The sequence below is a fragment of the Anser cygnoides genome, chromosome 1 (genome assembly GCF_040182565.1).
Source record: "Anser cygnoides isolate HZ-2024a breed goose chromosome 1, Taihu_goose_T2T_genome, whole genome shotgun sequence".
Taxonomy (NCBI): domain Eukaryota; kingdom Metazoa; phylum Chordata; class Aves; order Anseriformes; family Anatidae; genus Anser; species Anser cygnoides.
The window spans coordinates 56,867,823-57,009,177 of record NC_089873.1 but is presented as its reverse complement, the minus strand read 5'-3'; the positions used below and the strand labels follow the sequence as shown (position 1 = coordinate 57,009,177).

The following is a 141,355-nucleotide window of genomic DNA, read 5'->3' as shown; positions in this document are numbered from 1 at the left end:
AGTCTTTCTTCATCATCCAGCACGTCAGCTAAGAGAGATGCAGCACTATGTCTTTTATCTCAGGCTCACTGAACACCTGCCCCTGAAACACATGTTAAGAAAGAGGACGAAAAAAAATACTATGAGGAGGACTTAATTAAAAGATAAACACAAATGAAATTAAAAAAAAACAATGGTAGTTCAACTGTAATTGAATTTTATTGTCAGCAGAGTTGCTGTTGTTTTCGCTTCCTCCCCAAATGAGAAGCTGTGGAGAGGAAATTTCCCTCATCAGATTTCACATTCTGTTGAAATAGTTTGTGAATCAGGAAGGAAAGGAGGAAGGATGGATGGAAGGAAGGGAGAAAGGGAGAGGGAAAGAGAGAGAGAAAGGGGGGGAGAGAGAGAAAGAGAAAGAGGAGAGAAAGAGAGAAAGAGAGAGAAAGAGAGAAAGAGAGAAAGAGAGAAAGAGAGAAAGAGAGAAAGAGAGAAAGAGAGAAAGAGAAAGTTGAAAGGAATCTCTTTAACTCCAGGCAAGGCCTTTAAACCAACCAACCCTCTGCCAGCCTGTTCATTCAGGGAACTGAGGGTGTCAGCACTAATCATCTGCCCCTGTTTTCTGAGGGTAAATTCAGCATGTGTCTCAGAGCTCTGGAGATGAGTCTCTGGAATCCTCCAAGGAATTGGATTGTAATTCTGAGGTGATGGCATCAGCTAATTAGCAGCTCCAAGAAATCTCACCTCCAGCCCCTCTCTGGATTTTTCCCCAATTATGGCTAAGGGTGAAGCCCTCAGAAGGGAGGCAAGGGGGGGGGGGAGAAGTTGTCCACAGTTACCGAAGGTTACACAGCTGCAAAGAATAAAAATGACTGCAGTATTTAATGGCACTCCTGTTTAATTCTGACAAACAGGAGCATTAACATTGTGCAAATAGGGACAAATTAACGTGGAGGATACTAAGCAGAGACAAGCCTCAAAGCCTGTTCTCTGGCTCTGCACAGAGGTAAATTTTACCATTATCAGCGTAAGGGACCTGGCAGCCTTTGAATATGATTGCTCTTTTACATATGTGTGTGAATACAAACATACAATTTTCTTGAGGTTCTGCTTTATTAAAATCCTTCACTACAGAGGTTTCCTTGCTGCACTCTTCTCTCATACACATCACGCAGAGCAGCAAATACTCTTTACCACAAAAAGAATAATCACTTACATGCCAACGGCAGGAAATGCTTTAATTGCTACTATTCTCAGAAGCGTTTTTCTGTTATGCCCAGAAAGTTTCGGTGTTTTTCATCCCTCTGTGGCACTGGAAAATCCTCCCACTGAAACCAGTGTAAGTCCATTTTTCACTGAAAGCACAGTACTTCCCAACTGCCATAAAATGACGCTATTTTACAAACACCATAAAATTGCACGGAGTTTTACAAATGCCATAAACGTGGCCATGCAAAGAGTGAAAAATGTTTGAAGTGCGGTTGCATCTCTCCCCAGTAACTGTGACATCCCTGTCACAGTACAAAGCTTTGGAACAGCTATATCGCAGCACATAGCAATGTAAAGCGCGGATGATGACATCAACAAATGCTCGATGCTGACACTTAAAAGAGCAGCTGTAAAAAATAGCAGGCCATGATAAAAAGCACAGCATCAGCCATTGACTTTATGCAAAATATGTTATCTACTGTACAAACATACTGGGCTGCAAAATATAGCTAATAAAATAAGTGATTTGCCTGCCTGCTGCTTCCAGAATCACTCACAGTCTCCAGTCGGTACAGTTCCCTAGGGGTGAGTATTTTATAGCAGCAGAGAAGAAACTCTTCAAGATTTTTTTCTTTTCTGCTGGTATTGAAGAGCCACCCTTGTAAGTTTGATTTTAACTCACTAGATTCATTACAAGCTCCCACTGAAAATAAAATAAAATAAAATAAAATAAAATAAAATAAAATAAAATAAAATAAAATAAAATAAAATAAAATAAAATAAAATAAAATAAAATAAAATAAAATAATAAAAGCAGGAGCACAGGTGTTAAATAGATCAAATAGCTTACATCTCCCAGGGATAGGACCTGTTCTTCTAGCTCAGAAATATCCAAATGGCTTGCCTGCATTTGTACACAGCATGGAGCACAGGGCACCGATCCTGCTAAATGTCACCTCGCAGTAAGCTGGTGTGACAGTCAGGGTACGCTGAGTTTGGGCCAACACAGAGCAACAACCTGGCGAGATATCAGCCATCGTCAGCAAGGAAGCCACTCTGAGGCATATGCTCATGAGCTGCACCTGAGCAAAGGCACTGTCTTTTTTCATCAGATGGCTCACAAATATCTCTGCGGACACTGCCTGCACGTGCCTATGTCACACATACGTGCTTTCTTACTCTCCTCTTGCCTGTACCTGAAGTGAATAAAATCTCTCCCCTGCACAGGCTATCAGTTTTGAGATCTGTGTGCCAATAGAGATAGCCTTGAAAAAAATCAGGAAAATCTCAGAATTTCCCTGTTGGTAATGGTGAGTTTTGCTACCTAAATCAAGAAGAAATCTTTCTGGGGATGCCAGACCACAGCAATTTCTGAACAGAAAACAAAAGCTATTTTCCTTGGCTGATCCCCAAATGACCTTGTTTCTCAGCCCCAAGGCTGATCACCTGGATCCTGCTCATGGGTGAAGATTCAGAAGAAATCATCTAGATTAGCTTAGAAATGGTGAAGTTTCTCCAGAAATGTCAGCAACCACCATGCCCAAGAGATGCATAGATGGTATATAGATATTACAGTGTTGCAAGTTAGTCTGCATGTACTCCAAAAAGAAGAAACAGGCTGTAATCTCACCTATTAAATTCTTATTATTATCAGGTTTGTATTCATTTTCATGGGGGGGTCATCCCCATCTCAAGGAAGCCTTTTGCTAAAGAGCCAAACTTCAGGCCAAGAGAGGGGCTTGTAGGCTGGGAAGAGTTTCCCCCCACCAGCTCTTTACTACAAACAGGCAGTTCACTTTCCACCGATGCAGTCAACTAGATATCCAAAAATCGGATGTATTTTACACTATTTGGATGCTGGATCCCCTTCCTGGTAATCTCACTCCAGCACCACTACATGGGCAAGGATCCCTGAAAATGGGGGATGGTGATCCCCACATGCCTGCGCTCCCCAGAGATAGACTAACACCCACCCCTCTGTGCCTTCTTACACACAGCACTGCTTCAGCTCATCTTTTCTCCACAGAGAGCTGCCTCACCCAATAAAATAATCAAAGTACCTGAAATCCACTGGGGTGTTTTCAGGGTTTTCTACAAAGCCTCCTGCAAGCCTGCAATTTCCCTGCTGTAAATAGACCTCTGACATTTTAGGCAGAGTCTCCTGGGAGCACTGTGGAGTTAACACAGAACAAAAGGACAACAAAGTGAATTTATGGCTTGGGAAATCTAAGCAAAAGCAAAGCAATGTCCTTTCTGGCCGGTCTTTCTCAGCCAGACTCCATTTTGTCCACTTGGAGGTTTCTTTGTTGGTTGTTTTTTATTTTATTTTTTTTCCTCTCTTTGTTTTAAAATGCCAACACATTGACAGATGCTTCCCATATATTTCCATCCTATGGTGTTTTAAATCTTGCTGCTGAACCAGCTACAAGTCCTTCCAAGGGATTATTGCTTTCATTCTTACACCTGGGTCATCTGGAAATCTGAGGGGAGAAAGCAACTTTCTCTGCTGGCTCTGTGATTAAAATGATTTATCTTGCCACTTCTTGCAGTATAACAATGAGCAGAATGCCACCGCCCTGCATGGATGCAGGCTCCCACGCAAGATTGTGCTAATGGCTTCTTTTCCCCAAGCAGGAATGGTTTCAAAACCCCAGAGTTTTGTTCTGAGGATAAAAAAAAATAACTGATGCTCAAAGCCAAACTCAGATGGAAGCAGCACATAAGGAAGGAACCATGTTAAAAACTCAAAGCAAACTTATGCTCCCTTATTAGTCAGGTAGTGTAAAGCCAGTGCCCAGGATGATGACAGCAGGAACGTGTTCATTAACTGAAGGCACCACAGTTGCCTTCCCGTTGCTGAGCTCTGCAGTCGCATGAAGTTCTCACACCCAAAAACACCGCTCAGAGTCAATGCCGCTTCAGTAATATGGTTTAATCTAATCATTGTCTCATTTATCCTATTATAGCGTGGAGTTTTATCTTGCTTTTTACACTACTTTTTTTCTTTTTTTTTTCCCTTTTACAACAGAATTCAACCAAAAAAAAAAAAAAAAACTTAACTCTTGCTCTAAGCAATGATTGCATTGCTCACTGCAGTGGCAATGCTCACATGCCAGGTAAAAAATGACATGGAGAAATAAAATAAACCCGTGTTTTTTTTTCTGAATGTTGTCTTTATCCTTTTCAAAACAAATATCTTACCTTGTGTTGCCCTGCATCTTAAATTACCACATTCAGAAAGTCCATTCAGTCTAGTGTTTGCCCCTGAGTGGAAGAAGAAAATGTACGCAATGCATCTGTGTCATCTTACATACCAAACACAGACTGGTCCAGGTTGATCCTACCTCTTGAAACATATCTCAACTGGTGAGGCAAAGTACTTATAAGGGATTAATAGTCTTTGGGGATGTTTGGGGCAGTCACACACCCTGAGCACTGCTGGGAACACCATGATGCATGATGCACACCCTACAAGTCCTTGCTTTTTGACTCTATGAGCAAACATGGAGCACCACTTACAACCTGTGACCCCACCTTAAATCCCTGCTTCACTCCCGCAATTTTTTCCCATTTCCCAAGAGTGAAAACTGTAGATACATAGGCCGGGGCATGGAGCTGGACAGCTAGCTGCCCCACTGTTGCCCTGTCTGCTCCTGCAGCTGACAGCACCAACCTCCTCAGCCAATTAAGAGAGAAAGTAATGGAAACAGAGCTTTTCATCAGCAAAATGTTCGTTGCACAGGTTTTGCTACCTGAGACCAGCTCAGGAAGACCACAGCTCCCCCTCACCCCAGTCAAGAAGGACAGATAACTTCTCAAACTGGAAAAAGGTATCCAACCAACCAGGCAGGCCAGCTGCCTTTGCAATTTTTTTATCAGCCACCTGCTACATGACCCCAGTCCTGTACTGTGCACATGCGATGGGAGCAAAGAGATCTCCTTGCTATCTGTGTGAGACAATCGAGTCATTTAGCAGCAATTAGGCTCCCGACCAGCTTAAGTCATTTACAGTTATACAATGGTTCCTAACAGCTCCAGAGTCCCAAGACATTATTTGAGGGAGGTCATAAACCGGTCAGGGGTGTTGGCAGGACTGAAATGGAGCATGGAGCTCAATAAGGAAAATGAGGTGGCCCATAAGAAGGGTTAACCCTGAAGTGCCCCAGTGAGAACCTGTGCTCTACCATTTCGGGGACAGGTAAGAAGCAATACCACACTCATCACCCCTTTTCCAGAGTGAAGAATACAGTGTGAGCAGCCGACTAACTTTTCCAACTCCTCTTTCTGTGTCTATTCAAAAAGAAAGTTTGTCATCTTCCTTAATGAAGAAAGGGACAAATTTTTCAGTTCCCTAAGAAACAGCACTGCATAGTGTGTTCTTAGCATTTCTTATAAGCATGATGGTATTTGTATGCATTTACCTGCTTGTTTTAAAACTATCAGGACACCAGGACTCCTACAGGTGCCGTGGCTGGCACTTAATCTCATGCATTAGGTAAAACTTCGGGCTCTCTAAACAGACCTTGCAAAGCCATGAGCTCCATTTTAGGTTCTCTAAACCGCCCCATAGATTCTCTCCTGAGTGCAGGGTGAGCTCATTTTCATAGGCTAAACTGACCTATGCAAATTGTTTCCTTGGGAATCCACCACAGAATGCCTTGCAAATGAGGGGTTTAGATATCTGCACTCACATCCATAACGCTCTTCTTGTTTTCTCTTTGTCAGTGTCGTGTCTCTCTGTTTCTGACATCTGCCATACTAGGAATTAAAGCCCCCCACAAACCATTACAACAGCATTGCTAGCCTGGCCCGTGTGGCTGATCTCCATCTGCAGGTTCTAATGTCCACAGCGATAAGAGCTATTGCTGAGCTGGTGAGGTTTGATCTCATGTACTATCAATCGTTCACTGGTTCATGGTGTCCTGAGGGGCAGAAAGGATGTGGATAAAATGCTACAACCTGTTATATCGCTTGAGTCACTGCTAAATTTGTTCTATAAACATTTGGCCCCAGTGCACGAGCCATCATGTTTGTGGTGGTTCCTCTTCTCTGCCAGTAAAGCTGCAGGAGCTGTTTTGTTCCAGCAGCTTCATGCAGCATTGCTTAGAGAGTGGATCCATTCCCTAGGGAAATGTGACTACGTGGAGATGCTGGGGGAAATACAAAGTGACCTTGCTCATCTTTTTCTCCCAGGGTGCAGCCTCAGGCCATCCAGCTGCACTGGGAAATCTTATAGCCAGCTGGGAAGTTTTACTCAAGGAGTGTAAAGGCAGGTGTGAGGAAAAGAGGGCAAAAACACAGGCAGACAATGACTGTCAGGAGACAAATAGCTATGGGGATAAGCTGATCCCTGATGAATGCCAGCCAGACTCTCCACGCCCCTGCAAGAGCCCAGTTCTGTCAGCACTGGCCTGGTTTGGCCTGCTTGCACCTCTGCAGACAGGGCCGGGGACCTATGCCCAGGACACATTCCTCGCTAGGCTTCCTGTGCCGCACCAGAAGCCCAGCTCATTGACCCCATTTCCCAGAAGGCAGAAGCCCTTGTCTTGTATGTTCTTTAGATGGCAGCCCCCCCAGAACAAGGCACGGAGGGTCTGCAGCAGGGAGTGGGGCATGTAATGGCGGGCAGCACGCTGAGGGAGAGCACAAGGGCCTCCCAGCAGCAGAAGGCTGGCTCGCCCTGCTCTCCGGGGAGCTGGCCTGGCAAGAGGAGGGGAAATGCTTTCAGTGGAAGGTGGAGGGAGCAAAGCAGGCAAAAGAAAGCGAAACTACCAATAAGTTAACTTCCTCCAGAACTAAAGCTTTCCCCAGTGCCTTAAAAATCACTTCCAAGCCAAATGAAAAAGGACAGCCTGGTCACAGGGAACGTTGGCAGGAAACCCCCGCCTGCTGCCAGCCTCCCCAGAGGAGAACGGAGATGCTGTCCCAGCTCCTCTCTGACAGTTCTTGAAGAAGTGGCAATGTCTTTTCAGATATGTCATTAATGGGGGCATGTTTGGGAGCACAGCCTTCATTTGCTGTAAGTAGTTTAGATTGCCAAGGTTAATGATGTTAAAAAAAAAAAAAGTTTCAAGAACCAAGAAATTCTGAAGTTTTCATGCTGCACATATCACAGATATCTCCATTCTGCTAGCCAGCTGAGAATTGCTCCCTGAAGAAATGGAGTCCTTTTTTATTGAGAGAAAGTACACTCTCTTTATTAGTAGCTCTCACACCTTCTAATCATTTGTTCTTTAAAAAAATAATTACGAAATGAAACATAGGGCAAAGTTATCTTCTTATCCAGTGAGCAACCTTATAACTTATTACCTGCTCCCATCATTAGGGCAAGGTTCAGATGGGATGTTAAGTAATGCAGCAGCAGAAGCAGAGCTGACAATGGCTGTGGGTTCCTACATGGTTCCTGTCTCAGGGCTTTGGGCTGGCACCACACAGCAAAAGGGACCTGTCATTTTGGGTCAGACCCGTGACAAGTGCTTCATGTGATTTCTGAGACCTTGATTTTATTTGCTTTCATTCTTCTGCTCCTTAAGCCCATAAGCAACAGAGGCACAAGGAGACAGGCTCAAGCTGTTAAGGGCTGAGCAAGCGTTTTCTGCTTTGTTGTGGTAAAGACATTTAGCAAAGTCATTGCCCAATTGAAAATGGCTCGTAAGCTGTAGTTGCTAGAAATTACTAATTGCTAGAAATAGCAGAAACAGTAGTATAAGCAATATACACATATATGCACATAAGCATTTTAATGATAACTTCTAAGTCTCCTTGGAGTGGCATTAAGTGCCAATAAAAATAGTGCCCAGTCCTGCTAGCAGCACCCATTTCCCTTCAGGTGACACCAGTACAATCTGCATTGAGCCATGGGTGCCATGTTTCACATAGAAAGTTGATTCCCTCCTCACAGGGCTGGACAGGCAGCACACAGAAATCTGGATTCTTGTTTCCTATTCAGTGACCTTTTTAGGCAGCCCTCACAACTACTCCACCGAATAACTTGACCTCTAGAAAGTGCACATGAAATGTAATAAAACTGAACAAGCCATGATCTCAAAAATACAAGCAGAGCAGATTGAGAACAGTTCTGGGCTTTCATTACCGGCACCATGTCAATAGGGGATTTGCTGTTTGTCATCGGAAACTGCCAGGAAACGTATTTAAATGCTGAACTTCTGAACTTCTCCTTTCACCTGTATTTGAACCCTGCTAAATGATTTTACAACTATTATTGCTTTATAACCCATGACTGTAAATTCTTCCATTAGATTTTATTACTTAAGGATAAAAATGTGTGCCTGGGGTTTGTATTTATATTTAATAATATGTGTATGCGCTCACACACAAAGTGACTGAGAGATAAGATAGAAGGGACGAACGGCTGTTTGCATCTGAGGATGGCGGCATCCCTCGCTGGGAGTCCATGTTGGGCTGCGGTGGGGAGATCTGACACACCAAACATGTAGTCACTTTGCCCAATGTCCCCCAGAGACCAGGAATTCTTCATGCTGGAAAAAAAAATATATATATATAAATCAGTTTTGCTAGACTCAGGTAATAAGTTATGAATCTGCCCCCATAAAGCCTTTGGAATGTTTAAAACAATCACTTAAAACATGTGTCTCCTTTGGTTTTGTTCTCTGTTCTGAGGCTGTAGAACCAACGATTTCAAGCTTTCTTCCATCATCTGTTGGGTTAGACTCTCTTCATTTTTTAACAAACCCTGAGATTATGCTATCTGTGCTAATAGCAGAACTTTAAAAACTCTCTCTCTGACAAGAAAAAAATAAAGAAAAGAAACAATCATTGTAAAACAACTGTGATAAAAATAATGGGAATTGATATCACTGTCCTCAGTGCCTGTTTCTTCCATATGCACTCACTGTCTCTCATGAAATGAACTTTGCAGGGGGAAAGCTGTGTTTCATTCCGTTGGTTTCTTTATTTCAGTTCATTTTTGTGGATTGCTTCTAATTAGAAACATCAAGAAAAGGTGAAGTTCTCTGGCAAGCTCTAGCTAGGGAGTCCTCAGGGTGCTGAAGTCCACGCAGGAATTTTCTTTCCCCTCTCCATCAGTTGGCAGTGAGTCAAAGCCTTGCCAGCTACAGACTGGAGCCCCAGGCAGGAGAAGTGAAGGCGCATGCCTGGAGCAAACTGCAGTGTTGCAGCCACACACGAAGGAGTATATGCACGGAAAGCACAAGAGATGGACAGCCTGAGAGGCAGGCAGCCAGATGCACAGGAGGTTTAGCCTTTGTTCATCTGACAATGATTTTGCCACTGCTGGGACAAGACTGGCTTTGCCTCAGGACAGCTTGACATCTTTCAAAGGCCTCTGACTTGCCTCCTTAAAGAAAAGCCTGTAGGGGCTCTAGCCAAAAATACCCACTTCCACTGACAGCACTGACTCTCCTCCAAAGGTCTTAAAAGAGCTCAGTTGGGAGGGAGGTCTAAAGAATAGAGAAGTTCAACTTTAGCCAGAAAAATAAGTAGTTGAGAAAGGGGAGGGAACAGGGTTTCTTTTTTTTTCCCCAGAATAGTTCTATCATTTCTGCCAACACTTCATTAAGATAAAATCAGGTTGAACGAAAGCAGAAGGGTTTCCGTATGAGGCTTCAAAGAGAAGAGCAACTCAGAGATTCAGAGAGACTAGGGAAACTCCACTCCCCACTAGACAAAAAGCGCTTAAGAAAGGACATGGGTTTGGATGGACACCGAAAGTTTGGAGAGTGCTTCGGGGTATTTCAAATTCACAAGCATGCCTCTTGTTTCAGATAGAACTTGTATTTCACAGTTTGCTCCCTGTTTCTCCACCTCATCTGTCTCCATTACTCAATTGTTCCAAGTAAAACTCCAAAGGTTTTGCTCTGCAAAATGAAGAATTGGTTTGCTATATCCCAAAAGACAAGAAATGTGCACTGATGGCATTTTTAAAATGGTATTATCGTTCTGCTTTAACAAAGTTTAAGGCAATTAACTCCCTAAGAGCCTCAGGTGGCTGATTTCCTGATTACTCAGCCAGAGGGAATGTCATTGCAACTGCAGCAATTAATTAATTAACTCACACCAACTGATCGGAAGAGTCACTCCATTATAAAGCCCTTGCTTTGGTCTCCTGCCATTTTTTCTGACGCTGCTGGGAGGTTGTTTTGAAGGATTTCCTGAGGTTCTGTTTCAGCCCAAAGGTAGGTTCCTTTTAATAGTCATAGCTAAAGCAATACATCAACTTTTGACTTGGTCTAGGGTGAAAAAGACCTGGGCATATATATCTAGTGAGCACTAGCTATGTTCAGATAATGTGACTAAATACTTAGAAATCAGGAAAAGCCAAATGATCTTCTCCCCATCAGATAGCAGTGCAGGGAACAAAGCATGGCTATCAGGCTCAGGTCTGCTCCCAGAGGTGTTGCTTCCTGCAGCAAATGGTTTCGTCTAGGACAGCAGGGTAGAAAGAGAGCTCAGAGCTCTCCATGCACCACTGGTGAGGTCTGGGGAGCATGAGGAGGCATGCTGAGCAGGTGTGCAAGTCTGGGCTCTGAAGACATCAGTTTTGCCCTGAGAATCAGCAGAAAGATCGGGGCCTTTGTCTCCAAGCCTCTTGCTTCTCCCCACTGAGCTCTGATAACTCTTACATTCTCTAGAAGTTATCTGAAATGCACAGGCACTTGTCTCCTGCCAAGAAATGGTTGTGTCAGGACTGTGTGCCATCATTCCTCTCTTTGTTCCTTTCCCACACTGATGGTGGATTTCAACTTTTGTGGGCTCTTCTCCAGCTGCTGTCAGGATTCTTTGTCTTTTAAGCAGATTTCTTTGTCTTTTCCCATGTGGAAAAGGACAGTGCTGAGAGCACAGGTGGTAGGGGTCTCCAGTCCTGATTCAAGTACTGTCCCAGAGATGTCACCACATATCCTTTGGTTCCTTTGAGGCTTTCAGGTTTATCAGGCTCTGTTAGTTTCTGATTGTGAAAAGCAAAAGCTGTGCAGCATATCCTACCACCTCTGTGCCCAAAGCCTAGTATGGGGTGCTCCTGGCACTTCTGTGGTATGCACAAACCATTGACCATTTGGTGCCAAACCAAGAAGTGCAGGCTGCCAAGCTGAGATGTCTCCAGGCTGGGCAAGGACTCTCAGTGACAAAAATACAGCAGACTTCTACTGGGATTTTGGTTTGGGATTTTGTTTGTTTTTGCAAGGAAGCAACCAAAAAAAAGTTCCCTTCTAAATTTTCTGTAGGCAGTTGTTCTTTGCTCAAGGGTGGCATGACTGGAGGGCGCATGGAGGCCCCCAACAATTCTCCTCTCCTGGTATGAGTCTGGTAGCTGAAGCTGGCCTCAGTGTCAGGCAGCAGAGCAGGCAGCCTCTGCAATCACTGCTTGCTACCTCCCCTTCTTCCTTTTGCAGTCTCATGCTTCTCTGCCATCCCCACACCCTTCTGATGATGGTGAAATACATGGACAGGGTTTATCATGCTCCCGTTCTTTTCAAGGCTATATCCTCCTGTGGTAGTGGATCGCCTGGCAGGGAGCACGGTCCTGGGCAATGACCCTAGCAAAGAGAAAATCCTGCCTGTTATATGCTTTTGTTTCTCTAGACAAAAAACACCAGTGGTACCTAGTGTATTACTGTGAGGCTGTCTGATGGGGCTTTGACTGTCTATCAAGCAAACACCAAGGATCGTACTAAGGGCTTCACTATGTTTCATAGTCCAGAGGCAACCACATTCAGATCAGACAAAGTTTGCCTGGCACTCCTGTCCTGTCTGGTTAGTGTTTCTCCTAATAACCCTAGCTGTCCATCTCTAACGCTTCCTTACCGTCTCTTGTGGCTTTGGCAGGGAATGCAGGAGGCCCATCCATCAGGGTGTGAATATTCCTTAAACACTCTGGAAAGCCAAACTGAGTAGGGTCCCTAAAGTTCTTGGAAACTGTGACCCTGCTGCTTCAGGGAAAATGACAAAAAGTCCCACAGGCAAGCGAAGGTGACAAGTTGGCTTAGATAAGAGAGGTGATTTAAGTTCTCCCACTGGCACAGCTGGGCATGCTTTTATGTTTTTGGGGAACAAAGGTTGCATCAAGTTTACAATTAGATTTGGAGGTGGGCACCCTTCCTCATAGCCCTGGCACTGCAGGTGTCCTGTCAGGAGGTATAGCAGAGCACAGAAGGGCTCCTTTCCAGCTTAGGGCTACCCACCTTTGGGAACAAACTATGTTGGGGGGGTGGTATGTATACTTTCAGGGTCTTAGACTATCTTAGACTAAAGTCAGGAGCTGGGAACCACCACTGAGTCTTAAAGTGTAGACAAAGCCTCAGTCCACCCCTGCTGCAGTTCTCTGTCCATAAATTAGGGACCTTGCTTTCTCCTTCTGTGCTGTACTGAAAAGATGTGTGAGTATGAAGGACTGAGCTGTTCATAAGGAAGATGCTTGAAGTAGACACCTAATGATGTCAGCCCCAGACTTCATACAGAATATTTGTGATCAGTCCTGTGTGATGCTACAGCTGTGGCCTTAATGATTCACAGCAAGGTTCAACCCAGGATGATTCTTTGCAATCCTGTAGAACAGCATTAAGCTACTTGCGGCTGAAGTCTTCCTTCTAGGCAGCAACAGGGACTAGTCTTTTTAAATGTAATATGTCAGTGAGTGCTGAGCTTCTTACTCTTGACATGGATGTATTAGAATGAGTCTAGAGGGGGTCCACAAGAACTATTAGAGGGCTGGAGCACCTCTTCTGTGGTCAGGGAGTATACTGTTAGGACAGGGGGAATGACTTTAAACTAAAAAGGTAGACTTAGATTAGATATTTGGAAGAAATTCTTTTCTCTGAAGGTGGTGAAGCACAGGAACAGGCTGCCTAGAGAAGCTGTGGATGCCCCATCCCTGGAGGTGTTCAAGGCCAGGTTGGATGGGGCTTTGAGCAACCTGGGCTGGTGGGAGGTGTCCCTGCCTGTGGCAAGGGGGGGTGGAATTAGGTGGTCTTTAAGATTCCTTCTAACACAAGACATCCTGTGATTCTATGAGTCTATATTTCTATGACTGATCTGGTCCTGTGACATGTGAGGCAGTCTCAGTGTCAAGCACCACCCAAGGCTGTGCTATTACCAGTGATGGTCCCCCTTCTACAAGCCAGCTCAGGCTTCCCTCATTCCCTCCATCCTCAGTGGCCTGCATGGTCGCTAAGTCTACAAATTGGACCCTGTATATTTTCATGCCCATTCCTCAGAAAAACACCTAGCCTCTGTGAATGAAGGTGACCTGCAGTACAAGAACAGCATATGAGCAATGCTTCTGTGGAGGCAGTGACGTGAGTGATCTGAAATAACGTCAGTTTGGGAATCCCCATCTCTGGCAGTGACCTGTTGTGTATGCATGGATGTGCATCTCTGCCTCTTTTGACACGGACTGTTGCTCTTAACCTCAAGTTCATGCTTTGTCGCTTTTAACCTCAAGCTCTTTAAGGTGAGGGCTGTTTCCAGCTTCAGGCTTGCAAAGCTCCCAATGCAACTTCATCTTGTCCAAAGCCTCCGAGCACTCTAATCTAAGCAATAATAATAATCTATTCATGGAACTGTATAAACATTAATCATTTTTCTCTGTCCTTTGCAGAAGAATGGTTGTTGGAGGAGGGTTACACCACCCACTTTGAGATAGGGTTATACTTCAGGATGCTATCACTATACTTAATTGATCATTTGTTTAGCAGTGAAAAAAAAAAGTTCCTGCTCTTTTAATCTGTATTTGCTATACTTGCAAGCTGTTTGCTACATTGTCAAAAGCTATATTTAATTTTTATCTTTCTATATCATAATAGCACTTAAGGACTTCCATTACAGAGCAAGATTTGCTGTTCCATGAGTACAGAAGAAAAAGCAGTCTTTGCCCCAGAGAGAGATATAAATGGTTATAAAAACGATGATAATTCATTCTTCTAACACTTTTGTGAAGTAAGCAAATATGATTATCATCCTTATTTTACAGATGGGGAAATATGTCACAGAAAGGTTAAGTGATTTATCTAGTACCTTGCAGCATGTCAGTATCAAGAAAAGACTAAAACACATGATCCAGAACCAGACACGGCTCTCTAGTCTGTATTGTGGGAAATTAGCAGCAAAAACAGAAACGGGGACCACAGTTTCTGACACTACTGGTTAAAAAATGTCCATCTATTTTTTGAGAGAGAAAACTGTAAAACAAGAATTTCCCAGGATTATTTTCATCTCTTGCCAATATTTCAAATCCCTGAACTAAGTAATTTTGAACTTCTAGAAACTTGTTTTCAAACAAATAAACCATGCCCCCGCAGTGTGCTGTTTATCTTCCATTCCTGTTTCACCCATATCAAATATTTAAAAATATTTACCTAAAATGGCAAAGGTTAACCCCCCAGGTATTTGTTTCCCATTGTTCCTGATGAGACCCCAACAGCCACACCTGCTCTGAGCTGCATTCTGGGATGTGTCTCCAGATGGGGCTGGCCAGAGTTGGTTCCTAAGGGACTTCCTCATGACGGGTGGGTTGTCCTGCATGGAGGGAAGAGAGACCCATTCCCACCACTTCTGCAGCAGTGCAGGTAGCCTGGGAGAGGGGCAAGCTGGTGCTTTGCTCCTCCACTACCAACCCTGTGGTGGGACATCTTGGGGGTCCTGTTTGAGGTTTAGGATCGGTGTGTGGTCAGATCGAGACCTCAGCCTGTGGTGTGGTACCACCACGCGGCGGACACTTTGTGCTTCCTTACTATTTGCAGTTTGGCTGTCATAGTTCATCTGGCATCACGACAGCAGATGCTTTCCTACGGCTTCAGGCTACAAAGAGATGTTTGTCTGTTTTCTGAAAAAACGATTAATATTTAACTTGCCCAAAGTAACATCCCATTCCAGATGGCAGATGTGAAACCTCGGGTGTAGCCACAGCAAGGCACTCCTCCCAGCCTGCTGGGAGAACCAGGGCAGGCGCTAGCCCTGAAGTGCTGGCATGCCCTTTCTCATGCTCACAGCTCCTATTCCAGCTGGAAAAGTTTCTTTGGGAAATGGTATCCAGAAAAGTCTCCTCTGTCACAACCCCCAAAGGGCATCATCGTTTATTCCCTCTTTACCTTTTCACCTCTGCTTGCCCTGTTTGTAATGTGGAGTTTATGATGTAATTATATCTCACACAGCTGAAATTGTCCCCTTATCACCAGACTGATTACACTTAACAAGGCATAAACTCCCTCTGTCGTTCTCTGCCAGGAGTCCAATTTTAAGCTCTAATTGTTTTATAGGCCTTTTGCACTCAGGAGAGTGGGGGGGGGGGCAGGAAAGGAAAGAAAAATTGGTTGCCATTTACATATGTTGTGTAAGGCACATTTCTCACCCTCCCATCCACACGAATGCCTCTCGGGGACTGCCCAAATGACCAACAACCCTACAGTTTATATGCCTCAGTGCTTTCCTAATGACTGCGAGAAGCCTCGGCTCTTCTCCATCTCAAGTACAAACAATTTCTTAGAGGTGAACAGCAAAGGCCCCTTTCCAGGGCAAGAGATGTAGAGTTTCTGCTCAGGGTCAAGAGCAGCTGCCCAACAGCAGATGGGCTGGCAGCAAGAGGGAGAGCACCTAGCTCTGCTCAGACCTCTGGCTGTGAGACCTCAGCGAGGGCACTTTGTCCTGAGCCAAGGGAAGGCATGTACAGCCTTGTATAGGCCAGCCAGGACAATCTTAATGACTTATGGATCTCTACAAGAGTAGTCGTGGGATTCCACAAACAGCACCTGGGTTATTCACAGACAGCCCTGACATCTTTTCTGAGTGTTTTCCCTTTAACGTCTTTAATTGCTTCCCATTTTCCTCCCTGAAGAAAAAAAAAAAAAGAAAAAAAAGGACAAAGTGATACAGACACAAGGCATGCTTATTATTCTACTCCTTTGAAGGAACTTAACTTATAAGTATAAATGAAGTCTGGGCAGCCCTTTGGAAACACCTTGATTAAATGCGTTAACAAGTCATGGAAAAGTGCCATTGCTGTGCAGCCTTGCCTTGCAGAGGTGTTAAAATATGCTGACTCTCTGTCACTTGCTTATTCAGTTTGGGCCATGTTTAATTATGGCTTACATGTATTCCAGCAGCACCTATGAGCCAGTCAAGAAGCGGGTTGTTCTATTGCTAGGTGCTGTACAAATCCAAAGCAGCAGATAATTCATGCTGCACGTGCTTCACCCAGGGTCTTAGCAGGTACCACTTCTGCCTACAAATCCCAGTGGACCAGGCAGAAAAAGTGCCAGGCTAATAAGGAGAAATGCACACGCAGGCAGGGGGCAAGCTGGTTGTAGCAAATGTCAGATCAGCCTCACGGTATTGTTTTTATTGTTTCGTTCTGAGCAATAAATCCACGTGGATTTGTTGTTTCCAGGTGGAGAACTAAAAGGAAAGGGGCAACATAAGAAGATGGGACCTGAGGAAGGGAGGGAAGAAGATAGAAGTCGTCTATGGAGGCAATTTTCCCAGTGTTTAGGGCTTAGGATCACAGCCTGTGAAGCTGATCCTGATATTTTTTGATAGTAATATTCTGCTCCCTACCTGCATGCCCCTGTGGCAGGTTTTGTGAAGATTTCTAGGATAAGCTTTTGGTCTTTCAGTGCATGTACAGCACCTTGCACAGTAAGGGTCTCTGCTACCTGAGCAGAGGTACTGCTGTAATACATGCAAATGGGAGGTGACCACTGCTAAGAGAAAGAACTCATTAAGGGAGGGCTAGGTGGCCCGTCAGAGCAGCGAGACCACCAGGAGTAAACTAGCAGCATGATCAGAGTAGAGAAGTCCCTGCTGATGTTTTTTTTCTATCTTATCTGGCCCTTCTCCAGTTCCTTTGGCTGCTAGAGCTGGTTTATTTTGCAATATCTCCTTTTTTTCTCCTTCATTCCCCAAGCTCACTTGGCCCTAGGGACGTTCAGTGCCCTATTTGCAGTCCAAGCAAATGGCCTTTCACAAAATCCAAGCCAGATGCCCAGCTGGTGAACAAATCACATAGCTCAATTGATTTCTGTGGCACTATGACAATTTATAGCAGCTGAAGCTCTGGTTCTGTAAAGTGCAGTGAGCCTGAAAGGGGAACTGGAAGGGCTGCATACACCACAGGTTAAGGATGTATATCAGTGCGTGGGAAATTGGGAAAGGTTTCAGAGAGAAATGCTGTGAAGCGAAGCTGAGGAGCACAAGCGGAGCAGGTGGGCTGCCAAGAGAGGAATGCAGAGGAGCACCGTGGGTCAGGTGTAATGGGAAATGATCAAGCACGCCAGGGCATGCTGGCTTGCTTTCCTGACACACTTGCTAACATGGTGATGATGGAGGAAAAAAAAATGCACTAGATGCAGTTCTGTCAACTTCATAAGGACAGCATTTTGTAGAGCATCTTGTGGATTATTACAGTGGCAAAATAAATTCAAGAGGGCACAGATATGGACATGATAGAGCATGAAGGCTCACTGCAGGCCATGCCTGCTTGTATGTGCCCACCAAGGAAAGCCTCAGGAGGGGTGTTGCAGGGAGCCTGCTATTGTTCCGTTGTTTATTCTGGTTCCATTCATAACTTCACAAATGATCTGGAACAGTTTGGAGGAATGAGTAGAGAGTATGTGGGAGCCTGCTTTCAGAGGCAGACAAGGAGGAGAAATAACAAACTGGGAGATGGAGAAACTGAAACAACAGGAAGAAATTACGCAAATGAAACATTCAGCTTGGCAAAAAAAAATGTGACCAAGGAGATCAGGAAGGGAGGCAGGAGGAAAATAACCTAAACCACAGGTGCTTAATGGGAAAGAGAGAGCTGTAACAATGGAAGATGACAAAGGGTCATAACAGAGGGCAAATTGCGTACAGCTTTGGCAAGGCAACGAAATGCCCTTCTCCATGCACAGAAGCACTATATACATTATACAGCAGCAAGCCCTGCTCTTCTTTCTCTATAGATGCCACACCTAAACTATTATTTTCAGTTCTGGGCACTTCAATACCCAAAAGCTATTGACAGAGCAATATATATTGATTACCAGAATGGAGACATCTAATTACAAGGAAAGGTGGAAAGAGCAAAGTATGTACCACTTCACTAAGCAATGTGTAAAAATAAATAGGATAATTGCTGACAGGTAGTCAGATATAAAGGAGGGACAGTGATATTACCAGAAGGAAGAGAAAGGTAATGATAATGTATTACTTTGTATAATAAGTTTCCCCTAGGGAAGGCAGTCAATCTTTGTGACGTGGGATATTGAAAGGTGCCATAAATCACCAAAAAATGTTTTGTAGGGAGCAGAAGTGTACCTGCTAGAATGGGAAAGCTTGTTATACCTCCTAGCTTCATTGAAATCAGAGATGAACATCACCAAAGACTAGAATAGCCAGCCTTGCTGCAAGTCAGGATCAAGGCATTATTAGTAGGGTGGAAAAAAGCCAGCTCCAGTGACTAGGTGTGTTTGCAGGGGCTGTGCAAAACCATAGCGTGCATAGTAGCTGTCTGTGGCCAGTAATCCTTTGTCCCAAAGCAACATGTCCTTATCAGAGAGTGCCATCCATCCACCCCCCTTGTTAAGCCACTACTGCACTGACACCACAAGGAGACATCTGGCTGAAGGAGGCTCAACCACTCTCTGTGCCACTCCATGGATGGAGCCAGGGGCCTGATTCGCACCTTGTACCATGTCTGTGTAGGTTGGGTGGTGGTGGTGGTGAGTTTTTGTTTGTTTTGTTGTTTTTCACTTGAAGAACACCATCCATACTGCCTTCAAATGCTTCCCAGAATGAGGTATGTTTTTATCCTCACCAGGTCATGCTTCAAGTGGCTCTTCCAAGCCCTAAATCCAGGCTTGCCAGGCCCACCTCTTCTCTACCATCAGCCTTGCACCTATGAACTGGCTTTATTTCAGTGGCATTGCAATTTCTCAACCCGTAAATTAGAGGCGGAGAGGAAGGACAACCCATCTGAGTCTCAGTTACACGAGACAGTAGAGGGTTAAACCGAAAGTGGAGTGAATGAGAGCAGAATATGGCTTTATTCTTCCCTTGTGCCTCCTGCTCTCCTTTTCATTTTGCTATTACGAGAGGCCAGAAGGATAGAAAAGCCTATGTATTACTTCCACTTCAGTTGATATGATCTGCCCCCAAGGGACTCCTCCCCTTTGTATTACCACAATTCCCAGGCCCTTCTTCCTCCATGCTCTTCTTTTCCATTATTCCCCAATTATTGTGTCTGATAAAAAATCAATTATTCCATTCAGTCTTCCCCAGACAGCTCCAATTCTGAAAGGAAAGGACATGCCTAACCTGCTACCAACCTGTGCTAAGCACTTCTGCTAAAAAGAAATCCTTTTAACCAATCCAGGAATCCGGAGCCAGATTCAGGCCCATCTGAAGCACATGCAGACCTCCTCATTTCACAGGGAACTGTACATTTTTTATAGCAGGTAGGGTTATTTTTCAGAATGCAGTGATCTGAACTGTCATGCAGTAAATAGGAGTTACAGTTCCTTTTCTCTCAGTCTTTTCTTTGTCGTTCCCCCCCTCTTTTTCTTTTTTGGTCACTGTCTGGAAGTCCAGTGGCAACAGGGTGCTCCAATACCATCAGAGGGGGAAATCAGCATTAACTTAGCATTAACTTTGACACTCCCAAGGCAGCTTTGATTTTCTAGAAGGAGAAACAGATTCAGCCCCACTCTGCAAATAGAAGAGTGGGTACAGTGCACGATCCAATATGTGAAGACATGACCAGAGAAATGAAAGAAATTCCAGGGCCATTTCAAGGACGTGTTGGCTCTTCAGTGGCTGGGGTCCATCTTTGATGCTGTCTTTAAAGAATACCTGGGGAAACAGCCAACATATCAGCAGCCATCATTGCAAATAAATAGGAAATTATTAGCATCTATCTGCAAAACACACAATGCACATCCATCTTGATTCGCCATAAAGCGCTAATAATTGCTTTGATTAAATCCTAAGGTCCCATTTCATCTTTTTTCAGTTGCACAGAAAACCTGGAGCACCAGAAGCTGTAAGATGCTTCGCAGCCCAGCTCTGCCTTCCCACAAAGCCTGCCCTGCACTCTGCCACCCACCAAGGCAAGCAACTTACATGACACAAATCGATGTCAGTGAAGAGGTCACCGGAGTATTTCAGATGCCTATTTTCTGTGTTATGGAGATAGAGGGATAGAGACCCCTACTTTCTGTGAATAAACTGATCAGTCAGCCTGCCTCACATGTGAACAAACACTGTTCGTAATTTTACATGTGTGCATTCCTGCACGAGTGTGCATTTACAAAGCCTGTGAGGGTCTGCTAAGAGACTGGGAGTCCTGCAAGAGAACAGCAGTCAGAAGATAAACCTCCTCAGCTTATCTCAGCAGGATTCTGGTCCATGCAGCTCCATCCTGTGTACGACACATGGCAGCTGCTGTGACAGTCAATGAGCAGCCCCTCCTGTTTTCCCACTGCTCTTCAGGCACCACACATCTTTTGTTTCATCACCCTTATAACCACGGCGCTGGCTTGGAGACGTCCTGGTCACAGAAGCAGCCAGGCTGTCCCCTCTCCAGGACACCATCTCAGGCTCGGTGTCACCTGCCAGATGGTACAACCGAAACCCTCTGGGGCAGCAGGCACATCTCTGTCGGGTTGGCTGGGAGACCTTGGGCCCAGGAGCCGCTGGGGGTGTTTGTGATTGTGAGCAGGAATGCAGCTGAAGTGCCAGATTTGCAGCTTAGCGGTAGGCTCAGGGACAAACATTTGGACTACAAAATTAATCTTTGCAAATTGCCAGGGAGAAAGACACGAAAGAGCCCCATCTACCTGCTGCTTTTTATCAGGGGTGTGAGTTTCACAAACCAGCAATCATTTGCAACCATAACCTAGGGGGAATATTTACTGGAGTCACAGCCTTCCATAAAGATTTTGGATTAAGAGACATGGATATTTGCAAATGCCATCTAATTTCAAAAGCTGCCAAAACATCAGCAGATGCATTAGTTAGGAAACTAAGTTTTCAAACAACTGCCCAGCATCTCCAACTTGTGCAGCTGGATTTTTCAGAAGATAGAGCTCAAAGTGTGCAGCCGTAGGCCTGACCTTGTAGGCTTTGCATTGTACGCTCACAATGGCCTTTAACTGGAAACATTTATTTTGTGAGAAAAAAAAAAATATTTCACGGAGCTTAAGCAGACAAGCTGCAGCTGAACAGTCCCCCAGAAAGAGACATCATTACAATTATATTGTCAGCAGACCGTGATGGTACCTCAGGAGCTAAGGCTGCACATTGTGCTAGTGCTGCTTGGTCTACAACAAGACCAACCTTCTGGCTTCATTACTTCAGCTGTGTCCTACTGCCATCCCGGGGATTCTCCCTTGCTTATTTATGTTTGTGCCCTCTGGATCACAAAGTCACGGCTGCTGCAGGTAGCAGAAAGGAGAGAGAGAAGGAAGACCAGAAGACCTGGGGAGATTGAAATCTGGAGTGAAAAAGAAATGAGTTCCATCTCAGATGAAAAATGCAAGTGAGATGTGGAGGGAGAGGGAAAAAAATAAAAAGAGATTTGCAACAGACGTTCAAAGGGAGGAAGGAAAAAATCAAAAAAAAATGTAGAACCGAAGGAGCCTTGGCAGTGACAGATAGTAAATTCATATGCAAGCAGGCCATGAAATATGACATGACAAAAAGCTGGAGGAACTTTGCCTCCACAGCCAGGCTATGTCTGCTGCAAAGGAGAGGAGTCACTGCTAGCACACACAGGCTCAATCCTCTCCTTCTCCAGCTGCCATTGCTAGTGCTGGCACCAGGACAGGGCTGGGCACCAGCTCTGGGCCAAATTGTGGTATCCACAGTGGGCAAGGCAGCCCTGCTTTGTCTATGGCAGCCTATCTCATCTGGTAAAAGAAGACTTTTTAGGATGAGAGCATGAGCTAGACTGGGAGAAAGAAATTATCTGGCTGGTTTGCAATAGCTGGTGAAGAGCAGCAGCTTACAGCTCCTGCAGTGGTAGGTCACTTTTCTCCTGCTCCTGAGGTGCTGCAGGAAGTATTAGCCCTTTCCAGATGAACACCACCGAAAGCTGAGGGGTTATACTCTGCTTTTAGCAGCTAAGAGCTAGAAACATGTGCCCAAAGTGAATAGAGTTCAGAGGAGAGCAGTAAAAAAAAAAAAAAAAAAAAAAAAAAAAAGATGAAAGCGGCAGAGAAGCTGATTTACAAGGGAAAATAAGGGAGCATGTGTTTAGCTTGGCTTAACAGTGATTGTGAAGAGATTAGCAGATAACCAAAAGACGTTTGAAGGATGTAGTCAACAAAGAGGGATCTGGGGGATGGAGAGGAAGGCTTGTGGATCACTGCTTGACAGAGTAGCAGGCTGAGAATGACCCAGACTGAGAATCTCCACCAAAGATGCCTCCAAGGCCAGAGAAGCCCCTGAGCAGCCACTGGTCCTGGCTGACACCCAGATGTTGTGCTGCTGTAATCCCCACCTCTAAACAAGGGGTCTGTGACCTCCCTCTGAGGAACAGGGTCAGTACTCCTCTGAATTGGTGCTGTGGGCAATTCCAGTAAAGCCACTGACCTCTCCAGAAGTGGGATTCAGCCCTGTGCAGTGAAGACAGCTGCATAATGTAGCAGCAGTAAAATGCATCCCTCTTCTGCCTGGGCCAGTGTAAGCTATCTTGCAGTTATAATCCCACAGCAGCCACCTAGCACCCTGTTTTGGTTCCTGCCACTGCAGAAGTCCTGCTTTTTGTGCGGGAGGACCTTTTGCCAGAGCCCTCCTGTTGCTCACAGAGACATCTCCAGGCTGCTCTAGCAGCACAAGCAACTGTGGCACCATTCACAGCTGAGGGAAATTGAAAAGTTAACCAGAGCAGCGTTTATGAACAGCCAAGGCTTTGGAAGACATGCAGAAGACTCTTGTCTCCATAAGAGACAAGAGCTCACATTTCACCAAAATGAATTCATCTATCCATCTATCCAAGGGCTATAAGTAGCAAGAACACCTTCACGGGAAATAACGGCATACGTAAAGTATAATGCCCATAACATATAAGAGACTCTGAGGAATGCTAGCAGCTAGTCCTGTACTCAGGAAAAGTATCGGTACTTATTCATTGAACACAGGGCACAGCAGGAGAAAGGATGAGCATCAAAAGATCAAACAAGTTGTGTTTTTTTCACATAATATATCCCCAAAACACTGTGCATCAAAGCACTTGGCAAAATCTTCTCTGGTATCCGGCTGACTCACACCTCCACAGCACAACACAGAATCCAGAGAATATATACTGCCATGAAGGACAAAGCATCTCTTCACAAAACCTGTAGCATCAATCTAGCTCAAGCATAGTCCGTAAGTGTTAATTAAACATACCACTTAATATTCTCCCACGTGGCCAGTACCCAGAAGATACGTGGCCAGTACCCAGAAGATATGTGTCCAGGGATCTGGGAAACAACTTGTTCTGTGTCTATGTCATTCTTGGAGCAAATCTGTGATGTCCAGTCCATCTCTGGACATGTCCCCCATCTTAGTGCTCCCTGTGTTGATGACAGCAGGCAAAGTTAGGAATTTTGCTGAGCTTCCGACTCTTTCATCCAGTGTGAAACCACCTCTGGAGCAGGGAACGGGGCAGGGGACACGTCCACCCAGGCTGAGCTCCATCCAGAGCCCCCGGCGAGCACTGCCAGCAGGCTGGCCCCACGTAGCTCAGAACAAGCAAATCTCTGCTCTGGCAGCGAGGAACACAGCCGCTCTGAAAAGCCCACAGACAACAGGGCTTTGCATAACATCCAGAAGGCAAACAGAGCTCAGCATAAGAGGGCAAGATTTTAAAATAACAGGATGGCCAGCTGCCTGCCTGTCTAATCAATAAGCTCAAGCAGAGGTGTGCCTCTGTGGGGGCATGTTCTGTGGTCCCTTAGCTCCTGTACTTTAACCCGGTGCCTAAAATTCCTGGGTGGGCTTTGCAGGGGACTGGAGCCTGTTGCCAAAATGCTGCCATATGTGAGTGTGCTGGCCCCTGACTCCCCTCACCTCCTGAGGCAGTGCCAGACCGCACCAGCCCCTTAAGCAGCTCAGCCTGCTGTGGCTGCTCGCTGCTCCTTGCAGTGCCAAACGCAGCCCCCTTCCACCCAGCAGTGCTGAGCAAACAGGGCTACATGATAATCTGATTTGGGGCCGGGAAGGCATGCTGCAGGGAGCAGGACGCTCACTGGGAGCCCTCCGCTGCTGCCTTGCTGCTGAGTAGTGCGGAGGGGAGAGGTGGGGAGCACCAGTTTCCCTTTGGTGTGGTGGGGGTATCCAAGGCAGAGCCAGAGAGGGAGGACACAGCCTTCACCCTTCAATATTCACACTGAGTTACTGACCTCCAGGTATCAGAAAATTCAGCAGCATTTAAGTCCTAGGGGAACCAGGAGGTGAGCAGACCTTGGGTGAGCTCCAGACCTCTGCCAGCTCAGGACCTCCCCAGGGAAGCTGAGCCACGTTGCTGGAGAGCTTGTTTCCCTTCCTGTCCTATACCTACTCACCAGCCACAAAAAAAAAAAGGGTCAGAGCAGGGGAAGAGGGGGATCCCACAGCACCAGCCAGGCAGTACTGGGAGAACTGCTCCCTAAAGCCAGGTAGAAGTGTGGAAAATTGCTCTCTTGTTTTTAGCAGAGGAGAAGCAGCTGCATTCCCACCTGTTCCTCTCAACCATAACTTCTGGATTTCCGTTTCTGAGGCTTTCAGTCTGCTGTCAGTTTAAAACACATTCCCCTCCCAGCTGCACAAAATACCCAACGCTATACGTCAGCGCTGGTATAAGGGAGTCATTTTAGAGACATTAATTTATACCTGGAAGGAAAGCTCCTAAACCATTTCTTTGGAAGTAAGGCTTTGATAATAAGAGGAGTTAAACGGATCCAAACTCCCAGAGATTGCTGCACTAAGAGGGGTCAGGTCAGTTTTCATCACCTATGAATCCAGCACATCAGATTCTTTTTTTCATTCATTTTTTCCATAATTATTCCTCTATTTGCCAATTACCGGTACCACAGCATCATGTGTTCAAACAAACTCACGTCTTCCCAGCCTGTCTGCATCTTATTAGATCCGGCAGTGAAATCATCATGCTAAATTTGTGCCTTCCTGTTTATTTCCACCACGCCAGATTGCAAGGAGCTGTAGACTGCGTGTTCCTTATAAATAATGATAGTGTTTTGCATTTATATAACCTTCCATCTGTGGATCAAAGAACTACACAAAACAAGGTTTGATGTTCGCGGTTTATTATCATTTTCACTTCTAGCACGGAGAGAGAGGAAGCGCAAAGTGAAAGGTCCCCATTTACAAGCTAGCTTCACTGGCTAGGGAACAGCTTCTTTTAACTCCCTGATTCAACAAGCCCAGGGTGATTTTAAAGTCCTGAGGCCACACATGGATTGAAGAGGGAGCTGTAGGTACCCAGGTCCCTCTCAACTTCAGGCTTACCGAAAGCCTTTAGTGTCTATGTGGGTTTTGCTACGGGGAGATGAGGGAGAGCCTGCCTTGCTTCTGCAAGCAGACCCTGGGTCATCTCAGGCAAAGCAGGAGCAAGACATCAGTGCTAGCCTGGCTGCTGGCCCAAGCAGACATGCTGCCCCTCAGGGGGACTTGGTGAAGTGGATGACTGCTCTAGAATTAGGTGCTCATAACCGAATACTAATAATGGGGAGAGACAGACGTAACAAAAATACCCTCCTAAACAGCAAGCCTGGAGTGACCGCTCGGTGAGGCCCACGTAGCCTTTCTGGCTGTCACCTCTGTGATTGCATGAACAAAATCGTTTCTGAGTCAGCAATCACCTCCTATTCCAGTGCTTTTCATCAGTGCCTTTTTGTTTTCTCCCTCCAGTACACACAGCTTCAAGTCACTATGTCAGGAGGTAGCACCTCAAGCGAATGGCCTGGAAACTGCTCAAGGTGCAGTTTTTTTGGTGGCAGTTCAATGCTTACATGTCCTAACGCACAGAGCAGGTCCAGGGTGGGAATGAAGGGGAGTGGAGGTGTCCTGCAAAATATGAGTGGCAACTTTTAAGTCCCTGAATGGTATTTCAAGGAGAATAGAGCAAACCAGTTGGCAGAGGAAACTGCCTTTAGTCTAAGTACTTGCTTTCAAGCTGGCTTCTTTAAGTCTCCTTTAAAGAAATCTTGTGTTGCTCTCTCTCCCTCCACTTTTAGACATTGCTTTTCCCTTTGAAAGCCTGCAACATGGTGATTTTGAGCAGCTCTTCCTTTATCTATGGGCTGGAGATACATGCCAAATAAATACTCTGTATCCCCTGATGTGTTCTTATCCACCAAAGAACAAGCATGGCTTTAGGCAGCATGAAATTGATTCTGCATTTTGTATTGTTCCCTCCTTCTTCCCTTCTTACCAACTGGCCCTAGAACAGCCCAACTCTCTCTCACACACACCAAGGCACAAAAATTGTCTTTCATGGCATGGAGTCACCTCAGAAGAGTCAGAGTTCAAATATGGCTGAGGGAAATGCAGAGATAAAGAGCTTGCAGGCAGCTGATCTGTGCAAGGAAGCTCAATGCAATATCCTTAAATAAGGAGAATGGCACTTCCAGACAATGGCTGTATTAAGTTAGGAATATATTTTAAATTAACTTTGCTGCAATGTGTAAAACCACTGTATATGTTACACTTGTGCCACCATAGTGATCCCTATTGTCTCCATACGACACAGTATCCCACACCTCATAGGTAGGATGCCAAATCCCACATGCTCCTGAGACAGCCAGCCCTAGCTGAGAGTTTCAAGGGGTATGCCCAGTTATTTCATGCATCATCCTCGCTTAGAATACGAGCCTTCCCATCCAGGCTACCTTAAAAACAGAACCAGTGCATAAGCCCCCAGCCAAGCATCCCTAGAGCTCTTGTCCTCATGTGTTTCTCTGTATTCCCCAGCCAACTCTTTTGTAGACATTGAAAGGGTAAAACACTAGCCAAGTAAGGTATGCAGATTGATAACAAAGAGTTTCTTAACTTTGTACAGTTTTAACTGAAGAGTTGAAAATCTTTGCAAATTGTCAGCCTTACAACACCTGGTACTCACAGTATCTCACCATTTTTATAATTATAAAGCCTACCCAGGAGCTGAATCAAGGCAAATTTTCTCATTTAGCAATGTGCAGTACCCTCTTAAAGACAAGATTTATTATTTTTATAATTTCCCACTGCTCACAGGTAGGTGGTCAGCAAAAGTAGCTGCCATCACTCATTCTCAGCTGGATGTTCTGGTTCCTGCCTCCCTCCAGCACCTTCGCACTGTTTCCAGAGACATCTGGTCTTTGCAGAACACTCAGGTGTCTCAGAGATAGTCCTGCTATAAGTTCTCAAGGTCTTCTTCTAGCATAGATGGATCACCCAGCACTTGGAGGGGTTGTGATAGAGCAGAAGGATCACCCTTCAGGCGTTGCATCCATCCACACTGGCCAGTTGGGCTCCTCAGCACACGGGAAAGCACAGACTGAGTGCCAGGGAACTGGTGGGAATTTTACAGAAAACTTTGGTCCAGATATTTATAATCTTTTATATAGAGTGCCCTTCCTTCCCCTTCCAAGCACCATCAGTCCTGGGATATCTTCTCTCTGCTGGCCTTGGAAAGAAGGCGACAAAGCAATTACAAAGAACAACAAAGAAAGGCACACGCACCTAAGGAGGGGGGTGCAGAGCTGGCAAGTCGCTCTCCGAGGACAGTGTGATTCTCTGAGTCTCAACAGCACCAATCAAGCACTGCAGATTTTAATCTTCGCTGTAATTAACTTTATCCAAACGAGCAGCAGGCTGACTGGCTTTGTTTGTGAGTCTTCTGGCAATTTAATGTGTCTTTAAAATGACTTGGCATTTCCAGAGGATGAGGAGAGGGAGAAGAAGATTGATGCAGTGCCAAGCATTTACTCCCACTAATGAAAAGGAATTGCTAGGGCTGTTTGATCATGTATTGTACCCTATTCACTAGGTCCTACTCAAATGGAGCTGTTATAACCACAGCGTTTTCCAAAGTGCCAGCAAAATACCTTCCTTCCCAACACACGTGTTGCATGTAGCACAAAGTGAATGGCACAGGTATTTAAAATTGCTTCTGCAGTGTGTAAAAAGGTAATGCAGCATGAAATCTGTCTCGCTCAGATTGAGGCAATGGAAATGACAGTCTCTGCATTTCTGGGCAGCCCTTGGCTCCAAGACTTGCACGATGCCCTGGCCTGACAAGCTGCACGTGTTGACACGCAGAGGCCAATGCCAGGAATGCTTCTCTGTTCATTTAAGCCTTTTGCTTGAGAAGGGGATGTTATATCCCCTGCTAAACAACTTGCTGTGGCTGCATCAGAGGCGATCTCAGAGCTTGGGGTGGAGCTGAGAGCTCTGGGACAGGGTGTGAGTTGGTGGACAAGGGGTAGGAGATACTTGATGGCAATGCTTGGCCAGGCAGATAGATTAAATGGTACATCTCTGTGGTCAGTGCTTCCTGGGGCTGTCTCTGACCATGGTCTCACTTCACGTCACAGAAAAATTTCTTAAAGGTCTTCAGAGGTATCGTTTTTTTCCCCAATGAGTAGCACGGGAATTTTGATGAAATTTAGACCACCTAAGTGTGAACAAATTTAACATATTCATAAAAACTGCTTTTCTTTCTGCATATATTTCTTTTCCCAGGAAATACTACGGTGTTATCGGCTCTTGTAAAGGGGGATACATAATGGAGTATGCTGCCTTTTGGATGGGATTTAGTGTCTGTGAGGTCAGGATCTTAACAAAGATCCTGCAATACCTCCTCCTAGTACCGGGACATCATCCCCTGCATACTGTCCACATGTAAGCTGCTTGGGCGTTCTTGGTGTTTCTGCTGAACCTGGCATTAACTGTTCTCTGATGCTGGTGTTCAGGTCAGCCCTCATGGTGTTGGCTCAGGCCAGCCTGGTGTCACAGAACCACAGAATCATTAAGGTTGAAAAAGACCTTCGAGATCATCTGGTCCAACCATCACCCTACTACCAATGTCACCCACTAAACCATGTCCCTAAGCACCATGTCCAACCTTTCCTTGAACACCCCCAGGGACGGTGACTCCACCACCTCCCTGGGAAAACCGTCCTAATGCCTGACTGCTCTTTCTGAGAAGAAACGTCTCCTCATTTCCAACCTGAACCTCCCCTGGCGCAACTCAAGGCCGTTCCCCATAGTCTTATCGCTAGTTACCTGCGAGAAGAGGCAGTCAGCAATGTAAGAGTGAACTGGAACAAGCCAGAAGTGTGCCCAATAAGTCTAACATGTTAACAGGATAGCCAATAATATTCCCACATCCAAGAACATTCCTGGGCACCGCTTAACTTACTATTGTAAATGTAGTCACTCTGTGCCACCCTGCTAAAACCATATTCCTTTGCAAATTATCTTTACTGATACCTCCACCTTCTCCCAAAGTTTTGGCAATAAACAAGCCAATTCACCACCTGTTACAAAGAATGTTAGGCCTGTAAGGATTAACATTAAATATATATATAGCAATGGTGTGTGTCTGAGATGAATGCATGACCAAAAACACAGGAAAAGCCAGAAGTGAGGAGGAAAGAGAAGCCACTGGCACTTTCAACCTGCAATGTGCTAGGCATTGATGCTGTGGATCCTGTTGTGGTCAGGTGGGGATTGCCACACTCCCCTGTTTCAAGGCAGATTGCCCATGAGCACAAGTGCTGCTGAGCACCAGGGTGGAGGAGAAATTTCAGTCCCCTTGAAGTCTGTGGAAAACTTCTCTGGGTGTGTTTCTCCAGGTATCCCTGCATACCCCGTTTGGCTCTTTCCTTCCAGCCAGCCACCTATAACACAACTCTCAGTGTATGCACCAGGCTGTTTCATCTACCCAGAGAGAATTTCTGTGATGCTTAGATAGCTTAGCCCTGGGCTGTGGTCTGCAGGCATGACTTTGAAGCTAGTGGGAACCTGAGGGTACTCTCTTGGGCAGACCAACGTATATTCGCTCTCCCTAAATCCACATTCCTCACTCTTTAATATAAAGGCTAAGGGATGCATATGCTCATCTGCACTGAGAGCATCACTGTGGGGAAGTCAGGCCTCTTTATTGCTCAACAGCATCTTATTTAGCAACAAGCTCTGCTGAGTTCAGGAGCTTTATCCCAGGGTAAATCACTAATTAAAAACAACATGAATATTGGGAAATCTAGCCCCATTGCTCCACTCTGTTTTACAGTTTATTAACTTAGCTTTGTTTTGTAGACAAATGTAAGGATTAACTCTTATTGTTTGTCTGCTTTGGGGCTTCTTTTTGTTTAAAAATAGAGCATTTATTGAGAAATCATTGACCGAACATAGCCTTGTGCTCCTTGTGAGAATCTGATAACAAGATGAATGCCTGGACTGCTTTGAAATGGACAGATCGATATTACGATATGAAAGTGAGAAAATGATTTAGGGTTAGAGGTGGCAAGCTTGGTTCTGATCTCACACAGGACATAAATCAGATATTATACCACTGGAGTCAATGCCAGTGCCCTGGGGTAGATCTATTAACACAATCCTGAATCAAGCCCAATAATTTTCAGGGTTGTGGAAAGTGAGAAAGGATGGTTAAGTGGGACAAAACAGCAAATGAAATAATGTATGGGGCTATTAGGAGTGTTGAAAGAAAAAGTCAGCTTTCCACTTGCTAAAAATTGAGATGCTGTGGATTTCTGCTGGTGTGTTAGGGGGGGTAGGAAGGAGGGGGGGACAGTGGTTTGGAACAGATTTTTGCATTTTTTTCTTGAAATGAGATGAAGTGCATCATCACTGTATGTGCACATAATGCAATCAAAGCTCCACGGAGCAAAAAATGTAAGTTCTGTTTCAGCAGAAATCCTTCCAGTCACCCAGTGGTAGAAGGAGGGGGTTTCAAAGTCTAGCTAGCCTAGAGAAGGAGTCTTTGATGCAGCCTGCCTTTGGCCTGAGGAGCTAACTCACATCTGGCAGATTGCCTTGGGCAGAAGCTTTTGCTGTCTTTAAATATCTCTCTCCATAACAGCCTTAATTGCTCCTTCCAGAAGGAAAGGGTTGGTGACCCCTCAGCATCACCCAGGTGTACAATTGCTACCAGCCATCGAGTGTGTCCACTGCGGCACCAGTAACACACTCCCTGATTTCCAAAGCACTTGTCCTGTCTGTCCTGCTTACAGTATGATTTTTTTAGCTACCTCGTGGCAGACTTTTACCTAGCATCACTGCCCTCCCTTGCTTATTATCTTTTTACCCTCTACCATGCAACGCACACTTCAATGCAGCAGCATCTGGAAGGCTGTCTGTAAAGACAATCCCCTTCCTTCTGTAGACAAGCAACAGCCGTGCCAGGATTAAACTGTTCATTTAAGAGCGTTCAAGTTTACATGTGTTGTGTTTTCTTTTATTTTACCAAAGGAAACACATGAGTGAGTGATTAAAGCTGACACTTGGGTCGGTGCAATTCATCGAGACTGCCGTTGTTTGCTTTGATGAGATTCCAGTCCGCAGCAAATTTCCTCCCTGTGATTAGCCTGGTGTGGAATACACAATGCTCGCTCCGCTGGCACAAGACCCGGGGAGAGCACAGACAGCATGTTTATGCACTGATGTGCTTGATTATTTATTGCAGCATCATCTCGGCGGGATAGCACAGGTTAACGCAGGGGTTGCAGCTAATCCGCGCCGGAGCTACTGTTGTGCCTTTCATCGGGCACTGTGCGATGGTCCTGGCTGGGGAGACGGTGCCAGCCTTCACTGAGCTCATCACCCCCCTGCACCCCACAAAGGGCCCGTGGCAATTTTTAACCCTATTTGAGAGTCAGAGATTCTCACCACAGGAAAAAAAACAAGGATGAACTGCGACAATATGTGGCTGCCCACTGTGCTTTTCTCCCTCAGTCAGGGATCTCTGCCTGCTGTCACAATTATGCAGAGTTTTGTGGAGGAGGGAAGGGGGATCCAAGAAGAAAGCCCATAGCCCAGGCAAGAGAGAGGACTGGGCTGCTCTGTCAGATTAGCAGCCTTCCAGAGAAGAGCATCATTTTGCTCTCCATCCTCTTACACCACTACTATCCTTTCAGGAGAGGTCTGGGTGAATCTGAGCATGACCCAGCCTTTCAACCTCTCCTGTGTGACCAGCCAGTTTTTGTTCAGGCTTGCCATATTTTCTGGGGAAGCCCATGCCTTGCCTGGTTGAGCAGCTCAGTGGTCACCTGCCCAGAGCACGATACTTCATTATTTATATAGATAATCTGTTTTTAAACGCCAGGGTAGGGATGCACCTGGACTACAGCTGCTCTCCCTGGCAGCCTCAGCAGGTTTCCTTTGCTGTTACCTGTGCTGCGGAGTGGTCACTTGGTGAGGGGCACCCACTGTCCTTGGTGACCACACCACTTCCTACAAAGCAACGGGATCAACTCCAGCAGTCCAGGAGGTGTAATAGGCTTGCATTTGGCTAGCAGGTCATGCAAAAGCCAAATCATATATAAGTCAGACATTAATAGTTTAAAAAAAAAAAAAAAAGATTTAAAAAAAAAAAAAGGATTAAAAAAAAAAAAACTGCCGAGGATAACAAAAGCTTTGCCAGCACTAATCTACTGCAGAACAGGCATGCTAAAATGCTGAGTGCATTATGGACTTTGCTCATAGAGAGAGGGAGAGATATTTTGATCTGCCATCCTGGATAGCACCACAAGAACCTTCACCTCTTTCTGGCCTCCCAGGAGCGTTGTCTCTGTGTCTAGGTCAGCACAGAGGGAAACCAACAGAGACAATGGCACATGGGGACACCCCAGCCCTGAAAGGGGCTTGCTGTGGTCCTGACCACGCTCACTGCAGTGGTCTGCACATCCTGCCAGGAGAGCTGCACCCCCCCTCCCCCCCCAGCAGAAAACAGTCCAGGGCTTGTCTGCTTGCATCCGCTACTTGCTACTCATTGTTTCTCAGCAAAATTTTACAATGGGTTTTGCATGAGAAGGTTTCTGGGTCAGTTCCTCACCACTTTGTTGCTTCTACCCCTCTCTGATCTCCCTCAGCATCCTGTTTATTTCCCATGCTGGAGCTTTTTCTCTTACAGCATTCCTGTTGTAAGCCAAATTAGTCTTGCAGCTCTTCTACAAGCACCTGTGCCCTTCTTTCACCTTCGTGGCTAACATTGCCTTCCATCTGCCCGATTTGCTGCTATACCCTAACCTTTTTGCACACCACAAACCAGCTGCCAATACAGAGTCAGAGGTCACTAAAAGCCCTGACAAGTGGAAGTGAGGGCACCCCTCAGCAGCTCAGAAACCCCTGGGAGCCCTGGTGCATGGCACAGCAGCTTTCTGGCTATCCAGCTGCTACTCTGGAGCCAGATATTCCCTTCCTATGCCTTGTGTTGAGCAGAGCCTGGCCACACTGGTGTCATGCAACTGCTTTGTTTGCATGGAGACCCCAGCTTTGCCATGCCGGTGAAATGAGCTTGCTGCTCACCTCTGTATTACAAACCCAGATCAGCTCCAAGCAAATATCCCGCCCCCGCAACAGCAATTTGGCCCCGCCTGCTCTGTGCCAACAGAGAGATCCTTGTATCCTAAGGGAGCTTCAGAAGAGCTTTATCCCTGGCAAACAAGGCAGGCGAGATAAGGGAGGAAGGCATTCCCTTTGGAAAGCAGGTTCATATAAATAACCAGCCCCTCACAGTCAGATGGTGCTGCCTTCTCGACAGCATATAGCATGGGGGAGGCTGTGGGAGGGGGATCCTGCACTACAACAGTACCCTTTCCCATGTGCATTTAGCTTAGGCTCTTTCAGGGAGCAATGGGAGACCTCGACTGGACTGGGCTCAGGTTGGTGTTTATGTCTCAGGCACATGGAAAATTACCAGCATTGAAAAGACCCTTCCCTAATAAGAAACCTTTGCAGGGTTTTGGTTCTGCTCGTCTTCCGAGCTAATTTGCTGACAAGTCCTGGCCTTCAGTAAGGATAAAAGGCAGTGAAAACAAAACCAAACCAATACAAAACAAGACCTGCACATAAAGATGTCAATCGTTCTCACTCTAAGATCTATTGTTTAATTTATTTGGCAATTTTATTTTTTCCTATCTCTTTGTAATTACAACATAGTACGGAGTGTAAGATAACATCCAGTCACTGTAAAATAAGATTTAATTATGTCATGATGAGATTCATTAGTTAATATTTGTATAGCACAATGAACATGTAAAGTGGTTAGCAAGTGCTAAGTACTAATATTGCTGCTTCAGAAAACAGAAGGGAATTCACTTTTGGGGGACAGTAAAATCATGCTAAACATATGAATCTTCAGCTGGAGTACACCAGTGCTAGGTCTTTGCCTGGGCCACCTTTGCGCTTCTGGCAGGAGCCTTGCCCTCCTCTTGGACCATGGTTATAACACAAGGCCCTCAGTGTTGGGGCTCTGATGAAGCACAGGACAGGATCTTTTTCTACCATCACGGTCTGTTGCATTATTGAGCGTATCCAGTGCTGGAATGCCTTAGCCTCTCCACCTTCCAACTTCCAGGATTTCCATAGCTCCAAAAATACTGTGTGAATATATGGTGAAAGGCAATCTCAGCCCCCAACCTAGTGTTTACAGTAGTCGGGATTTTATTTTCTCTGTAAAGGTCTGGGACACCACAAACCTAATTTGAGTGGCTGTATCAGGGATACAGACTATCAGCTTTGCAAATCTTTCACTGTCTCTGCTCACACTGTGGCACATTTAGCAAGGCAGGACACTTCTCCATAGAACAAAGAAAAGACAGCAGTCTGAGAGTTGATGGTCTATCGCTGTGCTCTGACATTATTCCTCACCTGCAGCAGTTACTGCTCTGCTATTGCTTTTTCTGTGACCTACAGCACCAAGCGAAATAAAGCCAACCTTAGGTATGTATTGCAGGCCACCAGTTCAGGCATAGCAGCAACTTGCTTTCTAGGCATTCTGAGACATGCAGAGCAGAAAAACAAGAGGTACTTTGCTCTGCTATCATGAGCCAGACCTTTGTCACGCCAGGAGAAAAAGTGGTAGGTCTGGCCCCTGACATTTTTCCTTCAACAGTCTATAGAGAAGCATGGAAGACAGTGCAGAGAGACCGGCTTTTCTTTAGTGGTCCCTCTAGCAATTTCACTTTGGCTACTATGTATAGCCCCTAGGAACTAATGAATGTATAATAAGATCCACCGAGAACTATGCTATGAAAATGTAAAGGCCGTAGGGAAAATGCACTTTTGGGAAGGAACCTATTAATATTTAATAATGAGCGTCTCCTAATGTATACACTGAAGGGACTAACCTAATGTTGTGCAAACTTGACTTATAGGAGCATGTAGGAAAAAATGCTACATGGTCATGTCACTATTAGCTGACTAGCTGCATCCCAACCCATCATCTCTCTGTTGTATGAAATAGCACGGTTCACCCACTCTGAGAAGCAGCCCTGAGGCTGCAGTCTCCTGAAACTGGCTGCCCTGACCTCCTGGCTTAGCATCAACACTCAGGAGGCTGAAAGATTGCATTGACAGGGCCAGGCAGTACCCCCAGAGATCTTCTTGACAAAGATACACAAAAGAAAACAGCCCTTAGGACATCAAATGCAGTGGGGTTGTCCCTGTCTGCCACGGGGGAACTTGGTGAGTTCCTCCCTGCAGGAGTCCTCCCAAGGTTTGTATGACTGAGCTTGCGTAATTTGTCCCCTTAGATCACATACCTTCCTTACAGTTCTGAGAAGAGTGCTGTTACAGGCGTTCACTCATTTACACCCTCCCCATCCTCCCTCAAGCATGCAATGCAGTTTTCTTGCCAGAAGGCCAGTATTCAGCTCTCAGTGCCCAGTCCACCACCTAAGCTGGGTTGCATAAGCCACCAAAGCCATCACGCTGCAGCGTCCCTACCTGTGTGCACTGAGGTGTGCCACGTTCTGCAGATTAACCCTCCAGACTCTCCACATTCACTTATTCTACCTTTAGGTACAAGATCATCATGCACGGACAGACTAAACAGGGATGTAACAGAAGAGGAGTGGATGGTAAATGTCAGGCAATGCAGCAGTCTTGTGAACCTTGCTGTGTAAGGCGGCTAACGAGCGAGACCGCACACCGGAATATTTATTGTTGCTGAAGCACTTTAATTAAGTGGGAAGTGTTGGGAGAGTAAATACGGATGTAAAGCAGCAGCTTCCCGTGCAGAAACACCTCCCTCCACCGGCAAACCTGCCCCTTCTGCCTGCAGAGACACCCTCCCTGCCCTGAGAGAGGTGAGGAGGCAGTAGGCTCGGCACCTCCATGCCAGCAAGGCCTGGGGCTCAGGGAGGCACTACGATGCTGCAGGCTCTTCGCGAGCTGAAACTTGCTGACCACAAAATAGCTCATTTTCCCCAGAATTTTTGACTTGCTGGCACAATATATGGACGTAAATGGACATAACAAGGTACCAGGACAGCGTGGCAGGCCAGGATTGCCACAGGCTGGTCCCTGCAGCCAAGGCGGGTGGGCTGGTTGTTGTTGTACTCGTTAAGGCACTGGAATGAACAGATGTATTTCTCGAACTGCTGAGCTCAGCAGGAACTCTGCAGTTGCCAGCGTTTCTTGGAATCAGCTTCCTTATGGGGCTGCCTCAATGAGGTGCTTACACACCTCAATTTCAGTTGCAATTTCTTTTCTTTATTTTAATCAACAGCAAGTCATGAAACAACACACCAGCGAAATGACAGCGCGCCTTCTCCAAAACGCCGAGTCTGCTTCTGGGCTGCCAGCACAAATGTCCCTAAAGGCAGAGCAAATGAGGAACCCAGGGCTTGCTCCTCTCTGAGCTTGCCATCTCCTGAGCTTGCTCAGCCAACACTTCCACCTAGCGGCCTGCCCACGTACGCTGGGACGATGGATGTCCTTGGGTGTACACTGGGATCTGAACTTTCTGCAGAGGAAAAGCAATAATCGTATTAAATAATTGGATTATTTGTCTGCTGGTGAGGGGGTCTGGATGGTGTCGGGCCAGTCACCTTTCCCCTCCAAAGCGTAGGGCTGATTATCATGTAATGCTGTGCAGCTGCATACGACTAGCATGCACATTACAAAAGTAATCAGTAGTAAATTACTTCTGAGACAATATTCGGTGGCATGTAAATGATTACTTTGGGTAGTCATTTGGAATAGATGAGTTTTGCAAAGTAAGTTTAAACAACCCTAGGGGGGGGCTCTGCTCTCCCGGAAGGGGCGATCTGCACGGCTGAACAGCCAGCTCAGAGGCGTGCATGTACCCGGGTCGGTCTGGGTGCTGCTCCCACCCTGCTCCCAGTCCCTTGTGCTTCCTGAAGTTATAACAGGGGGGAGAGGGGAGTCTGTGAGCTAATTACCACTTTACTGGTTTGCACTCTTATTTATACCCACGCAGAATTCCCTTAAAGATGATCTCTATTCCCCATTTGACACCAAGCCCATGGACCTCTAGGTCCTCTGCAGGGTAAGAAGCAAGAACATCACAGCCTCAGCAGAAAGCACACACCATACTCTGAAAAAGGGTTAGGCAGCAAGGAAGTGGAGGTAACAGTGAACACCCATGGCACAGTCCGGAACAGAAGTGAGGCTGCTGAAGTCTCCATCCAATGCCTTATTTCTTAGGTTATTCTTTCTCCTTCAAACACCTTACTATGGGATAAAGCCTCTGGGCAGCTGCAAGACAAAGCTCTGCTATTATTCTTTCTTTCAGGGCAGAACAGCTCTGCTTAATACATTTTTAAAGACTGTATTCATCTAGGAAGACTATCAATAATTAAAAGAAGGAAACAATATTATTATGGAAATTAAAACACCTCTGGGTCTGTGAAAACATGGTGTTTCCTGATGACTTACTGGCATCCCCTCCAGCACTGGGACAAGCAGCACGGAGGGCAAGCGACATTGAGATGTTTGTTCCCCAAAGGGGGCCACCCTGCTCAGTCCAGGCTGCTGCACAGGGCTGATGCTCTGTAATGAAAGATAGGCTGACAAAGGATTTTTCACAATTTCTTGCATTTTCTTTGCAGTTTGCATTAGGGCAGTGAGAAATCCTTCCTTTTTCTTGTCCTGTCACACCTGCATCGCTGTCTGTGATGGACCAGCAGGGATCAGTCCTGCTCTGACACGGTGGGACAGCGAGAGCTGCCAGGCTCTGCACACCTCAATACCCAGGGCTACATCGCTTACAGTAGTGGTAGAAGTGAACATCCTGCTGGGCTTCATATGGGCTTCAACACATTTCACAAATATTAAATGGCCTGTGTTGGACCTGAGAAACTGAGGACAAGCTCTGGTCCGTGTAATTTGCAGGAACCATTCTTAGACATAGGGTCACACAGAGTCATGCACACAGACAATGCAGCATATGCGAATACTGCTCCGACAGGAGTTAACTGCGACCTGAAGGAGTCCCTGCCATAAAATTGCTGTAGGCAAGACAGGCCCGGTCCTTCTGGGGATGTCTGTGCTGCAGGCACTAGTGCCTAGCAGAGAGACTTCAGCTGTTTTGGATGCCAGTAGCTGTGTAGCCTTGGCAACACGCGAGTTTCCCAGGGCCTGCCTGGCGTGTACTCACAACTGACTTCACTTTCATTGAGGGCCAGAGTAGTCCCCTGGCACGCTGGGATGTGCAAGTGACAGGAAAAGGCCATCGCTGCTTTGATGCCCGTAAGTGGAGGTTAAATACAGGGAATGGAGCAGTGCCATCGGATGAAATGGCTTACTTCTCTGAATTTCTTAAAACCAGAGAGTTTACTTTGGACTGAGCTAGGTCTGGCAGTAATCATCTAATCTGAGGAGGAAAAAGCTGCCTTATCTCCCAGCAAAAAAACACCCATGACCCAGCACCCCACCACCAGACAGGAGTGGAGGCACCAACAAGCCTTTCCTTCTGTATTGTTTTTTATTTTTTTCCTTCAAATCTCCTAATTCCCTCTCCTTTAAAGCAATGGGGGGATGAGCAGTATATCTGCAGTATATAGGTGACAGAGTGGCCACCAGAAATTACAGCTCATTGGCAGATCCAGCATAAATGATAGAGCACAGGTGTTCCTGGCTCAGTCCAGAAGTAAAATATCTCATCTCAGATGACCTCCAGGAAGCCACTGAGCTACATTAACTCACTTGCCTGTGCCCCTGGATTCTGCACAGGTACAGGATTTCAACCTTTACGTATCAGCTCTGCACTTATGGAAACTTTTCCTGGATTCTTCTCTATATTAGGAGCTAAAAATAAGTTCTATGAGTTTTTGGTTGAGTTTTAAATGTGGCTCCCTCCTCTCTAAGAGACGCATGTAAGGACAGATGTGTCAGCTCTTAAGACCTTGTTGCCTTCCAGTGTCTCCAGTAAAAACCAGTGCCCCCAGCTCAGGCTGGTTATGCTACTAGGCAACTCCAGTTCCAGCTCAGGCTTGTTTTCCTGAGGGTAAGCAAGAGTTAATGCTATCATACCAGCTTCTCCAGGGTGCACTACGTCTTTATCCCCATGCTCTGTGCTGTATGCTAGGGTGGGTGCTTTATGGTCGATGAGTGGCATCCGCACCAGTCTCAGTGCTGCTTCATTTATTTGCTATCAGAAAGATGCAGAAACAAATTGTGTGCCAATGCCTACATATTCTTTAGGGTTCATCCTGGAGAGGGACATCAATGACTCAGGCCCTTCTTGAAGCATCTACATTAAAACAGGGGGAGCCAAGTCTGACATTGTGTGTGTATGTGTGTGTGTGCATGCGAATGTGCTTCAGAATTGCCATTCATCTCCAGTCTCCAAATCAACAATTATCTGGAGTCCCCCAGGAGGGAAATGTGCTCCTCTCATAAGCATGGAGTAATGACTCGGAAGCAGTGGCGTGTAACAGGATCCCCAGTGCTAGGCTTTGCCTGATAACCACATGCACTAATAAAATAACCTGGAGTTGGTTCCAGCCCTTAAAGTTGCCTTATTACTATTCTATGGGGCCTGTGCTGGGAAGAGAAACGCCACTTGCGTGCAAACTAATATCCAGATGCAAGCCGTGCTTGGCTTCTTCACAGGCCCTCATAAATTCGAGCAAGTGTTCGGTGTCTCTTCCATCTCATTGACCTGACAGGATGATCACTCCCTGCTACTGCGCTGGCTGTGTCCCTTGTCAATATCCTGTGAGGAAAAATTCTACATTGACATATTTCCTTCCTAATTTCTTGACATGTAACTTTTTTTTAACCTTTTCTCGCTTCAGTCACACTTGGGAGCAAAGAGCAGTCAGCCTTGAGGGTTTTTTTTTTCTCCAAACACCAACCCTCTTCTTCCTCAGAAGGGCCAAAGGAAAAATCAAAGGAGGCCAGCACAAGACGTCCATGGAGGACCTTGTAATAAAAATATCTTGGGTTCGGGATGAGGTGGTGCAGTGCACCCAAAGGCATAGATCAAAAGCAAATGTTGAAATGCAAACCTAAAACAAACAAACAAACAAAACAACAACAACACAACAGCTATTAAACTATGGGTTGCATCTAACCTTGCTTGACATGGGCATTGCCTTCCAGTACCTCCATGTTCCTCCTGTGTGCTGACTCCTTGTGCTTACATGAACAGGGAGAGCAGACACTTGTATATTTATTCTATGATGTTATTGATATTATTGATTATGAACACTTTCCTGTGCATAAGTCTGCTTGCCTCCTGATAGAAGTTATAGTTATACATGCCAATTTTTATTTATATATTAAAAGATGTCTGTCTCTCACTCAGGGGACCTTGACATCAGTTAAAATTGCAGCCTACACATATGAGAAGTAATCCAGAGCACGAAAGCCACAGCACTCATCTTGTGGACCAATATGCTGTGGATCTTTGTGCCTACGTGCGTATGCATTTGTTTCACTCAGACTCTGCCTGGATATGATAACAGTAGCAGAAGCCCAGACAGAGACAAGGGTTAAGAAGCAGGCAGAAGCAAAGAACAGACTGTGGGGAAGGTGGGAGGGAGAAGGAAACAAAAAGGCAAAGAATACATTAACATTTACTTCCTCTCATTTAGAGACCACAAAGCTCCCTGCCAAGAAACAATCACCCCCATTTTGCAGGCCAGAAGACTCAGCATGCAGAGCAAAAGCTGCTTTTTCAGGGTCTCTTCCCAGGCAGGAGGCAGAGGGCCAGAGACCCCAGCTCTGGTCCCAAAAGCCCACAATGTGGAAACCAGCACCATGGTGTGGAGGAGAAGAAAGGCAGCGTGTAGCAGTGCTGGGAGGAAAGAAGGACCTGTGCTCATGGAAGCCAGGCAAGTGAGAGATCATGGCCAAAGTCCAACTTTCCCAAGTATTTATGATGATGCCAGGGAGTCTGGGGGACATCTTTTAAGCACGGCAGGTGATGGGGAGCAAAAGAAGACAGCCCCATCTTGCCTTGTGCTGCCTTGGCTTCAGCTCCCCATACTATGAAGGTTAATTTTCCATAACTCATGGAGCAGCGGGGAATTTCCACAGGACTGACAGAAAGCTTGTGTTGAGCTAATATTTTAAAAGGGTAAAGGATGCGACCCAGGTAATTATAGGCTTGTCAGGCTGACATCGATCCCAGGTAAAATAATGGAGCAGCTAATAGGGGGAATATAATTCATGCCCATCAGCAGGGGTTTATGGAAAACAGACCCTGTCAAATGAACTTAATATCTTTCTTTGCCTCGATTACAAGTTTGGTTGATGAAGTCGACAGGGTTGATGAAAAAACACTTTGATTTCTCCAAAGCATTCAGCTTGGTACCACACACCAGTTGGATTTAAATACTAGAACAATACAAAACCAACAGGGCATGTAGTAAATGGATTAAAGTGACCGATGACTCTGAAAATATGATTGAACACAGAGAGCTGTCATTCTGCGGATGTGGTGCGGGTTGGGTCCCATGAGGTATGTGTATGGTATGATGGTATTTTACATAAATACCTGTAATCTTCTAAAATCTGTTACCAAAGAATGGGCTACCATTAAGAATGGGTGGGTGGAAAATTGTACTAGAGGTAACTGATATGGGCAGATTTGTAATTTCTTGGTGAACTGGGCAGAAACAAGTAGAGTAGAATTGGATAAATGTTTCAGTTGAGTCACATGTGAAGTAAACACACCTAGGAACAGAAAATGTAGGCAGTGCCTACAGGACAAGGAACAGGCAGGGAAGTTTGTAAAAAATGAAATAAAATAATAAAAACGAGATATGGTCCACAATTAGTCAAGCAGAAACATCCAGTATGACACTGCGACCACAATATCTGATAAAACATTTGATTAGGGGCATCTCTGAGGGCAGTAGGGAGACAATTCCACCTTTTCTTTGAAACTGGTGTAACCATTCTGGAAATTCAGACTGCTCAGCTGAAGAACCACCCTGATGAGTTGGAGATGCTCTAGAGAAGATCCAGGAGAATGTTCCTGGGATGAGCAAACCTGCCTTTCAAGGCACAGCTCCAATAGCCAGCGTTTCCTCTGCCAGAGTGATGGCTGCAGGGGTGATCTGACCACCATCCATTGGCATTCAACAAAGAAGATTTCTTGTGGTCAACAGCAATAGATAACAATAGCAATGTTTCATTTCAGTGAGCTGGTCCTTGATGCATGATTCTGCTTCCAGTACTTATCTCCTGTGCCTATTGGAAAGTAACATTTACTTGTCCACTGCATCAGGACACTGTGAGAACAACTAAGATAACAGTTGCAAAGTGCTGCCTTGGTGCCAACTCAATATACAGTCATGTATTTTATTACTGTGTTTGCTCAGCACCAAGCAGACTGCAGTTTTCCTTTTACCCCAAATTTTGTTTTGTTTTGTTTTTTTCACTTGAGAGGCACTGGGAAGGGCTCAAGATAGCCGGAGATGCTCTCACAAAACCTTAATGTTAGGAATACTAATGTGCACCACACACTGCTTAATTGCATACCCTGTACAATGATTTAAGCCATGATACCAAGTTGAGCTAGCACAGATGGTTGTGTGTTATTAATTGATTGCTAATAGTAATAAATGGCTCCACAGCGTGGACTTGTAGTCTTATAAATAAAGTCCCCAGCATCTGCATTGAGGTAGGCAGCATGTGGAAATGTTCTGGAGAGAGGTGAGCTCCCAGTCCCTCTGGAATGCAAGCTGCCAACCTGCATCTTAGCTGAGTGACTATTTATTTCTTATTTCATTTAGCAAAGAGATCACCAGATCCTTTGGGGAAAAAAATAAATAAATAAATAAAAAATACGGCTGACCTCTAAGCCTACTCTGGGGCTAGATTTTCATATCTGCTTAACATTTCCCATGTCCAGAAATAGAAGAGATGGGTGACTAATAGACATCTCACTCCTAGGTGAGATGATACTAGTGACTGAAGAATATGCATTAGCTGGCATCAGCACAGCCAGAAAAGGGAGAAATCCACTTAGAGCTGCATCTCCTGTAAGATAAGCCCCAGGTTCATGGAGTGAGATGCCTCCTCCCTGCTGCAGCACTGAATTAAGTTTGTCATTTGTTATTGTGTCTTGCCAGCGCGCAAAATAGCAGCCCTGGGCTGTAATCTCCACTCATCTGAGTCTGCACAGTAATTGCTGGCAGCCATGGAAACCAAACTTCCCACAGTCATTTGTAAACTTGACCCTCCTTGCTTCCTTATTGCTGTATTCAGCCAAGCCCTTGATGGGGGTAAGTGAAGAGTGAGGAAATCGTAAACTGCATTTGCAAACTAACGTTTGGCGGCGGAGCACAGAGAACTGGCCAAAAGCCCATCCTGTGAGCAGGAGCCTTTCCAACAACACCGCTAGGCTCTGCAGTGGGCTGCCAGTGGAGAAGATGGAGCAGCGCCATCAGCTGCGATAAGCTCCAGTTAATGACTAACAAGCCTTTATCTGCATCACATGGGACGTGAGGATGGCCTCGTCACCTCCAGATCCTGCCCCAGGCTTCCTGGGGGCCCTTGGCCATGCCATCGAACTTGCCTTCTTCCTGAGTTCCCCCAGATGGGGATGGCAACAGCCCCCTTTTTCACATCATCCGCATGAAGGTGAAATTATGAAGGCCTCCAAGCAGCTCTATGATTCGGGCCATAGAAAGCCAAAGTACTCATGTTGTTGTTTTCCTCATGAAATGCTCAAGGGTACAATAAAACTTCCAAAAATATCTCTGGCCCACCTGAGGCTCGAGGACTATTTCTTCTTAATATGCTGCACCAGGTTATTATAACTTGTCATGATGCGTTAAGCCTGGCTGAATTATTTTTAAAATTGTGATACGTCTGTAGCAGGTCAGGCATTCAAAGGTGGCTCTTTCTGGCACAGCAAATTAAGTAATCCCCCCTCATTCAATTTTTTCCTTTGGAAGCTAATTAAGGTACGCTAAGCTTGGTCAATTTTTCTCAAAGACAGACCTCCATAACTATTTAAATCTTAGTTAAAAGAAAAAGAATATGTTTTGCTATCATTATTTACCCAGGAGCTGTGTGCCAGCCATAAAGTTTGGCTCTATAGTTTAATTTCTCTCATGTTCAGATTTATTCCAAGCCAAGGTTTTTTGCTCGAGCCTAATGCAATGTGTTACAGAGCCGGGAAGGATTTAGTCTCCTTTTTTCCTCTTTTTAAAGTACTGCCTGATGTAATGCATTATTTCAGGTCATAGGAAAAAAAAAAAAAACAGCAGCTGCGTAACACTGTTTCTTTCCCCCAGTCCCTGTAGCCCCTAGGTCAGTCCACAACCTCCTTATTTAAATTTTCCACCTCTCTCTGCTCTTAAAGTCTCTCTGGGGCTTGTAAGAGCTTTCGGACATCTGTGCTGTTACATCAGAGACTGAAAATGTAACAGGAGGAGAGTTCAAGCAACAGCATTTGCTGTGCCTGGTTGCATCCACTCAAATTTGGCCTACTAAAGACAGTTGAATATCAACCTTTCCCATCTGTTTTTCCTCTGTAGAGCTTGCTAGTGGCTGGTTACTAAACTTAGTTATGAGAAAAGCTGCAGAGGGCATAAGAAAAAAAAAAAAAAGAGAGAAAAGAAAGAAAAGAAAAAGCGTGTTATCATGTAATTAATGAGCACACCAAAACGAACTTGCGTGAAGGGGCAGGATTGAGCTTGGAGGGAGATCTTTAATTTTTATGTTTTCAGCCTTTGGAGTGTTTGGCTTAACAAGCTAGGTGTACCTTTAGCGTGCTTGGTTTTACAGAGGTACAGAGCTCTTTCTTAGTAGGCAAGTCCACTACCCCTGAGCTCTTACAATAGCCTAGAGTCTGTGCATGAGCTGACCTGCTTCACCTGCACAAATGCAAATGAAACTTAAGCACCAGAAGTGCATTCATAGCTAGTAGTCTTAGGGGAGAGCACAGGGACGGCATATAAACAAACACACAAGGTCAGCAAACGTGCTGAAAGCACCTTTTTCACAGGCTCCAGCCCCACCCAAACCCACCCTGTGACCTAGAACATACCAGGTCACCACCAGTGGTGTCCTGTGTGTCCCGGCAGGCAGCTCCATTTGGGATGGTCACTAACACCTGGGTGGGCAAGGCACCCTATGATTTACCCCAATGAATTTACCCAGGTTTCAGATACAACACTGAAAGGAACCGAATAAACTTACAGCTTTCTCTGCACCCGCTTAATTCAGTTGCTGTGATTTCTGTGTATTGACTTGACCTAAATTATTCAATAGGGGAAGTTTATTAACAGAAGCAGCACATACGCTTGCCCTGTTCTTATTCTTCCCCAGGCATCTGCTTATGGCCAATGTTTGGTTGGAGGTGATGAAAAGCTGCTGCTTCTTGTTTGTTTGCTTTGTTTTGTTGTTGTTTCATTTGGTTGTTTGTTGTTTGCTTTCAGGCTGGCACATTTACTAATGACTACAAAAGATGCTTTATGGGTGAGGAGGAGAAAGGCACAGCAAAATGTTCCACAGCCGGCAGGGCATGGGACGTAGGTGGGCAGGATAGGTCCCCACTCTTTCCCCGTCCTGGTGAGGCCCGTGAAGGTGCTGTCTTGCTGCCAGCCATGCCGGGGGACAGGATGGGTGACACAGTACTGCCACCAGTGCTCTGCAGCATGGTGGCTGCGCACAGGTGGGAGCAGGCCCCTGGGACTGAAGGGAAGCGATATGTCCCCAGACAGACAGAGGGGAGATGGGGGTTGGCGCCCCTGTTGTAGAGTCTCAGCCCTGAACAGCGGGAGCAGGACAGAAAAGGAACGTCATCAGACCACAGCATCAAGCCCAGACCCTTGCTACGACAGACAGAAAGTATGAGATGTGAAACTCTGAAATTTATCCCCAAAACTTCTGGTAGTCTGCAAACCCACCCCAAACCACCACCCCCTCCCACCAAAGGACTAGCCATGAAAGAATCCTTGCCCACTGGGCTTAGTATAGCATTTGTTAGCTTCACTGCAGCTCTGTTTGGACAGCTAAACATTTTACAGCCAGTCTTTTTGTAGTCACCTGCTCTATCTAAAAGCAGGATTCGACTTTTAAAAGCTGTTTCTGGGGGCACACAGCACCCTGGTAGAAAGACCTCCATGAGAGTTTGCTCATGAGCTTCTTCTGAACCTCATCTCTACCCCACAGCATAGCAGGGCTAGGCTGGGCTTCAATGCTGTTGACCCAAAGGATCAAGAGAAATGGGGGAAGATGTGGTGACCCATCTCAACCTGCTCTCCAGCAGACAAATGGAAAGATGCAGGTGGGAAACTGCTAGGTATACTTCCCCCAAAATCTAACTGTGCATGGGAAAATGAGCAGGCAGAGCATGGATTTTTATGTCATGTAGGACTTATGAGTATTAAGACTAATAGCCCCAGCACCAGCCAAACAAAGAATTTTAGAAAACAGGGCTGGAAGGTCTCAAACAATATCTTGTCCACCTTGTTTCAATAAGGCACTATCTACTGTATTTATAGTCTGTTCTTCAAAGCCTCTCATGATGGAGATGGCACTGCCTTCCCAGGCAATCTACTCCATCTCTTTATCTGCCATTACCATCAGGTAGCTTTGTCCTAATGCTGAATTTAAATTTCTGTTTCTACAAATTAAGGCCATTATTTCTCTCCTTCACCCCATTCTCCTTACTGTGGCTTTCTGTGTGTTTAAAAATCATTGTCAAGTCTATCTTCATCCATCTCTTCTTTGGGTTAAGCCCAATTCATAGAAACATAGACACTCTTTCCTCACCCACCACGTTTTCCACCCTCTCTGCTCTCTGACTGTTACCAGTTGGCTCAGACCTCTCTTGCAGCGCCTGGTGGTTGTCCTCATAGTATTTTACTGGGCCACATTCCCCGTTAGCCATTTCAAATTCTAGCCCTGCCTTTGAGACATGTGTAGATCCCCTTTCAGCTCACTGCCATCTGCAGATTTAATAATTCCCTAGTCCATCCAACAAGCTGATAATGAAAACATGGGATTATAGGAGACCCAGAGTACCCACTCAATAAATCTTTACAGTCTGACCGCAAATCATTGAAAACTTATCTTTAGATCTGTTCATCCCTTTTTAGCTACACTATTTTCCAGTTTGCATAGCTTGACAGCTGTAGACAGGAGTCTTGCTGTTGCCACAGTTCATGCAGTTGAAGCACGAGCAGTGGAGCAGTGTGAGAGTAACCCTTTCCAAGGGGGTTACTCCAGGTACACCCTCTCAAGAGATGGATTTTTCCATTAGAGGAGCTCTCAGTACAGGAGCACAGCTATAGATGGCTGAGCTCCACTTCTGCTAACTGCAGTAAATGAAATACCAGGCTCCACAGTGTATTTAAGAAGGGAAACCTTTCTGGAGCCATTAAGTTGCTAACGTCCATGTATGCAGACCTGAAAGAAAGGTGCTGAGTTGATGGATGTACTTGTCATATTTATGGGTTGTAGCAGAGTGATGAATGTGCTTTGTGGTTTATAATGCGATGCTCATTTAACTCTCCTCTTTAAGATCGGGCTGATTTATAGAATCCAGCATCACTACTGCATTTCAGTGGGGTGACAGGGATAATATTATATCACAGAGGTTTGTCAATTAGTCTCATATGACAAAGCCTGGCTCAAAGGGAGGCTTCTGTTTGAGAAGATTTAGCCCTGCCAGAACTGGATTCCTTTTAAGCTTGTCTCTGTTGCTGGACTGACCCACTGATTTATACCCTTACCCACCAACTCAGCATATATCAAGGTCTGGGTTTAAAATTCTGCTTGGCCATGGAGTATCTTCTGACTTTTTTAGCAAATCTCTTTCTCCATCAGCTTCATCTTTCACGTCTTTTTAAAGCTATAATGGAAGTATGTACCTCAGAAAAGTAATAAGCAATTGGATGACACTCTAAAACTACCAGACACATATGTGTTTTAAACTTTTTCACCCTGGTAGGGAAACAATTGGGAAAATAAACCTAAATGTAACACAGAATAACATCATACTATTTTCAGTGGGATTTTCCATATTCATTTAGCTCAAAATATTTTGCTAGGTTACTGGAAATGCAGTTAGTTATCAAAATAAATATAGCAAAACATCAGAGATGGAGGCAAGAAATTTAGAAAAGTGAAAATTCATGCAGACAGAAAAGTCAAGACGGCCCATTTACATCAGCCAACACACCTTATTCTTCGTTCGCCTACTCGGACTCTTTGAATATGTTTACTGCTGCAGCTTTTGCAAGAGGTTCCCCTTGGAAGCCTGTTACACCCTTAGTTTAGTCCCTGGGACAGGGACATTGTAAGTGGCTGGACAACGTGGGAGCCAGAAGCAGGTGCACCAGTCAGGACAGGCACCTGGAGGTCAGGTTGCAGGAGCACAAAGTGGGAGTAACTTTGTTTTGGGAGAGGATCAAGCAAACCCAGAGATGCCATCAGGCAGAGCAAGCAGGGGCAGCAGCGGAGAGGTGCCCAACAATGGAGGGGTCCCGGGGGCAGAGCTGGTACAGGGCTGGTGGGAAAAAGATGTGGTGGGGCCTGGGGAGGAACCTGGGCTGTTGGCTCAGACAGAACCCAAACCCCCATGATTTGGATGTTTTGAAGGCCAGTGACAGTGCCCCAGCTCTAGCACCTCCTGAGATAACCCCAGAAAAAATGCTTCCCTATCAATGGAAAATGCTAACAATAAACCATCTGCTGGCGATGATGTAGCAGTCAGGCTCTGTCACAAGAAAGGCCACAAACAGCCTATATATTGCTCTGATGTGGGTCTCCTGCTGGTTAGTTCTCACTGCTATTTTTAGGCGGAGGCACTTTATGCCTCTAACTTTCCCCTTTTTCTTTTTTTTCCCCACCATCAAATGGCCATGAACTCACTCGCACTCGGCAGGAATTTGTATCCTTCAGCAGTAATAGATCCATCAAGAATAGGCTGAGGTAACTGAATGCAGAAATGCATATTTGAGTTGCTGTTCATTTTAATAAACTACACTGCATGAATGGAATAGATATTGAATTTAACACATACTGGCATGAAATAATTCTTCCTAAGTGGTGCCTGGAGTCGGTTTTCAATCTAATTTCCCCTTTGTAGATTTTGTTATAAATAGATTTTATAACAGATCAGCAAATTAAATTTTTTTAGCATGTAGCACTTTTTACCTATGATGAGGAGGTCGAGTCCGATTAAGCATCCACCTGTACACTTAAGGGACTGAGATTGTTTGTTGGCCCTGATAAGCTGAAATTCATCTGAATGCTCCTCATCAGGGGAAAAAAATATTGAATTTTTCAGAGGTCCAGCAGGCTTTTGGAAAGCTAAGGCTTGTGTCAAGGTTAATTGGGAGATAACATTGGAACGGCACCAAGGTAGCTGGCCCTACAATGAAGACAGAGCCGTCAGGCTGGCCCTCACCCAGCCCTGATGATACTGTTTGCATTGGTGGGGCCAAGGAGGCTCCTTCACATCCCCTGGGGCAAACTGGTGTCTTTGCTAAGCTTAAGGACATCTGTCCACATTGACACCTCTCAGCACTTCTGCCCTTTCTCCCCACTGCACCCTTCCAAATAGGGCTCTGGCAGGAGCGTATAATCTCCATACAGGTGTGGATTCCTTCCCCAGATCTGTTTTCTTCTTGTGTCCCATGATGTTTGCAGTTACAAAGCTGAGAAGAGCATCATGATTATCCAACCTGCTCACAACAGGCAGTGGGAACAGAGGCGGTGTTGATCCCCAAAGCCAGCCTCCATAGATGCCACCCTCAGGCTGTATGCAGAGCAGATAAACACATTCAGTGATTATTTCCTATTACAACAAATAGGAGAAGGACAATATAATATGTCACAGCCATTAAAAAGAGAAAGATGCTGATTTCCCCAAAGGCCTTACTCCGGGGCATCAGCCCAAAGTATCTTGCACTTCATGCCATGTGGCCACCATCCAGCACACTATTTCACCCTCTCACTGGAAGAGGAAGACCTTTCTGAGCAAATTCCCCCATTCTGGCTGTTGGTTTGACAGTGAAATCTGAGCCAGCCTTTTCCTCCATGACAACATGCTGAATCTAGACCAGCCTCTTAGCAACTAGAGTTGTTGCCATCTGATGGGTGGTTGGGCTCAGTCCAGTTCCTTGCTGAGAAAAAAAAAAAATATATATATATATATTTATATATAAGCATATATATATATAAGCATGCTTCACCACAGGCCTTCCCAGTTTTTGGCAGAGCTCCCAAGATGGGACAGCATGGAGAGCACCCCCTCATACCCAAGAGATGTACCTCCAGGTCCAGGACACTGCAGGGAGTCAGTGCCCCACTCACCATCCCAGTTCTGTTAATAATCAGTTTTCTTCATAGTTCTGTGTGTAGTGGCAGAAAGCTGGGAAGTTCACATCTACCTGCCTTCAGTGAGCAGCTGATCTAGAGACGTGCAGCCACCACCAAGAGGCTAAGTATAAGATAACTCTCAGTGAAGCGCATACCCATGATGAGTCTTGAACCCAAACTCACCTGGCTTAAACGTTAAGCACTATCACATCTCATATCCAGGAGCTCGCTTGAAGAGTGCCGACAAATATAGCACTCTCATATGAGACCCACACTCTCATTCAGGAGGTTGGGAATGACAGGGGAAAGAGCCAAGCACACCCCAGCTCTTCTTACCAGCAGATACTTCCAGGTGACTTCCTACGAAGAATGGGGACACACTGGCCTTAATCCACAGGTCATAGGACTTGGAGCACACTTAACCTTAACATGGCCTTGGCAAGTCTGAGCAGACGCGAATGGTAAAAAGTACTCTCCACTGCTACAAATTCCCCCAGCTCCAACCCAACCACAAAGCTGTGACGAGTAGCAGAGACCAAGCTGCAGGCATATTATCAAATAACTGCTGTACAGACTGTTTATTGTCCACTTGATGCCAATCCTTGTCAGCATCAATATCCCAATTTCTCTTGCTACAAACAAAGGTTAAGTGAGTCCAATTACTCTAGTAAGGTAATATCAATAACGTTACTAATTACAGCAATTGCATTATGGATCATTAGTTAGTGATTATGACTTTGTCAAGTGCTTGGCAATTTTATGCAAGAATCACTCACGATGTGTCATGGAAAAGAAATATCTTTTCAGCATCACTAGTTTTTCAGTCTGTATAAATGTTCAGGTGAAGACTGGCAGAAGTTTCTTAGCAAAAGAAATATCTGCCTAGTATTTGTAGTTCTGCAATGCAAAACAGCAAGAGAGTGATGATAAGAGAGGGGTGGAGGGCTCCCGCCATAGGAGAAGACTCATTTTGAGTCCTGAAGAGTTTAAGAAAGCAGTATCCCAAACAAAATGTCCCCGGTCTGTATGAGGTGTTGACACTTTTTTCTAATAAGAGCCATTATTATCCTTACAGCCTCCCTGGAGAATCTTGGCATGTCTTATTTTATTTGAATAAATAATTAATTTAGTTTAATTAAGATCATCCAACAGCCTGGAGACAGGTTTTACTAATTCAAGATTCATGTGGGGGGGGGGTCTAAGTATATAAATGGTAACCACAGAGACCATTTTTTTCTTTAGATTAAATTGAGAGTGGTTAAATGCCCCCTCTGTCCTGTGAATTTTCTTTCTCTGTAGTTCTGCTGCCAAAGCAGTGGTGACCAAAGACCCCATGTTCCAGACCACCGGTAGGAGCCCTCTCTGTGACTCCTTCCTTAATCACACACAAGTGAGCTCCAAGTGTGTCTGGATTGCACTGAGGATCTCTCTGGCTGATTTGAATAGCTTTTCCAGGGCTTTTCACAAGACCCTCTCCACCTAATTGTAACCCATATTTTCCACCCCTTGCTTAGATAAGGAACAATGTCATTCCAATTCAACTTTTATGAAAGATAAATGGAAAATTGAATTTAAAGCCAGAGAAAAGACCATTAAGATCCGTTAATCTCACTCCTGCACTCAACAGAACGTAAATTTCACCCTCCACTTCTTGAACCAAGTAATATGCAGTAGGATTAAAATGCTTCATCTAGAAAAGGTTCTTGTCTGGAAGATGATGAGCTTCCTCAGCTCATCATCCCATTAACAACTTCAAGGACTCTTTAGCATTTTGAAGGATCTTATGAAGGTGTGGAAACCTTATGAAGCTAAGGCAAACAGCTGGAAGCTAGATTGATTTATTCACAGACAGTCCCCAGAGTGCTGGAATATCCTTGGAGGACGTACTCACCTTTTCTTCACAGGTCTTGACCTCTATATTGTACTCCTAACTGTCTTTCTGCAGCTGCTGTAAGAGTCAAACTGGTAAAAAAAAACAAAAAAAAAAAAAAAAAACCCTATGGTGAAATTCCAATGTACAGGAAAGCTATAATCTAAAACCACTCAAAATATTTTCAGAAAAGGGGGGAAATCTGTGTGGCTGGACAAGCGGTTCCAAAAGCAAGTAAAATCCAGGGACCACAAAGAGCATGAGACAGTAAATCTGAGCTGAACATGACCGTAGAAAAGTGGTACCCAGCAAATGCAACCTCCCAGACCAATTTCTGTCACTTTCTGTCAAAACAAATCTCAGTAGACACCACCGCTCTGTTGGCCGTAAAGCTGTACCACAAACAATGATATATTTGTACCACTTCTGTAGAAGGGTTAGAGCAAGCTGAAGAAGTAGGTGGGAAATCCAGCTCCTTGCACGCATTGAATATACCACGAAGAAAACTGAGAAGACAAGGGCATGATCTCATTTACTGCCACACAACCCCTCAGACTTAGGGAGGTGGCTTAGGCTGAGCAGAAAGTCATGTTTGGTCTGTAATCATGTGAGATAGCTAACACAGTGAATGCTTAGCATGATTTTAAATTATCCGTTGGAGGGAACCTTATGCAAGAGACAATATACACAAGCATATTAAACAGGACAGCATTGTGGGTTTTCCTATTCCCTTTTTAATGTAGAAGCAACCAACTAAAGAGAAAAAAAAATCTGTAAATTGTTGTAATAATGCAGCTCCCATCCACATCATAGGAATACCGGCTGGAAATATGACAAATAATTCACCTCCATTTTCATTTGACAAGATCAGATTAATTGTGATGGTGAGCAGCATTGGGTCATGAGTGTAAAATCTGTACTGTTTGTTCTCCACGGTCAGCATTGATTTACCCTCACTTGAACCAAGAGGTTATTTAAGCAGTAATTTCAGCTTCCTGCAACTCAGAAGCAATAAATGGATTCTCTCGTGCATTTGAGACATTTTTACTAAGCACATTCATGGGGAGACAACTGTTGATTATACTCCGAGGCATCTGAAATAATAATTATGATAACAAAATGTCACAAGAAAAGCGTACCTTCTAATGGCATTTTAGCGCTCTTGCTACTAGCTTCTCTTTTATCTTCCTGATGCACTCATAAATATCCACCTTCCTCCTCTTCCTTCCTTGGGCTCCAGGCAGAGAGGTAACAGGGTGAGGAGAAGGGAGTGCAATTCAGGCAGTGAGGCTGTTGGTGACATCCCTGGTGACTGGGGTAACTGAGCCTTGTCAGTCATTAGTTTGTGTTCAGTAGCTTCATGACGACTTCCTGGGAAGTGGTGTCAAACAAAAGCACTGGGATTTAATTCCTTTTTACCTGTGGGAATTTTTGGCCTGTCCCACACAACAAGCATCCAGCACATTGCTTGGTTTTCCCTGAAGTGGGCCAAGAATCCCCGCCCAAGTCTGAAGTCCCCATTCGCTCCTAGTTTTCACCTGCCTCCAAGAGCACTGAGCAGGGACCACAGCCTAGTCCTGTGCATCAATGTGCCCAAAGTCTATGATGGGTGTCTGGAGACCGCTGCAACTGTGACAGCTGAAAGATGTGCCTCGTGTAGCTGAGATAGGGATGTGAAAAGTTGCACAGCTGTCACTCCGTCCCCAGCTGGGACCATGTGCTGCACCAGACAGGACTAAAGGAGGAGGTGCAGCTGTCTGATTCCTGCTTCCTCAGTACATCCATCCCGAGCAAAGCATCCCTTGTTCATAGTGTGCTAGGACTAGTTCCCTGGCTGAATAAAGCACTCCAGGCTGCAGAGCTGTCATTTTGGCACCACTCACCAGCACTAAATTCAATTTTGAAAAGAAGAAAACAAAAGGGAAGAACGTATCTGTTGGGTTTTTGGCATTAATCAACGAAAATTACTTCACTTCACTGGTAGCAAATGAAGATAAAGGTAATTGAAATGCAATGGCCAGCAGGCTGACCACCTCAAACTCAATAGCAGTATATTCTTTGTGCCAATTTAAGAACTATTTGGATTTTCTCGGGGGGGTTCATATGTATAATTACATTTGCATACAGAACCCCTGTAATATGCCAAGCCAACAGCCCTAAAGACCACAGTCCTCTGTTTTTAAACAGAACAGATTCAATCCAAAGAGCAGATGCTCCAAATGGCCTTCTCAGGGAATTTCATCCTGTCCATCAGAGGTGCAGCCACTTTAGGTTAATGTATAGTGGCTGATCAGCACTGGGACAGGTGTTAGGGAAGTTTGAGCAAACAAGTTTATCACCATATCTGTTCTTTACCACATCTGGCTTTAATCAGTAGCAATCAACCTGTGATTCTTAAGCCAAGACTCCTGAGCAATTAAGTGCAGCTCAAATGCAGGACCTATCCCAAAAAAGAGGCATGCGGGTAACCCACATCCCCAGCTGCAATGGGAAGTGAATCAAACCACCCCAGCCCTATCCTCACGTCTGAGTTAGACACATTGTTCAAACTGCTCATATGGGGGATGCTAGTGTTTCTTGGAGACATGTTCATTTGTCCACAGAGACTGTGTCTATCTTGGCTTTTACAGGGTTTTTGGAGAGATCCTATACATCTTATTTAATGGTGAGGACTGCTGATGTCTCAGGGTCTGTGAAGAAGACAGACATCTCTACAGCCCTTCAGCAAGAGCACCATTCCTATCCAGAACACCTCCCTGTAGCTTCTTCTCTGAGTAAAAGCCAAAGCCACAGATGTGGCCCAGCTCTGTTCCCCCACCAGCTGATGGCAGCTGGGACTATTTCACCTCCCAGCCATGGTGCGGCCTAGCACTACATCAATGACTTTCCAACAAAGAGGGCCTGTGTAAAAGAGCCATGATGACTTAGGAAACCACACCACCTCTCCATGACTAGAGAGGCTAAAACCACAGATCCCAAACACTCAGACAAGTAGTGGTGCTGGGGTCACTCAGGGCTGGTTCCTCACCTTCGTGCACATGTGGATGCAGCCTTTTAGGATTTGACCAAACACACCTCAGTGATACCATACATCAGCTCATCTCCGGTGTCTCCCAACCAAGGAACTACTTATCTCACCCCAGAACAGAGCCAGCTGTAGCACACATGCTGTGTGTAAAATGAGGAAACAAGGACCCAAGGGCTGACTACTGATGCAACAGGCTCATTTCATGAAAACTTACCAATGAGTGCTGCTGGCATTTGGTCTCCTCCAGTCTCCTCTGAGCCTGAGCCATGAGAGCTTTTTGATTTCTCATTCTCAGTTCCCCAGACCCAACTTGTCTTGCAGTGAGTCTGCTTTTGAGATTGGGCAGAACGAGAAAAGTAGCTTGCTGAAAAGTAGAAACAGGAAGGTTTAGCTGCAATGAGCATATCCTGTATCTGTAATTCAGGTGTGGAGTGGAGGGTGCCACCACGGGACATGGCAGAGCATACTGATTGTTCTGTCAAGAGTAACTCAGGCTGGCAAATTTTAAGCTCTTACTTCTGATCATGAAATGCCTGCAAACACATCAAGATTTTAGCACCTGCACTCATTATTCTGAATTATTTGATGAGCGTTTTGTGCAAACATGTTTAACTGCATGCAGATCATCCACAAATCATTTGGTGTGACCTTCACTCAAGAGCTCAACACTTGCAGAGTGCCAAGGGACCTGCCAACCACGCTGCTCTTTGCAGCCTTGATTTCTTCAGGCTGAAAAGGGGAACTGTTCCCAGGAAGATGGAACTGGAGGGGAAGACAAGCCTAAAAGATCATGGGACGTTTCACTTTTCCATGAGATAAAATATTCCCTCAGACTGTGAAGGAAGGGAATTTAGAAATATTTCCATCACTCCCTAACTGAAGAATAAGACATAAGCCTGATTGATGAGCTGTTTGGAAAACAGCCTCCCGTTTTCTCCACAGGATCTCAAAAAGCAATCACAATTGTATACGTGCTCTTTGCAGTTGAATCTCTCTCTCCTCGCCTTTCACATCTGCTAATTGCCTTAGCACCGAGGCTCTGGCTAAAGCTATTACGGGCCTGCAGTGTGGTGCAGCCACCTCTGTAATACAGCTCCCAGAGATGCACCCACTCACCTCCTCTCTCTCTGCTTTCTTTTTCTGCTAATCTTCCCCTCTTTCTCCTGCAGCCAGAAAAGGACGAAAGCCACCAGTGATATTGCCTGATAAAAGGTGCTCCTACACTGTAGTGATGGGTGAGAGGAACCTGGAGAAAATCAAATTTGACTGACAGCATCAGTGCTGAATCTCTCTCCTGGGGTAGTGGTGTTACGGTGCTGAAGGTCCCATTTCTAACACAATAATATTTCATGTACCTGCCAGGCACACTGATTTGAATGTATTCATCTCCTACTTTCTGTCACCGCCTATCATGGCTCATCACAGTCACCGATGCATTATTAATAACTCTTCCTCTGTGTGGATGTGGATGTTTGTAGCCCAGATGGAAAAGGGCTCCACCTGATCAACAGCAATCTCAGTGGAGGACATCTAGGGATTTGGGAAAAATTCACAACAAGTATGCCTTACCATGTCAGTTTGAGGAACAGTCCAGCTCTAGTTAAAGTGACCCCTCCAGCTGGCCATGCACAATGCAAGTGAAGGATGGGGTGATGGGGAAGAGAAAAAGGGTTTATATATTAAAATGTCCTTTGAAACAAGAAGCTGGAAGCGATCCTGATAAGGGCAGTATGTGAAGAGTGTGCAGCTGTACATGGCGATTTTACTCCCAAACACTGCAGGAAAGCATAGAAATGACAGGTTTGCCCAGTCATAGTGGTCACCGGGATGACACCATGCAAGATCCTGCAGCATTTTAGTGAGCTGACAGCATTGTCAGTGGGATGACACTATCCTATGGTTTCTGACTGGTGAGATGGGAAAGCTTACAACCAGTGGCAGAGCAGAGCAATAAAGAGCCCCAGGTATTAGTGATGTCTGTTATCAAGAAGACTAGCCAGAAGACCATTGGCATGAAAATAAACGTTGGTGGCACTGACACTTAATGCCTACTCCAGAAAAATACCTGGGAAAGAGCATCATGTTAAGAGTTCTCTGTTTCTCCTAACACTGGAAATGGTGAATGGCTCTCCAGGTCACCAGAATGTGACCACTGATGTTTTCAGTGTAGACTTCAGTGCTAATAAACTTTTCTAATCCATGTTTTGCTGGAGGACAAGCTCTCTTTCAAACAACTGTACATGTCCTATCAACCATCTTCCTTTGAAAACAGAATTGCAAATGAAACTGAATCCTAGCCCCCAAAAGTAAAAGCCCAGCACACATTATTTTACTCCTGTATGAGGTATCTGTGGCACATTAAAAGGCTGTAATTTTATCCCTAGGGCCCAGCTGTCAAAATGGCTAGATCTTCATCCTCAGCAGACTCTCCCTGGGACTCACGTCATGGCAGATTTGCAGCCTTACCTGTCCTTTGTTCACTATTTTGCTAAACAGATGGAGTTTCATGGCCAATGAATAATGAAACCATCCCTTTCCAAAGAACAGAACATGATGGTTGCTACCTCGCTAAAGAAAAGACAAGGCCGAGACAAACCTGAGAGCTGAATCCATTCTTCAGTTCTAAGCCCTGTTACTCTTGAGAGCTCTCAAGAGCCACGTGCTGGGTTTGGCATGTATTTATTTCTTTGACACAGAGCTCATCTTGTCAGTGTGACAATAGTGCTTGATTCTCATGAGCACTTCACCAACCAGCACATGCATCATTAATGCCCCTTGGTCAGTTCCAACTTAAGCCAGCTGTGAAGGTGAGTTTTTGTTAAGACACCATTGCAGGAATGAGAGAGGCTGGGCTGAGGCTCGTCATCCCTTCATCTACCTCCACAGTGAGGCAGAAGCTCCTGGCAGAGGAGTGATACACAGGGGTGGGCATGGATAAGCCTAACCCAGCCACTCGCCAAGCTCTGATAGGGATGTTTCCATCCTGGCTCAGGAGCACTGAGGTTTTGCCCCAAAGCATGTGATTCAATTCCCATGCTTTTTTTGCCCTGCCCCAGGTAGCCACAAATGTTGTAAAGGGTTGTGAAATTAGTCCAGCCTCTTTAAAATCTAGCCACAGCCTTTGCCTCCATGACCCCAGGGAGAGGGACAATAAATTCCATGGATAAACTACATGCAGTATTTTCAAAAGAAAAAAAGGTTTCTTTTTATCAGTTCTAAAGCTGCTGCCCTTTAATTTCAGCAAGTGACCCCTTGTTCCCATGTTGCAGGACAGAGGTGAAAAAAAAAAAGAAATAAAAGAAAGGAAGGAGCAATCAATTTCACTTTCCATCTTTAATCATTGTGAATGTCTCAGACAAGTCTCCCACTAACTAGTCATCATTTCTGGCTAAAAAGACCCTGCGATCTCTCATCATCTCTATATTCAATGACACTTCTATCTTCATTGACCTTCTCTGGACCTTTCAATATCTCCTATATTTTCCTCACGTGACAAACAATGATTTCTGACCCACAGCTCACAGGTGGCTCAGTCCTTCCTGCTCTCCTCTGGAACAGAGCCTGCTGCAGTATTCAGCCAGTCCCTGCCCAGTGCTTCCTTACTGCTTACTTTAAAGTAGTTTTCAAAGCAATGTCTTTCATTTTAGACAGATATTCAGCACAAGAAGAAGTTGATAAAACCTCTGTGTAAACCTCAAAAGAAAGCTTTCAAAATTAGTTATCCCCTCATTCCTACTTCTAATGTACATCCAGAGCTGGAACCTGGTATTTCTGTTGACAAGCCTGAAGGGAACAGTGGAGTTTTCATTGCAATGGCATCTCTGGATGCTGATCGCAGTTTAGCTCTTCTGAGGTTATTTGCCCTTAAAGGAGGCTGTTGTTTTTGGGTAAAGCACATTATAAAATAGAAACACATATAAAACGTGGTATCTGTTTTCAGTGGAGACTGTGAGCGCATTGCTCTGTGTATTCTCATGCTTCATTGTCCCCCTGTATAAAATAGCGAATGATGCTGTTGACCTGCTTTGAACAAAATTGATGGCTGCTAACGAGGAGCACTAAATGAGAACTGGCTGTTATCTCAGTGGCTTTTCCTTATCTTTGGACCAAACTAACCCAGCTCAACTAGTTTCTGTTGCCAGTCCTCCACAGGACAGGTCTCCGATAGCACTGGGATGAGAAGAAAGTCTCTTTGCTATGCCTAGCAGTTGGAAGTGGATGAAAGTGATGATTATCACGGGGATGATGAAGTGATGATTACCCAGGAACCTCCTGGAAATCTGGAGCCATATCCCTTTCATTCTGTGAACCACTGACCTTGAACAGAAAATAATCTGCTATTGAGCAATGTTACGATGGAGTACATGCAGCGTGAGCACCTCTGCTGATATTTGCTGTCTTTGTTTTACTATTTATATCTGTAATTGTCCTGGAGAGAGAAATTAATTACAGCCTGTCTCCCTATCCAGAAATTCTGTTCATATCACAAACCCCTGAAAGCACAACTCAAGCAGTTTCTGATTATCAGTGAAAGCCTCAGACTGGAATACAAGCTTCTTAATTAATCTCTCCCTCTTTCCCGCTTTTTGACTGATGATTTTATGATGTTTATGGAAAAAAAAAAAAAAAGCAGAGGATGAAGAAGAAAGCAGCAGTGAGAGATCAAGAGCAGAAAACAATTCTCTTCCATTTAAAAAAATATTGCAGGGGAGAAGCTAGAGGTAGATGCTGGCAGGAGATTTCAGGCATTGTGTGTGACATTCCTCCTCCTGAACAGTGATGGAAGTTGGACAAGGAAAACGAAGCATCCCATCTGCATGGTCCTTTACGTCCTCAAGGCCCTCAGGAGGCTTCAGTCTATCTAACACTTGCTGAAAAATTAGAGGTTTTGATCCAGGTTTTCTAAGGAAACGGTATTCACACAACTATGTTCTTTGTGCAAAGGTGTTAATGCATGTGTGTCTGTCCATTCAGTTGTCTACCTTTCCTTTCCTTCACTCCCCTAAGCTTACTGTACAATTTCAGCTGAATTTCACTGGCATGACAGGCTTAACTTAAATGAAAAAAAAAAAGTCCAGGTAGAGGACAGAGTCTCTGTAGTCTAAATGGTGGAAAATCTGAAGGCTGAACTCACAGGTTATTCAGGTTATTAGGCACAAGAGAGCCCACACCAATGAAGAGCCTTATAAATGTCCCAACCACAGGAAAAGTTTCAATTGGTCTGACAACTGACTGGGAGACAAAACTGTATTCAAACCAGGCCTCATTAGTTCCACTCTTCACAGACTATTTAATTCTTTCCTCTTGTGTCCCTTACAGGCTCCCAGTAGATTTTCACCACCTCTTGGGTCTATCAGCCGTGTCCTCTCTGGGCATCAGCTCCTCTCCATCTCTTCTCTCCTTAATGGGGATGGGGAAGAGAATTGTCCCTTCTGCCCAGACCATGTCTACTTGCCCCTCTGGCTGCCTAGGCAGAGCAAAGGCTGTGTTTTCCCTGTTTCTTGTGTAATTATACAAAAGGAGGAGACTATCCTTTGCTCCCACCTTCCCCTAAACTGCCATTAAGGCAGAGGATAACTATTTGCTTTGTAACTGTTACCCCACAGGTGATTTCCTTCCTACCAGGTCCATCCCCGAACCTGGTGAAATGTGCAGCATGGGCATCTCAGTTCCCGATGCACAACTCCTTTTTGTAAGCTGGCTGAGGAAAGCAGCCCAAAAAACCAGGGCAACCACGTTAGGTCCCTCTTCTCTCACTGCTGAGCTGCAGCCAACGCTAGGGCCAGCAGACCAGCCACCCTGCACCAACCAAACCTCACTGTGGGACCTGCAAGAGGGAGGCTGACAGAAAGCCTCAAAATGGATGGCAAGCAGAGATTAACTGCATTACCTTTTCAGCTCGAGAAAATGGGCTTTAATGTAAGGCTTGTACAAACAGAGGTGAACACATTTGCTATCCTACAAGCATTAAAACCCCCAGGTTTCCAGAACAGTGTGTTAGGTAGAGAGCCCTTTTGCAATAGAGAGCATCATGGGCCATTTATGTTCTGCAATGCCAGCCAAAACACAAGCGTATACAACTGGGGATGCTGGCGAAGGCAGCTGTCCTGGAACCACACCTGACAATCACGGTTGTAGAAGTAAGGCAACACAGCAAAGGGAGGGACTGCCTGCATCAAAGCAGTGCCAACAGCCAGGGAATCCTGCTTAAAGCTGCTGGGGCAGCTAAGTAGGTTAGTTCAAGCTGTATTGCTGTCTGTTGCTGGGGACTTCACGCTTGACTGCTTGCTTTGGAGGGGAAGCTTGTGATGGAGTGCCTCCTAAGGGGTTCCTGTACAAAGCCCCTGCTCAGCACTCAGATAAGCGGCCTGTATCTGAAGGCAGTGTTTATTTTTGAGTTAATTCTTCTCCCTTAGAGGTTATGGAGGAAATTGAGCAGTTTAGTCCCAGGAGGAAGTAAGGGGGATTCTCTCCCCACAGCATTATACGTGGGATGCCCTGAAGGAGGCTGGGTGCTTCCATCCATGCACCTGACTGAGCTTTAGCTAGCAAGACCTGTGCTGTTACAGCTAAAGGAAATTCATTCTCTGGTTTTCAAAGGGAGGGTTGAACTTGCTGTTAATTAAAACAAGAAGTGTAATTGGTTCTGTTGAGATAGTGTACATAGGACCCCACATGAGATCATAGCCTCGTTGCAAGGCAGATTAGGAAGAAAACAAACAAGCATGTTGGGAAGGCCACTTGGGAAAAGCAAAGCTTGCTTGCTATCACCATTGCCTAGCAGAGTGTCTACACAGTAGATTGAGACCCACAGGCACATGAGAAGAAACCAGATGCATCAGTATTATAAGCCACCTCTCCCTCACTGGTGGAAAACTCCATGAATCTGTATTTATTACCTTGATTTCCAATACAAAACAAGGCTAATAAAACCATCATTTTTCAATACCCCTGCCCTCTGTGAGTAAGTTCTGAACCTACTGACAGCTATCAGCCAGGCTGGACAGAGAGGGCCCCAAGCTGTTATGTCCCAACAAGTCACAGATTCACAGATTTCTCTAGGTTGGAAGAGACCTCAAGATCATCGAGTCCAACCTCCGACCTAACACTAAGTACTCCACTAAACCATATCCCTAAGCTCTACATCTAAACGTCTTTTAAAGACCTCCAGGGATGGTGACTCCACCACCTCCCTGGGCAGCCCGTTCCAATGCTTAATAACCCTTTCGGTAAAGAAGTACTTCCTAACATCCAACCTAAAACTCCCCTGTCGCAACTTTAGCCCATTCCCCCTCGTCCTGTCACTAGGCACGTGGGAGAATAGACCAACCCCCACCTCTCTACAGCCTCCTTTCAGGTAACTGTAGAGAGCGATGAGGTCGCCCCTGAGCCTCCTCTTCTCCAGGCTGAACAAGCCCAGCTCCCTCAGCCGCTCCTCGTAAGACTTGTTCTCCAGACCCCTCACAAGCTTGGTCGCCCTTCTCTGGACTCGCTCGAGCACGTCCATGTCCTTCCTGTACGAGGGGCCCAAAACTGAACACAGTACTCGAGGTGCGGCCTCACCAGAGCTGAGTACAGGGGCACAATCACTTCCCTCGACCTGCTGGCCACACTGCTTCTTATACAGGCCAGGATGCCGTTAGCCTTCTTGGCCACCTGAGCACACTGCTGGCTCATATTCAGCCGACTATCCACCAATACTCCCAGGTCCTTCTCGGCCAGGCAGCTTTCCAGCCACTCATCTCCCAGCCTGTAGCTCTGCTTGGGGTTGTTGCAGCCCAGGTGCAGGACCCGGCACTTGGCCTTGTTGAACTTCATGCAGTTGACCTCAGCCCATCGCTCCAGCCTATCCAGATCCTCCTACAGAGCCTTCCTGCCCTCGAGCAGATCGACACACGCACTTAGCTTGGTGTCGTCTGCAAACTTACTGAGGGTGCACTGGACGCCCTCATCCAGATCATCAATAAAGATATTAAAGAGGACCGGCCCCAGTACCGAGCCCTGGGGGACTCCACTAGTGACCGGCCTCCAACCAGATTTGACTCCATTCACCACAACTCTCTGGGCCCGGCCATCCAGCCAGTTTCTAACCCAGCGAAGCGTACGCCAGTCCAAGCCCCGAGCAGCCAGTTTCTCGAGGAGAATGTTGTGGGGAACGGTGTCAAAAGCCTTACTGAGGTCAAGGTAGACCACGTCCACAGCCTTTCCCTCATCCACCAAGCGCGTCACTTGGTCATAGAAGGAGATCAGGTTCGTCAAGCAGGACCTGCCTTTCATAAACCCATGCTGACTGGGCCTGATCGCCTGCTTGCCCTGCAAGTGCCGCGTGATGACCCTCAAGATAATCTGCTCCATGAGCTTCCCCGGCACTGAGGTCAAACTGACAGGCCTATAGTTCCCCGGGTCTGCCCTCCGGCCCTTCTTATAGATGGGCGTCACATTGGCTAGCCGCCAGTCAACCGGGACCTCCCCCGATAGCCAGGACTGCCGATAAATGATGGAAAGCGGCTCGGCCAGCTCCTCCGCCAGTTCTCTCAGTACCCTTGGGTGGATCCCATCCGGCCCCATCGACTTGCGCACATCCAAGCTCCGTAGCAGGTCGCCAACCATTTCCTCATGGATAGCGAAGGCCACATCCTGCTCCCCATCCCCTTCCACCAGCTCAGGGCACTGGGTGTCCGGAGAACAACCGGTATTGCCGCTAAAGACCGAGGCAAAGGCGGCATTAAGCACCTCAGCCTTTTCCTCATCCTTAGTAACTAGGTTTCCCCTCGCATCCAGTAAAGGATGGAGATTCTCCCTAGTCCTCCGTTTCGCGTTGATGTATTTGTAAAAGGATTTTTTGTTGTCTTTAACGGCAGTAGCCAGATTGAGCTCCAGATGAGCTTTGGCCTTTCTAATTTTCTCCCTGCACAGCCTCGCTACATCCTTGTAGTCCTCCTCAGTGGCCCGCCCTTTTTTCCAAAGATTATAAACCCTCTTTTTTCTGCTAAGCTCCAGCCGCAACTCTCTGTTGAGCAGGCCGGTCTTCTTCCACGCCGGCTCATCTTTGGGCACGTGGGGACGGACCGCTCCTGTGCCATCACGATTTCCTTCTTGAGGAAACTTGAGGAAGTCCCAACACAAAAGAGAGGATCCATAAGGGAGAGACACCTGAGAATAGCCCAACCATAAGAAGACCTTATGTGGAAGTGGAACTAACCACCACACAAAGCACAGAGCCCTGGGACACTGTGCTGGTGCTTGCAGAGTCCTCCTTCTCCCTGGGGTGCTTTTCCTCCAGCCCAGTCCCTTCTGCTCCTGCCTCCTGGGGACGTCTCTTTCCAGCACAGGCCAGGGCCAGAGCCTCAGCACCCTGAAGGTCCAGTCAGCCGCCACCAAAAAGGAAAAACAAAACAAAAGAGAACAAAACAAAAACAAAAAAGCACTGCGTCGCACTGCAGTGAAACTTTATGAATGCTTTTCTCACAGATGTTTCTGACAGATGTGCTCAATACCCCGTGTCTCACTTAATTTGGCTGCCCTCTCATCTGTTGGCAAGGGATTTTGATGCATGTAAACACTAGCAGATGAGAGCCTTTGGTGTCTGAAGGTGTTTTTCACCTGGCCCTTGGAAGTCTGAGGCTGGACAGACGTTTGATAAGAGACATCAAAAGAAGGAGGCCACGCCACAGCTTCTCAGCTCACCAACCGAGTAAGGCGAGCTGCCTTACCTTGAAACACAGCTCAGAGCACCGCAGCCATTCATGCCAGGACTGATTGTGTCAAGTTAAAATGACACCAAGCAGGGAAGGCAAAGTTGGCTTCTGTAAAAGGCAAACTCTGTGGTGAAAGCTTCAGCAGCAGTGTTACTGGGCGAAACAAGGAAGGCTGTCCAAGCACAGTGGGAAACAGCGGGATGAAATCACTGGTGCATCACTTATCTTCTCTGAGTTGACATGGAAAAGCAATCCATCCTTCCTCTCTGATTCCACCTGGCAAATAGAAGAAACCATCTTCTTTGTAGCTATATGATCTGATAAGGACTGAAGCGATGCAATAAACATGGAGCCACGCAGTGAGCTCTTCAAAGCCTGCTTTTCAGAGCAGAAGGGCAATTTAAGGCAAACCTCATGGAGTTTCACAGACCTGACAATGCAGCTGTTTTAATGCAGTGTGTGATGTTGTCTGTAACCTGCAGCCTGGCTGGTTTTTGCAGTACGTGTTGTGTTTCGATGCATTAAATCGCACTGTTAATTGGCTCTGGATTTCTAGCTCTCTGACGGGTGGTCAAACAAGGTAAAATCCAGCTTTATGTATGGTTACTATCAAAAATGCTGTCATGAGCTATTTTTCTATACATTAAGTAAGTTTGGTTGAAGTGGACACAAATCAGTGCTATGATCAAAGCTTTCAGACTTTAAAACTTCATTTAACCATGTTTCCAAGCAGGCTCTTGCTTCCACATCCATAATAAACTGTTATGCTGGGGCCCTGAAGGAGCAGCAATTAGATTTGAAATCACAGCCAGTGGTTTTTGTTTTGTTTTGTTTTTTTCTTCTTGGTGCATATTGGACACTGAGAAGGCTTCAGTTTGCCATGCATGTTGTTCCTCTACATTTCAACACTGTCTTGTCCAGTGTCACTCCCTCACCCCCCTTCCAATCTTGCTTTTTGTTTCCCACAGCCAACTCGGAACCCCGTTTTATAAGACTGCACCACAAGATTTCCCTTCCTTTCTGAAATACTGTTGCACATGCCGATGTTGTCTGCTTACCTGTGTGAATTTGGAAAGACTGTCAAGGGAGCTGAGGTACGCAGAACCTCAGAAAATTTGTCTTTGCTCTCTCACCCCATTAGGTTTCAACTGATGTGCAAGATGGCAGATCCTCAAAGTTATTAATCCTCTGACTCCCTCTGAACCTGGCAGTATTTAAGCAGCTAAATAACAATAAGGGCCAGAAGCACTATCTTTTTGCACATTTATAAAGCTTTTTGTATGCTTACTCATGATGCAGGCTATCAGACTCTGTCCTGGACTCTCACCTGTTATAAATCAATAGCCTGCCGGTTTGCACAACCAAAGAACTGAGACAATGAATCAAACAATTTGATTTTTTTCTTCTTAATCTGAACTCTCTAGTAGAACAAGGAGTCTACACAGACCCCTGTCTGCATCTATTGTAAGACTTTGAAATATTAAATAAAAAGTCTTTCTAAAGTCAACACTATTCTTGTCCCCTATTTTCCCTTCAGGCTGAGCTGGAATGTAATACAGCAAAGCTCTGTAAGAGGAGGACTTGGTGCCCAGCAGCTGGATGAGCCTCCAGTCGCAGCAAGTTAAGCCCTAAAGCAGAGACAATCAGTTTGACTTTTGAACACAGTCCATCCGTGTTTTATCAATGATTTTGCTAAGCTCACATCTGAAGCATTGCAGGCATTGACAAAGTAGTTGGTCAAAACCACTGGTTTGATCCCAAGGTGTTGACCCAGGAAAAGTTCTGAGCTTACTCTCAGGACTGGTCTTTCCACTGTCCCCATTGTGAGCCATCAGATGGGACTCACACGGGTGCCCCATGTACTCCAGGTGGGTTACCAGGCGGTGGGGGGAACAGGCACTGGCTGTCTGTGGGGTCCAGGGTGCTGCCAGTCCTCCCCCAAGCTGCTCCCACACTGCAGCAAGGACCTACAGCCATGGGAGGTGAGGATGTGGTGCCCACCAGCAGCTGTTTGGGCAAACTGCGTTGGAGGCTTCCAGGTGGTGGGAGGCATGGGCAAAGCTGTGTTGAGAAACATCGTTTCTCATGGAGATCCTCACAGTCCCAAAGCGATGGTCCACATGAGGGCACCCTCCCCTGTTAACCCTGGAAACACTGGGGACACCACTGAGCCAGCAGGGTCGTGGCTATGGTGCAGAAGGTTACAGGGGCTTCTAATTGTTCATGGTAATGCCATGAGATGTGGGATTTTTCTCAACCAGCACTCTTTGGAGCCAGAAAGCTGGCAGATGGGTATCACGCAAACTTCTCATGCCTCTCTTTACCCAGGCTCACTGTCAGGCGTGACAGACCTCACTCTTCCTGTGTTTCACTTCTCCTTCTGTGGCTTGGTTTGTGCAGCTCAGTCCTCAGCCATCTCGTCTATTCCAATCTGGCCATCCCTGCTCTGCAGTGACACAACTCTCAGTTTTGCCATGCTCCCAGCTATTTTCATCCTGAGCAGAGTTTGCCACAGAGTGTTAACAGTGTGTTGCTTTCTCTCCTTCCCCCTGCAAAAACAGGTTATGTTGCAACAGGAAAATGTTCCACCTCAGTTTGAAGATCAGCTTCTTGTCATAAAGGGAATAACCGTGGTCACAAGGCAGCTCCCAAGGCCCCGGTTCAGCAGTCCATCTCTGATCAGCAAAGCATTTAAGCACATGTTCACCTGTGGGCTGATAATTATATCCCTTAGACTTTCCACAGCCATGCTTTTCCGCCGCTGGTTTATGGACCCCTAGAGGCTCATGAACTACTTCTAAGGGGGGCTGAAAGGCACTTAAGAAAAGCAAGCTTCTCACCATGAGGCTTGTTTGCTACAGAGAAGGTCCAGACTCCTGCTGAAGGAACGAAGAAACTGAGGACCACTGCCTGAGAGAAGATTAGGTCTGACAAAGCCAGCCCATAGGCTCTAAAAGGCTGGGACACATTGTCACTTAGAGGGCTGAGATCCCAACACCTCCAGGTACATCTTCGTTGTACCTTGCAAACCAATCTGAACTTGTTTAGGAACGAATCTGGAAGGCTGCAGCCAGCTCCCCACTGAACACAGAGCAGCAGTGGCTGAGTCCAAGCTAATACACCATGCTGAGAGATGGGCATTAACATGACAGCAAGCTTCTAGGTTGGGGCTTGTGTCCACTGGTTTGGAGCAAAAGCAGAAGACGTTTATGTCTGCCTGCAAAGTAGCACCTGCACTCCTCCTTTGAATGCCATGGAAAGCCTGCTGATTCTCATCTTCTCTGCCACCTGGACAGAAATGTCATGAGCTGCTCATTTTTGCCTGGACAAAGCTGTATTAGATCGTTTTCTCACAATGCTGATAATGAAAAGGTGCCTGATTTCAGCCCTGAGGGCATTGTACCCACATCTGCTCCCGCTTCCACCTCCCATGCAACCCCAGCAAAATAAAGAAGTCCGCAAATGGTGGGGGGGACTGTCACCCTGTGACTGTCCCATGTCCCTCTTTTATCGATCCATCTACAAATGTGCACATGAGAGTAGGTAGTTCGTGCTGAGATTCAGTAAAAATATATATAACTCACCTTGTGTTTTAACTGGCCATTCAAATTACTTTCAGAAATCTATTATGTGCATTATCATTTTTATTTTCAGCACAAAGGGGTGTTTTTTTTTTCCCCAGCCAGTTGAGTTGCTGTCTACTTTTATGGAATAAATTGCTATAAATTAAGTTAGCAGCAGTATAAACAGAGGTAATAGATCCCTGTCTCTGTAGTGGCAGCTGACAGCATTATGGAAATGTAGAATGTCTATTTCTGAGTTTATTCTGATGCTGATGAGTTTGCACTGATGTTCATGTCTCTCATTTCTCATTTTATCGCCTCTAATGCAGCTTTTTTTTTCCCCTGTAAGCTTCTCCTTCCTGAGGTTTGATTTAGTCATGTAAATCCTAAAGGCTATTCTAAAAGTGAGCTACAGGAAAATGCTTACAGTTGGCATAGTGGATAACACTTACCCTTTTGTCTGAATAACAAAACTTTGTTGGAAAAAAAATAAATGTTGCTGCAATTGAATGCATTCAGTCCAATAAAAGCATAATCCACTTTTCCCTTGAAATATGCTCATAATAAACCAGAGCATGTATTTCTGTCTTAAGTCCATTTCAAACTTCCAGCCTCTGCTGGAGGACAGCATGGCTAAAGTAGGAAGGAAAATGAGGAAGTGAATGTTTGCAGCCCTGAATATGTGTGAGTCTGTGTGTGTAAATATATATATAAAATGCTCTGCTTTTCTTTTCTGTTTACTATTTTTACACATCTCTGGCAATGTAAAGAGGGCTTTAAAATGAGTGCAATAGCACTGGTTTGGGGGCTTCTTTCCACTGCCAAATTGTAACGAGAACACCCGTGGGAATAAGAATTGAGCTCTCGAGGAAGGCATGGGAAGAGCTATTGGACCCAGAGAGATTGGTCCCTGGCTGCCAGAGGAAACTTTCTCCTGGTTCTGGCATTAGCATCTATACAGTTCCTAGAGACTGCTCAATTTCAACGAGTTATCTTGGGAAAGCAGGCAAAAGGACACTGGCATCGCCAGCCGGGCTGCTTTCTAGTCCGTGCACCTATCTCCTTCCCTAGCAGCCCATCCGCCAGGCTGGTACGGAGCCTCAGTGTCTAATGGCTGTAGATGGGAAAAAACTGCTGGGGGATTATTCATTTTTATTGGAAATTTCAGACTTTGGAAACTTGAGGATTGTTCCATACCAAAACTATTCTGAATTTTGTAATCCTTCGGGGTAATTCTCTCCTTTCAGCGTTATCCTTTTAGCATTTTATTAAGTAAAAACCACCACAATGGTGGAACAATAGAAAACAGAGACTTTAACAAGATTCTTATTAGCCAACTTCATCCCTGAGCCATTGATTCAACCTCTGCTGGTTCTGGAGACTATCTCTGCTCTTAGCCAAAGCTAGGTTAGTTATTTGCATTACCCTGACAGTTTATAATATACGATAAGAACACAGCCATTAGCATGTACATATATAGGTGTCTGCAAGCTATAAATAGCAACAACTCTGGAGAAAAATAGGGAACCATCTCTTAAAACTCAGCCTTCATGGAAGCACCAAATGGAGACCATAAATCTCTTGTTGAGAAAGAGGTGGGTATTTTCTCAGTAGGGATAGCTGCCTTTGTATACCCTGGAAACCTTGTTACGGTGGCTACAAAGAGCACCCCAGAGCATGCAGCTGTGACCAGGACAGAAGGAGAGGAGAAATGACTCTGCTGCCATCTGCTGATTTTTGTAAGCGTTTGAGGTTAAGGAAAGATGCTGTAAATCTTGGCAGGTAGCACTCGCTAGCAGCACAAGGTAACACGTACATAAACTGTGAACTTAGCTGCGGTAAAGAGAGGAATACGGTGAAAAAAAATCAGTGCTAGATGTCTTCGGGATGTTGTATAGATCCATGTATAGATCCAGCCATGACAGCAGATATCGCTGAGGCATTGTTGCTGGCAATGACTGGAGCAGCTGTTTCAGAGGAAGATTTAAGAAACGCTGCAGTTGACATTTATGTGATCATTTGTCTCCCGGAAAGCATTTCTTGACAAGTTCTCAAAATCCAAATTTGACTTCTGTTCTCATACACGGTAGGTTCCTGCTTTCCAGAATGGCAGTATTTAAATAAAAATGCGCTTGAAACTACAGTAACTGTACTAGAGTTAGCATAGAAATTTCCACCCTTGTTTAGAGCTGTGCCCAGATCTTGGCCTTCAAGAAAGAGAGGTGTTCACAAAAAATCTGTGACTAGTGGTCACATCTCCTGCTCAGCACCTTGTACAGTCTACATTTCCAAACCCTTTTCTTCTTCACCTCTTTGCTAATGTTTCAATCTTTCTCTCTACAGTTTTTTCCATGTGTAGGCTCATCGTGGTGACTCAGCCTCCCTCCCCTCCTCCTCCTGAGGTGATCTAAATCAAACTGAAACTTCTGCTGAAGGCACAGCATCAATTTGTGTAATGGCACTGCAATATCCCACATCCCACACTTTGTGCATTTTGCTTTTCTTTAACCACTAATTTTGACCATCTACAGAAATTATTCGCTTGCTGAATGTGCTGAATATATGCAAACGCCCTTAATAGGAAAGGAAGGATGTTTTTTGCTCTTCTCCTTGTTTGATCTTAGATGCTGTCCTCATCCTCCTACCTATCACAGCTTACAATTTACCAGTCCTATTTCCAGGATAAATGTATCTAACGTGTCTTAAATTTCATCTCAGTAATAGGATTGCTAAATCCAAATATAGAATGATCCAAATAAATATATAGAGGTTTTAGCCCAGCCTTACTCATTTTACTAGAACACTGCTGTGGGGGTGTATTGAGCTGTGCTAATTTGCAAATTTCTTGGTAATAATCACCTTTTCTTCAGGTTTCTTCAACTGGAAACTAATGCATTTCAAGGAGGAAAATGTGAAGGAAAACAGCAACAACTGAAATAGACTCAGTGGGGGAGGTTTTCAGATTTGCTTTTTATTTGGTCATTTATTTCTTCAGAAAAAGAAAGCAGCTCAACTAAATAAAAAAGAAAACTCCCTGCTTATGAAATCTAGCAGACAATAGAACGGTCTCTCAAGTGATGTGGTAAAAGCTTCCATTACCTGAGACATTTAACCGTGAATTGAATTTAGCACCATAGAACATCCCTTTCTTTTTGCGCTCCAAGTGCTGCACCAATACTCAATATCCTTACCAGGCTGGTAGTGTTAAAAAGAGAGTGAGTAATGACGGGGGTGTACATTGATACGATCTTTCTACATCTCTTCCTATGTACACTGAGTGTTGTGTCCTTCAGAGAAACGAACAACAGTGATTTTTCTTGCTGGGGACTCCCTCAGTCTGAAGCTGAAATTATGAAACACCAGATCCTTCTGCAGGTTTCTCACCAATGTAAATGTGTGCTAGACAGGCCTGTGTGGAAAATTTGAGACCAGCACCTCTTGGGAGAGCTATTTATCCTCCCTGTACAGCTTTATCTGCTAGGTGGAAAGTATAGTTAAAACTCATTTCATAAAGGCCTTGCACTCCTACATCTTTCCCAGCATTAACTCAGTGATGGCTCAGACTGCAGACTTCCAACTTAGATAGCTCTCTTGTGCCACCTTGCAGTGCCACAGGTCCGTATTTCTAGGTTCTGCAGTAATCCAGCAAAGTGAGCTTGAGCTAGTATTTATTTCAGCTTGTGGCACAATGAGAGGTGAGCAAGTTTATTAGCAAACACTAGTACAACCCCACAAAAAAAGTCACAGTGTCCCTGACTTATACTTAGGCTATACTTATCCCAAGGCCAAGGACTAATTGCTTTTAGGTAGCTGGGGAAAGGTGTGTTGATAACTCCATGAAGCAGAGTTTCTCTTTCCTTTCCACAACAATTCCAGACAGTGTCAGCACTTCAAGGTCTTTCCACTGTCATATGTACCCTTGCACGTATAAACCAAATGACAAGGAGAAAGATCCTCCCTGTAATAAATGTTATAACCACCTCCCATTTTTCTTACAGCTGTCATTTCATCCTGTGTTCCATTTGTGAATGCAACAAGTCTTGTGATCTGACCCTCTGGCACAATATAGCAAAGTTAATTTTTATTTAAGACAGCTTAAATTGGTACCTGAACAGAAATCCAACCATCCCAGTCAGACATGGGTGAAACAGGCTGCTGTCCAGTTCATGGAGAGCAGTAAAAAGTCATAACTATGTGTTCAGTATTCACCTAGGCACTTTTTCTGATACAGAGGTGACTGAGAGAATACACGCTGCCACGCAGAGTATGCAGACTATCAGACTTCATAAGGCATTTTTGAGACACAAGATTTTGAGGTATTTGAGAACAGAGAGAGGACAGGAAAGGCAATGGTGAAGATAACAGAGGCAGCAAAGGTGAAGGACTACACTCCAAGTATGAAACAAGACGTGCTGTTACAATGGCTTCCCTTGCCTCTACCAGTCTTTTTTTCATCACAAATAACTGAAGCTGTACTCCAAGCAATAATATGAGAATGAAGGGTGTGATTGATTGGGTTTTTTTTTTCTGTTTTTTTTTTAGCAGAATTACTGGCCTAATTGCTTTACACCCAGAAGGGGCAGGTAGATAGTGCTGTACTGTCACTTGAAGAAAATGAGTCAGGAGGGGAAAAGGTTTAGGGGCAATTCTTTACAAGTGAACACAGATTCATGTCTGACAGGCACCTTGACTCTTTCTCTCTTTTCCTCAGCAGAAACAGTGGCGCAGGGAGGAAAAGAGAGAAAGAAGAAAGGAAGGAGGTACAGCCCAGCAGTATCTAGGGCACACTGGAGAAATGAAGCAGGAGGAATGCCAGCTCCAGCTCTCCCATGGTCATCAACCCAAAGCCACCAGCATGATGGTGGTGGCTCACCCTGCAATGTGACACCAGATAGTGCTACCTACCTAAGATGACAGTCCCCCCATCCACGTTACATATGCTGCAGTCACTGGGTAACCCTAGGGCTGAGTGGACTCCAACCTGGTCTCTGAAAGGCCAGGAATAAGCCATGTTCCTTGTTGCTGTAATGTTCCTTGTTGCTGTATCCCCTTGTAACTACAGGGGAAAGTATAATTAAACTGCCTGTTGCTGCTCTTTTAGTAGTATGTTAAGCTTTACAGGCAACCAGACACCCACCATTGTTTTCAACATGGTTGCCTTTATGCGTATTTTCTCTCTTAATACATTAATGCCATTGTAAAATTCATTAACCTGTAAAATTCATTAACCTGTGAGGATAGGGTGTGAAGGGAGAGGAAGAATCAGAAAGTAGTATTGAAAGTTTTTAAGAAAGTATTTCACCCTCCTACCCTCACAAAAAAAAGGGGGGGGGGGGGGAGGGAGCATTTCCCCTAGAGAAAGGGAAGTATTAGAGGTACTGCGTAAGACCTTGATGAGACCTCTGAGCAAACTGTGTCCACAACCTGTCACCCAGCTTCAGGGAGGAATCTGAGGTGGAGCAAGCACAGCACAAGGCTGCTGGCCTGGGGAGAGGAGCGAGCAGCCCGCCAGCTACAAGGAAACTAAGAGAGCATGCCTTGTTTAGCCTAGCAAAATGAGAACTGAGAGGAGGTATGATGGCTCTCTATAAATATATCAGAGCAAAAACAGCAACAGGAGACAATAATTATATTAGCTAAAAGAAAATGTTGGCACAGGAACTAATGGATGCAAGCTAACCATGAATACATTTAGCCTGGTAATCAGAAGACGCCTTCCAACTCTCAGACAGTGAGATTCTGGAGCAGCCTCCCAGTGGGAGTTGTGGGGGGGAAGAGACTCGATTGCTTTTAAGATAAAGATCAATCAGTTTACAATAGGATTGAATGACAGCATGCCCACAGTAGCAGGAAAGGGCCCTGGATGACCCAGAGCATCTTGTCTAGTCCAGTGACCCTGAAAGCATTGCAAATTACCTGCTGTGTGAAGGGCTGCAACACATAAAATGCTCTGCAACACTACTTCTCCTTGCGCATAGCACTCTGCAATGCAAATAAGAGGACAGGGCACCTTTCTTACTCACCTGGTCCCAGCATCAGTTTGTCTTCTTACTGCCTTTGCCATGCCTCCATACTTTGGAAGTCTGGAGCTCTTTCCACGTGTCATCTCTTGCCATAGTATCTTTGCAGCAGCTCCACAGATGCCAACAGCACACTGCAGCCATGAGGTTGGCGCTGGCCCAGCAGGCATCCCGAGTTTTGCAGCCAGCACTGTCCTGTTGCCAGTCTCTCTCTGCACCCTCCACTGCCACTTGGTAGCTTTTCAGGGCACAGCCAGGTCTTCCGCTCTTCCCAAAAGTTCTCATCTCCAGCTGAGACATCCATAGCCAGAAGCAGAAGCTATATACATGCTAGGTTCACAGAAACAGCCACAACCCATCTACATTACTGGAAGACAATAGGGGTGTCACTCCTTCCAATAGGCATCAAATGCAGGTCCCCTCAGCATGTTGCCTTTGGCCATTAAGAGGTATTTCTGCTTTAGTGTCTCTGAGGTTGTTCTTATGTTAAGGCGGGGCTGGTAGGACATTTGAGTTACATCTTTGTGAGTTGGTGTGATTTGGGGACTCCAGGCAGGAATGTAATTGAGGTTAAATACCTGCACACCAATGACAATGCCAGCACAGTTCAGAAAGCCCGTTTTCTCAAAGCCAACCACAATTTCACGATTACACCCACCAGCCACAAGAGAGCTGGCAGCAGAGATCACTCTCACACGCACCAGCATCACATTCACAACTACTTGCCAGAGCTAGCTGCGTAGCCTTGGAGTTGCAGCAGTCCCCAGTAGCTAACATGCAGGTGGCAGCACTTACTATTGACATGCCAGTCCGGTCTCCCTTAACTGCAGATCCTGACATCTCTGTTTAAGCTTCCATTCCTAAATCTGGCTGATTCTCTGCATTTAACCTTTTCTCTATGCATATTGCTCAAGTATTGTCCCCTTCCCTTTGGCTAACTGCACCGTGGGGCACGCTCTTCCTCTCTGGCCTCCAATACTCCTGCAGTAACACACGGTGTTGTTTCCCCACCCGATGTAGGAGGACACTGCCTTTCCACCTCTCCAGCAGCATGTGAATACAGAGGGTGCAGCACTGGGAGCAGCAGGAGAGGGTGTGTGTCCACTGTGACAGATGCTGTGGCTCCAGGGAATATTCAGGCTGTTGTACTGATGTTACAAATGACTGCACGCACCCTTGTGGCTTTGTTAACGACTATATTCCCAGCTGAAGAGGCAAGAAAATGAATGCTTCCTGCAGAAACTGAAGACAAATGGGAAGTACTTTAAGTCAATCCGCAACACTGAAACAATGCGGATGACAAATCTTTTGAAGTTTGGCTTCTCCAGGGAAGGAGAGTACAAACAGTACTTGCTAGCCTTGTTTATAAATCAGACTAAGGAAATTATACAGCTGAGGTAATTGGCACCAAATGTCTATTTTACCTGAAGTCTGTTGTAACGTTGTAGTCACTTCCTCCATAAGAATATTCATAACCTTTTAAAATGCATTTATTTCTCATAGAACCTATCCGAATGTAACAAGCCATGCTTCCTCAAGGGAGGTTTGATAGCTGGTGACATACAAGTGTTGCAGTGTACACAGAGAAGAGTAGCGGTTGTTGTACAAAACAAAACAGATTTTTCATGGAGAAGTAGGGATTGAAGGTTTTAATCCAGGTCCCATTCAAGTTAATGCCAAATTGTGTTGGAATCTAGGAAAAACAATACAGAAAAACAAGGCAAGAATGAAAAAAAGGTTTCTGAGTTGCAAACTATGACAGGGAGAAATGTTAATTGTTCACAGAGCTCTGAGTGCTGTATCTAATTTTGTGCATAACTGGGTTGTGTTGTGCATAACTTGTATTCTTTCTACTGTTTGTTCCTTTTATACTCGTTGCACCTGAAATTCACTGGGCTAAGTACTAAAAAGGCACGAAACAAAAAGAGGGCTACTGAATCTAGAAACTTGCACCTCAGTGGAGGCAGGAGAAAACAGGCAGACAGGAACAGATGGTGAATATACTGTGGGAAAAGCATGACCATACTGAATGGCTTAATGGGCAGTAGCCCCTAGCACACAACTCATCTCGCATCAAGCATAAGAAAATATATGCACGTCCCAAAATGTTCTGCACTGGCAAGTGCCCTTCATACAATATGTATCTCACTGCCAAGGAGACACCTGACTCTTTCAGCAGTTTCTCTCCCTGGCATGTAGACAAAAGAATGCAAGATGCTCTGAGCAAAAGGAATAAGCAATACTCTCACAACAGTTTGAGACTGACTAATGCTGCACTTCAGGTCTTAAAAACTGTGAGGGCTGTTTGCTTTTCCAGTTTCCTCACCATGCACCTTTCCGATTCAAGAGTACAAAGAACGAATTCCGTCAGGTGTGAAGGATTTGAAGGGGTTGCGACTGTCTTAAATATCCTATCAGCATCCTGACATTTTCCCACCTGACCTGCATAGTCTAGTTGTACACTCTGAAAATCCAGGGTCTCTGGATTTTCTAGAAAAGGGAAAGGCTAAATTGTTTGAAAGCAGTTAGTAAATGCCAGTGGCTTGTGCTGGTTGGTTCCCTTTATTAGCTCTGAAAAATGGGAATGATTGAAATGAGTTATTCTGAACATTTTTGCACTGATGAAAAGTGCAGTAGGAAGGACTACATGTTTTCATTGTTATTACTATTGCAATTCCTATTATTATTATTATTATGTGGGAGGAAACGTGCATGGATAGATTTCACCAAGTGAAATCTGAATGACTGGTGCTTCAGTGGCTTTATATGCAAGTATCCTGCTATATGCTTATTTTTGCAAATTCGCCTGCAAATTCATTCTCTCTGCTCTACATGCAGTCACTATCACATTCTAATATCCCTGAAACATCCAGCGCTGAAAACATTAAGCTGCAGGGGAGCTTGAATCCTTTCTCATTCTAGGGTGCAGAATATTAAACATACCTTCCCTACACATTTACTAGCTATCACTATCAAATACTTGCCATCATCAAACACCAGGGTAATTTAGGCTTTTGATTTTCAAAGCGATCTCTATCTCTGCTCCTCCAGGCTTCACCTAGCCTCTCCCAGCCATACTAATGCCATTTTGATTTGCTGTCATTCTGTGTCCACCTAACCTGTAGGCTGTCAGGTCATAAATTTGAGAGGCACTTATCCACTGATGAAGAGCGTAGCTCCTCCTTGGGTTACGGGCTGGAGGGCAAGGAGTGATTTCAGAGAGTTTGACCAGCAGCAGGCATGCACGTACATGCATGACAACGTCTGAACAGGTCTTAATGCTTATCCTAAGAGCTGGTGAGTTTTACTCTGTTGTGTTACAGCTGCTGCACTTGCAGCATTGATCTGTGTGCACTGCAGTTGGGTAACTGAGGGGCTGTACCCCTCACTTTGGATCACACTATATATTCATGCAGTGTAACAGTCATAAGCTTCTCTCCTCTTCCAATTCCTTTATGTCCTACTATAATGCAAATAATAATTGTCATCATTATGCACTTGTTAGGACACAAAGTCACTGGCAAGACCAGAGGGTGAATGTGCAAGAGCTGGGGAACTGGCATGCCTGCGATGGGGCAGGTTTAACCTCAGGCATGGCTGGGAATTGTAGTCTGCAGGCAGCATATGAAGGATAGCAGCCTCTGACAAAGAGTTATGTGAGTGCCTGCTGGCATCTAAATAAAAAGAAGACTCCTGCATCAGTTGAGATGATGGTCTTTAAGAGTCAGTTGAGGTTTGTTGAACGGGGACCTCTGGAGTGGTCAGAGAGCAGAAAGGTTATTTCTCGAGCATTTTTACCTCTCTCTTGAATCCCTTCCGGGGATGAACAAGGAATGAGCTCTTCAGAAGAAGCTGAGGGTAGCTTGCTTTGGCCCTGCCTGCCTGCCACCCTTGGTCAAGTGATTAGGAGGGTGTGACAGCAGCATGATGCCTGCTCCGGCAGGAGCCCTGAGCACGCTGCTCAGACACGCTTATCTCAGCGCAGCTGGTGGTCCCGACTCCATCTGCACCTCTGAAGCACATCGAGCCGATTCCTCCGGCGATCAGATAGGCTTGGAGGAGATGTGCCCGTTCACGTGCGTGCATGACTAATCACACAGAAGCTCTCTCAATAACAGCATTTCACTCTTTACTATTGATCCCACGGTAGCAGGCACAGCCACCCAAAAACCTAACCCCTGCTGGAAGCACAGCCAGCTCCCAGACTCTGTAAGGACGTGGTGATGAGAGAGGGGCTGTTGCGTCGTGACAGCACAAGCACATGCACAGTGAGGAAGCTGCCTCGAAGGCAGGGGTAAGACGGGCACCTGCTCCTCACCAGGCACCCACCGGGTGCCAGTGGCTGTGGCAGTCAGGCTTCGTCTGCCTGAAGGGAATATTGCAGGCAACCCCTGAGCACAACATGGCGCCCCATCCTCCCCGCCCATCGACGCTCTCGGCGCTCCCCCCCCCCCCCCCCCGCCTTCTCCTCCCCGTCGGAGGCGCTCGGCGCTCGGCCCTTGTCTCCTTCCCCAAGATGGCGGCGGCGGAGGGCGGCGAGGCGGGAAGCGGCGGCGCGGAGTGAGGCGGCCGCAGCGCCTCCCCCCCGTCCCCTGCCCCCGGGGCCGCGTCAGGCCGGGGCCCGCACGGGTGAGAGCGGGGTGCATTAGGAGGAGCGGGGCGGCCGAAGGCGGCGGGGAGGCCCCGGAGAGCGGCCCGGCTGCACGGTGGGGCGGCGGAGGGGTCGATGGCGGGGTTTGCCCCCCCCCCCCTCCGGCCGCCCGTGTGTCTCCTGCGGGTCGTGAGGGCATCGCGATGAGGAGAGAGTCGCGACAGGGCTGTGGAGGAACCTGGGAGTGCCGTGGGGGGTGCGGGGGGGCTTGGTCCCGCAGCCGTGGGCGGTGAGGAGGGGGCACACGTTTATAAATAAAGCTTATTTTCCTCAAATCATCCGTTCGTGAGGGACTGTCAGCGGCTTTGTGGTGCTGAGCAGTGCCTACAGCAGGCCCCAGAGCTGAGCACCATGCGGTAGCATCGCCTGTGTTCCCGCTGAACTTCACCAGGCAACAGGGAGCTGAATGTCATGAGGTGTTTGCAGGATCTCACTCAAGATTGTAAGCCCACAAGTGGCAAGATTTCTTTCAATAGTTGCTTTCTTTTGATTTTTTTTACAGTAAAGAGCAGCACTGTTGCGCATGTACATAAATTCTGCCTACAAATCAATGTGCTTGCCACACACAATGTATAGTAGTCTGAATACTGACTTAAAACATTTTGTGGTGGATGGCTTCCCAAAACCTGAAGAATTCACTTGTATTCTTATGAATTTCAACAGAAACATCTCTGTATTTGTCAGCTTGAATTAGTCGTGAGTTTGTGCTTTCACTTAGGTAACCACCATAAGATGAATGCATTGTACTTTCTCAAGCAATTATTTATTAAATTGATGTAAATGCAGAGACATAGCATAAGTTTCCTGCTCTCTAGCTATTCAAATGTAACTTAAATGTGGCGGGATTACTGTGAGAGCTAGAAAGAACGAACTTCATGATCTTCGTGGTTGAACCTTCACGTGTGCGTGCGCACACATACACAACAACCACACAAAATCAGTCGGGTGCAGTTGCTTTAATCACTTATGAGAGGTCGTCTTTTTCGTGCTAACCAGTTCACTGCCTGAAAAACAAAAGCAGTTTACTCAGAGGAGTGCAGCTATTCCATACCTATTCCTGCATGCTAGCAACTGTGGAATAGACTCAAACGAGACCTGAAATTTGGGAGCTTGCAGGAGCTTGGATGATGCAGAAGTCCTAGCAGAAAGGAGCGCTTTCCTCCGTTTCCTTTCCCAGGCTGACATTCAGAATGGCTGCAGCGGTAGTGTCAGGAAACACGTCAGAACGGTGTATGCCTTCATTACAAGATGTGCAACCCTTTAGTTCAAAAGATTTGAAATAATTCTTATATAGCACAGTGATTCCTGCCTGGTTTCATCTTTTTCCTTCGCTTCATCTGAGATTCAAGGGTTTGGTACTTCTTTTTAAGTATCCCACTGTTTGCTACAGTGGTTTCTGATGAAATGAGTCTTTAACACAAGTTCGGATACAGTTTTGTTCGTCATGAAAATCAAACAGCTATATTCTCACCCTCTTTCCATTTTTATGAATAAATTATTTTAATGATGCGGAGATTTTACAGTGTATAGGTGGTCTTGTTATATCTTTAAAAACAACAAGCAAAAAAAAATCTCCAACTTAATTAAAAAAAAAAAATCTGTCAAACCCAAAGAGTGAGTATCAGCTGAGAGGAGATAGACTTCTTTCCTTTCCCACTGTCTTCCAGAGAATCTTCTTTTGTTTCACAGGAAGTTTCCGATTTTACATTGTGGTTCTTCTTTATGGGAGGGTTATTTTCATTCTCTGTTTCTCAGACCTTTTCTTTTAGATGGGAACGGGGGAAGGAGCCCAGACGTGGCAACACATTCTCAGGCTCCTGCAGGACCGCCATGGCTTATGATGACTCCAAGAAGAAAGAAGGTATGACTGCTTCATAATCTCGGAGGGAGTAGCCAAAAAAAGGGTGCCCTCTACAGCCCTTGTCAGGCCATGGTGTCAGAGAGTGGGAAAGGAAGCTAATCTCCCATGGACCATTGAAGGGTATTGGACCTTAAATTTAATCTGTTCAAGATTTTGCAGGTTCCCAAGCCCTTGACTTCCAGATGCACAGTACTGGGATTAGAGAAACAGGTGGTATTTCCTAATGCAACCACCATGACTGGGAACTCTGCCACTGCAGCCTTTCTTCTCCCTGCTAGGTCAGTGTGAAATGGGAGACCAGGGGGACCTGAAGATCTTAGAGGCCTTTTCCAACCTAAGCAATTCTAAGATTCTATACAGTAAGTGATGATAACATTTCTAAGTCCAGTTAGGACTTTAGGAAGAAATCAACAAGGATTAGAAACGGTATCTAGAGAATTCATGTTATAGCATTAGAGCACTGAGCCCTGTCCCTGCAGTCAGAGGTTACATAATGTTATCTTTCAGTCCCCAGTGCTTTTCGGGTTTTGTGCATCACTCCATGCCAATGTCCACTCCTGTCTTATTTGGTGCATAGTCAATGTGCCTATTGTTCCTTAATGTAGTATTTCATTTCTTCATTTTTTTCCTCTTTCACATAAATTTTAGAGTTCCTAGAGAGTGACCGAAGTGATGTGGAGCTGGCTACGGTCAGGACACAGCGAGAGAAAAAACGGTCTTACAGGGATCAGCTGCAAGAGGAGGAGAGAATAGCAACACAGGTCAGGAAGCCTTCAGAGAAAAAGTATAAGGTGTAAGAAAGTGTGTAAAGCTTAAGATAAAATGGGATGGAATGTTTCAGTGTTCTTTGGTATATAAAAATGCCTGTAGAAAACAGCAAGTACAGGTAATCATGTCCTGAATTGTTCAAAAGCTTTGTTAGGGAAATGGAGGGTGTTAGTCCCAATTTCAACCAATTCTGATTTTTCTGGCCTCAGAAAATAGGGTAGTAGGATCTCATCCTAGCCTTAGTATGCAACGGTGTAAGTGCTGAGATAGCATAACTGACTTTTTACACAAAGAAATGGGATTTTTAGAATTTATAGTTGCATTGATAGCCAGCAAAGAATGAATAAAATGTTAACTGATGCACTGTTGTCTTCCCAATTCAGCATACAGCCTGAAACAATAGCTCTTGAGAGGTGTGAACTTGCCCTGTTTGTCTCCTTGGGGCCTTAACTCTGAAATCATGTTGCAACAACTTCATAACTTTCTTCTTTGAGCTAAAATTTCTGCTGTTAGCTCAGAGGTGACCATCTTGTGATTGGTTTTAGTTTTTTAAAATCTGCAAAGGAAGTTCAAGTTTAAAATGGAAATCTTCTGCCATGTAGATGGAATTCTACAGAGGAGCTTCATTTTTAGACCGTAAAGCAGTCGAGAAACAAATAATAATAATGGGGTGTCAAGAGTTAGTTTGGTCAGTTTTCTGGCCCATCATTTTAATTGTCATTTCTCTGTTCCTTCTTTCACTTCTTTTATCTTCTTCAGCACATTAAATATGAATTGCTTCAAGGCTTGACAGCCTATGCATGCTTAGTTATTCCTTAGCTTTATTAAGAGGTAGTTGTCGGTCTTCTATCAACCTATCAGCTGATGTCCGAGTACTGGCTTTCATTGGCCATTTCTTAACACTTTCAAGAGTGCTTTTTCAAGTTTTCTTGTGTAGTGCTCCTCTCACTGGAGGGGAACTCCTTGTAGAGATTTGTCTTTGAATTTCCTTATAGTCCTGTTGTGCTGCAGCGTCCACAGAAAGCTTGATGCCAGTTAGTCGTCTGATGTGCTGAAACCAATTCTGACTGTTTTTTGTATTCTCCCACCTATCCATACCCTGCTTTTTGTCTCTTACCTTAAATCTACATTGTGGACTATGGGAACAGACTATATTTCCTTTGCTGGTTTAGCTCCTAGAATGAGAATCCTGGTTCACACCTATCCTTGGCATCGCAGTAGTACAAATGTCTCTTGATATCTCCCAGAAATTATAATCTATGTGACCAGTCCATGTGAACCTCAAATTATTTCCCTGTTGTTTATCAGCAACTTTTTTGTTCTTATTCTAGGACAGTGAGCTCTTTCCAGGCACAGAACCTCACAAAAAGAAGAAGAAGCACTCCTCCGATGAGTACGGCTCCAGAGGTAAGATGGCAGTCAGGCAGCGGAAGGGGCTGGCAGATCATGACTTTGAGGAAAAGATGCTGTTAAACCAATGTCATCAAACTTTGTGGTTAGCACTTTACGGGGGAGAATTCCTTGTCCTAAGACAGATTGATGTAATCAGAAACCTGGTTCTGATCAGGTTTCTGCTGCACCAGGCAGCAAAAGACTAGGGAATGATGTTTTCGAAGTCTTGTGTAAAAGTTACTGTTGTTAAGGCAGGGATCTTCCATGTCCCTTCTCATTGACAAGTTTGTTTTCTAACCCATGCCTTCCCTTTTTGCGTTTGCATTCTTTTTTTGCTTATTATATTATGAGCTGTAATTTTATTTGCAGATAATACTAATTAGTTTCTGTAAATTTATAAAAGCAGAATATGTCAGGTTACACAATGAATGCTTTTGGGTTCAGTTTAAATACAGAAATATTGTTCTCACAATGAAAAACCTGGCTAGGAAATAACAATTCAGCTCATAAAAGCTTAACAGCAGGTTTAAGATTTATTTTTGTCCCGATTCCAAAAGAAGCCACATCTTTGGCATATCTTTATAAACTGAAATTTTGTTAAAAATCTGTTTTTAGAATGAAAAAGCTCATGTTCTCAATTCATTGGTCTCAGCTAAAAGTGATGTGACAACCTTGCACTTGAGATATAATATTTCAGGTTCAGTAAGATGTATTTTCATCAAAATATGCTGGTTTATGATAGAATACAAAGTTTGATGAAACTTCAAGAACTTTCCCACTCTGTCTTTCTGCATTAAATATTTTGATCAGCTCTGGTGTTACAACTCCCAATTCATATCCATGAGGACACGCTGAGCTGCCTGCAAATTTCAGAGACTTTCTTTTTGAGACAGGATGCAGATCGGTTAGCTGTAATAACAAGTTTTGCAAGGTTCCCACTTCGTTTCTTTTGACTAGCGTAGTAATGTCTTTAAGGGAATCATCTTGATGAACATTTCTCTTGACTTTTTCCAGATCTTTCATCTTTGGATCCACCATCAAAGAAGAAGAAAAAAGCAGTTTCAAGCCCATCCTCAGCTGATAAAAACATGGATGTACTCAAGGCTATCACCTCGCCTTTGGCCACAAGCTCCAAGTCTTCAAAGAAGACATCCGAAAAATCATCTTATTCTTCCTCTGGCCATTCTGAAAGCAGAAAGGAGCACCACAAGAAGAAATTGAGTGGAAGCAGTGGGGAGCACTCAGTGGATGATGGCAGCTACCACAAAACTAAAAAAATGAAACCTCTCTATGTGAACACAGAGACCCTTACTCTTCGTGAACCTGATGGCTTGAAGATGAAGCTTATCCTTTCACCAAAAGAGAAAAGTAGTGCTGCAGATGATGATTCTTTCTCCTACTCTTCAGCACCAGCAGCTGCAAAGAAATCTTCCAAAAAATCATCTCGAGATGAGCAGGGCTCATTCCATCTGGGTCATGAAGTGCAGAGCTTCCAGAAGTCATCCCGGAAGAAGCACAAACCTCCTCCAGACCCACATCCCCCTTCTGAGAGTTTTGGTGCCGACACATCCGTGTTTTCGGAAGGCCATGGGAGTGAGTATGAGACTTCGGGTGTGGAGGCACCACCAGAATCTGGTTCCTCTTCTGGTGGGGAGTTGGAGGCTGGAGAGCTAGTGATAGATGATTCCTACCGGGAGATCAAGAAGAAGAAGAAGTCAAAAAAAAGTAAGAAAAAAAAAGACAAGGAGAAGCACAGAGAGAAGAAGCATTCTAAATCTAAAAAGAGTTCTGGGCACTCTTCTGTGGCAGTAGCAGAAGTAACAGTGTCACCACCACCTCCTTCCGGTACTCCCTATGTTCTTCCTCCACCTCATCCTACTATTTATCACTCAGATGGACAAAGTGAGAGGAGGAGGAAGAAGGAAGAAAAGGAGAAGGAAAAAGCTGAAAAATGGGAAAAGGAAAGAGAAAAGGAAAAGGAACGAGAAAAGGAAAAGGAAAGAGAAAGAGAAAAGGAAAAGGAACAAGAAAAGGAAAGAGAAAGAGAAAAGGAAAGAGAAAAGGAACGGGAAAAGGAAAGAGAAAAGGAACGGGAAAAGGAAAAGGAAAGAGAAAAGGAACGGGAAAAGGAAAAGGAACGAGAAAAAGAAAGAGAAAGAGAAAGAGAAAAGGAAAAGGACCGAGAAAGGGAAAGAGAAAGGGAAAAAGTAAGGAAAAATTGAAGGGGAAATTGAAATTGGGCGATGGGTAATGGTGAATTACACACTTCATTCCAAAAACTTGTTAAATTGAAGCATAATTAATAGCAGCATTGATGGTTTCGTTGCAGCATGTTTGGCAAAAGTATTTCAGCTACTGTGATTTCTGTTCGTAGCAAAAGAAATATAAACCATTGGGGTTTTTTTGTGACACAGGCAGTCTTTAGCCAGTAAAGGTCCTTTGAAAAGATTATACTTAATCTGCTCGGTACAGACCGTGCCACAACTACATTGTTTTCTAAGGTAACTGGTTCTAACTATTACCAGGTAGAATTTCAGTCTTGTCTGGGAGTCATCTAGTCCATCATCACGGTTCCTGTAAAAAAGGAATTGAACTCCTTAACTTGGAAGAGTGAAGTTATTCATCCATTTATTCCTGTATTAAGATAAAGATCTAATTCTTATAGACTACCACATTCGCACTTTCATCCTGTACTCATAAATTCAGGTTTCCATGGTTAATGCTCTGAAGTGCAGGTAGGAAAAATTGTAGCTGGAGTGTGTCTGAGATTTCCAGATAACATAATTATAGCTATGTAAGTGTATAATAGGGTAAAACGGTTTCTGCCAGATAGACAAGAGTTGCTTTGTAACAGGAAATGGGTGGCCATAGCCCAGATTTGCTCAGCTCTCACTGTGTCCTGTGTGGTAAGTTTTCTCTGATCGCAGTCTGGAAGTTGCTTGTGCCTCTGCTATCTTAAACGGTTTGTTTTCCTGCAAATATGAAGTGATCTGTAAGGATGCAAGGAATAGAACAAAACATAGATATAAGAGAACAAAAACTGAACTGTTCTGACAGATCCATGGTAGGTACTGTGAATAGTATGACAGGGTTTTTTTGTTATTTTGATCAATTTTAAGTTCTAAAACTGAGATGTATGAACAGCATTAAACGTTGATCGTGGATTTAGAATAGCAAAGGTGGTGATTTATGGATGGATTGTATTGATAGAGTTGTTGCAAGATAAGCTTTATGCTAAAACTGATTCTGGCTGGTTCTTGTGCTTTCGTACCCACTAAATTCAGCCAGTAAATGTATGTAACGCATGTAAAACTGCCATTTTACCTTCTTGATCTAAGTACAGTATCTTTCTTTAAGTCCGATAAAAGCAGAATTACTAATGAAATTGAGTAGGTCCCTTAATAACTAAAAACGTTTGTTTCCTTTTCTTCTTCTGACTAGCCAAAGAAGAAAAACATGTCTGCCTATCAAGTGTTCTGTAAGGAGTATCGTACAAATATTGTGTCTGAGCACCCTAGGATAGGTGAGAAAATAATCTAGCCTTCTCTATTCTTGATTATAAATCAGTCTGATTAATTAACAGGACATACCTTCTCTGTATGATATCAACCTCTTAATTTTTGAGGTAGCAAAAGGACAGAAATGGATTTCATGATTTGCTTTCGCCGTATATTAACCAAGCTGTGAATCTGGATTAAGGAACTGCCTACTCTTCCTTTCTTTTACTTAAAGAGTCTTTGTTGTGTCATTTTTCAGCATGTGTGGTCTTATGGTGTTACATTCCCTGTATCAGGCTGTGGGGTTTTGTTTGTTTGTTTGTTTTTTTCTTCATTTTAGACAGTAAGGAAAAACCATTTTCTGGACAGTGTGGAGAGTTCCAGTGGTGGTTGCTTTCTAAATGTGTATGTGTAGGCCAGTTTTTCACACTGTTGACGTTCACATAAATTTCCTATGTTCTCACCACAACTTTATTATTTAATTTATTTGAAACATTTTTATTTCTCTTCCTATCAGATTTTGGAGACCTAAGTAAAAAGCTGGCAGAAGTGTGGAAGCAGCTCCCTGAGAAGGATAAACTGGTAAGCATGTGTGAGTTTTTTTTTTTTTAATGATTTTTGTAAACTGTGTCCTTAGGTCAAAACATGCTGACAGTAATTACACCATACCTTAAAAAATATTACCTCTGTCCCCAAAGTATGGAAAAGTGTGTTATCTTGCCCTTGTGGTCATAAAAGCATCCATTTTCTTCTCGTGGCATTGCTTCACCACTTAACTATGTAACATCATTTTGCCTCCAGGTCTTGGCGTCAGGTATGAAAATTACCTAATGCTGTAAATCTCTCTTTTCATACCGTGGTAACTGCAGGTCTGGAAACAGAAAGCTCAGTATCTGCAGCACAAGCAGAATAAAGCAGAAGCCACCACTGTGAAGCGAAAGGCATCGTCTTCAGATGGTGCTCCAAAAATAAAAGGTAATTGTTGCACTTCATATGCTCTACTTGTTTTTTTTTTGGAGTGGGGAAGATGGTGTAGACTGGAAAATAATGAACTTCTTGTTTCTCATTCTTACCTGTTTTTTCACAAGTCTTGACATTTAACTCATCGTATTACTCAACAACTGTGTTTCTTCAGGAGCGAGAATGATGTCAGCACTTTTCAAAAAGATTTCCTTGTCTAGTTAGTAAGATGGTATTGGTTTTAGCACTTCAGGGTTTGAAACATAAAGCAAGAAGAGGCAATAGAGAAGTTCTAGTGAGAGTAGCTAGGTGCAAGAGGAAAAAGGGGTTGTTCATGGCTTGGCATCTCTCTTTACCAAATCTGCCAAAGCTACCAGATCGCAGACAGCTGAGGTACATGCTTTGAAGGTAAGTTCTTTCTCTAAATACAACAGGAGAAGATCCACAGGACTATTTAAGCATCTCACATCTTTGAGATTTGAACTTTAGAAAGTAAATAGACTTGAAAGTAAAAGAATGAAAGTGGGTAATACGGAATTTTAATTCATGTATTTACAGCTTCTCCACCAGGAGTGATTTCCCCTCAAAAGAAATCCCCCACCAGCACTGTGGTGTTGCCTTCCTCACCAGCCAAAGCCCCTGAGACAGATCCTATAGATGTAGCTGCACATTTACAATTGCTGGGCGAATCTCTGAGCCTCATTGGACACAGACTGCAGGAAACAGAGGTGAGTCTGTAACCAGCAACGTCTCAGTGATGTCATATAATTTACACATAGGATCGGGAGGTTATTTTGTTTTACTTAACAGTTAGACAATGCTTTTCTACTAGGAAGAGAAATTACAGGTGGTGTGTCATGCTTCTTCGATGCATTGTTGTTTATTTTCAGTGAAATAAAAAGCGTTGTTTCTCAGTAAACAGTAGGCATCAAAGAAGGACAGGTCTTTCACTTGCAGCTCTGTGTCCTTGAAGGCAATTGTCCTTGTCTCAACAAACTAATCTGTTCTTACTATATGTTCACCTTGCATCTGGTATTTTCTTGCTGTCTTTTACAATCTCTGGCCCAGTTACACTCTCAAGCCTTCTAAGAAAACCACCAGAGAAGGCCATTACCAAGATGTTTTTGCATGTCCTGTTGTTTTCTGGTGGTATCATGTTCCCAGTGCTTTAAGTAGTGGCTACTGTTGTTTCAACTTACATGGTAATGTAGAAGATGTAATATTTTCCAGTGTTTTTCTAGTGTTACGCAGTAGTAATTGTACACACACACAGAGTTTAGAACTCAGCTTAGCCTGTAAGCAGAACACGTATTTGGCTCAAATATCAAATATCAGTGAATTTTATGGCTAACATGGTCGGCTCATCCCACTACGCTTGCTTGTTTTATCAGCAAGAAAATTAATGTTATTGCATTTCTGCAGTTTCTGGTATGACCTCATTGAGGTCATTCTTCAGAGGAAAAAAATTCGGAGTAAAAATCTCTCCCTTTACAGAACGACACACAAATACATTCCATTTTTGAAGGTATATTGATAACTAAAGTATTTTTACAGACTTAGTATTTCTTTAGGCTTCCATAATAAAACAACTATTGTCTTTAGGACTCAAGTAATTATCGTAGTAGATGGTATCAAATGGGGCAAGGAAACCATATGGCAAAAATTGTGGAATTAAGTCATATATAAACCAAACAACTTTCTGACCTTTTATTTTGCTCCCTTTGTTTTTCCTACATCAGTATGTTACCTGTTTAATTCTTTTTTTTTTTTTTTGAGCCATCAGTCTTTCTGTGAACTCTGACATAGTTTTGTTACTGTGTAAGTAATGGAAGTGGTCGCTCAGGCATGAGGATACGGCATCTGAGTAAGAATCAATATAGTTGTGAAGGAACTGTATTTTCCAGTAATTGTCCCCATCAATTTTTTCTTTCCTTACTTCCAGGGAATGGTGGCTGTTTCAGGAAGTTTGTCAGTACTTCTGGATTCTATCATCTGTGCTTTGGGCCCATTAGCATGTCTGACCACACAACTACCTGAGTTGAATGGCTGCCCTAAGCAAGTTTTGGTGAGTTCCTTGTGGGTATTTTTATTGTAGCCTTGTTAATTTCAGCAGAGTCCAGATAGTTTTCCGATGAATCAATTTTACGATGCAATTACAATTCCAGTGCAATAAAAAAATTGTCTTGGTCATACATTTTTATAGAGGGATATTTCTTGAAATTCCTTAAGATGTTAATGCTGTAGGGTATTGTACAATGTTGTGGTTTGTTTGATTTTTTTTTCCCAGTAGAAACTGACTTAATATTTGTTCCATTGGTTTGCAGCGTGTGTAGGTCCTGTTTTAGGGACTGAATCGACCCATCTGAATCAAATACAAGCACCTGTACACATACAATTTTTGAAAGTTCTGATTTTCCATTAAAAAAAAAGAAGCAACTTCCAGATGCTCTGTGTTCACACATTGTTTTCTTTTGCAACATAAAAAATAACTTGTGATCTCAGTTAGGATTCCTAATGTGACTGAGTAGGGCCTTTCACATGTGTAACCTCATCCAAGGAAAGGATAGTCCGTGTTTTAAGGAACTAGATAACTACAGGTTCTTTTCCACTTTAAATTATACTAGTTATTGAGCCCTGATTTAGTAAGAGCTTGTGACATCAGTGTGGCATGATGTGGGCATAGATTAATATGGCAGCAGTAGGAAAGGAATCAGAAGTCGCACCTCCAACAGGGGGCGCAAATAGGCAGAGGAGTAGAGGAGCAAAAATGAATAAGTATGTAGTATGCAAACATCAAGAGATTGAAAACCTATCTGAACGAGAGAACAACAAAAATGGGGTATGAATTGGCATGTTTTTATAGGACATCCCAAATATTGATTCATTCTGAGAAATGACTGTTAACAACAGCAGCATATTTGGCAGCTTAGGCTGTGAGCTCCAGCAAACTGGCTGTCTACACAGAAGCTGAGTCAGCGGGGTGTTCCCATCATAAGCCATGGAAAAACATCCTATGCTTTTCTCCTTGCTTGCCAAGTGCATTCAAAGCAAGTGACACCCCTTTTCCACATGACTAATGGTGCCTATCTTGGAAACTTGATCAACTTATTGTTTGTTACAAGGAGCAATGAAGCTTCAGGTGGATTAAGGCACTTAGCATTCACTTCTGAAAACTGGTATCCAGGCTTGATAATAAAGAAACTACTCTGATTTTTACAGTCAGACATGTAAAAACTGGTATTCTAAGACGAGGTAAAGTTGCCAGGGGTCATGTTGCATATAGTATGCAATTTATATTTTCAGTCAGTAGGTGGCATTGTTAAATTTTAAAATCACCGTCGTTAACAGATCCAGCTCCTTTGTTTTCAGCAGTTAAAAGGTATTCCTAAGGCTTTCAGCCATCCAGCCACAGATGTGAAGTTACTGAAATGCTGCATTTGAAGAACATACAGATAGTAAACTGCTGCCTTTTGTTTTCTGATACGCAAAAAAGGACTCCTAGTCTCAGAAGTTTGTTACAAGTAGTAGTGAAAACTGGAAAGCAATTCTTTTTCTCTGACACCCTACTAGTTGGTGTTTTTGAGGGTTTTTCTCTGATATACTGCAGAATTTCTTAAAGGACTTGTGAGTGTAAAGTCAGGCTTAAAGTCAGGGGTTTTTTTGTTGTTTTTACATTCTACAACATTGATTACTTTATGTAAGTCCTTTACCACATCTTCCCAGTGGTTGATGAGATATAGTCCATGTGGCTTCTTTCAAATCCAAAGACAGAGAGTAGGGTTCATTAGGAGGAAGTCACTTGAGGAAAGCCTTGAGCGTTTTCTTTATTTCTAGGTGCTTCCAAATACTGAGGCTACCTTTATGTTTAGTTAAGTTTCCAAAAACCTGAAAATAAGTCTACTAGCCGGGGGGCTAGTGGTGACTAGACAGTTTTGTTGTCTCACAATACAGTAACTTGTAAGACAAATGAATGTGTGTAATACACTGATCTATGTCATTTTTTTAAGGATTTTGAGTCATTACCTGACATTAAAACATTGAATTTCTTTTCCCAGTCAAACACACTAGACAACATCGCCTACATCATGCCTGGACTTTGATGGGAAAAGATCCTGGGATTTACTCAACTTCTGTGTAACTGACCTGTGTACATATGCACTACACCGGCACTCCCAAAGGACTCTGTGTGTAGGGTTTTAAATTTTTTTAACTGTACAGTATACACATAGGATTGTAACTGTCTTATTTTTTGAAAAGTTGTGAAGTTAAGCTGAGAGAACAGATCTTTGCCTGTGGATGAAATGTCATCCAGTCTAGAAGTATTTGTATAAAGAATTCAGAAAGGTTTTGAGATACTAGCCTTAAATTCAGATCCTTTAGTGGGGGAAGCAGCCAGAGAATGGACTTCTCAATATAAAGAAGGACACATCACCATGAGAGTAGTCATAGAAACAACCCAGAGAGGTTGTTGAATCTCCATCCTTGATGATATTCAAATACTGAGTGAGCGGCCTTCTGTAGTTGGACTTTCTTTAGAAGCAGGGGTTGGACAAGACGACCTCCTGATACCCTTTCCAGTGTAAAGTATTCTTATATTCTATGGGCACGTAGAGAAGGTAATGTAGGTTGGACCAAGAAATTGAATTGAACTCTTCACCAGCCCTTTTTTTTTTTTTTTTTAATTTAAAATCCGCTTGAGGGGAAAGCTGGAGAGTTGATCAAAGATGCAGAGAGCTCTCCCTCTTGGTCACATCTTCTAATCCCCCCTCTTTGGTCAGTAATAACTAAAAGTTGTCAGTGTCAGCTTACTGGTCTGGTAGCTGGCATTTGTCATGAAGTTGAAGATGACAGAGAATTTAATCTTTTCTTGTCGACTTGCATCCAAATCATCATTAGCACCGATTTATCAACAGATTTCATTGGCTTGAGAGGATGCACCTCCTGCTGATTTTTCCAGGGCACGGTCAGCCTGTTTTGATGGAGAAGAGAGCTATAGCAGATGGGAAAAACTTGGATCGCTTCTGCCCATCGTGCCCCTGGTTTGTGAACAGACAACCTTGGTTTCTGAGTTTGCTGATCCCCCATCCCTTTCACCAGCAGTATTGAAAGAGCCATGGTGCTGCTGTGAGACGTTGACTAATGACCAATTTGAAGCAGTTGCAGGCGACCAAGGTACCTGTGAGTGGATGGGACTGATCCCCCTTCTTTCTAGCCACATACTTGGTGTTTGGCTTTCCGTTCCTCTAGAAGAGGAGCTGCAGGAGAGCATTTGATTTTCATATAGGCGTTTCTGTGTCTGTATGTATGTGTATGTGGTGTGTTTATCATATGTATTTAACTTTTACCGATATCTGTAACAGATTTTAATTTATCCTGTATATTACTGTGTACATATATATACACACACTTAATTTAAAAGCAAAAATCCCTCCCTCTACCAACGGTGTGTGGAAGATACCAAATCTGCCTCACCACTTCCTGCAGGAATCAGATGTGCGTGCAGTAGTAAGCAGTGGCATTGTATGGGGAAACACCAGAAAGATTTTGTGTCTGTAGAAACTGGTTATCTTGAGAAGCTAGGTAGAACAGATGAAATATAATTTGACTTCAGGATATTCAGCCTTATAGCATAACAAATTTAGAATGACAGAAGAGCATTCATTTTTCCTTCCAATTTGAAGTCTAGATTGCCTTTTTCAGGGCAGTTGAGATTGAACTGACCCTTTTTATGGCTGAGCCCTAGCCTTAAAAAATTAAATTGTCAGGTGTGTGGGAGGATGTTTCTCCCCATTCCTCTTTACCGTATTTTCCCCAGCTGTGCTCGTACAAGGTACTCTGTCTCTTACAGAGCTTTTCTCATTTCAGTGTTAGGCTTTCTCAATCAGTTAGTGGAAGAGGCAGAAGCTTCTCACACCACCATCCACGTTCTCAACCCAAGCCTCAGACCAGAGCATCCGTGTTTTCGTAGTATGTGACTAATCCCAGCGAGCCTGGAGTTGGAGAGGGCCCAGGAGGGAGGCGGTCAGCTCCTGCTTCTCATCCCGGCCACTACCGAAGGATTCTGCTGCAAGACAACCGGCTCTTCCCAGCCCTCGGCAGCTGAGAGCTTTGGGTACAGGGTTAAAACCTGCTCTACGAGGACCAGAAGGAGATCGCCTTCAGCTTTGTCGTCTCTACAGTGGAAAACCTTTCCTCGAAGAGCTCGAAAACCTAACCCGCCCCCCGTCCCGTGTTTGTACGTGAGATTTGTACACTTTGTATCTCGCGCCGTTCCGTACCAGCGGGGAAGATTTGCCCGTGCCTCGCCGCTTTTATACTTTTGTGCTCCCGTTCCCGGCGGCCCCTTTTTGTACCGTTCCGACAATATATTTTTGTTACACACCCGCAGCGCTGCCGTCCCTTTGTGTCTCGCACCGCCCCGGGCACACGGGAGGGGGGGGGGGGGGGGGAGGGTAAGGGCGGGGGGGGGAGCTCGGCGGGGCCGGGCCGGGCGGCGGCCGCTGGCGTCACGGCGGGGCCCGGCCCGGCGCGGCGGTCACGTGACCGGCGCAGTCAGCTGACCGCGGCGGCGATGGACTTTCTGCTGGGGAACCCCTTCAGCTCCCCCGTCGGGCAGCGCATCGGTGAGACCCGCGCGCGCGCGCCCCCGCGCCTCCCCGCGCGCGCTCCCGCGCCAGCGCGTGGCCCCCCCACACACACACCCCCGACCCCGGGTGTGCAGCCCGCCCGCCCGCGGCAGGACCCCTCTCCTCCGGGAAGCGGCCGTCCCCGCCCCCCCGCGGGGTGTCGGCCTATGAGAGGGGAGCTCCGCTCTGACTGGCAGGCGCTCTGGGCCAATAGAGAGCGCGCATCGCGAGGAGGCGCCGCCGGCGGCCAATCGCGGCGCGCAGGGGTCTCGAGGTGGCGAGGCGAAGTTTCCTCGCTTAAAGGCGACGGGGAGCGGGGGTCCGAGCCACGCCCCCCCCCCGCGGCGCCGAGCTCCCTGATTGGCTCGGGGCCATTCCCGCCTGCACCTCGCCGGGGGTCTTCGCTGGGAGGGGGGCTGCTGATTGGCTGGGCTCCAGCCGCAGCGACCTATCAGCACCTGGGCGGGAAGACCCCCGTGCCCTGCCCGGGGGGACGGGGCGGCGGGTGGCGGCCATTACAGGCCTGGGGGCTGCCCGAGGAGGGGGCTTGGGAGGGCTTGGCGTGGCCATCTTGTGGCACGGCTGGTGGGCGCCGTGAGCCTCCCACCAGGGTGAGCCCCAGGGGAGGCCGCCAGCCCTGAGCTTCCCACCACGGAGGCCTGAGAGAAAGAATTAAGACCACAAACAGCTACACTGGTCTCAAAACAGAGACGCGGTTCTTAAAATGCTTACAATAAAGAAGCTTTTCTCTTCCCATGTTGTATCATCTTAAATGTCTTCAGGTTGCGCTTGCAGTAATATTATTGATGCTGTATAATATATATATTGATGTATATCATATATTGATGTATATCATATTGATGTATATCATATATTGATGCAGTAATATTATTGATGCTGCCTGTTCAATGTCTCCATCCCATATAATGGCCGTTTGTACGTTTATGCAAATGCCCGCTCTTGCTTTCCGTCACTTGTGTAGACCTTTGTTCTGTTCCTCCATGAAGCCCCTGATTCATCGCACTCGCATGGGTGAACAACATGCTGTAGATGGGGCGGGAAGGGAGCAGCCAGCAGCTGCTTTAGGAAATGCTTTTTTTAAGTGCTGCCTATTTCAGAGGCTCTCACTGACCAAAGCGATACCAGGGAAGGTTTTCAGTAAGAAAAAGCTCTAAACTATCTGTAATGCCTGCCCAGATGACAGTCACATGTTTCATCACACTTTCCAGGAGAAGCATTCTCCTGCCCTTTCCAGAATGACTCTCTTTGATTCCTCCAGCCAGCGTATCAGATACGTTGTTATGTTTAGGTACAGGCAAACTGAAGTCATCTTTTGGTGTTACGGGTTACTACATGCCCTGCAGATCTTCCGATCGGTATAGTAGTCAGATTGTGAGTGGTTTCCTCGCTAGGCTTTACTTCTCTTAAGGGATTTTCAAGCAACAAACCAACAGCAAAGAAGAGAAAGAAAGTATTTCAAGAGTGTTGTCAGGAGTGTAACAGGAGTTTAGAGTCCTCTGTATCAGAGGTGTGACAGTAGAGAAATCTTAATGATTGGCGTTGATTGGGGTCATTGGAGTCCAATGGGGTGGAGGACTTGCAGCGTACGAGAAAGGAACTGAGGTGTGGAGGACTTAAAAGGGCTGGTGGCTGTGAATATGAATGTTTTCTCCTTTTGAACATTGCCTAACATGCCGGGGATACAGTTAAATGCTATTTTCTCTATTTAATTTGAGATGCGAACATGACTTACTAAAGTTGTTTAGTAGGTCTGTGGCAGCTGCATAGTGAACCCGTGAGTCTGATCACCAAACCTACACAGTGCTGCTGCTGCAGGCTGTCTGCAGAAAGCTGATATGACATCATTGTAAATTACTTGGGCGAAGTCATATGTGTCTGATACAGTTTATAAAGTCTAAAACAGCTTTAGATCAAGGCTATGGAATAAAAAATAAAAATAAATAAAAATAAAAAAGACTTCTGTGGCACATTGCAGTGACGTTTTCAAATTCCTTCATTAATTAGAATGTAGTAAATCCCACGTATTTTGCTGTCAGGGAAATGGATACTCAAATAATCAAAATGGATACTCAGATAATCTCAGTGATTATGAGTCAGTTGCAGAGGAGTAAGTTTACACCTTCTTACTCCCAATCTTGAGATATAGTCATGGAATTTGCCTTTGCCTTATTTTCAGACCATAACAGCTCTTCCTAAGTAAGATGAATACAGACTTATTTAATTGAAATAAAGTATTTCTGACCAATGGAGAAATTTTCAGACTGCTGAAGCATTGTAGTTTGGATTTTACCCTTGAAAGGGTAACCCACTTGGCCTCTATCTAGGAGCTAAAAGAAAAACGGAAATTAGGTAAATGGAGCTAAATAAAGAATGGAAAATCTAATTTCAAGGAGGTGCTCTAGTAGTAACAAGGCGGAGTGAGAGAACGGAGAGGAAACCACCAGTGCTCTCTCCTGAACCCTGAAGCCTAGAATAGCTAGTAATTATAGCAGTACTGAAAGGGACAGAGAGAGGTTATTTCAGTGAGTGAAGGCCAGCAAGGGAGAGAAGTGAAGGTATAATACAGAGATGGAGAGGAGATTTTGCTATTGGGGGGTGAGCTAAGCATGAGAACCAGGGAAAGCTGAAACTGGAAAGAGGGAGCAGGTGAAAGCACATGCCTGTGCTCATGGGTGAGGGAGAGGAGCAGATAAAACACAGTCTGCCAGAAAAATCCCCACAGCCATTTGGGTCCCACCTTGCGGATGTCCCTGCACCCTTCTGTGAGCAAGTTGTCTCCTCCGTCTTCGGAGAAGTACAGCAGGGCTGAAAGGTGGAATCCCACCTGAGCTGGAGCTAAAGTTTCATTGTGGAAAGTGAAAGCATGAGGCTTAGCAAGGCAACTGTGCTGGATGCTGATCTGGGCCAGGATGCTGAATTGGGCCTATCCGTTGTTACAAATTGAAGGGAGGTTGGGAGAAAGGACTGTTGCATTACTTTCTGCTGTCTTGTGCAACAAAATGCAGGTGCTCTCAAACACCTATTGAAATTGGTGAGAAAGTGCCTGATGCTTTGCCAAGAAATTTAAAGCCAGTGGGACGGAGTGCTGAAGGCATCCTGGTTAAGGGCCTGACTTGGAGCAGGGCACTGGTCTCTGACGAGCTGCAGTGGAGCATGCCAGAGGATATGGCCTTAAGTTGCACCAGGGGAAGTTTAGGTTGGACATTAGGAGAAATTTCTTCACCAAACGGGTTGTGAAGTATTGGAGCAGGCTACCAAGGGAAGTGGTTGAGTCACCATCCCTGGAGGTCTTCAAAAATCGTGTAGTTGTAGAGCTTAGGGACATGGTTTAATGGTGGACTTGGCAGTGCTAGGTTAAAGCATGGACCTTAGAGGTCTTTTCCAACCTGAATGATTCTGTGAAGGGTTTCTGAACACTGCTTGTCTGGCTATGGATGCTTCAGACCTTTGAAGGAGAGCAAAGGGAGCTGGAGCCTGCTTAGTATCGCCCCTGGGAATGGCTGGGTGGCATTGCCAGCCCGGCAGTGGGCTCTCCCTGCCATGAGGGAAGAGGCAGGAGGCTTGTAAAGGAACAAAGCCACGAACTTCATCCGTGACACAAAGCAAGATACAGCTCCGGTGTACCAGTTATGCCGAGTTCAGAATAGTTTCTTATCTCACGGCTACAGATAGCTTTTATGACTTAGTTACAGTCAGCAGGAGTGCATCAGATGCCGGGAAGAAAGAGCCATCGCTTTGCTTCGCTTTGACCCCGTACCACAGCCCTCAGCGGCTCTGGGTTGAGGTGAGGAATTAGCGAGGCAGCACGCTGGAAGCAGAGAAACCCCGGTGCTGTCACACCCGGGAAGCCAGCCTGGCTGCCAAAACAACATGGCTTTGAGGCGGGCCCGTGGAGGGCCTCTTGCACTCTGCGTGGTCCACAGCCAGCTGGTGTCGGGCTTTGAAGAAGACAGCATTGATACACCGCCGATAACCTCCCCACCAGGCATACCCTGCAGCAGGTCGGGATCAGCTCGCCACACGAAGAAGCTGCCTGATAAGCCCTGCCAGGCAGTGCTGGGCGGGCAGCCATTCCCTGCTTCCAGTCCTCGCTGTTTTTAGGGACTTGTTGGCGTCCCCGGGCTCAGATTTCATGAGGAGCAGACGGCTCGTGTGTGAATTACAGCTCGTGAAACAGGGCCCGCTGTCCTGATCCTTCACATAGCTAATGAGTAGACTCTGTTTCCTTCCCTTCTGCAGGCTTTAGCAAAAGGGTAAAGTTCAGGATTTTCAGAGAAAACTCCAACATATACTAGGCTTGGGCAGTCCCTTAGTGCTTAGAAGCAAGGAGGATTTAGAGGGCATTAGCTCCAGCCCCCCCAAGGCCAGATAGGCCAGGCCTTAATCTCTGCTGGTAAATTCAAGTGCTTTGTCCTTGGAAATGTCGTGTGGTCACGTTCCTGTTTTCCATATGCCCTAATTCTGCTCTTCCACCTCCATATTTTCTGATTGCGTGTCGCATTTACGGCAGCTGCTCTCCTGCAGCTTTTCACCGACCACTGTCAGAAGGGAGGTGACGGTCGCGGGATCACAGCACCGCTGTGGGGTGGCTGTGGGGCTGTGTGTCACCTCTGAGGAATCCCCACTTTCCCGTACAGGCCGGCCAGGTGAGGGAGCACACACGGTTTGTTTGCATTCCTTTCTGGAAAGCAAACCTGCTCCCCAGCCTTGGCAGGAGGAGCGCGTTTGGAAGGAAAAAGAGGGCAGGGGAGCAGGTTGCAGAGTGGCACCGAGCACAGGGAAGTGTGTTTGCAGTCTGTTCACGCTCATGTAGGGCAAAAAGGAGGATGAGCGGGGTTGGGGAGGTTTTTGAACAGCAAAGATTTGAAGGTTAAATTCTGTTTTAATTTCGTCCCTGGTTTCTTTTGTAGCTTGGAGCTTCCCAGCAGGCTCAACCGTGTTCCCAAGCTGTGTTTTTTCCTTCCACGTGCAGTGTTTTTCTTCAGGAGTGTGAAGGATGGATGTGGAATTCCTTTTGGTAGAGCAAAGACCGTGCAATTGATTTGTGAGTTTCGTTGCCAGAGGCAACAAACAGTACACAGGAACTTTTGGGGAGGCTGGAGTTTAAACTGAGGTGCATCCTGAGAAGGAGGTGCCCCTCAGCATGCCAGAGGAGAGCGATAGCAAAGTGTGGCTTTGTGACCACATGCACCACATCCATCAGAGTCCTGATCCCAGGTTTGCCCTGACAGAAAACATTTCCCCTGTGTATTGTATGGTACACCAGACAGTCACCCCTGTAGTCCATGTAGACCACCCTGAATATATTCTCCACCACATCACTCAATGTGATGCTACCTCGTGCTTCAGTGAGGAAGCTTATATCTGCAGAGGCCAGGATTCCTCTGTGCATGAGTGACAGAAAGTTCATCTGAATGACCAAAGTGAGAGAAGTTCACCTGAATCAAGAGGCCTTCAGGATATTATGGTGGTAGCCAGACCTACAGAAAGGTGGAAAACTCTCCTTGCCACTCTCCTTGCCTTGTTTGCCCTCTTCCATCTGGTTGTGGCCACAATGTAATCAACCTAATCACGGTGTAATCAGTAGGTTTTGCAGTCAACAGAAGAGGTGGCGTCTGCATTATGATAAGATTCATACAGGGCGCTTCATGCTGTGGTGTGCAATCTGTGGGAAGGACAAGTGTACAAGAGAGGCTGCGTTGCAGAGAGCTGTGAACAGCTTTCTGACTGATCCTCAAAAACATAACATCACAAAACATGATGGATGTGCTTACCTAGGCAGGCGGGAGTTAGAAATCTTTTTGCCATGTTTTGGCCCCCATCCCATTACCACTGCATGCGTGGGCACTTCGTTTCAGTCCCACAGAAGGATCATTGGCTATTTGGGTCAAGCAGGAAGAGGCAACTCTGCAGAGGAGGTTCCCCCTGAAGAGCTAGAGGACCCACAGCAGCAAGGGTCAGCTCCAGATTGTGCAGGGACAGTAGTTTTGAAAATGGAGGCACTGGGTATCCAGAAGAGCACCTGGTAGGTGCTGAACTGGTCTGGCTTCTTTTGTTTGTCTTGTTCCACTGCTGTCAGGCATTTTATAGGATGGGAGAACTTGGAAAGATGGCTTTTCCCCGCTGCTTGCCTTCTGCTATATCTCAGTGTTTCCCTGCGGTCTGGAGAGTGCCTGGTCCTGCCCACCCCACTGGCGGGTTCTCTTTCCCCCCAGCTGCCGGTGGTGTCCCTAAAGGCATCAGTCAGCCCATGTGGCTGGGGCCGAGAGACAGCTGATTACAGGGTGGAGGCACTGGTGTTCTCTACTAATAGCTGCTTGTTGCCCAAGTCTCTGCCTTGAATAACATCAAGGCTGACTGAGGAATTCCTAATTAAAGGGGACACAGTCAAAGCTGAAACAATATTGCTTCGACTTCAGCCTGCAGTCCTCTTCTGCTTGTATTCCCCAGAGGCCAGAAGTTCAGGGGAAAGAAGCAAATGTTAAACAAGAGAAGGTCCCATTTCGGTTGTTTATGTTTGCTTGTTTATTTTTGTAGAACCCATGTGAAAGCAAGGTGACCCTTGTGAAACACCATATCAGTGTGGTGATAGGCACTTTATATATGTACGCAAAGGGACTGATTCATTTGTTTCATTAACTTGATGCAACTAAAAGCGACGCCACTGACATTCGATCCATGGCAGTGTGAGCAGGCCAAACTCGTGGTTTCCTTTGCTGGCTGTGCAGCAGCAAAGCAAATAAGCCTCCATTTCTCCAGTTGTGGAGCTGAAGTCATGCATTTTCTGCTGAGGCCCTCCCACTTTGTGTGTACACACCAGGGATCATGCGGTGCATGTCTGTGAGTTCGTAGCATGCGTGGTGTGGGCAAAGCTGAGCGACTGCCTGTCCCAGCACCAGCCAGCGATGTGCTTTGTGGTGGTGACACCTAGTGGGAAGCACTTGGCGGCTCAGACTTTGCAGCCTGATTCACCTGATTACATTTGATGGTGGAAGCCAGGGAGAAGGAGGCTGGGCTCTGGGGTGCAGTGACAGCTGAACAGCAGCCGCGAGAGTCCCAGGGCCACTCTTAGCCTTGTCCTGTCTTGGTTTCTGTTTTCCAGAGAGAGCTACCGATGGATCCCTGCGGAACGAGGACTGGGCTCTCAACATGGAGATCTGCGACATCATTAACGAGACTGAAGAAGGGTAAGGGAGCTGGCAAGGGTTCTCCTCCAGCAGCAGGTCCCAGCACACTCCCTGTAACACTATATCTCTAGGCTACAGTGGTAGCATGCGGTGGTGGAGGTAATAAGCCAGGCTGCCCAACAGTCCCTTAGACGAGACTCTGCTGGGAGATCTGGAGACACAGCAAGGCTGTCAAGAGCAGCTGTTAGAGGGCTCCCTGTAATCTTTGTGAGCAGAGGGAGCCATTCAAACAGACCTTCAGCATCCCCAGAGAAACCTAGATCCAAGCCAGGCTGTCTCCCATCTCCCAAAGGCATATTTGCAATACTTTTACTTTGGTTTATTCCTCCTTCACATCCCCCTCTGTCCTCTGGGAATGTAGAAATCTCCAGAGCAGTGACTGTGGAGAGAGGAAAATCTCAGGCTGCTATTCAGTCCCCTGACAGTGCGAGTCCTGCTGGGGTTATGTTCTCAGCTATTTCCATATACAGTCACTCAGACATGTGCAAAGTGGGTAGGAGAGCCCTTGTCTCCCTCTCCCTGGGGTGGGATGTTCAAAAATCTGCCAGCCGTGTTAACTCTGTACCTGGGGATTTGCCAGTGAATTCAAGAGGGACCGCTCCCTCTCACAGTGGAGATGTCAAGAACAGCGCGTAGAAAAGAAGGTGATACATAGAGTAGAAGATGTAGGTTTCACTCATGTCCCACCCCGCAGTGAAGCTGATGGAGGATTAGCTAGCCCAATTTTCTGCTTCACAGTTGTATGTTAACAAAGTCAAATGTCTCTAGTTACAGATCTGTCACCCCTTGTTTTCCAGTCCTGCTATCCCCATGGTGCAGATATGCCTGTCTCTGCTAACAGTTCTCAGTCCTGAGCTGTCACCACTTAGTATTTCAATTCTGGGTTGCTGCTAACACAGCTGTACCCTCCTGGCATGGAGGTCTCTCCCATTCTCCTGCTAATACCCATCCATTGCGGCCTTGCTGCCCGCTGATCCGATCCACTCCTGCCCTCCTCATTACCTCAGTGTTTCCATCTCACTCTTGCTCTGCAGCCCTGCTGCTCTTCCAGCCCAGTCTCTTTTCCCGTGATCTACTGGAGCATGTTAGTCCATTCATGCCCTCTCTCAGAACCACAGTGGGCTTAGACCACAGTATTTCTCCCCTCTGAGAGGGGTTAAGGAGGCCCTGCTATGCTGCTTCTCTCTTGTCTACCTGCAGTATATGCAAGATTTTGCCACTGCATCTCCCCTGCTTCTTTTTAGCTTCCTTTCCTCCAGGGAGATTTTGTTTAACAAGCTTCTCTCTAAACATAACAGGAATTGTTTCATCTCTCTCTCTCTTCTTCCTGTTTCTAACCCATGCCAAGTTTTTTGTGTTCCTTTCTTGGCATCTCTGCTGAGGGATTTTGCTCTATCCCCAAACAGCAAATTTCTATTTTTGTATTTACTCTCCCCTCTGTTTTGTCTATATACCTTGGATTGTTGCAGACAATAACACAAAAGCCTCCAGTTTCAGCAACAGCACTCACCAGCAGGACCCCGCTCCTGTTGCAGAAGCACAGGCAGAAGCTGCTTTACCAGTCATTGCTTCAGGCCACACTGAAAACGTGGTGGGGGAATGGTCACCACTGAGTATGAGATTCTAGATGCCAGTGGCTGTTTTACTTTGCCTCTTTCTCCCTAGGTGAGTCTCAACCTTCTGATGATCTTTCTCCATCTGATTTCTCCTGCAGACCCAAAGATGCCTTCCGAGCCATAAAGAAGAGAATTGTAGGGAATAAGAATTTCCATGAAGTTATGCTGGCTTTGACGGTGAGTGATCAGGTCTCTTTCTCAGCTCTGTGATATCCTGCTGTAAAGCTGAGTCCTTGACTGCAAAGACATGGGTACCCAAAGACAACAAGGGTAACACGTGCAGGCAGGGAAGGCTGTAGCTAATGCTTCTTTGCCTTCAAAGGTCTTGGAGACATGCGTCAAAAACTGTGGCCATCGCTTCCATGTCCTTGTGGCCAGCCAGGACTTTGTGGAAAGCGTCCTGGTGAGAACAATCCTGCCGAAGAACAATCCACCTGCCATAGTGCACGACAAGGTGCTGACCCTCATCCAGGTGAGCCAAGAAGAGCGAGCATCTGCACCGGTTCAGAGAGTGTTTGCCTTTAGGTGTTTGTGCACTGTCAAATGACGATGGGCTGCATTGTCTCCTTTTCCCCAGTCCTGGGCGGATGCTTTCCGCAGCTCACCGGACTTGACTGGTGTCGTGGCTGTCTATGAAGATCTTAGACGGAAAGGCCTGGAGTTCCCCATGACCGATCTGGACATGCTGTCACCCATCCACACACCACGGAGGGTATGGGAGCATTGCTGAGGAGAAGGGAGCTGGGCTGCTACTGTTCTGGAGCTGTGAGGGCACTGCAGCAGCTTTAGGTCGCATTTAGAGGAAATGAGGAGGGAGAAGCTGCAGGAAAGCCTCTTTGCAAGGCTATGGTGACTACAGCTACAGGGCAAGATATGTGGGGGAGGTAAGGCAGAGAAGCTGGAAGAGCTATTGAAAGCAGATGGGGAGTTGACATCAATGTTTCTTTCATAATTGCACTACCCTGTCAGCTGGGAGTGTCTAACATCTTCTTTCTGCCACTTTTCCCACCTCTGTCCACAGACTGTGTACAACTCCAACTCTCAGTCCGGACAGAACTCACCTGTGGTCAACTCCCCGCAGCAGATAGAGTCCATCCTCCAACCTGTCACCCCGCCCGCTGGGAGAGAGACACCCAGCGAGGCGCCCATCACACCCACACCAGAGCAGGTGAGTTGGACACAGACCCCGTGGTGCTGCTGACCGTGCCTCCACCTGGGGCCTGTTTCACAAGTGCTCTCCTGGGACTGCTGCCCTGGTCCTTCCCCAGCCTCTGTCCTTAAGGAGTTGTTCTAAAACATCATCCCTCCCGGGCTCACCAGAGCTCCTTTGTGGTCATAGTGATGAGCTGGGATACCACACAGAGTGGTTTTACTTTCCGAAGACAGGGCTGCCAGCAGGTATAGGGAGGATCTTCTGGCTGCAGGGAAGAGGGGAACTGAGACACACAGGCTTTGAGCGAGGTCTTTGCAGAGCAGTGCAGTGCCGTGTAAGCTTGCTCAGTGCGTGCCTCCTTATCGTCTTTGTTTATCTTGCCTCACTGCTGACTTTATGTAAATCAACCCTATCTAGTTATGCGGCTTGCAAAGGCCAGGGCTTTCTCAGTTGTTTCCCCATCCTGTTTTCTCCTTCCTCACCCTGACTTCATATGACAGCAGGTTCAGCACTAATCCTCCAGCTGTTGGTAGGTTGCAGCCCCTCACAGAACAGAGGCTAGAAGCTGCTCTCAAGGGGCTCATTAGTAGCCTCTGAAACCAGAGAGAAAAAGTTTCAACTGCACACTTAGCCCAGCCTCACCTTTTGAATGGAAATTCATTTTTTCCCCTCTTCCGCTGCTTCAGAAATGAAACGATTTGAGTGGCTGCTACGCAGGAGCCGCTAGCTGGGGAAAGATTGAATCATAACAGCATCCTGTGCTGGCTGTTGAAATTCAAGGTTAGGCATAGTGGCAGAGGTCCCTGGTGAGAGCCTGGCATCTTTTACCAGCAAATGAATTTGATGGTGAGTAATGGGGCTTCCTTCTGCTGGGAGCTTCCAGGAGCCAAACTAAGCAGTGACAAATGAGTTCTCCAGTGGCTGTTCCCTCTGGCTCTGTGAACACGCACATGCTGTGTGCTGCCATTCAGAGCTACCTTATCTATCCCCGTAGCCTTTTAGGCTGAGCAATTACGCTTCCCCTCCCTCCTGCAGATCGGGAAGCTGCGCAGCGAGCTGGAAGTAGTGAACGGGAACGTGAAGGTCATGTCGGAGATGCTGACAGAGTTGGTGCCGTCCCAGGCTGAGACTTCCGACCTGGAGCTGCTGCAAGTAAGGAACAGAAGGCAGTGCTGGTGGGCAGAGGGCTGGCACATGGAGCTCGATTTAGGAATGACTTGATACACATGACAGGCACGGGGAACAACTGAAGTGGACAGTTTAGTGTGGGGCTTATCGGGGTGTGAAGGGATAAGGGAGACACAGGGGAGGTGGAGTTTAAATGGCCAAGGGAAGTTGCACTGTTGAGGTTGGAGTTGTCTCACATAAGGACCTGTAATCCCTGAGGGCCTTTATTTCTGAAAGATATGTTAAACAAGAGGCATGCAATTATTGTGAGGAGAGAGCAAACCAAAAACTGTAAAGCTCATATTCAGTTTAAATCTCATATCAGTATCTGTTACCTCTCTACACTTGCTGATAAGCTCCCATAGGCTCTCAGGTCTGTCTGTCCCAGTCACACTTCCAAATCTGCAAGTGCTCAGCCTTAGTTTGACCTTTGTGGTAACTTTCCCTTGCTGTGAGCAGGAGCTGAATCGTACATGCAGAGCCATGCAACAGCGTGTGTTGGAACTGATTCCCCGTGTCCTCCATGAGCAGCTCACCGAGGAGCTACTCCTCATCAATGACAACCTCAACAACGTGTTTCTACGCCATGAAAGGTACCTGTCTCCCTTCTTTGCCCTGCTCTTCCCCAGGAGTTGACTGCCCTTTGGTTGCCTTCTATTCCACCCTTTTGATCTGCCCATGAATGTAATGCTTAAGGTGTCAGCCTGTACCACCCATCTTTGAAAAAAGAGCCAATTCTTACCTCTTGCGGACTTATTCCTGCCCCTTCTAAGATACTGTATTGTTGGTGGGATGTAAACCCAAACCAGAAGAAGGAAGGAACTGCGTGGAAAGAGACACTTTTCTAGCTCTGAGGCAGACAGGCGCAGAAAGGACTTAACCAGGTGGAATTTGCACCTTCTTCCTCCGTTTCACCAAACTCATCTCTTGCTAGAGTGAAGTCTGGAAAATTTGGTCCCTTGAGTCTGTCTGAAGGAGAGCTAGGTTTGAACAATTTTGATTAGAATTAGCTATGGAGTGTCACAAGAAGCTTCCTCAAACCACACCTTTGGTGACATGAACTCTGTGGGCTCCATTGTGGTGTCTTCTGTCTAGGGGGGAGAATTGGGCCCTGAACCATGCTCCCCCTTTCCAAGTATGTAGGAAGGGACAAACTACGCCAGGCCTTACTGAGAAATCTGTTGCATTGAGGGTGAACAAGCACACGCTACTGAAATTCATCTTGTCATGTCCTGTTATTTTTCTTGCAGGTTTGAGCGTCTTCGGACAGGACAGCCTGTTAAGGTAACTCAGAGCTATTGCCTTCTGTACAGCTCAATTTGCATCCTGCAGTACCTGCTGTGTCCTGCTGAGTTGGAAAGGGATCCAGTCTGCCCCACTTGAAAGCTGTAGGCTTTGTTCTTCCTGCTCAGCTGCACCAGACCACACTGGTGTGCAGGACAGTCCAGCTCCCAGTGCTAGCCTCTCCCTCCCTGGCAGTGGGCCCCTTCCCCTCACCCAAAGAATAAGGACAGACCAGTAATAGATGTGTTTTCCGGGTGCTGAGCATCGAGGGGACCAGTTTCCAAAGGAACCTCCCTGTGTCATCACTGCCCTGTTGTCTGAGCAGCACCCAACCTATGGACATCCAGCAGAGCTGGGAGGCTGACTGCCAAGGCGCCTTCTGCCCTGGGACACTATTCCCAGCCAGTTCTCTCATCACTGCCACCGTTCTCCCAAGACGATATCTTTTGATGGGTACAGAAGGGCTTTCCTCTCCAGTGTTAATGAACTAGAACTAGGGGGTCGAGGTGTCCAAACCTAACAAACTCTTCACCATCTTCCATTTTTTCTCCAAAGGCACCAGCTGAGGCACAGAACAGCTTGATTGACCTGGGACCCAGTACTCCTTCTGCAGCGAGACAACCTGAAGTCACCAACAACCTCTCCTCCCAGCTGGCTGGAATGAGTATGTTGCCATGTAGTACTCCCCTCAGTCCCTCTCCCGTGCTACTCTGAGAATCCTTTAATACCCTTGAATCACCTTCTAAAATAAATTAGCTATGTTTAGAAAGTAACCTAGAGAAACAGGGTATATCATCAACTAATAAACTCGTGAAGAAACCTATGTATGTTCCGAGGGACACAAGCATATGTCTCAGCATCCACACCTCAGGTTGTGCAGGAGATGGACATGACTTAAGGAGGACCTCAGCATTAGGCTGTGGCTAAGGACTGGGCTTTCCAGCTGGGAAAGGGAGAAAGATGCTCCCGCTCCTATCCCTAGCAGCAGTGCAGTTGCCTCTTGCTGTGTGGTGTCCGGGAGCAAAAAAGCTGCTGAGCTGTACTGCAAAGGCAGCCATGAGCATCTTGGGCTCAGGGCCCAAGTCTTGACAGGTTGTCAAAAAGCCTGGTATGTCCTGATGGCCTTCAGGACATACCAACACCGTACACAGTGGTGCCTGAAGCTCTCTCACTGGCTCTGAGCACATTCAGTAGAGCTTGGGTGCAGCTACAGAAAATCAGGAAGACTGTATTTACAAACAAGCCAGTGGGGATATTTCTCAAGCCAGGGTTTTTCAGGTGACACTTAAGTCATGAAAATCCACTTGTCTGTCTCAGAGGTGCTTGCCCAGAAGCACAGGTTATTCTCTTCCACAGGTTATGGAGCAATTCCCTGTGTTGTCTTAAATGGTAAGGAACATCTGGCCTTCAGGATCAGCGCAGTAAATCGATGCCGCTGTTGCCAGACTGAGCTAAAAATATCCTGCTGAGCAGATGAAGAAGAAACTGAGTCTGTCACTTCACTCACAACACTGAACGCATGCATACGCTGTTCTGCTGCTGAGGGGCAGGATTGATGAGTGGGCCTAGAGCAGTTCAGCCTGTTCTGATGCTGGCTTTCCACTTAGTACTCCAAGCACATGGCCCTCCATTCACTGCTGCGTCCTGCCTGCTCACCCTCCTCTGTCTCCCACAGACCTGGGCTCAAGCAGCGTGAGTGCGGGGCTGCACTCCCTCAACACCTCCGGCAAGCTGGAAGAAGAGTTCGACATGTTTGCCATGACCCGGGGCAGCTCGCTGGCTGAGCAGCGCAGAGAGTGAGTGTAGCACCCCTTCTGTTCTTGCCTTCTTGTAAGTGGGGAGCGTGCAGGGGAACGGGGGCTGTGAATTCAGCTAGCAGCAGCTCCTGGGAGGCAGTCGGACGTGACAGAAATGCACTCTCCCCTTCACAGTGTCCTGGGCACATGGAAAAGGAAGTGGTCTCTGTGTGTACATGTCCCTGACCGTTGCATGGGGGGCTGCGTGTGCTGGGATGCTCAGTGTCAGGAGATGAAGGTGTGGAGTGGGACTGGCTGAGTTTTCTTGTCTCTCTGTGAACTCAGGAGTTGCTCTGTGCCCTGACTGGGGAGGTGTTGAACTTGGTTATCACTGAATATCGGTGGAGCCTAATGGACAGACTATTTAACTGGAGTGCAGGAAAAACACGATCCACTGTGGCTTGCAAGACAGGGCACTGCTCTGTGCCTCAGTTTCCCTGTTGGTAAATGGGACTGATGTTTGAGACCTCCTTATGGAAAGCAGTAAGAGTTGGGTCATGTCCCATCTGGACTGAAGAGGTCTTTGCTCTTCTGCAAAGAGTGCATTCCTGAGTCCTTGTTCTGGGAAGAGCCAACAAGAGCTGTGCTGACTGGATCCTTTTGGTGCACTGGATCTGTTTCGCCTGTCAGAATCACCCGCTGTTCTCCACAGGTTACCAAGCGGTAGAGTCCACAGGCACAGGGCTCCCTCCAGCCCTCCAAGACTTGTGCTCTTTATCTCCACCCCCGGAGTGCCTTCCTCTGCAGTTGTACAGTGGCAAGTTAAGACCTCATCAGGATGTCTCCTTTCATTCCCTTGTCTCAGACTGCTTCTAGCAACCCATGGGCAGCACACAGCTTGATTTACTCTCGGTGATCGTGTCCAAACACTGAGCTCCTCAAGCCGATCACTCTGCTCTGTCTCCACGAGCCTGGCTGGCCTTGCACCTCCCTCACCACACTGCTGGGCTAGGAGCACATCAGCCTGTTGGGAAGCCATGCTTACACACACAGACAGCTCTTTTGGGCTCAGCCTGTTTGCTGAACATGACTCCCACCACTTGCAGCTCTGAACCACTTCACTCAAGGGCTGGGAACCCCCGGGTAGAGGATTGCGTGCAGGGTGCTCCCAGCACACGGTGGAGTGTGCTGCCTCAGGGTAGAGGCATTCCAGGGCAAAAACACTGGTGCCAACAGCCTCCAGTTTGGGGCTGAAATCTGAGCTTCTGGTATGTGCTTGGTACTGGTGGCCGAGGGAGAGCTGGGCAGGGGTGGAATCGTATTCTCCCTGGCATGGTGCAATCCTTAACACACTGAGACTTGTGATCTTTGCTGTAATGAGGCGTCTTCTATTTATTCCTCTCTGCCTTCCATCTGCCCACATTTGCGCCCCTGCCAGGTAGCCTCTTCTCTCACTGGCTCAGGTTTCCCATTTCACTCACCAGCCTCTGCTGTCAGCGTCTCCCTCCCTCCGAACTGAGCCATTTCCCTGCTGCTCCCGGACAAGACGTTCTTGCAGCTGGGGTCTGTTCCTGACTCCCTGTGCTTCATGAGCATCTCTGCGAAGCAGTGCTTGAAACACCTCAAGCCTTTTCTGCCATTCTTCCTCATCAGTGGCATGATAGCAGCGTTGTACTTCATCCTCGATGCCATCGTCCACAGCGGCCCCTTCACTGATGAGCACTTTTTCGAGAAGTTTGAGCGTCGCTGGCCCAAGCCCCTGGCCCTCAACAAGAACGGATCCACGTGATGGTCTGCTACAGCTGCAAGGAGGGCCCTGGGAGCAGCTGGAGGGGAGACCTGCAGAGAGCTTCTGGGATAGGCTTCGTTCTCCCAGCATGGATGGACTGTTTGTTCCAGCCTGCATGGATCAGATGGTGACGTGTGGCGTTAGTGTGTGTGGTAGATGCTTAGCGGGGACACAGAAATGGAATAAGGGAGATGAGGGGTGGGACATGTCTGTGTGTGGAAAGAAGTTGCTGTAACGAGGCATTTGGAGACCCTGAAGCAACACCAGGCTATTCTGATCATCCAGCCTAACCTCCTGTGTGGCATAAGTCTGTGAGTCTTTGCCACCATCAGTTCTTGAGTGGTCTTGGTTAAAGATGTGGTTTTGAGCTGTGCCTGTGAAGGTATATGGGTACACAGGGGCTTCCTTGCTCAAATCTTTTCTGTTGCTCAAATCTTTTCTGTTGTAACTGTAACCTGCTGGTCAGTCTGTGTTAGTCACCTCTGTTCTGTAGTCAACCCCAGAGAAGATGAGTGGCATGTTCAATGCACCTAGCTCTGTAAGGCTGTGTTTTAGTCTGTTGGATGGTTGTTTTCAGACGATGCCTTGTCATCCTCTTGTTGTATGCCTGGGCTATCCTCTGGTATCCCACAGTGATGTTGCAGTGAGCAGTTTGGTTTGGTTTGTGTGGGCCACATTTGTCTTTAGTAGGGGTTTTTTGTATACCTTTCTAGAAGCTCTTGGTAGCAGAGTGACAAGAGATGAAATGTTATGTAGTCAGCAACCCTGAGTATATATTTAGGAGTTCCTGCTCCCCACTCTCAGGCTTTTTATCAACCTGTCTGTCATCTAACTTTGTGCTTTCAGGGTAAAGTACGAAGATCCCCAAGCCTCCAAAGGACTCGCTGGTGCCCTGGATGCCCGACAGCAGAACACGGGAGCAGTAAGTGGCCACAGAGCCTTTAGTACATCCCCAGGAGTGGTTGTGTCCTCCTTGCTCAGCAGCACAATAAATTTGCAGTCTTTTTGGAAAAAACTCAAGCATTTAACATGACTGATGATAACTCCTCACCTCCACCAACCTGCATTCACTCCCTGGGCTCTCTACCTCATGTTTTAAACCCCGGAGGTGGGGAACTATGGAAAGTCTGGACTTGACTTAGTCAGTAACAGGATAGCCTCCTTACATCTGCAAGGAAATTTCCACTTGGAAATATATGTTTTATTCCACTTCAGCAGGTTTCCAAGTCCATTTGCCTCCTCTCTGCAGTCAGAGACATGGGCCACCAGTAACAGCGTGTTCTTTCCCCCACCCTAAACCCACTGCCTCCCCTCTCCCCCGCCCTCAGCAAGAGCAGTGTTCAGAGCAGACTCTCTCTCGAGCAGGGGGAGTTTGGTGCCTCCAGTGATGGAGCCCAGCTGACTAACTGGATGGTGCGGCAAGGAATGGTGAGACTGTGGGGCGCCAGCAGGGAGAAAGGAGGCTGGGGCTGCTGAACTAGGGGTGCCACTGGCACGGCGCATGAGGATGCACAGCAGACATCAGGAGACTGCAAACTGACATGGCACAGCCCTGCCCTGGAGACCAGGGTTGGGAAGGAAGCAGGCAGAGTGTCAGTCTTCCCTCAAGCATACGTAATTGTAGGGAAAAATCCCAGGAGCTTGGAGGCCAAAAGAGCATGTGCTGCTCTTTGAGCTAAGGGGTGCCCTGTTATGGGCTGGGTGTCCCAGGAGCAAGGGCACTAACGAGGGTAATAAGGGGAAGGCTGCTGCCATTCATTCCCTCTGCAGCCTCTCCTGCCCAGCATGAGCTGCCCCATTTGGAGTAAAACTTATTTTGGCTTTTATCCTGTTGGAGGACTTCTCTTGTAGCTAAAGAGTTCAAGCCTCCGAGCTGTTGAATTTTGTCTGTCGGCAGCAGGAATTCCTGCACTGCACCACCTCAGGCATGCTGAGGTTTTGACACACCCAGGTCTGAAGTTTGTTAGCCTGCCTTCCTAAACTGGACACTGCCTAGGCTGATGTCTGCTCTCGGAAGTTTCCCCACAAGCTGTCCAGCTGGCTTGAACGCACTTCTACTCCAAAGAGTTCCTCTGTGGGTAGACAAAGCCACTTTGCTTTGAAACTTCCTCAATATTACGCATCCTCTTCCATCCCCGCTCACCCTTCTGCCAGCTGTGATAACTCTCTGAACTTGCTACCTGGTTTGGGGAAGTCTGCCTGTCCTTGGTGAGAAGGGATTGCTCTTCTTCTCGGTCTCACTGTTTTCTGAGAGAGCTATAGGTACTAGGAGACTATTAAAAAGTTCCTACAGATACCCTCTGGCACTTCTGCTTGTGAAGCCTCTAGCAAGGGCTCAGCTTTGCTTAGCTTTGTTCAGGAGCTTGTGACTGGAGAAAAGGATCCGGGGTTTTGAATTGGTTTTGGCTTCCTTCAAGGATATCTCTGTCCATTAGAAAGTTGTCTCTGCTGCTTAAATTGTCCAGGGATGTAAAGTCTTCTGTGCTAGCTTCTTCCCTACTGGAAGTCAAACTTACTTTAACTGCAGAGGACTTCGTCTTTGATGAATCCATTTCTATAGTTTGGTGTGATGCCAGATTCTGCTGTGCTTCATGATCTTACCAGGGCATCACTTCTTGCCAGGTGCCTTTTCCCCTCAGTGTGGTACCAGTCCTGGCACATTCGTTATCTTCAGCACCACAGACTTTGACATCAGACCATCACTGTTTTGTGGAAGGGAGGCGGTGTGGACAAAAGCATGTCTCTTGTTCTCTGGCTGCCTAACACAAGCAACCAGCTTCCACCTAGTGGGTCCTTACTGGAATAGAAAGCCTCATCCTGTACTAATACCCCAAAGCCAAGTACCAAACCCCAGATGCTTTTAATGGCATGCATCCTGGAAGCTATGCGTGCCTGGGTGTGGGTGGGGCAGAGGAAGCAGGTGAGCCATTGGTAGCTGGGAGAGCTTTGCAGCTGCAAGTCGCCTTTGGAAGGGCCTGAACTGACAGAACGGTGGGGCAAGAGGGTTAGATTTTGAGTTGGGCTTTCCTTTTGCAGAGTGAGTTTTAAGAACATCCTCTCTTCTCTTGGCCTCATTCCTCTTTTTCCTTCTGTCCCAGGTGCCGGTTCCCCAAGCCAATTTCATGGAAGACATCGAAAAGTGGCTCTCCACTGACGTGGTAAGTGAGGGGCTGCTTTCCTGGAGGCAGCAGTCCTGTCAGAGCTGTCTGTGGGGTTGGATCTTAGGCAGCGCACAACAGCACCGGCACTGCTGAATGTGTGGCACAGGCTGCTTGGAGGGAGCAGGGGAGGAAAAGTCAAGGGCACAGGGCCTGGGATACCGTATCAGTATAAAAAGCCTTCTGGGAGGCACAGCTAATGAGCTGGGGCTCAGGACCACTTAAACACGTCTGTACTGCTGAAGAGGGGAAGCACTATCTTATTTCCCTCCATGCAGACAGAGAATCACACCTGTGGAGGTACTTTTGCCTACCTCACCTCTAACCATGCCCTTCTCCTTCCCTAGGGGGAGTCCGAGGATGCAAAAGGTGTCACCAGTGAAGGTAAGAGTCACCAGACAACCCCCTTCTGCAGCTGGCAGCACTTTGGCTTTTCCACAAACCTCTCTCCTTGCTGATGCTCTGCTCTTGTCCCAGAGTTTGACAAGTTTCTGGAAGAGCGAGCAAAAGTTGCGGACCGACTCCCCAATTTGTCCAGCTCTTCAGCAGGCACGTCCGTCTCCCCTCCTGCTGCCAGCCATCATCGGAAGCAAGCGAAGGAAGATGACGCTATGTTTGCCTTGTGAATGCTACTGACTGGTGTGCTGTGGAGCAAGAGGCTGTGTGTGCTGTTTCGCTCGCCTCTGACCAGGGGCCAGCAGGGGAAGGACTCTGTCCCCTTCCTCCACTCTTCCTGTTTTCTCTTTGAGTTGTTTTTATTTTAAAGCTGCTTTCAGATTCCAGATAACCATTGTTGTGTTTAGGGATGTCGCACAATAGGCTTGTGAAGGGGGTTTTCAAAGCTGCTCGAGAACGTGGAAGGTGTGGGCTTTTGGTTTTGGTACGAGGTGGGCAAAGCAGAAGCAGCTCCCCATCCTCCTCTCCCGGGAGGCAGTCAGAGATCTTGCCCAGGAAACACAAGAGGCTGCAGCCTGCTGCTGAAATCGTGCCTGCCTGCTTCTTTCCTAGCCCTCGCAACAGAGTGGGTCCCCGGCCTGCTGCCTGCCACTGTTAGACTGGAAAGCAGCAAGGGTATGTGACATTAGAGGTGGCAGAGCAAAAACACTAATGGTAGCGGGGCCCTCTTGCTCTAGCCTCTCTTGCACAAGTGCTTGTGGTATGCAACACCTTCCCACTCACAACCCTTCCTCTTCTCCCCCATCAGTTTATCCAGAGCCCTACCCAAGCCCCCACGTTTCCGTTGCATGGCAGTCAGCTGCCAAAGCCCTTGGCTGCACGCAGGGCTCGAGCTGCGAGCGGTACCCAGCCTGCGGGCCGAAGGGGCTGTCTGCCCTGGGGTGGGGTGTGCCTTCAGCAAACTCCCTGCAGTTAATTTAATTCTCCCCTTATTATCCTTTCCTCCCCTCTTTCCCTGATATGACCCCGCCTCCCTCTTGCTGCTTCCGCTGATGCCTTCCACCGTGTCCTGCTGTGGTGTGGGGAGGATCTCAGAGCCTCTGAGCAGCCAGTGCTAGCAACTCCCCGTGTGCTGGGGGCAGAGAGCTTTCTCCCTAAAGCTGGCGGCTTTAGGCACTGTTACACCACTGAGAATGTGCCGTTGCTGGGGTAGCTTGTTCAGCTGGTGAGCGCAGAGGTGAAGCAAGACTCATCCGACACCAAAAAGCAGCTTTGCAGCAGCCGGGAGCTCCTTTGCACATGGGGAGCAAAACCCTCCCAAGCAAACTGCACACGCTGCCTAATCCTACGGGGCGGCCAGGGAGGAGGGTGCCGAGCCTGGGGCTCCTGCTCGTGGGATTTCTTGTTGAATGTGGGAGAGTTGCCTTTTTTATTGCACATTAAAGGAGCAAACTCTTGACCCTCCACTGAAGAAATGCGTGTGCTGTCTTTGCCGGCGTGGGGAGGGGAAGACCCTTGGGGGGGAGAAGAGGGGTGCGACCGTGCGGCCACATTTGCTCTCTGCAGGAAGATGAGGGCAGGGTGGTGCTGGGAGGAGGCAAGGCGTGGGGGCCGAGCGAAGGCAGGTGCTATCTGCTTTAGCATGGTCTCCTGGGGAGGTGGCTCCAGCCCATCTCAAAATAGCAAGAGGGCGAGCTACCTCCTCTGCTTTCCCCCTCTGCCTCGTGACCAGACCCAAATACACCTCACAGTCCATAAATCACTTAAAGAAGACGTGCAAGAAACAGTTGCTGTGAAAGGGCTCCCTGGTGTCCTCAGCTGTCCCTGTGCCACCTCCCAGTGTCCGACTGGGTGGGAGCGTGGAAAAACAAATCGCCACTTCCAGGTCCCGCGCACTCCCACGTCGACCTCACCCGCACAGCTCTGCCTCTGGCCTTTGCCGTCGTCCTTGCAGCAAGCCCAGAGCCGAGCTCAGCTGCACGGGGAGGATCACCTCACGATCCACAGGATCCACCTCGCTGCCCCTGGCATGCCCCGAGCCCACCCCGGGGCGAGGACCCTTCACCCTCACCCTGTTTTCTCCCTCCGGGGCGCGGGGGAATTGGCTTACTGCTATTTCTGTCGGGGGGCGGACAGGTGGGAGTGCGGCTTGGTGGCTGCCAAGCTGACCGGGTTTGACGTGATGGTGGCCAACAGGTGAAAATTCGGAGTGTCGCTTGTGGCCAGCGTGTCTCCTCCCCACCTCCTCACCACTGAGGCAAAGACTTGTCCCAGAGGGTATCTGTGGCTTTTCTTCAACAACTGAATAACAAGAAAAAATGGGGGTGAAAGGAGGGAAATCTTTCCGTGCCTACATTAATATTTCCATACTCGTTACAGATTATACCAGTAGTACCTTAAATAATTCTGCGAGGTTTCTTTTGAGGAGAAACTTGAAGAAACACCCGTCAGGTGCAAGTACAGAGCACGCGTTTTGCATTGGCAAAGACTGCTTTATGCAAAACTAAAATGACAGCATCATAAAGAATTCTTTGAAATATGCTTCCCCTTTTCTAAACTCTTTCCTAACGTTGCTGTTCTCAAAAATAATGCTCGTTCCTGCCCACCAGATGGCTGTCGTCCCCTGTCCGCTCTCAGCCTGAGCTCTGCAAACTGCAGAGGAAACCCTCTGGCTTTGCAGTGACCTGCTCAGCAGGCTGTGCACACAGGAAACCAAACAAGCCCAAGTTTTGCCTTATTCTAGGTATTATACTGCAGCCCTTCTGGCACGGACGCACCGGTGGCAGCCCCGAACAGGCACACGGACGCTTGCACCGTGCTGAAGCATCCATTAATAACCCCGCTGGGAACGGGATCCTGGCCTGCACGGGCCTTTTGCATGACCCAGGGTGGTTGTTTCTGTGTAAGCTGAAGGAAGGAAGGCATAACTTCCTTGCTCCGGGTCAGATCTGCCCCATATCACTGAAAGTTAAGCACGTATTAAAAGTTCATGAGAATGTCCGTGATGTTAGGGCCGTGCAGTTCTTGGCATACCAGCATCACATTCCTAGCAGCAAAAAACCACAGGCTTCTCTTTCATCTAGTACGGACCTCCAAATAGCATATCAAATTTATTTTTAAAGAACAGCTAACAAATAAGTCTCCTGATTTCCCACAACATCATCGCACAACGGAGCAGAAGTTCTCCGTGCTGGTACGCTGGGAAAGCTGTTCGCCATCCCACAGGACTTTCATGTTGCTCTGCCATGCCAAAACTTCCTCAAAGCTTATTTGGGATAAAAAGATTCCCCTTTCCCTTCAAAATGAGAATAAGGCCACTTCCATTTCTCTTCAGAACAAGATAGAAGACAGATAGTTCAGTTGGAAGGGACATACAAAGACCATCAAGTCCAACAGCCTGACCTCTTCAGTTAACCAAAAGTTCAAGCATATTATCGAGGGCATTACCCAAATGCCTCTCGAACACTGACAGGCATGGGGCATCTTTAGATCATCCCAACAGGGGAAAATCCTACCTCAGACTCTGCATGCTCCCTGCTTTCAGCTGGAGCAAACCCCCCAGCTGAGCCGAAGGGGTGCCGGGCATGCTGCTGGGCTGGGCCAGCCCCCAGGACGAGCGTGGTGCTGCTTCACGGGTTGTATTTCATCCACCCTTGCTGCTCAGGGCAGGTGGAGATGCTGGGACGGTGTGTGGTGGGGACCCCGTGGGCAGCAAAGAGGGGGTTATGAGGAAGGAAAACATCTCTGTAGGGAGCTCCTTTTTACCTGGAGAGGGGTACGAGCAAGTGGGAGCGCAAGAAGTGAGGAAAGACGCAAAAAGGGAAGAAGGACGGGAAAATGTGCAAAAACAGAGGAGGAAAAAGAGGTGCCCCAACACTCAGGAGCAAGGCAGTGGTCACGAAGAAGAGGTGTGTGGCAGTGGCAGCGAAACCTGAGTGAGGGAAAAGGGATTTAGGAGCATGCATTTGCAGGCAAACAGCTTCCTTTTTCTCTCTGCCATCACCCTTGCAAAACCTTGTGTGTGCAGAACCGCAGCTGACTCAGCCTGTGGCAGCAGTAGGCTCGCTTCCCTCTCCCGGCGGGGCTGGGAGAGGTCACGGAGCTGGGAACAGGGAGAGGGGCAGGATCTTGCCCTATGGGTAAGGGAAGTTTTCGGCAGTGTGAGTTCCAGCAGTGCTTCACCATCCCTCCCTACTCCAGCTGCCTGCTGCAGGGATCCAGCCCCAGGAGCAGAAGTTTCTTGGGGGGGGACGAGTAACTCCCTGAACCAACAAAAAGCCTCACGTGCCAGTCTCCAGGTGCTTGATTTTGGACTGTAGTCTGCAGAAAATCATTGCTGAGGCACAAGGTGGATTTGATGGAGGGGTGAGGCGAGGATATGGATTTCCTGTGGCTCCCACAAGGACACTTTCTGTGCAATCGCTCTCCCCATCAACCACCAGCTGCACCAGGGGAGCCCACCCCAGGCTGAGCACCTCTGGTCCCTCTCACCTCTGCCAGACCACATCTGGCAGCTCAGTCTTTAATTTGAATCCCGCAGCACACTCACGTTGTCTTGCTGTTAATTATTATTTAGCTCAAGAGCCATGGCCATAGTCCTGAGGGCTCGCCACGCCAAACACTGTGTGCACAAGGGCAAGGATGCTCTCTGCCCCTGGTGACTGGGAAGGCCATGGGAAATTCCCCCTTTTCCCCAAAACAGGGATGTTCTTGCTCCTTTGTACTCATGCTCCCTAAGCACCGCAGTGCACGGGGCTCTCTGAAGCTGAACACACCCTGCCGCTAAATAAAGGGCTTTGAAGGAAACTGGGACTCAAATGTGTGCTCAGTGCCTCCCCTGCTCCATAATTACAGGCATATGCACCAGCTGCCTTCTCGCCTGGGCAACCCATCTGGGGCTCATTCCTCCCCGTTAGCATCTAGCCTCCTGCTCATAAACCAAAGCTCTCGCAAACAGCGGCTCGGGCTGGTAAACAGCCTTGCCTGCCTGCCCTGGGGTGATTTTTTTGTACAGAATGAAGAAAAAGGGAGGAGGAAGCGAGGACGCAGGCTGTGCCTTGGCCAGCCTCTACAATAAGCTCCTTCCCACCCCCGGTATTTTCTGAAAAAAAAAAACCACCAGCAAAGGTGAAGCAGGGCGCTCATCCCGCATCCCACCCGTGCCTCGATTTCCCCCGTAAGGAGCAGGATCTGTCCCGGTCCCAGGGGCTGCAGCATCCCCTGTGCCCTGGGTCAGCCTCCAAACCCCGGGGCAGCCAGGGTGGGGGCCCCCACAAATGCCGACTCGCCCTTTCCCCCGTACGGGCGTTCTGCTGAGTCAGGGTCACACCAGGCCACTCTATCGCTGAGTAATGCTTTCAGGCTGAAGCGGAGGGGCTCTTTTTGCTGAGTCACGGCGCGGCGGCGGCCACGTGAGGCCGGATGTCGGGAGGGCGGCTTCAGGCCGACGTGCTGAGGTTGCAGCTGCTGTTCTTGGCCCCGCGCCCGTTCCTCGGGACGCCTGGAGAAATCTCCAGAAAGAAACCCCCGGCTGGCCGCGGCGGAGGACGTGCAGCTCCCGTATCCCGGGGCAGGGGGATGGAAGCCCAGGGGGCAAGGGGGGTTCCCACTGTCTTTGCAGGACTTGGGTTCTGGTTCACCTCCTCCCTTCCCCTGAGAAAGGCGTGTGAGCTGCGGTGCAAAGTCCTGCCTGGTGCCTACGTGCGGTTTTTCAAACCCAGCTCCCCACAGTTTGTCCCGTCCCAGTCAGGGCGTGCTTTGCTTTATGCAGGGCTGTAGCACGGACACGATGGAGGCGGCTCTGTATCCGTGTGCTGTGGCATGCATGTATCTGTGCATCTAGAAAAAATATGTATTGTAACCTGTGCTTCCTGTTTCCACCAAGCTGGTTCATTTACGCCTGAGAAACGCACGTGCACATCCGTCTCCCTCCACGTCTGTCTCTGGGGTTCGCGTGCGGGGTCGGTGCAGAACCGCACTGTCCGTCTGCAGGACCCTCCCCAAGGCACCCCCGCCACCACAGCCCGCGGGAGCCCCTGGGGATTTTCAGTGCCTTGGGCTCACAGCCTCCGTGTTTCCACCTGTATCTTTGATCTCGGCTTGGATTGTTCTGTGCTGACGGCAGCGAGCACAATCAGTTCTGCCAGGGCTGGGCAGCCTCCCTTTAGTAAACACAAACTAACCCACAGCACGTCCCATACCCTCCAGCAGCGACTCCCCCCTTCAGGAAGCCACTTTAAGTGGATATTGCGACTTGACGTGTTGTTTTTTTTTTTTGTTGTCCCTTTCCCCATTGCACAGCAAGTTGTGGTTGCTGAGTCAGCCTCCCCTTCCTAGCCAGGCATTGCTGCAGCCTTTTGCTGTGTCACGGTCTCGGGGTGCCCATGGCCCCCCCTTCGCTAGCCGAGCCTGGCTGTCACCAGCCGGTGCCTCCTCGTCCCCCTGGGGACCAGGGGCCAGAGCCAAGCACGGCTCAGGGCTTCCCACGCGGGGCTGGGAGAGCTCTGCTCTCTGTGACTGACGGTGCAAGTGAAGTTTCTGACTGTAAAATCCACAAGGAAAATCTCCCCCACTTCCCCACCCCTGAAGAAAACACTGATTCCTCAACGACTTGTTAACTATTCATCTAACTGATCTGCTGACTTAAATATTTTCTCAGAGGCTGGGACAGGCAGACGGAGGCTTTAAAGCCCAGCAGGAGCTATTACAAATACCTGCCTTGGGCTACTCGATTCATCTCTGCCACAAACCTCCAGGGCAATCTCAGCGGTGCCCAGGCACATCACCTCCACGGCGGGCAGCCCTGGCACCACCCAACCGCTGCTCGGTGGCAGGGTAGGAGATGATGGATGGGACTTCTGGCAGCCGTGGGGGACACCACAGGTCAGGCACTGCCACTATGTACAAGAAAAATGCACTAGTGCCCTGGATGAGGACTGGCTTCTGCTTTCCAGTGGCTCACTGTACCCCAGGTGAGCTGCTCCAGGGGCTGGTTTGATCTTTTCCACAAAAAGCACACATCTTCGTCCTCATCCATCATTCTTAAGTGTCCATTTCTGAGGTTTTCTTCTAGGAAGAGCAAACCTCTGCCAGCACACGGGCACACACAGTGCCCTTAAGCTTCCCTACGCTGCACAGCAACAGCAGAGGGGAAGCAACACAAGTCTGTGCTGCAGAGCACTGGATGGGGCCAGAAAAGCCCGAGGCGAGTGGCTGCAAATTGATGACAGCCCACTTTCAGTTCTCCTTCCATCCTGCTCCAGGGCCTCTGGGCCTTTCCGGAGAGCGGGGCCCAGTTTCACAGCCCCTTCATCCCGAATAACCCTGATCCCAAATAACCCCTGATTCTGGGGCGCAGCTTGCTACCCTGCACCTCTGGAAAAGCTCGCAGCAGAGGTGAGCTGCAGGAGGGACCTTGTCTCCTGTGACCAGCCCAGGAGAAGGTGAAGCCCCCAGATTCGGGAGATACACTTGGGGCAACCCAGAGCAAAAAGCTGAGGCCCCATGTCCTGGGACAGCGTGACTGTGAACCAGGACTTCTTCCTGGGAAGAAGTACCCTGCCTGGAATGGCAGTGACATGGCTGGGTACCCTCTCTCTTCCCCCCAGTGTCTCACATCCACATCTACATCAACTCTGGAAGACAGGGAAGGAGGATGACCTCTTGGATGCATCCTTTAAGTGCTTCTAAGCACACAACTTTTGGAGAGGAGGCAGGGGCAGGGGACAAAAGCAACTAAATGCAACTGGAAAGCCCTTGGGGAGGAATAGGGTACACTACCAGAGCTGCAGGACAGAGGTGTAAGGAGGGATAGGGCTTGGAGGTGTTTTGTTTTGTTTCTTTCTTTTTTTTTCTTCCCTATATTATTTCTTATTCATAAAATGAATATTATTGTTCATTTTCACATATTTCCTTCTTCCCTCCACCAGAACTGCAGGCTCAATCTGCGCTCCAGCTCAGGAGCTGTTTTGTGTCAAAACAGGACTCACTGAAAACAGCACATGAGCTTCTAGAGAGTGATGTCAGTGGAAAAAATCTCATTTTGGGGCCAGTCCAGTGACAAAAAAAGCATCAACATCTTCAGGCAGCACTGGCCATGCTGCCCTGTGCTCCCCGCTCTGCCAGCAGACATCTGGGGCTTTGTCACACTTGCTTCGAAGCTTCGGACATCCCGATACGTTTATTTTATAGGAAAATAAGCAGGCCAGCAGCAAGTCGTGTGAGAGGGCCTGGGAGCAGGAGAGGAGCTGCCAGTTTTTGCTAGAACGCTCTGTTGCTTTAACGAGGGGAGCCCTACAGGAAAAGCCTGGCTGAGTCAGGGTGGAAGCGCTGAGTAATCCTTCCTGAGCCTGCGCCGCTCACCAGATGTCTGCCCCGGTCCCAAACCAGGCGTGGGGCACGTTTCCTCTGGGACAGTTTTCTAGCCCCCTGCAGCTGGGGTGTAAGTGTAGGGCCAAGGCAGCACGTGAGGTGCACGGCTTGGGTGGCAGTGCCCGCTGCTGCAGCGCTGGCTTTGAGTGCCCCGCTCTTTTGGCTTGAACACAAAATTTGTGTTTTCCCAAAGCACAGCTGGACAATGCATCTTCCATCCCGGCTAGCTGTGCTTCCAGCAGAGCTGCAGATGGAAAAGAAGGGTCCCACTTCATCTGTTGGCTGCCTCCTCGACCACCGAACCAGACAAAACAGCAGAGAAGCCAGCTACTGGCAGCAGCGCCTTGACCAACTCTCCTTTGCTAAATCAGAAATTATTTGCCTTTGCAAATCTCTGCACGTTTCCTCAGAGTTTACCCCAAGTCTCGCACCACATCTTTGCAGTCCTCCACACACAGCAGCTATTTCCAGCCATCTGGGTGTGGAGGAGATGGAGCTGCTGTGGGCAAGTGGCCCCTGCTGTTACCGCAACCGTGTGCAGGGCGTTTCAGGAGGTAACAGCAGGGGCCACTTGCCACACAAACACGGTATTTTTGCCATCATACCGGAGAGCAGAAAGGATTTCTCCATGCGTTGGTGCAGGCACACCTGTGCTGGCTCTGTGCATGGAGACAAGGTGAATTCAGCAGGGTCTGGTGCTGTGCAGCTGTACTTGTGGCACTTGCAGACTCGAGCTGGTGCACGTGCCACAGCACCTGCATCACCCTGGGTGCCCAGGACTGGCGCAAAGCCCAGCGTCCTACTGTGCAGAGCTCCTCATCCCGTGGCCAGCAAGCTCTGTGTTACGTGAGAGGCTATGAAGATGCTCACTGCCATGGGAAATGAAACGTTTGCACCGGAGGCTTGCTAGAGCAGGTTAGGACAGATGTAGTGTGAGCTCCAGAGGCAGGGCGCAGCTGGGACACAGATGGGTGTAGGGAGAGGCGGCTGCCCACCCTGCCACGGGCATTGCCCCCATAAACCCACCCCTCCTTGCCCAACCCCGCCGCCCCAACACCAGGAGCCCCCCCCCGGGGAAGGAGAAGTGGCCGGGCATCCTCTTGTTTGCGCTGAGCTGTCACGAAGCATCGGGTGACTTCCTCCTGCCTTCCGAGGCTGGCCTCCTTCTGGGGGGCGAGGCAGGGCGACAGCCACGCTGGGAAGGGAAGTGCAGTGTGTTGCAAGAAGTTTGTGCTCACACTGAGGTCAGCGGTTCGGCTGCTCACGTGGCTCGTCGGTATAAAGCTGGATGCGGGAGCTGGGCTGCCCAGCTCAGACGCCTCGCCGTCCTGGGAGCAGAGGGGAAGGAGGAGCGCGAGCAGGAGAAAACAAACAGCAGGGAAACGACGTGGAGAAACATGGAAACTTCCCAGAAACAGAGCTCTGAAAGGTGAGAGCGGGGCAAGGGAGAAAGGGTACGTTTTAGCTGAAAGAGTAGTGCATTGCTCCTTCTGCTTTTAAGCACGGTGTTCCTGTTTCTGCTCTGCAGGGAGCAGCTTGCTCCTCCTCTCCCCTCTGGATGGAGTCTGTCAGTATTCCCCGCTCCGGACAGCGACTGGGATGCTGGCACCCCAGTCCCTGGCTCTCGGGATCTCTCTGCTCCTTTTCCTGCCGCCCCAGGCTCCCCGCTTTTCCTAGAGAGCTGAGATCTGTTTTTGCTGGAGGGGAGCCACAACTCTGATGTCTGTCCCGCTGCTTTTCCCCAGCATGTCTCAGGACCTGTCGGAGCTCTTGAAGGAAGCCACCAAGGAGGTGCACGAGCAGGCGGAGAACACACCCTTCATGAAGAACTTCCAGAAGGGGCAGGTGTCCCTCCACGAGTTTAAGGTATGATATTAACATCAGAGCAGCATAGCTCGGGTACGGGATTTCCTCACCAGGAAGCACGCTGTTGGATGGGACAGGATGCGTGGGGACTAAAGCAGGGTGGAGGGGGGCAGCATCAGCATCTCCTGTGCAAAACAAGCCACAGCACCCTCCTATCCTACCAGCCCCTCCTGCAGGATGCAAGGCAGGGCTGTGCCTTTCGGGATGGGCAGCCGAGCTGAAGCAGGAAAAAAAGACAGTGAGACTGAAGGGATTAATCTAACTGCTTTTATGAGTCTTCATAAATGCCTGCATGTTAATTAGTGGCAAAGGCGGTTAATGGAGATGTAACAATGTGCAGATATGCGAGTGGCTTAAGCGTCAAGAATGGAGCGCGCTAAATTTAGAGCACCCTGAGCAGTTACAGCTAGAAATAATGGTGGGCTAGCGATAAAGTGAGGCTGTGAGATCAAGTCGGGCCCCAAACCTTGCAGTGGTTTAGTTGTCACTTGGGTTATAGCAGGCTGAGATCAGGAACAAATTGCTCAAAGGCACTGAACTTGAGCAAGCTGTATCTGCTGCTAGCAGGTAGGAGCCTGTTGCTTTTCTTGAAATATTAAGAGTTATTTGCAGCTACTAGTCTGTGTCTAACCTGGCTATAGGGGATGCCTGGGATCTGAGCTACATAACAAAGCCATGAGCCAAACCGAGGCAAACACCTGGGCTAGAAATTCCCGGCAGGCCAGAGGAACTGACGCATGGGTTTGCAAATAACAGCCAGTAATCCGACCTGTGGCTTAATTACTTTGTTGTTGAATCGCTCCTTGATAAATAAATCCACAAGAATAGGCAAAAGACCACTTATTCCTGACAGGTTGTATTCATGATACCTAGTCAAGCATGAATTCAATCACAGGTGCTGACTTCCTGCTGTTAGAAACGCGGCTTTTGTTAGGCAGTGAATTTGAGACAGGCTGGCATTAACAAAAAAAAAAAAAAAAAGCCAGAAATAGGCCTCTAAGATTCAGGAGCACAGCTCGGTTTCCCAGAAACTGTTTACACACTGTCAGGGGAAGTGAGACATGACACCGGGCTTTAAAAAGTAATGATAATTTTCCAAAGCCACGTTTCCCACTGACCCACTGGCTGCCACCAAAAACAACGGGTCAAGTTAAATTTTCTTAATTTGTTAGGCAATGTTCCTGTATTTGGTTTCTTTTCCAGTAAGCTGGAAAATGGGTTATCATTTAAAAACCTCTTTTTTTTTTTTTTTTTTTTGTTTACCCTCTTGGCAAACCCCATGTATCAGCCCCGATGCATGACTCCCTAGAATCTGAATATGTGTTTCCACAACCAAGTCACTGCCTGTGTGTATATCAAAGTCCTGTTTGCTGACACAGTGGCGTAAAGTTGAAACGGCACCTCCTGTCCCGCAGAACCGATAGCTTTGTGGGAGAGTAAGCTGCTTTCTCTCCTGACATCAGTGTAATCCCTCTTCAAACCTGACTCACCTGTACTATGATACCTGCGTGTTTTACCCCTTGCTGTCAATAAGGGATTTCAGTGTAAGCAAGAGGTGTTGCAGGTGTAAATATGAATACAGCTTCTGCAAACAGAATCCCCCGGGGAAGGGAAGAACACAGCTAGATTGTCTTATGCCACGTGGAAAAGTTGGCAGACAGAAGAAAATATCGCATAAGCTAGGAAAAACAACAATAACAATGGTTTCAAAACAGAGGGATGAGCACATAGCCTCACAGCGATCCTTCACAAAAGCGTTTTTCAGTGGCAGGCTGTGCCTCCAGCCCCCTTTTAGCTTGTGTCCTCAGGGTAACCAAGAGGCAACGCCACTTCCAAGACCGAATGGGAGAGCCGGGGTGCCTCCACTCCCAGGCTGGTGGGCTGCCAGCCAGATAAATAGGTTGCAAAATTAGCAGGGTGGGTCGTCATCTCACAGGGCCCCACAAAAGAAAGCCACATCTTGAAGCATTCAGACTCTAACAATGCACCAAACAACGTACCTTTGGGAATACTCTTCATATTGACTGGGGGAATGAAGAGGATAGACCACTGTATGGTTTCATAAGGCTCTAGTTTCCATTATATCAAGCTGCAAGGACTTTAAGTTGAAGGTGAAAGCAGCAGCTTTTAAGGGCAGGTAAGACCAGTATCTGCTGGAAATGGCTTCGGTCTTACCTGATGCTGCCTAAAGAATGGGAAGGGCTAGATTGGTGTCTCACTGTCCCTTGCAACTCTGTTTGCCACATAGGAAACCTGCACCATAACAGATGTGTGTGATTAATAGTGGGTGTGCACATGAGTAACTTATTTCTTGGTGGGATTTGTCCCAAAACCCTGAAGAAGACAGACATACACCTGTATCTCATCCCCTTCCTTCTGTTTCAGCTCGTTACAGCATCCCTGTACTTCATCTACTCTGCTCTGGAGGAAGAGATTGAACGTAACAAGGACAACCCTGCTTATGCCCCAGTTTATTTTCCGGCGGAGCTGCACCGGAAAGCTGCCCTGGAGGAAGACTTGAAGTACTTCTACGGCAGAAACTGGAGGGAAGAGATCCCATGTCCTGAGGCTACTCAGAAATACGTTGAAAGGCTCCACTACGTCGGCAGGAACTATCCAGAGCTCCTGGTGGCCCATGCCTACACTCGCTATTTGGGAGACCTGTCTGGGGGGCAGGTGTTGAAGAAAATTGCCCAAAAGGCTCTCCAGCTGCCCAGCACTGGGGAAGGGCTGGCTTTCTTCACCTTCGACGGAGTCTCCAACGCCACCAAGTTCAAACAGCTCTATCGGTCCCGCATGAATGCCCTTGAGATGGACCTTGCTACTAAGAAAAGAGTCTTGGAGGAGGCCAAGAAAGCATTCCTGTTAAATATACAGGTGAGTAACAACCAGCCAGCCCTGTCTGCCCACACCTTCTCTCAAATAACAGCTACAGGGGAATGGCAAAGCCGGTATTTCTGCTGTGGAGCCTAAGGGAAGCTGTGGGTTATGGCAACCTAGTCGGAGTTGGATGGCTATGCTTGTCCAGACTGGGAGCCTAGCAAGCAACTGGTCTCTGAGGGGCTCTTCTCCCTCCTCTGGCATTTGAATTCAGGCTCTTCCATGTGCTATTATTCAGATATGAATGAGGGCTTATACCGGGAGTAGAGGTCAACACCTTTCTGTCCTTCCTCTGTAATGCAGCTTGACAGGTCTGTGTATTTTGACTAGCTGCACAGGTATACCTTGCTTTCCTCCCCATCAGAACAGGGACAGTAACCTTCACCTGAGCTGGAAGCTTCAGGGGAAACCTGTAAAGTGAACAGGCAGACCCCCACAGTCAGATTTTGTTCTGGGCAAAAAGTGCTGGAGACTTGGGTTGGAAGCTTGTAGGTTCCTTTGGTTCCTAAAGTGCCTGGGGCAGGGGCAAGGGGACCAGTGAAAGCCAAAGAGCAGATAATGAGACCACATAATGAGACACTGTTCCTTCTTCTCAGGTGTTTGAGGCGCTGCAGGAGCTGGTGTCTAAAAGCCAGGAAAACGGTCACCTTGTGCAGTCAAAGGCAGAGCTTCGTGCTAGGAGCATTAACAAATCATATGAGCACGGTAAGACATTTTGAAAGGCTGTAGCTTAGCATTACCCTTGTAGTTTTGTTCTCCTCTGCTTCTGTTTGTAAAAGCCACTGAGAAATATGTGTGAGATGCTTGCCCCACCTCTTCACCAGCAGTCAGTACATAGTGCAACGGCAGGCATCGGTATGGGCAAAGCTTCTTCTAGACATGACTGAGCATGGATGACATACATGGGCTCTCCAGAAATAGTGTCAATGAGGGAGCTGTACAAGAAGACACTCTGCTCTCCTTCTCTAAGGTTTTAGCAACTCATTAACCACATGAGTTTCAGCCACAGGGAAACCTGGCCTTGAGTTCACTGAAGCAAAGACTGCAGTTTGGGGCCCAGCATATCAGTTGAGGTGCTGAAAGAGGGTTCTTCCATACACGCAGCCTTGCCCAATGGCCCGTCCTTTTGGACTAAATTTTCTCTGGTCATTTTCCTGCCTTTCAGGCGTATTTATTCAAGACAGCTCCTGAAAGCGCGCAGGGTTTATAATGAGCATGGTTCTGGATGGTAAACAGTAACCAACTCAGACCTACCTGGTGAAAACAGGCTGTCGCTCAGTTTTGCAAAAAAAAAAAAAGCTCCATCTACTGGCAAGTGCTGATCATGAACTGGGTATAGCCCGAGCAACTGAGGCAATCCCTTTTTATGCAGTCAGATTTGCCGACTGAGTAGGAGCAGGCTCAGATGTTTACAGAAGAGGCTGGTTTCCCTGATAATGTGTGCTTCCCATAAGAAAGCCCTTATGACCTACCCATTCTGAAACCAAAAGGGAGATTTTTTCAGTGCATACTGGATTGAAGCAGTTTTCCCATGGCAAAGAATGAAAAGCATCCTGGTCTTGCGCATCACCAGACAATGAACCTTAGAGCAAGTTCTTTGAGAAGGGCAGTAAAAGTTCCCTGTGAATCTTTGCTGCTCCTTTCCCAATAGGCCCTCAGAGATAAGATTTTCAAAAGCACTTGGTGTTGGATGAGGGTGTACTGGGACAAGTATTTGTCTGGTGTGCTAAGGACTACCTGTTTAAGGCCATAAAATGCCTAACAAATGGGAAACAGGAGACAAAATGCCTTTTAAAATTCGGTCTTAATTTATTTGTCTGTCTTCTGCACATATCAAGGGTCTGAATGAGTCCCTTGAGGAGCTGGGCAGAGCATTTACAAGTCAGAGAGGAGGCAAGGGAAGAAAGAGGCCAGTATCCAAGTACAGGCAGAGGGGTTGTGAGCCTTGTGATGCCCAAGTCAAGTCGATTGCTTCCCTGGCTCACCTGCCCTGAGAGAGCAGAACCTGCTGCCGCTGTTTCCCCCTGCCTCACAGGGCTCTGGGCCCTCTCCTCCTCCCCTCGATGGCTCCAGCAGGGTCTGCCCCGGCACACCAGCATCGACTTGCCTCAGCCCATCCTCATCTGTGTTATTTTCCCTGCTTGCTCTAGGTCCAGCGCCTGGGAAAGAAAGTGAGAGGACAAGCAGGAGCCAGACAGACCTGGTGGCCACCTCTCCCCTCATGCGGTGGATCCTCGCGCTCGGCTTCATAGTCACGACAGTCGCTGTGGGCTTGTTTGCTATGTGAACATGCTGGACCTTCACCTTCCCTTCGTGCCTTCCCTCACCCTAAACTAATCCATCTTCCCCAGTCCTTTGAGAGAAATCCCCCTCGACTGGGTACTGTGATCTTGGCTCTGCCACTAATATTTGGAGACCTTTCTCCACAGAAAGCAGAGAGTGCTGCACGGGGGTTCAGGCAAAGTCTTTCCTGTGCTTGGTGTGAGCTCTCCTCGGAGACTAACTTTATTACCAGAACCAAGGGCAGGAAAGGCCTAAAAATGATGGCCAAGAATTGTGGTTGCTTTGCAGCGTATCTGCAAAAATCCTACAGGATCAGGATCAGAAATGCAGCTTTGACACCTGTCTTGACTCAGAAATGAGCAGTTCCCCGGAGCTCTGTTTGCTCAATATTTCATACTGCTAGATAATACTGTGATCACTGTTTCTGCGGAGCCGCGCAGCTGCCGTGGGTTATAGACTGTTTTATATGACACTATCAGGTCTTTGTTAAATCTTTTTCCAATCATTTTCTTTTTTTTCTTTTTTTTCCTTTTTTTTTTTTTTAAGCAGATGATGCTTGTTGAAGAGACAGTGTTGTTCTTTTGTCTGATTATATAATTTATATACAGAATAAAATTCAATGTAAAGTCTTTGAGCCTGATGTTTCGTATTGTTAAAGCCTTGCCTGGGAAGAAAGGAGGTGTCTTTCCTTCCTCCCTGTTTTATGTCTTTTGAAGCTGCTGCCTCCACAGACGTGGCAACAGAGGAAAGTGGGAGTTATCAGAGCCAGCCTTTGTTCCCACTCAGTTCTAACAATAACCCGTCGTACAAGCTGGGGCAGGTTTCTTCATCTCCTACACGCCGGTCTCCATTTCTAGAAATGGAACGAAATTCTGTGGTTGTACAAAGTATCTTTAAGGGGCAGACACTGGATGTCAGAGCTGGCTGCTGTCCTATTAAGAGAAAAATGTGATGAGACCTTCAGCTGGTCCCAAAAAGGACAGCTCTCCCTTGCCACGGCCAGCTGAGGGCTTCATTAACCAGGCTGCGTTTGTGAGAACTTCCCCATGAATCAGAAAAGCAAGCATGTTTTTACCACTCGGAAATCAAATGCATGCCAGGCTTTGACCGTACCTGACAGCTAAATGGGGAACAAGCATGCAACAGCATGCCCTCGCCTAGGTGAAGTCGCACCAACCCCAATCACTCTCAGAATTTGGCACACGAGGCGGTGCTGAAGGCAGTCCAGCTAGGTGGCACTGCTGGAGCAGCCTGTATTTGCAGCTCTCTTCTCCTCCTTTTTACTGTATGAGGTCTGGAGGCTTGGGTTGGTGGCCAGCCACCACCCTGCCTGCTTACAAGGGTCTTCAAATCCAGGAGTCTCTGCAGGAGGGGCTGTTTTACAGAGCCAACATGGCCATAACCTCTCAGCTCAGCCCTTTCCTCTCTTCCTGCCTGAAAGCCTCTGTGATCAACCTGTCCCTATGGCGCTGCCTGCTCCAGCGGTGACTTTAATCCCAAAGACAGGTAGCCCTGCTGAGCTGCTCTGACACCCAGCGCAGAACCATGACCGAGGGCAGGTCCTGCTGCGGAGCACCAGCGGGACAGGCGCTGGTGCTGTCCTCACCCACCCCGTATCCTTCCAAAATCCCCATTACTACTTCTCCCTTTGGACCCGTTTGCTAACTCCTGGTAGGAAAATAAACGGGTAATTCTTAAAACAGGTAGCCAAATACTGAAAAGCAAGAACACACACAAAAGAACTACTGAAACACAGCCATTTATTGAAATTCATAGAGTTCCACCTATCCAGTGGCCCCAAGGTATCCCACATAGATCACCATGGTCCTGCCAGGCCTAAGAAAGCCTTTGGAGGCTGAAGCTTTGTCCCTCTTTATGACTAAACCTACTTCCTTACTACCCACCATCACCATCACCACCACCACTACCCACCACTACCCACCACCACCCTCCACGCCCCCCCGCCGCCATTAGGCGCCCCTCGCCCGAGATGGTTTCACCCGCCGTCGCCGTCCCGCCCCCCCCCCGCCGGGCCAATGGTCCCGCCCGTCCGCCATTTCGCCTTCCCCCCTCTCCTCTCCCCCAGCCTCTCGCGCCAAAACCTCGCCCGGCAACGGCGGCCAATCGCTTCCCGCCGAGGGCGGGGCGGGAGGGCGCTTTGGACCAATGGGCGGCGGCGCGCCTCGGGCGGGCCAATCGGAGGCCGGGGGCGGGTGCCCGCCAGCTCTCCGCGGCGCGCGCTTTTTTTTTTTTGCCGCGAAATAGCCAAGGCGCGGCGGTACCGCGGGGCGCGGGGTCCCGGGGCTGGTGGGCGCCATGTCGGGCTTCGACGAGCCCGGCATCTTCTACAGCGACAGCTTCGGCGGCGAGCCGGCGGCGGACGAGGGGCAGGTGCGGAAATCCCAGCTGCAGCGGCGCTTCAAGGAGTTCCTGCGGCAGTACCGCGTGGGCACGGACCGGACCGGCTTCACCTTCAAATACAGGTGCTGCCGGCACCCCTGGCGCTCCCCTATAATAATTATTATTTTAATATATATGTGCTTTTTATATGTATATGTGGCTTATTTTAATGAACCAGCGCTGTATCTCACAGTGCCGCTGCAAGTGCTGCTGTCCCTGCTCTACTGTCACACTTTAAAGCCTTTAGGGTGAAAGCTTTCCCCAAATCCCTGCAGGCATCCCTTAATTCTCTCCCTATTTTCCCCCTCTTCCCTCCAAGCGGAAGCCTCCCCAGCAGAGCCCAGGGTCCCTGTGGGTTCCTGGTGCTTCCTGCCCCGCAAACTTTTCCTGCTTGCTGCCTTGCAGGGATGAGCTCAAGCGGCACTACAACCTGGGTCAGTACTGGGTGGAGGTGGAGATGGAGGACCTGGCCAGCTTCGATGAAGATCTCGCTGACTACCTGTACAAGCAGCCCGCTGAGCACCTGCAGCTGGTAAGGATGGAGGGACTGGGCGGCTTGGTGTGCTGACGTTGTCACATCGTGAGAGCAGCCCTGGTTACACGCCATGACACCCTCCTAATAGCTGAGCTGTTCCGTTTCTAGCTGGAAGAAGCAGCAAAAGAGGTTGCAGATGAGGTCACCCGTCCTCGTCCTTCGGGGGAGGAAACCCTCCAGGACGTCCAGGTCATGCTGAGATCAGACGCCAACGCAGCCAGCATCCGCAGCCTGAAGGTGAGGTGGTTCGCTGCTGCCTGGAGCAGTGGGCAGCAGGTGGCAGGGCTCGCCCCGTGTGAGTGTGATTGCAGGGGAAGCCTTTGATGCTTAATTCCATAATTCAGTGTATGGGTTGTACGCTAATTTACAAGCTAAGGATACTTCTGCAGCTTAAATCTGGCTGCAAAGAACTGTTATTCCTAGTCTTGTTATGGGGACATCATTGCTGTTAGTGATGTTCTGCATATAGCGAGTGTCCTTTCCTCTCTTGCTTTAAAATAAGCATAATTTAAGTCATGCAACCACGCCATGCTACTATACAGCAAGATACGCTATCAAGAAACACAGGCTATTTCTTTCTGGTATTATAGTCCTGTAAATGTGGGGAGTGTATCCAAGAAAAAAATGTTTCCATGACATCTTGAGTTCCTTATCCATTTTCCAAGTGTTTTTCTCACTTCCCCTTCACCTTTTCCCTTTCAGTCTGACCAGATGTCCCACCTTGTGAAGATCCCCGGGATCGTAATTTCGGCAACCCCCGTGCGAGCCAAAGCCACCAAAATAGCCATCCAGTGCCGCAGCTGCCGGAACACCATCAACAACATCGCCGTGCGCCCGGGCCTCGAGGGGTATTCTCTCCCTAGGAAGTGCAACACGTAAGGAATGGCCTGGGGCTGCGTGTGGCAGGGTGGTGGGGGAAAGGACCCCAGGAGGTATTCAGTGCAACCTCTTGCTCAAAGCAGGGCCACCTGTGAGACCAGACTGGTTTCTCAAGGCTTGCTGTCCCAGCACAACTGGGTTCCAAGCACAACTTCTGAACAGATCATATTCGAATAAAATTACCCAGTGGTTCTCTGAAGAAAAAAAAAAAAAAAAGCAGAGGTTCCCTCAGTAGGTTGTTCCAAAGCATCCTGTGAGGGCTTCCGCATACAGTAACGTGGAGGTGCCTCTGCACTCTCACATGTATGTAAATCTCACTTCAGCATGCTTTTTAAGCTGCATCTCTTCCTCCAGTTCCTTTTGCACAGGGTTTTGTTCCTGTCTTGCAGAAAACAAGATCTTTCCTTTATATACTTGCATTTCCAGTGCTTCCAGCATCCCTGTTGCTACAGATACAGAAGCCTGTTTTCTGCTTTCCTTCTTGACCTCTCCCTCGCCCTTTTCACTTTCACACTTTGATCTCTTCCATTAACAAACAAAATGAACAAAAACCCCTTCTGCCTGTCAGGCTCTTGTGCTGGCTTCTGGTTATCACAGGCTTAGTGAAGCAGTTTTGGTGGCTGTCGGGAGGTCCCCCTTCCAGATTTCATAGTGGCTTTGTCTTTGCTCTCCACTGAGTCTGGCTGTGCTAAAATCTCCTGTGATGGGGATTGTTTGTTATCACTCCCTAAGCCATCTGCTGCCTAACTTTGCGTTCCCCTATTGCCCTTTGTACCTAAGGGTTTGTTCCTGCCTCTAGTTGCCCCATAATACTGCTTTAAGCTCCTGTCCTGGCTTCCTTAGTAAGTTTTTGTCTTACTCAAACTCCTTGCTTCCACGTTCCCCCCTCCCTGGTGGGCTTTTCATCAAATTCTGTAAGGATGCTTTGCCACTAACTTCCAAATCCTGCTTTACAGCTTTTGATGCCTGCGTGAACCATGAGCATTAGGCTGCTGCTGTGCTGCAGCTCTCACGCTAGCTGAGCCTGATGGATTGTGCCTTTGAACTCGTGCCTGCCAGTATTTATTTCCTTTGCCTTATCTCTGATGCAGCCTGAGCGGTCTTTGGGATAGGCATCACTCCTGGCTCCCGATCCTTGGCTGCACAAGTGGGTCAGCACAGCTCTGGTGCGGCGGGGCTGACGCTCATCAGGCCTTTTCTCCCTTGTGCCATCCCCCCAAAAAGCCCTGCTGCTGCTTGCATGGAGTCGGGTGCTGACAGCAGCATACGGAGGAGCCAGCAGGATGCAGAGGTGCTCCTCGTCCCCGAGAGCTTGTAGCCTCACAAGGCAGCTACGCCGAGCCGGCATCTCGAGAGACTCGGAGGTTGATGGCAGCCTTGTCACGCTGCTAATTGCTTTCTCACCACGAACCACTTAACATTTGCCTCGTGTGTGAGGTTATAAAGAAATATGTCCTGTCAAGTCATTGAGTCTATGCTGTTATCTTCTGCGTAATTAGTGAATTAGCTCCCTCCTTGCTTGTAGCTAGCAGGGGAGAGGGAGGTGGCTGGGAGAGTATGCAGGGGAAGCATCGCCGTGTCTTTGGCTTGTTCCGATACTCTGACCTCAGTACCTGCTTTTGGCAACTGCTGGAGGTGAAACAGAGGGTTTGGTGAGCCTTTGCTCTGGTGGCAGTGTCTTTCTGACCTGGGAGAGGTGGGCTGCTCTCGGCTGTGACTGCTGTCCCTTCTACAAGTGCCAGCCCCCAGCTGACTTTCCCGATTGATCTCTCCACACAGAGAACAGGCCGGCCGCCCGAAGTGCCCACTGGACCCCTATTTCATCATGCCAGATAAGTGCAAGTGCGTGGACTTCCAGGTCCTGAAGCTGCAGGAGTCCCCCGACGCCGTGCCGCACGGGGAGATGCCCCGGCACCTGCAGCTGTACTGCGACAGGTAACAGCAGGGTCTGCGGGCGGGCTGTGGCCGTGCTGACAGTGATCTCAGGGTGATTTTGGTGGCATTGATCTCTGCTTGTTTGCTTCCTCCCGTGGCTGGTGTTTCTCAGCCAGGCTGGATCACGTGTGATGTGACCCCAGCCTCAGATGGGAGCCTCACCAAGAAGTGTCAAGAGCTGTAGACTGGCTTGTCCTTCCCTTGGCATTTCTCAGTTTAGCCCTGACTTCTCTTTTGGCAGCCCACACTGCTGAGTGCTGGGCCTCCAGATTCTTCTGGGTTTGGAAAGAGAGGGGCTAATGGTTGTTGGTGGGACCATCCTTTTCCTCACCACCATCCTTTGCTTTCACCTTTCTCCTCTTAGGTACCTGTGTGACAAAGTTGTCCCAGGCAACAGAGTCACTATCATGGGCATTTACTCCATCAAGAAGTCTGCCCAGAGCAAGAACAAGAGTCGGGACAACGTCGGTGTGGGCATCCGAAGCGCTTACATCCGCGTGGTGGGCATCCAGGTGGACATGGAGGGCTCAGGTGAGGGCTGCTTTTGGCACCTGCCTCGTCTTTGGGGATAGCCTGGTGTTGGGAGAACCCCCTTCCTGAACGGGGCAGTCCCTCAGCGAGGTGTGTACGAAATCACAGCCTGGGTTCTTCTCTTTTGCTTATATAGTGAAAGGTTCAGTCCTGTCTAGGAGGTCTGGCTTCCCCTGGGTGCTGTAAACTCAAGTGTCCTGTGTGACTTTGTTTCAGAGATATTAAATGAGGAGGCTTCAGCCTGAGTCCTCCAGGGTATTTAAGTACTTTCATCTTATTGATCTCAGTGGGAATTCACTAAGCCATCCCAGAGAATCTGGGCTGAAGTCAATGGTTAAAATTGAGCTATGCATTTAAAACGTGCTCCTGACGTAATTTCTCCCTCTTGTTCCTCCTAACTGCTTTGCCCAAGATCCTTGCTTTTCTTCTTTCCTTCTCCTTCCTTCACCCAGCCTGGAAGCACAAAGCATGTTTTGCTGGGATAGCAAATGCTTGCTCTTTCCACCCTTCAGACCTGGTGGCATTTGGCATGATGCAAAAGGGCTTTTGGTGGCAGTGGGTTTGAGGGATACAGTGTCTCTTTCTTTACAAGATCCATTTGTTCACTGTCATTCTGTCCTTCCCCACATAGGACACAGTTTTGCTGGCTCGGTGACCCCTCAGGAAGAGGAGGAACTTCGTTGCCTCGCTGCCATGCCCAACATCTACGAGACGATAGCCAAGAGCATCGCGCCCTCCATCTACGGCAGCGCTGACATCAAGAAGGCCATTGCTTGCCTCTTGTTTGGAGGCTCTCGCAAGAGGTGGGGAGAAAAAAGTCATTCAGGGCACAGAGCCCTTGCTCAGTCTTCAGGCAGTGCTATCAGCATCTCGCAACTTGTCACAATGTGTTTTTACTGAAATAAAGGCTCACCGTGTCTCCACCATCTCTTCCCTGCACCCTGCTGCTCTAGGCTCCCGGATGGGCTGACCCGCCGAGGAGACATCAACTTGCTGATGCTGGGTGACCCTGGTACGGCCAAATCCCAGCTGCTGAAGTTTGTAGAGAAGTGTTCACCCATTGGGGTAGGTGATTTGAGGTCTCTGCTCACGGTGTACCTCACTTCTTCCTTCTCCTCCCCACGTAGCACTGAAGACCATGATCCCAGCAGATACCTGTCGATGCGTCTCCAGCTAGAGTAGCTGGTGGAGGTGTGAACTGCAGCCTCTGGTGCTGGCAGAAGGTGGGGTACAGGACAGGAGATGAGGGAGGGAAGGGGAAACAAGTAATGCCTTTCATTACAATGTGAGCCGGGCTCTCTGCAGACGTCCAAAGATGTGACCGATGCTGCTGTTTGTTTTTGAGCCTTGATCAGCAGAGAGGCTGGCTGGCCAGGACAAATGACGCTGCCTGCCTCTCGGGCACGGAGCTCCAGCCTGAGCCCAGGCATGAAATTATATTTTCAGCTGTGTTTTGTTTTCTTGTAGCCTCCATTAAAGTCAGCCTCTGACTGCGTTGTTTCCTCGGGGGGGAAAACAAAGCTAATGCAGCAGCCCACCAAACAATGAATCGCTCTGTGCTTAATACCTGTATTTGTGTGTCTACAAGCCCTCGAGTGCATCACAACTGCTTAGTCCGAGGCTTGGGACTGCACAGTAATCTTGTTCTGCGTGCTTTTGGCATGTGCTGAGGGGTTTTCCCCCAGGGCTTTGCCCTTCCTCCAGCAGCTCTGGCCATGGTGCGGGGCTGTCTCGCTCCCCAGCTGCGGTCATGGGCTCCCAGGTGCTGTGGTGGCTGATGTGCTGTCCCCTTCCTCGTCCCACACACCCAGGTGTACACCTCAGGGAAAGGCAGCAGCGCTGCTGGTCTGACGGCCTCGGTCATCCGTGACCCGTCCTCGAGGAGCTTTTTCATGGAGGGAGGAGCCATGGTGCTGGCGGACGGCGGAGTGGTGTGCATCGATGAGTTTGACAAGGTAACGGGGGGTGTGTGGGGCCCAGCGCTCAGTTGAAGTTCACCAGAGGTAACTGACTGTGGCTCTTATTTTTATTTTCTCCCCCTGCCTCATTTTCCACCTTGTGTGAGAAGATGCGGGAGGATGACCGCGTGGCCATCCATGAAGCCATGGAGCAGCAGACCATCTCCATTGCCAAGGTGAGAAGCCTTCTACGGAAATTGCCTGGCATCCTGGTGCCAGATCCTCTCTTAAATCTGGTTTCAGTTCATTTCCACTGTCCAACTTGTTTTCTTACAGCATCCCTCCTTCCTCTTCCCTCCGGCTCACCCCTGAGCTATTCAGTCCCTTGTAAGAGAACAGCCACCACAACTTGTTCTTGCTGGTCACGCTTGCTTACCACAAAGAGATGTTCAACTGCTGGATCTCCAGCCATCTCATCCATCAGATATTCCCTTTGTGAGACCCTTTTATATCTCAGGCACACTCCTACAGCTCTTCTTTCCAGCATCACTTCTCCAAGTCTTGTGGCAGCAACGACCTGGGCACTTCCCCTCAGTGCCCAAGGGCACTCAACCTCAGTTTCTGGCTCCACTTGCAAACTTGAGGGTAGTCTTGTATGTCTTTACCCTTGACGTGAGGTTTTAAATGAAGTGACTCGGTGCTTGGGTCTCAGCAGAAGCCAGTCTTCCTCCTGATGTGGGTCCAGCCCCATGCAGCTCCTGCGATTACCCTCTTCAGTGTGGAACCATTACAGAGCAATTGGGCCCTGCTTAAAAGGGCTTTATTTAAATGCTTGAGGATGAGTCCTTGCGAACTGCTTCAGAGCTCCTCCTATGAGTTAATAGCCTTCTAGTCCTGCTGTTTTGTGGATGTGACCTTGACCCTGTCCATTTCTCTTTCCCTGCAGGCAGGCATCACAACTACACTGAACTCCCGCTGCTCGGTGCTTGCAGCTGCCAACTCCGTCTTTGGGCGTTGGGATGAGACCAAAGGCGAGGAGAACATTGACTTCATGCCTACCATCCTGTCCCGATTTGACATGATCTTCATTGTCAAGGATGAGCACAACGAGGAGCGAGACGTGGTGGGTTGGGGAGTGCTGGCTCTTGTGGTGCCATCAGTGTAATGGGATCAGCAGCAGGGCAAATAACTGGGAACTTACACAGCTGTAGTGTGGGGGCTGAGAACCTGGGGAAGAAGCAAAGCAAGGTCTCTGCCTTGTCCAATGCCAGCAAGGCAAGCCTTCAGCCTGCCTTGTGTCTCTCTGCCACCAGAACTGGGCACAGTTTGCTGGGTTGGGTCACGGGGATGCTTTATTCAGTGCCAGCAAAGATTGGTCCCCCTTGGTGCTCTGAAGCACTGTTACCTCCACCTCATGGGGACAGAGCTTCTGAGATGCTGTGCTCACAGGGCTGCTGCCCTGGCCCTGTGACAAGCCAAGCCAAGCTGCCACCCTGTTTTTTGGGAGGGTGGCATGCCGTGGTCGGGTCAGAAGAAGGTTTTCTGCTGTCTGACTACCCCCTGCTCTCCTAGACACTGGCCAAGCACGTGATGTCCTTACACGTCAGCGCCTTGACGCAGACCCAGGCCGTGGAGGGCGAAATCGAACTGAACAAGCTGAAGAAGCTCATCTCCTTCTGCCGCACGTGAGTGACTGGGTCACACCGTGCTGCTCGAGCCCTGCCTCGCAGCGGGGCAGCCGAGCTCCTGGCTCTGGGCACACGAGGGACACCCTGCGCGGGGCACCTTCCCAGCAGTGCCACGTCCCCTGTCCCTTCCCGCAGGAAATGTGGCCCCCGGCTCTCGGCGGCAGCGGCGGAGAAGCTGAAGAACCGCTACATCCTGATGCGGAGCGGCAGCCGCCAGCACGAGCAGGAGAGCGACCGCCGCTCCAGCATCCCCATCACCGTCCGGTGAGCGCCCCGGGGCCCGGCTCTACCCGGGGAGGGGAGAGCTGCCATCACCCACCCAAACCCTTGGGGTTGGGATCGAGTCACCATCACCTAGGATAACGCTGGGGGGTGTTAGCGGGGTGCTCGGGAGAGCCCCCTGTGAATGGGGCAGCACTGGAGGTGCTTTGAGTGGGGTGGGTGGTGGTGGGAAGAAGACCCCCTGTAGCCCCGGTAGAAGGCAAGGAACATCCCCGTCCTCTTGCAGGCAGCTGGAGGCCATCGTGCGCATTGCGGAGTCCCTCAGCAAGATGAAGCTGCAGCCCTTTGCCACCGAGGCAGATGTTGAGGAGGCCTTGAGGCTCTTCCAGGTGTCCACGCTTGATGCAGCCATGTCGGGCAGCCTGTCAGGTGAGGATGGGTGGTGATGCCTTTATTTACAGTTTCCCTAAAGATCACTGAGACGTGCATGTGGGGTGGGAGACGGGCGCTCTGACTTGGAGAATGATGTCTGGGTGGCACAGAGAGCTCACGCAACCTCTCCCCCCAGGGGCGGAAGGCTTCACGACGCAGGAGGACCAAGAGATGCTGTCCCGCATTGAAAAGCAGCTCAAGCGCCGCTTTGCCATCGGCTCGCAGGTGTCGGAGCACAGCATCGTCCAGGACTTCATGTGGCAGGTGGGACAGGGCTGGGCCGTGAAACCAGGCTCCCCAGGCTGCTGCCCTGGGGAAGACCGCAGCCCCGCATTAGCGATTGTGGCAGCTTTCTGCTGGGCTGCGGTGAGCTTTTCCCTGCCAGTTTCTCTCACCCTGCTCTCTCCCTCTCCAGAAATACCCTGAGCACGCCATCTACAAGGTGCTGCAGCTGATGATGCGGCGGGGGGAGATCCAGCACCGCATGCAGCGCAAGGTCCTCTACCGCATCAAGTGACCTGACCCGAAGTCCCGCACCCAGGAGGGAAGAGACAGGGGTGGCTGCCTGACAAGAGCCCTGTGGGGTTGGTGCTGGCGCCTGGAAGAAGCTTTTCCTTGGGGAGCCAAACAGCCTGGGGCCCCTTTAACCGTGGTTTGGGGCAGCCAGGCTTCCCCTTGGATGCCTCACTGTTGTGTCACTTCAGTGTTTCTTTAATCCCCGAAAGCTTTTAGTTTGTATTAAAATAAAAGCTGGTATTGGTACCCTCGCTTCACTGCCTGGAGGGAGAGAGGAAATAAATGTATCCTCAGCCCTTTGTGGGAGGTGTGGAAGAGGGGGTGGGTGGTTTATGAGCTGTTCTTTTGTGCTTCGAAGCTGCACTTTGCTCATCCCTCCTTACTGTCTAAGTGTTTCAGGAGGCAAAATGCATTACTCTGCACTGGGGACTTTCGCACAGCCCTTGAGCCTGCAGAGAAAAAAAAAAAACGACACAAATAAAACAAAAATCCAACCCCAGGAGCGCACAACACAGGCTGCCTTAGTGGAATAAATGTTCAGAGCCACCAGAGGGAACTCGAGCCTTGAGGATGCT

The 141,355-nt window shown here is 47.3% G+C and overlaps 4 protein-coding genes across 11 annotated transcripts; all 4 read left to right on the top strand.

Annotated features, from left to right (window-relative positions):
- The first annotated feature begins 79,568 nt into the window (after positions 1-79,568).
- HMGXB4 (HMG-box containing 4) lies at positions 79,569-94,599 on the top strand. Of its 7 annotated transcripts, none has more exons than XR_010831537.1 (12): positions 79,569-79,712; positions 81,490-81,595; positions 82,244-82,356; positions 83,695-83,770; positions 84,770-85,962; positions 87,197-87,278; positions 87,770-87,834; positions 88,122-88,227; positions 88,771-88,940; positions 90,155-90,277; positions 92,268-92,396; positions 94,078-94,599. XR_010831537.1 is itself a non-coding variant. In XM_066996829.1 (11 exons), exons 2-11 carry the CDS (start codon positions 81,565-81,567, stop codon positions 94,081-94,083), a joined length of 1,965 nt encoding a protein of 654 aa, XP_066852930.1. In that variant the 5' UTR covers positions 79,569-79,712; positions 81,490-81,564; the 3' UTR covers positions 94,084-94,599. The 7 variants fall into 7 exon arrangements, 5 of the variants coding, with proteins under 5 accessions (XP_066852930.1, XP_047904226.2, XP_066852928.1 ...); XR_007158344.2 differs by having other exon boundaries at positions 92,268-93,384; XM_066996829.1 differs by lacking the exon at positions 92,268-92,396.
- A 94-nt stretch (positions 94,600-94,693) lies between these two features.
- TOM1 (target of myb1 membrane trafficking protein) lies at positions 94,694-115,820 on the top strand. 2 transcript variants are annotated; one of them, XM_066996813.1, is made up of 16 exons: positions 94,694-94,835; positions 101,962-102,046; positions 103,761-103,839; positions 103,985-104,134; positions 104,240-104,374; positions 104,684-104,830; positions 105,851-105,967; positions 106,442-106,575; positions 107,233-107,266; positions 107,822-107,930; positions 108,942-109,062; positions 111,638-111,713; positions 112,157-112,219; positions 113,890-113,949; positions 114,297-114,333; positions 114,427-115,820. In XM_066996813.1, exons 1-16 carry the CDS (start codon positions 94,784-94,786, stop codon positions 114,573-114,575), a joined length of 1,548 nt encoding a protein of 515 aa, XP_066852914.1. In that variant the 5' UTR covers positions 94,694-94,783; the 3' UTR covers positions 114,576-115,820. The 2 variants fall into 2 exon arrangements, with proteins under 2 accessions (XP_066852914.1, XP_066852917.1); XM_066996816.1 differs by lacking the exon at positions 112,157-112,219.
- Positions 115,821-123,985: 8,165 nt separating this feature from the next.
- Positions 123,986-130,373, top strand: HMOX1 (heme oxygenase 1). Its single transcript, XM_013181078.3, has 5 exons — positions 123,986-124,144; positions 124,461-124,581; positions 126,967-127,458; positions 128,058-128,166; positions 129,612-130,373. The coding sequence occupies exons 1-5, from the start codon at positions 124,113-124,115 to the stop codon at positions 129,746-129,748; spliced, it is 891 nt and encodes a 296-aa protein (XP_013036532.2). The 5' UTR covers positions 123,986-124,112; the 3' UTR covers positions 129,749-130,373.
- A 1,603-nt stretch (positions 130,374-131,976) lies between these two features.
- Positions 131,977-141,026, top strand: MCM5 (minichromosome maintenance complex component 5). Its single transcript, XM_048048289.2, has 16 exons — positions 131,977-132,227; positions 132,550-132,676; positions 132,788-132,916; positions 133,382-133,554; positions 135,338-135,493; positions 135,858-136,024; positions 136,656-136,827; positions 136,978-137,089; positions 137,836-137,979; positions 138,093-138,158; positions 138,869-139,045; positions 139,495-139,607; positions 139,746-139,874; positions 140,119-140,261; positions 140,401-140,528; positions 140,680-141,026. Exons 1-16 carry the CDS (start codon positions 132,061-132,063, stop codon positions 140,779-140,781), a joined length of 2,205 nt encoding a protein of 734 aa, XP_047904246.2. The 5' UTR covers positions 131,977-132,060; the 3' UTR covers positions 140,782-141,026.
- Positions 141,027-141,355: the final 329 nt, after the last annotated feature.

Bases quoted from the DNA above. Each gene is read 5' to 3' on its own strand.
- TOM1 (XM_066996813.1), top strand. From the start codon at position 94,784: ATGGACTTTCTGCTGGGGAACCCCTTCAGCTCCCCCGTCGGGCAGCGC. The intron at 105,968-106,441 runs GTAAGGAACAGA...TGCTGTGAGCAG, and splicing joins CCGACCTGGAGCTGCTGCAA to GAGCTGAATCGTACATGCAG. The intron at 111,714-112,156 runs GTAAGTGGCCAC...TCTCTCGAGCAG, and splicing joins GACAGCAGAACACGGGAGCA to GGGGAGTTTGGTGCCTCCAG.
- MCM5 (XM_048048289.2), top strand. From the start codon at position 132,061: ATGTCGGGCTTCGACGAGCCCGGCATCTTCTACAGCGACAGCTTCGGC. The intron at 136,828-136,977 runs GTGGGGAGAAAA...CTGCTGCTCTAG, and splicing joins TTTGGAGGCTCTCGCAAGAG to GCTCCCGGATGGGCTGACCC. The intron at 137,980-138,092 runs GTAACGGGGGGT...TTGTGTGAGAAG, and splicing joins GCATCGATGAGTTTGACAAG to ATGCGGGAGGATGACCGCGT.
- HMGXB4 (XM_048048269.2), top strand. From the start codon at position 81,565: ATGGCTTATGATGACTCCAAGAAGAAAGAAG. The intron at 83,771-84,769 runs GTAAGATGGCAG...GACTTTTTCCAG, and splicing joins CGATGAGTACGGCTCCAGAG to ATCTTTCATCTTTGGATCCA. The intron at 87,835-88,121 runs GTAAGCATGTGT...TGGTAACTGCAG, and splicing joins TCCCTGAGAAGGATAAACTG to GTCTGGAAACAGAAAGCTCA.
- HMOX1 (XM_013181078.3), top strand. From the start codon at position 124,113: ATGGAAACTTCCCAGAAACAGAGCTCTGAAAG. The intron at 124,145-124,460 runs GTGAGAGCGGGG...GCTTTTCCCCAG, and splicing joins CAGAAACAGAGCTCTGAAAG to CATGTCTCAGGACCTGTCGG. The intron at 128,167-129,611 runs GTAAGACATTTT...TGCTTGCTCTAG, and splicing joins TAACAAATCATATGAGCACG to GTCCAGCGCCTGGGAAAGAA.